Source organism: Talpa occidentalis, unplaced genomic scaffold (assembly GCF_014898055.3).
Source record: "Talpa occidentalis isolate TD23 unplaced genomic scaffold, MPIMG_talOcc4v2.1 talOcc4.8, whole genome shotgun sequence".
NCBI lineage: Eukaryota > Metazoa > Chordata > Mammalia > Eulipotyphla > Talpidae > Talpa > Talpa occidentalis.
Genome location: NW_023605194.1, coordinates 71,514,052 through 71,652,419, shown reverse-complemented (window position 1 = coordinate 71,652,419; position 138,368 = coordinate 71,514,052). Strand labels below are relative to the sequence as shown.

The 138,368-nt window shown below is 59.7% G+C and overlaps 2 protein-coding genes across 10 annotated transcripts; both read right to left on the bottom strand.

The window, feature by feature from the left end:
- Window positions 1-33,656: 33,656 nt before the first annotated feature.
- LOC119234696 (membrane cofactor protein-like) lies at window positions 33,657-53,600 on the bottom strand. 9 transcript variants are annotated; one of them, XM_037497715.2, is made up of 14 exons: window positions 53,524-53,600; window positions 51,213-51,401; window positions 50,834-50,936; window positions 49,932-50,017; window positions 48,414-48,611; window positions 46,839-47,021; window positions 46,549-46,593; window positions 45,041-45,088; window positions 44,523-44,573; window positions 41,007-41,150; window positions 40,700-40,735; window positions 38,980-39,015; window positions 38,589-38,649; window positions 33,657-35,795 (listed from the first exon to the last, which is right to left on the bottom strand). In XM_037497715.2, exons 1-14 carry the CDS (start codon window positions 53,594-53,596, stop codon window positions 35,717-35,719), a joined length of 1,332 nt encoding a protein of 443 aa, XP_037353612.1. In that variant the 5' UTR covers window positions 53,597-53,600; the 3' UTR covers window positions 33,657-35,716. The 9 variants fall into 9 exon arrangements, with proteins under 9 accessions (XP_037353612.1, XP_054546003.1, XP_054546004.1 ...); XM_054690028.1 differs by lacking the exon at window positions 53,524-53,600 and adding an exon at window positions 52,800-53,168; XM_054690029.1 differs by lacking the exon at window positions 41,007-41,150.
- Window positions 53,601-61,910: 8,310 nt separating this feature from the next.
- Window positions 61,911-115,196, bottom strand: LOC119234695 (complement receptor type 1-like). The gene is made up of 47 exons (XM_054690684.1): window positions 115,138-115,196; window positions 114,721-114,900; window positions 113,373-113,472; window positions 112,920-113,008; window positions 111,982-112,380; window positions 111,050-111,226; window positions 110,874-110,976; window positions 110,265-110,350; window positions 108,489-108,878; window positions 107,383-107,571; window positions 107,211-107,310; window positions 106,998-107,080; window positions 106,037-106,444; window positions 105,392-105,568; window positions 105,225-105,315; window positions 104,916-104,992; window positions 103,772-104,179; window positions 103,324-103,500; window positions 103,168-103,255; window positions 102,817-102,899; window positions 102,049-102,462; window positions 101,327-101,503; window positions 100,501-100,689; window positions 99,381-99,456; window positions 96,861-96,911; window positions 87,498-87,547; window positions 85,318-85,494; window positions 84,714-84,813; window positions 83,802-83,887; window positions 82,127-82,570; window positions 80,876-80,978; window positions 80,040-80,125; window positions 79,574-79,801; window positions 78,176-78,355; window positions 77,447-77,546; window positions 75,257-75,342; window positions 74,324-74,551; window positions 72,631-72,810; window positions 72,038-72,137; window positions 70,035-70,120; window positions 68,204-68,431; window positions 67,383-67,559; window positions 65,715-65,894; window positions 65,005-65,028; window positions 64,138-64,213; window positions 62,869-62,938; window positions 61,911-62,042 (listed from the first exon to the last, which is right to left on the bottom strand). Exons 2-47 carry the CDS (start codon window positions 114,812-114,814, stop codon window positions 61,911-61,913), a joined length of 7,347 nt encoding a protein of 2,448 aa, XP_054546659.1. The 5' UTR covers window positions 114,815-114,900; window positions 115,138-115,196.
- Window positions 115,197-138,368: the final 23,172 nt, after the last annotated feature.

Sequence of the window (138,368 nt, the reverse complement as noted above, 5' to 3'; positions counted from 1 at the left end):
AGTGGGCCCTGTGTCCACCATACCTCACGACCTGGGGGATCCAGTGGTGGCACAATGACCTCAGCCCTTCTTTTTCACAGCCCCGCTGCCCTCGGCCCCCCTGAGTGCCGACTGGCACCACCACGCCTACGTGAAGACTGCACATGGTGCACCCCGAGTCTCCACAAGCCTCAGCCAGCACGGTTGTCAGTCCTCTGGGCCCCTCCAGAACCTCGCACACCCCTGCTGTAGGCCGCCGCCTGGCCAGTTGTGCCAGACCAAGGCACTCCACAGCAAGCGCTCCATGGGGTCTATCACCAGACAGACTTCAGACGTGGGGGAACAGGAGATCTCCATTCCCCAGACTGAGACCCCCCCAGACCCACAGCACAGTGAAGGGGTCCACCGAGGAGATAACCCCCCTCGGGAGGCCAGGAAGGGATCTCCTTAGGAGATAACCCCCTGGTGGGCCAGGGAGGGGTCTCCAGGGGAAATAGCCCCTGGGGGACAAGGGCCGGGGTGCCTGGGCAGCCCCAAGTTCAGCTGCTCCACACCCCCCTTCTGCCCCAACACTGTGGTTGATATTGTTCACTTTCCAGCAATAGTCCTTAGACAGCCTTGGGGATGAGGCATAGACACATCGGGCGGCCAGGCCTGAGACACTCAGGGTGGGACACCCAGCTCCCCTCAAGGGCAGGTAGCACACTGTCCACCTCCAGGTTCCCCACATGGTGGTGAGTGTCTGCTCCTGCCCGGACATGAGCCGGGGGCCCCTGCAGGCTAGAGGCCAGGGCTACAGGTATCCCCAGCACCTCCACCCCCAGCCAGGGTCCTGGACACAGGGGCTCTACTTCCTGGGCAGAGCTGAGTGGTGCTGGCAGGGCCAACTGTGTCTGGCCCCCGCCAGCGTTTGTGAGGGGATCCAGGGCCTCCTCTGATGCTGGCCAGGTCATGCTTAGCATGAGTGACCAAAGGGCAGAGGGAGGCGAGGGCCGGGCCGTCAGGCTGCCGGGCTGTTGGGCCTCACCCTGGGCACAAGGTACAGGAACCCCAGGGGGTGGGGCAGGGGTACGGAGGTGTCTGGAAGATACGCTGGCAGGACGTGGTGGCTGGGTCTGAGTCCGGCGAGACGAGAGGCCGCGGTCATCTGAGACAGACACTGCAAATGCAGCCAGAAATGGCGGTGGCCTGAGTGCCAGCCAGCCCCGGGTGGGGAGGAAGGGCCCTCGAAACCGCCATAGGAAGTGGGTTGGCATCGGCAGAGGGCAGTGAGGGCAGAGTCAGCAGCACCTGGCAGTGCCCCTGACTGGCCGAGTTACCCCAGGCATAGGTCTGCTGTAGGGCAGGTCTAGCCCACACCGTCGGGTCTCTGCTGTGACCAGGGGGACTCTTGGGGGAGCCCTGGTGCCAGGGCTGGGCATGCACACGAAGGACAGCGTGGGCCATCGGAGTCTCCTGAACTAAAACATTGCCCTGGCATCCTGGCCCCTCTACCCACCGCTGTGGTTACTGACTTGCATCCCACCTAAGAGCAGGAGTCGTTGCAGGCGGGAAACCGAGCTTAGCAGCTCTTAATCTAGAAGGAGCAATGAGACGGCAAGACACAGAAATGGGCTGCACTGTGCAGAGTGTCCCTGGCGTGGTGGATGCGGGGCTCCCAGAGGCGTGGGTCACACCGGCCCTGCAGGCAGAAACCCTGAGCAAAGGGCCCCGGGGCACCCCCTGCCCGCCTTGTTCTGGGGGCTGGGGTCTCGAGAGCTCCTTTCCTGTGCACATGTGCTCTGTGAGCCAGGCCCTTTTCTGGAAGGAGGATTCACAGTCTTGCCCAGTTTCACAAGGGCCCAGAGCTAAGAGAGGCTGACAGCAGCACGCAAGTCCCGGTCAGAAAGGGCCGCTGGGCCAGCACCTGTGTGTGCTTTTTCAAACAAGCCGGGCTGCAAGCGAAGGTCCCTGCCCTCCCTCTGAGGTCAGGGGCACAAGGAAGCCTCCCCTGGCAGCCCTTGGCCAGCCCACCCCGTTAGCCTGTGGGGCCGCAGCAGGCGGGCGAGGGGCTCAGGGGTCTGGCCAGGACATTGTGCCGGCGCGGGCGCACGGGCCAACGCGTGACATTTCCCACCCCAAGGAAACCCCCCTCAAGTTCTGGGAATCTGCGAGCGAGCACAGGAGCAGGCGCAGGTCTCTCTCGCGCTGCCGGCCTTGGCCGCGGGGTGGCGCGGCGCGGGGGCGTGGGGAGCGGTGCGCGCGGCAGAGCAGGGCGTGCTTCCAGGCGGCTGCGCATCTGAGAGCCTCCAGCTTCTAGGGGTTCCTCCGCAGGCCAGGCGCTTGGGAGTGCTGGGCGGTGACTGCGCAGCGCTGCGGGGAGACGGTCCAGGAGGTGAGAGTGGCCCACGCTGGCGGGGTGGGGGCACAGGCCCTGGTGGAGGCAGAGCCGCGGGGATGATGCTGGAGTGGAGTGCTGTGCCGAGGGTGGGGGCGACGGCAGCCAGGGTTGGAGGCCAGGCCCCACCACCCCGCTCCACCCTGGCTACTGCCTGGAGCTGCTGCCTGGGCGGGGTGGGGCACAAAGCATCCAGCGGCCCAGGACTGGCCACCTCAGAAGGTACCCGCTCCCGCTAGCACACCCTGGGGGGGGGGCGGAGGGGGGAAGGGGGCGCAGCCCTTGCTGCAGAGGGCCGGCTGGGGGAGGGTGGCAGGGACAGGTGGTTGGGGCGAGGGTGGCGCCTGGCTCTGGCTCGTGATGCCTGCACTGCTGTCTCCCCCTTCCGCCTCTGAGAGGGGGGTGAGGTGCCCTGTGCGGGCGGAGCTGGGAGGGGGCTGGCACCCGGTGCCACAGAGCGCCCGCTGCTGCATAGCTCGCCACCCAGATGAATAAGGTGGCTGCGCTGTGGCTGGTGAACAGTTTGCAGACCTGACCTGGCAGTGCCAAGGGGCTATGACAGGCACACATCTGAGGGGCAGCGGGAGCCCGGGAGCCGTTGTGAGGGGGAGGGTGCGGGGGTGGGAGGGCTGGGGAAGCGGCTCCGCAGCAGAGGCGGCTTCAGAGGCAGGGGCTGAGGGCAGCGCAGGAGTCCAGGCCTGGGCAGGCTCTGGTGGTTGGCCAGGGTCTGGCGAGTCCCTCCTCCCCCTCAGCCTTGTTTGCAGCCAAGGACCAGAATTTGGGATCTGGCATTTCCCAAATGAGCTTGTTTTTTCCCCTTTCGGTTTGTTTTGTTTTTTAGAGCAGCAGCAAATGACAGCGCAGAGGGGCAGGGCCGGCAGCCGGAGCCAGTCGCCCGGCCTCTGCAGCGTCTGCTTGGCAAGCAGCTCTGGTGCAGGACATGGGCGGCGGCCGTGGCCCTCCTGCCTCGGGCCCCTCGCGCACCCGCGGGCAGGGCCGGGCAGCGGCGAGGCCTCCGCGGCCGGTGGACGGCGCAGCCCCTGCCAGCCGGCTGGCGCGGGAGGAGAACGCAGCCAGGTCAGTGCCGCCCTGGGGCGGGGGCAGGCGCGGGCAGGCTGGGCAGCGGTCGGCCGGGACTGGCGGCGGGGTGAAGGGTCGGGGCCAGCGGCCGGCCCGGAGTGGCCGGCCCGGACTCGGCTGCGGCTCGTGCTCACACTGCCCCAGTTACGTAACGCTTATGTAACGTCCCGGGGAGCGCGGCCCGGCAGGTCACGCAGACGCGCCGTGTGGGAGGCGGCCCGGAGCTGTGGGTGGACCCTCGCGCCCACCTCAGCCTGCGCCCGCTCTGGCACCGGAGGGGCGGCAGAGGCCATGCCCACCGGCTGTGCGGGGCTGGAAGGGGAGGGCGGCGCCTCCCTCCCGGCTGTCCCGGGGCTCCGGCCGTGCGCGCCCTGACTGCCTGGGTCTGGGGGCCGGCGTGGTGCCGGGTGGGTGGGATGCCCCAGGAGGCGCCAGGGAAGAGCGGGGTGCGCAGGGTGTGGCAGAGGGCAGCCGTCTCGTGGGGGCGGGGCGGGTGGCGCGCGGCGCCGCCAGGGGCAGGGCGGTCAGGGAAGTGGCCGGCGGCGGAGGCAGACACGGTGTTCTTCGCTGTAGTCTCCGCTGGGCTGTCCCTGGTTACCAGGGCAACAGAAGCAGTGATGAAAATCGTGCTTTTCCTTCAGTGGAAAATTCTGGCTCCTCCTCCCGCCTCCTCTTCTCTGATCGCCATGACCCAGAAGGTGACGAAGGGCCGAGACCCCTGCCGTCCTGCTGCCCACCACGCCCGCGTATCCCCTGCCCCCTCATCGGCTCCGCAGCGGGCAGGTGCGTGGGCGTCAGGTGGGGGCAGGGCGGCCGTCACGCAGGCAGGGAGAGCGGGCGTGGGCGGAGATGGGCTGGGAACCGCTGGCGGAGGGCCGGCGCCCATCGCCCTCGGGAGCTGGTTCCGCGGGTGCTGGGCAGGAGCTGGGAGGAAGTGGCGGAGCCTGGGGTGGGGGCGCCTGAGGGGGCCCGCGTTGGCGGCTGGGGGAGCTGCGGCCCATCAGCCCTGCACTGCCAGGCGCTGGCCGCGTGGGTCAGCTCTGGGAGGGGACGTCCAGGTCAGTTGGGACTGAGCCTTGGCGGGGCTCAGGGGGAGCTGGTGCTGCTCCAGACAGGAGGTGCAGAGCAGGCAGGGCCCCTGGGGTCCAGAGGGAGAGATGGTTGGGGCCACCGTTCAGGACTGGGCACTGGGAGGGGAAGGTGCTTTCAGTCCGTTATCAGCAGCAGAGGGGTGAGAGTTTAGGCCTGTTTGGGGGATACCCAGGACCTCCAGGCAGGAATGTGTCCAGTTGCTGTGGAAGTGGCCCTGGGAGGTGGGGAGCAGCCCCACCCCAAGCCCCAGAGTCCAGATCCCTGGGCTTGGGGGCCACCCTGTCCGCAGGGCCCTGGGCCTTCAGCGTGCCTCTCCCCAGCTGCGTCCAGCCGGCACCAGCCTCCAAGCCCCAGCCCACGTTCTGCTGGCAGAGCCTCAGCCTCCAGGGCGGCTGTTTGAACCCTTGCCCTAGAGCAGGTGTGCAGAATGGAGGGACACCAGCTGCCTGGCAGCCAACGTTAGGCTGGTCCAGCTCAGGGGCCTTCAGCAACATCCATGGCTCTGGCCGTGGCCAGTCTCCGTGCAGCTGCCTTCCTCCGGGCAGGGTGGCTTGGGCGCCTATGGGAGGTGGTCAGCCTGGCCCAGGCTGGAGTGAAGGCTATTCTGGGGCCGCGAGGGCAGCGTGGTGGGTCAGTCGGTCACCCGCGTGTCACTGTGCAGGTGGCCATGGCATGCGGCCCCCTGCTGGCCTGGGGTCTGCTCTTCCCACTGCTGTCTGGCTGGCCCCTGGGTGCTGGACGCCCTGCACAGGCCTCCCTAGGCCGGGCCCTGCTCAGGCCACAGCACAGGCCCTGGCCTCATGTTCCTCGGTGCCTGGTGTTGGTGCCCTGGGAGGGTAGTGTGGGGCTCCGTGCCTGCCCCTGGACAGTGCCGGGGCTCAGCATCCTGCAGTATGGGGCTCGTGCATGGTATTGGTCACATGCCTGCAGGGCTGCAGGCCGGGTCTCGGCTCCAGACAAGGGCATTAGGCAGCGCGGGCGGGACGGTGGCAGCTGCAGGGAGAGGCTGAGTGGGGGAGGGACTGTGCCAAAGGAGTGGCAGGGGCGGGGCCCTCCATGCCAAGGGGCAGTGTGTGGGTACGGGCGTGGGTCCTGCCTCAGGTCTGCCACCCTGCATCCACATGGCTGGGTTCCGACTGTCCTCCCCAAAGGGACGAAGAAAGGCCCAGGAGCCAGCTACACACCACCCTCCGTGGGCTTGGGCCACACACGTGGGGCAATGCCGGCTGGCATTGTGCTGACCGTTGTGCTTGCCCAGGCAGCAGGGGTGGAGGAGTGAAGACATGGTGGTTTGTTCAGCCGCCTTGGTCCTCATTGAGCTGTTCAAGGTCAACCTCGGCACGGCAGCCTTGCAGGCACTTTCCCGGCTGACCCGTCCTTTGTGGTCTGCCCTGGGAGGGCCAGGTCTGGGTTTGTCTGGTGGACGAGGTCTGTGATGCAGGAGGCTGAGGGGTGCCACTGGGCTGGGCCCTGCGCTGGACCTGAGGCAGCAATGTTGCCGGGTGAGGGGCCGAGCAGAGGGCGGACAGCTGGGATGGGAGGTCAGCCCCGTGGGGGAGGGAGTGGGGGCATGGAGCCAGGCAGGGCCATCCAGAGGACAGTGGGGATGGCAGCCTGGGGGGCACCCAGTGGCCTCACCAGGACAGGGCGGGGGTTCCCAGTGGCCTTCCCTGTGGTGGGTAGGTGCAGGGAAACCATCCCCTGCGGTCACAGTCACCCTCTGGCAAGTCTTTGTGCAGGAAGGTCCGCATGAGGGGAGGTGGGCAGCAGGACATGTGGCCCCGTGGCCTGGTATCAGCAGCATCCGCACGTGGCCCCCACTCGCCTGTGCCACCACACCCGCATCTCAGGGATCACATCCCATCTGTCCTCCGCCTTGCCTCCCGTCCTGTGCCTGCTTGCTCTCTGTGGCTGGTTGTTTGAAGGCGTCACCACAAGCTGGCTCCCACCCAGGCTGGGGTTTGCCTAGAGGCACCTCAGGGCTGGGTGCATGGAGGCTGACTGCCCGGCGGCAGCTGGCCTCCTGTCCTGTGCAAATGTGGCAAGGGACAGGCGCCTCAGGCTGCTGCTGCGTGGGGTAGCCATGGCCTGGTCTGCAGTGTTGGCGAGCGGCGCCCCTGCGGTTGGAGGGGCCCGGGGCTGCGGAGGGCTCAGCCACCAGCACTGACCTCCTGGCGCGGCAGGGGTGGCAGGGCTAGCCAGGTGCCGGGAGCCCTGCGTGAGGCCTGGGGCAGGTTGGAGTCTGCAGTGCCACAGCTGCGGCCCAAAGTTCACCGTCTCGATCTATTGTCCCTGGCTGGAGAGCAGGTTTTGGGGTGCCAGGCGGCCCCAGCGGCAGCCCCCAAGGGTGCTGGCAGGCTGGCTTGCTAACCAGACCTGGAGGTGATTAAGCACCTCTGAGCATGCCGTCAGCTCCTGAGGCCCAGCCCAGGGGAGACATGAGCCCTGTGGCTCACACTAGACCATGGCCCGGCTGGCCAGAGCCGCTGAGTCTCTGCACGCACCTCAGTGAGTGCAGTGGGCAGAGCCTGGATACGAAGATGTGGGAGCGTGGCTGCCGCCAGGCTCTGAGCCGTGAACGGGGCAACCTCCAGCACTGCCTGCATAACCTCTGCCCGCTGTGCCCCCCAGCCAAGTGTCCTCTTGTGTTCCCGTGGTGGCTCAAGCGTGTGTGTGTGTGTACGCGTGCACACTTGTGACTCACTGTTGGCTCACTCAGACTCTGTTTACATCATAAGGCGAGATCATTGCTGCCGCTGCTGGCCAGCTCCATGGGGCCTCTGTGGCCCTGCCCAGAACCCCTGCTGGACCTAGTGGTCAAAGGGCCCTGCTGCCCACCTTCTGCGCTGCTGTCTTCCTCCTCTGAACAGACCCCCGGCCGCCCCCATACCTGTGGCCTGGACTTCCCTGCCACACCGTCCTATCTGCACCTCCCCGGGGCTGCCGGGAGAGCGCCTACAGCCTTAGGACCTCTGTCTGGGGTCACTCTGGAGGGAGCTGCAGGCTGGGCGGGCACTGGGCCCCCACGCCCAGGAGTCCCTGCCGTGTGTCTTGGCTCCGCACCTTGGGCCGCATATCCCAGACACCTTCTTGCGCGTGGGCTCCGGGTCTGTGACCTGAGCCCTGCCAACCGGGATGTGACTGCCAGAAGCCTGGGGCATCCGGGGCTGGCCATTGGGGGTTGGGCTCGGGCCTTGGCCACTGGGTGAAGCTGCGTGAGCGTGCCCAGTGGCTCTCTCCAGTCATCTGCGCCTGGCGCTCTGCACAAGGAAGAGGGGAGCAGGCCTCCAGGGCAGGGGACCCCAGTGCCCAAGCCATCTCCCGGAGGAGGCCCAAGTGTCTGCCCACCTGCTGGCATCCGCCCAACACCCCCATCCTGGTATGGGGCTCCTGGGTTATGCCTCCTGCTCTGTCCCCTCCCCCAGCAGCGCCGTCCACGGCCGGAGTGCATCGCGGCCGCTCCCTGCACTCATGGGTGCCTATGGTCAGGATCCTGGGAACTGTGGGTGTCCAGGCCCCAGGCTTAGCCCTGTGTGTGCCGGCTTTGCAGTCAGGGCTGCCTTGCAGCACCGCTCAGTGTTTTCTGCCACCAATCGGAGGAGAACACGAGGGGGTGGGCAGGTTATAAAGGTGGGCCTTGTGTCACTCAGGGTGGCCACAGGCTTCCCCTTCTGTCTCAGGCAGGGATGCGGCCCACATCTCATGGGTGCCTCGCAGGGGGCTCGTGGTGGCCACATCCAGCCACAGCACCTCAGGTCCCGCCACTCCACTCTGGCTGTGCCACAGAGACCTGCTATCTCCCATGTAGTGGCTCCTTGCTGCCCTCCCCTCCTCCTGGGCCAAGCTCAGAGGCGCATCTCTTGCGGGCTCGCCACACTGTCCGGGGCGCGTCTGGCTCTGGGTGCAGATTTGTGGTAGTGCTGGCAGGTGCGACCAGCAGTTGCCTAAGTCATGGCATGTAGCCGGCAGCGTCCAACCCAGTGGCCGCCTGCGTGCAGCGGCCTGCAGCCGCGAGGGGGCCGGGAGGAGCCGTCTCTGCTGAAAGGCACATGGGTTCCGCCTTCACCAGTGGAGAAGGACCCCAATCCCCACCCCCTCACTGAATGCTTCCGGGCAGGTGCGATGGACACCAGGCTTTCTAGCCACATGGCCGTTGGCTTGGCGACGCCCCGCCGGGCATGAACAGCCTCAGATGCCTGTGCTGGAGTGCTGAGTGTGCCGTGTCTTCGGTCTGAGGCTTCGTGGCCATTTGTGAAGTCACCTTTCCCACAAAGAGCAGCTGCTTCAGGCTTCCCGTGCCGGCCGCGCCCCTTGCTCCAGGCCCTGCGTTGTAGCCATCCAATTCCCTGCAGCAGCAGCCCCTCGGGCTCTGCGGGGAGGGTCAGGAACGGTAGGGGGGTGGGCGGGGCAGCAATATGTGGCCACCTCGCTGGTTTCATTTCTTCATTTTAGGTCACCTGTGGTTCCAGCGTTCCCCTGTGCTTCTGGTGGCTCCCGTGGCCCCGCACACCGCCACCAGGGGTGAGGGCGGCCTCTCCTTGAAGTCCCGCACTAAGGGCTGATCTCCCTCTGGGCCAGGGAGGGGATGTCCCTGACCCCAGAGCCCCAGGGCTACCTTGCTGGACAGCACAGTTCATGGCCAGTGTCCTTCCCTGGAGGCCATGGTGACGGGCAGGACAGCTTGCTCCCCGGCATGATGAGTCTCCAGGCCTCATCTGGGTTTGCCAGGTGGCACAGGCAGCAGTCAACAACTTGGTGATGTTGGTGTGGTGGCTGCATTCGAGTTGTGGGCGGGACTACTGGAGCACACCACTGAGCTCCTCCTCTCCCCCAGGCCCACCGTGCTCCTCCCCCCATGCCCACCATGCTCCTCCCCTCCCCCATGCCAATAGTGCTCCTCATTCACGCAGATAGTGCTCCTCTCCCCACTCAGACAGTGCTTCTCTCCTCCCCCGTGACAGCAGTATGGGACTGACGGTACCCTGGGAGGTGACAGTGGCCTGGGAGTGCACTGCTTTGGTGGCCCAGAGAAACTTAGCATATGGGATGTTTACACTGACTTTTTCTGTGAGATGGTTTGCAGCTGAGATATTCAGTCAAGCAGCAATCACAGATGCAGAGGGCCAAGTGCTGCAGTCTGGGAACAGTGGGTGTGGAAGGGAATCTATGTTTTCCATTTCACTTTGGGGTAGAGTTTGGAGAACTCCCCTGTAGTTGTGATCCATCAGGAGGGCTGCCTGAAGGTGGCGACCGTGAGATTTTTCAGGGTGCAAGGAAAGGCAGAAAGACTGGGAATAGTTTAAACTTGGATTGCTTTTCTTCCTGTTGCAATAAAACTGACTATAAAAGCCTCTGAATTATAGACGTTATCTCCAGTTATGAGAACAAACTCCTGTGCTCAGGTGTGTCTGGGGTGCGGGCGGCAGGTCTGGTGGTTAAGAAGCTGGTGAGGGCAAGTGGTGCTGCCAGGCTGCTGTCACGGTGGCTTGTCCTCGGCTGAGGGGAAGACAAGGCAGCACTTTCTCCTGTGGACGGAGGCCCCACAGCGGCCCTGGGTCCATGGGGGTGCCCGGCACAGGCTCGGGGAGCATGGGTCAGGAGCAGCCTGGGCCTGGAGGTGCCCAACACAGGCCTGGGGAATGCGTGGGTGGGAGCAGCTCGTACAGCTCTGTCCCCTCCTGTGCTTTGGCTTGCTTTGCAGGGAGACCTTAAGAGCGGTGCTTGGGATGCAGTGCAGATGCCCTAGGGGTGCACAGCGTGAACGTGTGTAGGGTGCTGTCCGGTCCCCTGCATGCCTCTTTCTCCCGTGGGTCCAGTGAACCTAACAAGCTTGTGCTGGAAGGTTCTCTGCTACAGGAGAGGCAGGCCAGCCTCCCGTCTCCATGGAGACAGCTGTGGTCATTGGATGCAGGCTGCCTGGGCTCCGGTCGGTCTCCGTCTGCACCCGTGGAGGGGGGCCGGTGAGGAGCGGGCCTTGCCCGGTCCAGTCTGTCCAGTCTGGCAGGCTCGGCCTCTTGATGGCCACTGTCCAGCCCTGTCAGCTGCTTGCCCTCATGGCAGAAGAGGCAGAAGAGACCAGCTCTTCCCAGCCCAGCCCTGCTCTGTCAGCCAGTTGCTGCTGCAGGGCGCTGACACACATTTCCCTCTCACAGGCTCAAAGGAGGACCTTAAATCCCTAAGGCGCTTACAGAGCGGTGGCCAGCTGCTCTGGACTTCATGAGGGCCAAGCCAGGCTGCTGTTGGTCAGGGAGCCACAATGGCCTCAGCATTGGACTTTTGGAGTCCGGGATCTCGGGGTTCCCAGGTGCTTGCACAGTGCTTGGAAGCTTGGCTACTAAAGAGGGGTGGGGAAGAAGAAGGGAGGCCGGGCACTGAATGGAGGCCAGAACCTGCGGTCACAGCATCAGGGGAGCCCAGAGTCCCCTGTGTCTCTGCGCTGAGCCCAGATCCCTGCAGACTCTGATCTGCTGCCTGTTCATTGGGCTACCTTCCCAGGGAATGGGGCCGGGAACGTGCAGGAAGGGTCACTAGTCCTTGGAAGCTGTCTCTGACCACTGGGACCCCCTTGGGTGCTTCTGTAGTTTCCAAGGCCAAGCTCATCTGGCCTGTTGGGGCAGGACTGGCCCCAGTGAGCTGCTGGCCACAGCTAGGATGCCACTCTCCCGCCCTCTGACCCTCAGGCCTGTGGTGCTTGATTGAATGCAGGCATGTGTCCAGGGGCATCTGAGGGACAGTCTCCACCACCACTCACACCCCCATCCCACTCGCAGCCCTGAGGCCCCCAGTGGGTGCTGTGGGGAGGGTCTCCTGGAAGTAGTCCCTCCAGACTGAGGCTTCTGAACCCTTTGGCTCCCAGAGGGTAGCTCTTGGGCCGGCCTGTCCCTGGGAGCTGAGTCCTTGGGGGCTGTAGCAGCACTGGACCCAGCTGAACTGTGGGGGTCCTGTGGGGCATGGGCCCAGCCCCAGTGGACCAGGCTCATGGTCAGCATGGCCCAGGGAGGTGCAGCCTGGCAGGCCCGCCCATGTAGTATGGGTCCCAAGGGTGGCAACTGGTCAGGCCCCAGCCCTCCCTCCCCATTCAGGTGCCTGGACCCCTGCGGGTGCCCCGAGCCCATGTCCGAGGGAGGCATCAGGTCTCTGCGCCTTTGTGGAGGTGGCTGAGTCAGGGAGGGAGGTGCTGGGTGGCCAGTAGAACGGGCAGTAGAGGGCTGCCCCATCTTGCAGGCACCCATCCACCCATAGCCTGAGTGGGCCGGGGAGGCCTGAATGGTGTGTTTAGGATGCCGGCCGCTGGGGCTGCTCCTTGGGGCCTGCTTGGGTCTTCTGCTCCTTCTTCCTCTTTGTGGGTTTTGTGGGAAGTAGCAGACAGCAGCCACGGACGTGTCCTCATCCGCCCGGCCTCAGTGTTGCGGGCCTGCCCTGTTGGTGATGTGAGACGGGTGTCCCCCCAGGTCTCATCTGCCTGGCACTGCTTGGGTGGTTGCTGTGGGTGCTGTGGGTGTTGTAGGGGGGCAGGGCCGCCAGGGTCCTGGCACACGTGGGGACTGGCAGCATGGGCACCATGCCCAGTGCTAAGCCTGTTCTGAGCATTTCTCATGGTCCAGTCAGCTGCTCTGGGGCCTGCTCAGAGAGGGCCGGCGTCCCTGACAGTCACACGGCAGAGCCGGCTCTGAACAAGGGTCACTTCCTCAACACCAGGCCCGTGGAGGGCTGGCCGGCTGCCTGGAACAGTGCCTGGAATGGGCCGCCCAGGGCCCTGGTGCTCAGGGAGGGAGGGAGGGGCGGCCCAGGCAGTGGGAATGCTCTGTGCTGCAGCCTCCTGCCCAGAGCAGCCTCCTGTCCACTCTGTAGGTGTCTTGGGGGACGTTTGTGCAGCTCCCCGTCAGCTGGCCATGACCCAGTGCACAGCCACGCAGGGTCAGGTGGTGGTACCTGCCTGGTGGGGCATGTGGCCGGCAGGGTCAGAGCACAGGCGGCTGCGACGCAGGCAGGCTGGTCTCCTTGGGGACCCTTCTCAGTCCCTGTGCACCCAGAGGCAGGCCAAATGACTGACCGCGCAGCAGCAGGGCTGGTCCATAAAGGGCCCTGGGCCTCATGCCTCATCCAGCTCTCACCTTCAGGCAGGGACACTGGAGGCCAGGGGCACCCCCTGCTGTGCTCTCCTGATGGGCTGTGTTTCTGGGAGGGGGAGGGACTGGCCTCAGGGTGATCGGTGGGTGCCCGGCATTGGAGATTGTCCTCGCCCGCTGACTGTGACCCAAAGGCATGCAGCAGAGTAGACACAGGCCGTGTTGGGCCTGCGGAACTTGCTGCATTGCGTCCCCAGTAAGGGGAGCCCTCCACAGCCGCATGGCAGCCCTGGCTGCCACCCCAGGGCTGCACGGCCCGTGACCCCCTCCCCCAGGCACCTGCAGGGGCCAGCCTCCCTGCCCAGAAGCCCTGAGCACAGACTGGTGGGTGCTCCCCCGGGCCGGCTGTGCTTGGAGCCACCGGCTGTCTGTTTGATGACTCCAACGTGTGGCTGTGACGCAGGGTCCCTGCCAGGCTGCCGACAGGTGCTGGGACCCAGCAAGTGGGGCCGAGCGGCGTGAGCAGAGGTGCAGATGCAGGGAGGAGGCGTGGGGCATGGGCTGGGGAAGAGGAGGGGCTCCTAGGGGCACCCAGCCTCACCCAGCGGGAAGCCCCAGCTGCCCTGAGCCCTGATTGTCCTGGCAGAGCCTGTGGCCTGCAACCCTTCGAGGTGCCCACAGAGGCTGCTGGTCGCAGTGTCACAAGCCAGCTCCACCCACCCGGAGGCCAACCCCTGCAGGTCACTGCCCAGGCAGCTCGCTGCAGCCTAAGATGGGATGGCCGCTCTGTGAGGAGGAAGAGGCCCCGTCAGTGCCCGAGGGTCTTCCTGAGACCCCATGCCCAAAACTTGGTGGGAGGGCCCATCCCCCATGGATTTGGGGCCACCAGCCCCCTCCCATGACTGGTGTTTCCTTGTGGGAGCCACAGCTCCCACTCCAGAGGGGCCGCTGCGCTGGATCCCCGAGTCCTCAGACAGGCCAAGCCAAGCAGGGAACACCACGCCACATTGGCGGGCTCTGGGAGGGCTCTTACCTCCCTGCTCAGGGCCCACCTCAGCCACCCTGGGGGTTCTGTCTCTGGGGGTCTCGCCTCCTGAGTCCCGCGCCCTGTGTCCTGGGACCAGGTCTGTCCTGTTTCCATGCAGGAAGTGCCTTTCAGAATCTTTGTTGTGTGAAAAGGTTTTCTTCCAGTGGACAGGATCGCTGCTCCAGGCGACAAGACACAGTTGAGGCTGAGGGGCTGGTTCTCAGAAAGTGTTGGGACCACGTGCTGCCCAGTCCCCATGGCAGCCTTCTGCAGCCCTGCCCAAGGCCTCTGTGGCAGCCGCCCAGCTGCTCAAGGAGGGCCGCCTGGGGACTCACTGGCCCCAGCTGTGGGCGTTCTTGCCCGCCGGGGTGGAGGGGGAGCAGGGGCCTGGGGGCAGGGGCCTGGTGGGCAAGTGCCACTCTGTTGCCCCCACAAAGCCAGGCCAGGCATGACCTTCCTCACCTGCCGCACTGGCCAGCGGCCTCGTGGGCATGAAGCCTGGTGAGCCGGTAGCCGCCGCCTGTGTGGAGCCCTGTGCTGCCCGGGCCTGGGCCCACGTCTCCACCCCAAGGAGCAGGCGGGTGCCTCACCCAGATGTGTGTCCGCACTGTGGGGTACTTTGCCCTCCTCTAGCTGCTGCCCGTGAGCCGCCCTAGCCAAGTGTAAGCAGCCACAGCTCGGCCGCTGGTGTCCAGTGTGGCTGAGGCAAGGGGCCGTGGGCCGCACACTCAGGTCAGCTGCATGAGTAGTGTCCTGGGGCCGCCCCGGCTGCCCCCCGCAGTAAGGTGACGTCCCGTTTTGCAGGTCAGGAAGTGGACACTCAGGAAGGCTGGGTTGAGGCCCAGGTCAGAGCAGGGCCTCGCATCCACGGCCCCTGCCTGGCAGCACCCCTGCGGGAGTGACAATTCCCTGTGTTTCGCCCAGGGACCAGCCCTCAGGGCCGAGGCGGCAGCTGAGTGGTGCATGGCCACAGGCAGGGTGGCCTGTCCTCTGGGCGAGAGAGATGAGCCTCAGCCTGACCCCCCACAAACAAAGGCGGTGCCCATGAGCCATTATGAGGGCACCCCCCCCACACCATGGCCTGGGCCTTGCGGGCTCACGGGTCCTCTCTAGGAAACACCCCAGCTCTCAGGTGAGGGCCGGGCAACCCTGGCCGGCCAGAGGGAAGGGGGACCAGGGAGATGCATTCACCCCATGCAGAGGAGTGCCCCATGGCAGCCAGTGCTGCAACTCTCAGCCCCCCTTGCACTGTGCCTTCTGGACCCTGGAACAGTCTGGGGCCTCAGCTGCCCCTGCCTGGCCCAGCAGCATGTGGGTGGCCCCGGGCCCTGCCATCCGCCCACCCTGCCCGGCCCGGCTGCCTCGGGGACACGGCGCAGGCTTCCTTTCGCCCTCCAGCCTGTTAACTTTGGTCAGCTATTTTAAGACTGTTTCTCTCCCCCTCCCCCACCTCCTTTCTCATTTCCCTTTTTGTACCTCCTTGTTTAGCCTAAAAAATTGTGGTTGTAGAAACAATCCTGAAACATCAGAATGCCTTTGGGGGCGCAGACTTTTCCTGACCCACAGAGAACCCCCGGTGGCGGCCTGCGCTGTGGCCCCAGCCGCCGAGTAGCCGGAATGGGCCTGGAGCGACTCACCGGCCCCAGCTGTGGGAGTTCTTGCCCGCCTCATCCACCAAGCCCTGAGCCAGCTGCTGAGGGTCCAGAGCTGGGGCTGCCCCCGGCCTGGCCCAGGGGGCTGTCATGCTGTCACGGTGTTCCGCGTCTCCCGGCTGTTCTGAGGTACCCGGATGCTGCGTTGATTTGGCTGCTGGCACCAGGACGGGGCCCAACCGTCCTCAGCAGCAGCATCTGTGGGCAGCTCCCGTGCAGCCCTGCCCTGGTGTCCCAGCCAGATCTGTCCCTAACCCACAGGGTCCCTGGGAACGGCGACTCTTCCCCCCATTGCAGGTCCTGAGCTCCGCAGCCTGCCCTGCTTTAGAAACGGTTGACTGTATCCAAAGATCCGGGCTTTATAAATCTGGATCTCCACCCCTGAAAGGTGGTTGTCCCTAGTGCGCATGCAGGCAGGTGGGGGGGCCCCTGGGGGTGAGGAGGCCTCCCAGGGCTGTACCCCACTCCCACTGCCCCCTAGGTGCCCGCCGCCTGGAGGCCCAGAGGGTGGCATGTGGCCGGCAGGGCTCGGCAGGCAGGCCTGGGCCCAGCACAAGCAGCATTGCTGCAGAAGATGGATTTCAGTTTTTGAAGAGCAGGGTTTGAAATGGCAGAAGTGCAAATCCGGGGCACGCACAGCACCTCAGCCAGATGCATGTCTATCCTGCTGATGCCTGACTTGCTGGGCAGGGAGGGCCGGGCTTCCAGGGTCTGTCCGAGATCCAGGCACCATCTCCCACCTGAGATGGAGCCACAGCCAAGGGCCCCCTGCCGCTGCCCATCCAGTGCGGGGGTTTCCATCCTGCAGGGCACAGCCAGGCCTCCGTTGCAGTGCCACAAGCGGAGGGGGTGCCGTGGCACCTGAGCTCAGCCAGTGCGGTTCAGCTCAGCGTGGTGAGGAGGAACAGGCTTCCATCTCTGGTGTCTCATGGCTTTGACCCAGATCAGCCCCAGACCTCGGAGAACCTGGGAGGGACGTGTGGGGAGCAGCCTTACGCCTGAGACAGCAAGAGGAGGGCCTGTGGCCTGAGGGGTGCCCACAACCCCCACATGCCAGGGCTGCAAGAGCCAGGCCCACTTTCTCACTGCCAAGTTCTCTAGATGGACATGGCTGCAGCCTCCTCGTGGCTGCCCACTGCCGAGCAAACATCGCCCTGGTCTGTGCCCTGGCCACACAGGTTCTGCTTCAGGTCACCCTGCAGGACTGTCCATGCCCTGGCCCCGTTGCGCAGGTCACCAGAAGGAGGTCTGGGCTGGGCAGAGGCAGCTATGGGGCGGGGACAGTGTGGGGACAGTGGGTGCCCCCCACCCGCCACTGCCAGCAGCCCTGCCTCTGGCTGGCCCTGCCTCTGGCTGGCCCTGCCCACCACGCTTACCCCTGGGTGCCCGGCCGGCTCCCTACATTCCCGCGCAGCAGGAGGCTCCTGCCGGCCTGGGCGCCCTTTGTTTATTTGATCCTGGGCTCTTGGATAAATCAGGAATGTCCTGACGTGAACCAAGGCATATGTTTCTTCCATGGAAAAGGAAACTGGAGCAAATGGCACTCTAGTGGACCAGGACGCATGGGGCCTGCCTCTGGGCCATTGAGGCCACTGTCCCTGTCAGCAGACTGGCAGGTGACTTCTCCTTTGGCACGCTGCTGCCTGGGACCAGAAGGTGTGAATTGGAGGTGCTCTACCCTGCTGGGAGCTGGCCAGTGCCGAGGGGGTGCTGTCTCCAAGACCGGCCTGCCGGGGGAGGTGCTGTGGGAGGTAGTGAGGGCCTGGCCTCCCCCTCCAGCACCTCCCTGCACTGCAGGGCCGGGCCCAGCGCCTGCCTCTGCCAAGGCCCAGTGCTGCTGCCTGTCTGAAACTGTCTGGCGTGGGGGAGCCCAGGGCCCCGCCAGGTGGCCTCCAAGCTGCTGTGGCCGTGACATGTCTGGTCTAGGGCCGGGAGAACATTGGTGGCAATGTGCTTGGCCGGTGTTGGGACTGGCCACCGGCACGGACAACGAGAGTTGGAGGACCCCTGTGAGGTGTGGAGGTTCATGCAGGACATGGGCAGGAGCTGGTCCCTCTGGCTGCCCTCCTAGGGAGATTACCGGCCTTGCTTGCCCTGGCGGACGTGGCTGTCAGGGGGCCTTCTGGGGAAGAGATGACTCAGCAGCCAGAATCCCTGGGCCTAAGTGGCCCAGGAGGTGACTCAGGTCTGCCTGGGCCCCAAAGTTCTCAGCCAGGAAGGATGGTCCAGGCAGGGCTCGGGGGACCCCGGACAGACAGGGGTCCTGGGGTACTCTCCAGACCCGGGAAGGATCCAGGCATGGTTCAGGGATTCACTGTTCAGCCCAGAAGAATAAGGGTACAGGCAGTTCTGTCCAGAGTCTTCAACCCTGTTGAGCCTGGGCTCGCAAATTCCTGCCTGACATAGGACCTCGCTCGTGGCACACGCAGGCAATGTTTTAATTGTGCGTTTCTTCCTTAGGAAATTCCAGAGAGAAACAGGTCCTGGTTTGTGGCCAAAAGAGCAGCAAACAGTGACAGGCAGCTGAGCTGGAGATTCTGGACGGCTGCACAGAAAGAGTTAATGGGAGGTGGTCTCGGGTGAGGGCCTTTTTCTCACGACCCCCGAGACGCTCCCACGGTGGGAAGCCGGTGATGCAATGGTGGCTGTGGGGCAGCTAGTCATGACCCTGGGGGACGCCCGTGGGGCCCAGACCCTCTCCACCCTGGGCCCTGGGCAGACCAGGCGACCAGTGTGGCCAGGACACGCGGAGGCCCCGTTGCTGGCCGTGTCTGACCGGCCCTGGCACTGCCCTACTCTCCAGGGGACAGCTGCAGTTCTGCAGTCAGAACACCAGGAGCAGGCTGGAGAATTTAGACCTGCGTCACAGAGCTCCGAGAGGAGACGCTCCGTGGGCAGGTCGGCTGGAAGCAGCCGTGCTGCAGCAGCCTAGCCGGGGCCGCAGGCCGCGGGTGCCCTCCTGCCGCCTGCCACGCCAGGGGCTGGGTGGCCCCAGGGCAGCTGAGGGGGGGCAGCGGCTCCCCGGGGAGGAGGTGGGTGGGGGCGGGGTGGCAGCAGAGGCCATGGGCTGGCATGGACGGTGGAGGGACCGCTTTCTGGAAGGTTCGGACTGCGGCGCCTGGCGCGGGTGAGGCTGGGGTACGGGCGCCCAGGTGCGGGCTGTGGCGGCAGGCCTCCCCAAGTAGGTATGTGCCGGGCCCAGGGGACGCCCAGGCGGTGCTGTCTCTCACCACCTTCTGGTTCTTGGCTATTTTTTCTCTGAGGGAGGGTTTTTCCACTTTGATTTCTCTCCCCTTGGTGTCAGCTGTTGGGGCCTGGTCTGGGTAGAGGAGGGGGCACTAGCAGCCCCATCTCACCTGGCTCCGGCCCAGCCCTTCTGCTGGACAGGTGACCACCAGGCCGGCCTGGGTGGCATGGGCGTTGGGGCTGCGGGGGCATGGGCTGGGGGCTGGGGGCTGGCCCCAGCCGGCTGGTGGGAGTGGGTGGGAAGGGTGGGGCGTGGGCTGCGGGGCGAGGGCTGCGGGGCGTGGGCTGCGGGGCATGGGCTGCAGAGCCGGGCAGCCGGCAGGTTGTCACTGCGCAGTCGGGCGAGCCGGCTGTGACGCAGCCACTGTGGCGTCTCGGCAGGGGCTGGGGACAGGTAGCAAGGCTGGGCCAGCGGCCACGGCCGCAGCTGAGCCCAGAAGGAACGCCAGCCCTCGGAGATGAAATGTCACCCTCTGCTGGGAAGTTGTTTACCTTACTGCCTGCGTCCCTGCTGGCCGATGTCCAGCTCACATGTGACGGCTTCTTGTATTGCTGCATCATTAGCCCGGCTGCCGGCGCCCATTGGCCAGGGGCGGGCCCATGCTCCAGGCTCGGCATCCGATTGGTGAGCGTGCCGGTGGCAGGTGAAGCCCTTCCTCTGATTGGCTGGGGCGGGGTATCAAATCTGAATTTGCATTTCACTTGCTTCAAAGGGAGGGGGGAGCGGGGCAGCACTCAAGTCTGTTTAGGGGCGAGCTGTGCCCTGCGTCTCCCCTGTAACTGGCCAGAGGCACCTCTTCTGGCCCTGCCCTTTCCATTCCATGCACTGTGGTGAAGAGGAAGTCAGGGCTCCCCAAACTTTGGGGGGAGTGCCAAGGAGATGGGTGTGCAGAGGCTGCCGAACTGGAAGGGGAGCCGTGCTCTTAGTGCGGTGTCAGGAAAGGGGGTTTTCCGGCCAGCCATGCCTCAGTGGCGCAGCAGAGGGCCAGGCTCCTTGGGCAATGCACGGGGCAGGCAGCGGCCACTCCAGCTGCGGGCCGGCTGGGCTGGTCCCCCGAAACGGTGATTTGCATCTACATCTGGTGTCCAGAGTGGAGTCCAGCATGGGAGGACCTGCCTTCTGGAAGCTGCCGCTCAGCTGTGCCAGCGAGGTAAGTGGGTGGCCCAGGACTGGCCCGGGGACCCCGCGGAGGCCCATGGTCAGGCTGCCTGGGAGGCTGCCTAGCACAACTAGGGCAGCTGCCTGTACTGGTGGGGGAAGGGGGGACGCTCAGAGCCACAGCCCCAGTCCTCATGCGTGCTGCTGGCCCCGCTGGTCCGGGAGCCGGCACCCAAGTGGGGCCCCGTGACTGCGCATCTGGGGCGCAGTCTCCTGGGTCTCGGCCGGAGCAGTGCCGCACGTTACATAAGGAAGGGCAGCCTCCCCCACACCCCTGGAGGGCCAGCTCCTGTCCAGTGGGGGCAGCACCCTGTTCTTGGGAGCACCTTGTTGCCCACGGCCGGCCCTGGCGGGGACACCCCAGCCCCACAGGCCCTTAGTGTTGAGAGGCTTCTGAGGCTGCCATTTTGCTGGTGTCCCTGCCGGGCTCTGATGGCGGTTGGAGACTGCTCTGGGCCTGCTGTGCCAGTTCCGCAGTGGGTGGGGGTGGGGGCGCAGGCGTGCTGCAGAGGAGGTGGCCCGAGCAGGGCGTGTCTGGGTGTGGGTCTCCGTACCCTTGTCCCCGACGCTGGGACAGTTCAGGGAAAAGACAGCCGGGGGCGCTGGTGATGGAGTGGAGAAGCCCAGTGCGTGGGAGGGGCGCTGGCCCTAGCTCTGTCTCCAGGCCCGCAGCAGGTCTGGGTCCATGGCTGCTGAGAGGGGCTGTTCGCTGGGGGAGCTGTCCCCTGGTCTGCACTCTGTGCTGTGCCTGGCCCCCACGTCCCCACGCCCAGGCCCCCAGGCCCTGGGGCAGTGGCCATCTTGTCAGGTGTCTAAAATGGTCTCCCCATTTCCAGAACGAAAGCCTGACCCCGTCCTTGAGCCAGAGCTATGGCTGCCCGCGGACCTGGCACCTAGCGGGTTCCCTCGCTGGGTCTCCAGGGTGGCCCTTGGGTCACCCTGTCCACAGGGTGGTGCTTCCCGTTCCCGCCCCCACCCCCACCCCTTGTGCTCTGGGCCCCGGTCATCCCAGCGCCCGGCCCATCCATGCCTGAGGCACCGTGTGCCTGTGCACGAGGCGGGGGCGAGGGGACGGGGCAGCGGGACCGGGGGCTCCCTTAGCAGTGCCAGGCCAGGTGCCATCGCGCAGACTGGCCTCCCTCCCCAGGTCAGCACCTCCTCTCCCAGCCCCATGTCCGAACACTGCCTGCGTGCTCGAGGCCCAGAGTGTGCACAAGGCCAGGTCTGCTGAGGGGGCGACGCCCTACTGTCCCAGAGGACCAGTGCTTGAGGCTGACCACCGCCCAGAGACTGTTCAGCGGTGGCGTCCTGTGTGGGGAGGCTGCAATGGGGGCTTGCAGCAACAGCACATAAGCCCCAGACCCAGGTTGGGGGCCCCTTGGCAGATGTAGGTCCGGAGCAGCCATCTAGGCTGCTGCCTTCTGACGAGCCTGGGAGCCTTGCTGCCTGTGTCCTGGGGCCTGCTGGTGGGTGGCGCCCCCACGACACAGAACCTGGTGGCGAGGCGCCCATGGCACCCCTCCCGCGAGCCGGCTGTGTGCTGGGCCAGAGAATGGCCAGGAGGCCCGGAGGATGGCGGGTGCAAGGGAGTTCCCCCCCACACCCCCAGGCCCCCAGCAGGAGGTGCCGCTCGCATGTCTGGAGCACGTGGCAGGAGCCTGGGTGGTGATGGCTGAGGCCGCAGGAGGGTTAACAGGGAGCCTGGTGCCGGCAGCTCCCCCTCTCCCCTGCCTCCTGATGCTGGGGTGTGGGGGGCAGGGGCTGTAATAGTTCTGGCGGGAGCAAGTCGGCAGCTGCAAGTCAGCGTTGCTCGGCGCCCGGCTGCTCTGTCGTCCGCTGTGATGACTCAGTTCCCCAACCCTGATGGAGCTGGCCAGCGAGTGCCGGACCCTCGACACCGTGGTCAGCTCATGCAGGCAGACCCCTGAGCAGGGCAGCCCACTGCCGGCTTGGGTGGGGCGCCCGGTAACACCAGGGGCACCCTTGGGTGTGGGGGTCTGAAAAGAACGTGCAGACGTCTGTTCTTAGACCAGCTGGCAGAGGGCGAGGGCATTCCCGGGCCCTATGACCCGGGGTCATTCAGGGCAGTCCTGGTGGGGCGAGACCCTCTGGGGTGGGTGGGCCGGCCATCTTGAATACACGGGCTGCAGGCTTATCACGGGACCCAATGACATCTGGGTCTCCACCACAGTGTGGGAGGGGACACTCACACTGCCCGCCTCGGGCTGAAGGCCAGATCCTCTGGCCCACCTCCTGGCTGTCCCGGAGAAGAGCTCTTCCCTGTGTCCTCCTGATCCTTCCTGGAGAGGCGGGGCTGGCAGCTCCTGACTGCGCGGGACGCCCTCGCAGCACCTGGGACCGCTGCGCCTGCCCTGTGCAGCCAGCCTGCCCCCCAGCACCCTCAGTGGACCTGTAGCTTGTGCTGAGGACAGTGGGCAACCTGGTCCACTCCTGCCCTCTGGCCACTGTCCCTGCCCCCTGTCCAGACCCCTGCCCTGCCTCCCCACCTCTTGCCCCCACTCGACCCCAGCCCCTGCCCTGGGGCCCGGGCATGACACAGCTCTGACATTTGCCTCGGAGTGCCGCTGCCTCCCCAAGGACCCCTGTGACTCATCAGGATCACTGGACGGAGCCACAGTCCTTGGAGCCAGAGGGTGGGGGCTGGAGGAGCCACACGGGGCTGGGCAAGATGAGGGGTGCGGCTGCTGTCCCCCGTGCCGGGGCAGGCACCCTGTGAGGGCAACATGTCCGCAGGGCTGGCCCTTTGTCCAGAGTCGAGCATGAGGGGCTGACCCTGCCTGGGGTACTGCTCTCTCGGTGTACCCTGGGGGGCAGCCGGCTCCAGGCCATGGTGGTGCAGGTCGGACATGGTAGTCTGGGAGTGCAGGACCCAGACCCTGAGGGGCTGGCACCTGCGCGCGCCCTGCTTGCCCTGCTCGGTCCCGCAGAACACGGCTACTGAGCCGTCGGGCAGTGTCTTGGGACCTGGCGCTCGGCTGAGGATAGCACGGTGGCCAGTCTGTGCCGTTTGCTGGGAACAGAAAGGAGAAGCTGGCGGCCTGGCAGCAGTGGTGAGTACCGGCCTGTGTCCTCCTTCTCCAGACCTGGAATGTGCGTGGGGCCTGGACAGCTGCTGCCCCTGCCCTGCTCCCAGGCCCCCTGAGAGAGGACCAGCCCCCCAACCCCCCGAGAGAGGACCAGACCCCCATGGGGCACAGATGTGGCACCCAGTGCTGGGTGGGCAACAGCCCTGGGTTCCAGATGGCCGGCCGTCCCCATGGGGGGCCGTGTGTGCAGGCAAGGGCCTAAGGGCCGTGGGGCCCCACATCCAGCAGAGGCGGCGCTGGGGGAAGGGCTGCCAGCACCACAGGTTCCCTGCCAAGTTCTAGCTCAGCCCTGGCTGGTCGGAACCAGGGCTATATTTAGCCTGCAGCACTGCTGCCGGGCCACCCCCTCCCCAGAGGAGGACGCCAGCGAGCCCCCAGGGTGTGAGTGCGCCTGTGTGCATGTGTGTGCGCGTCTGTGTGTGTGACTATGTCCGTGGGTGTGTCTGTGTGTGTCTGTGTGTGTCCGTGTGTGTCCGTGTGTGTGTCTTTGTGTGTCTGTTTGTCTCCATGTGTCTGTGCATGTGTCCGGTGCTGTGTGTGGTCTGGGCAGCCCACCTCAGCGGCACCAGGAGTGTGCGGAGGCCTGAGCGTCCAGCTTCAGAGGGGCCGCCCCTGCATCGCACCGTGAGGTGCTGCGCCCGGGGCACAAGTGGAGGATGAGGCACTTAGATGTCTCCAGCTAGAGCCTGTGGCCACTCCCAACCCCATCTGTGGAGTGGAGGGGGGTGCGCAGGGAGAAGCCCCAGGGGGTGGCTGTGCTCCTTGGGGAAAGCCTCCCTGGAGCCCCATTCTGTCTGCGGGCAGCTTCTCTGGACAGGACAGTCCCCACCAGGGTCAGGCCTTGCCCACCTCCTGGCTCAGGGACCCTCGGCAGAGGCTGTGCTGGGGGTCCGGAGCTACTGGTTGCCTGGCCGGAGCCCCTACCTGCAGCCCCAACCTGCCCTGAGGCTTGTGTGGGGTGGCTGCTAGGGCCTGGCCCATGGTGACAGGCAGGAGCTGTGGGGACAGCCACGTGGTCAGCTGAGGGCACCGCCACCTGCAGCGTTGAGGCAGGCCAGGGCAGGACTGCCTGCTGTGATGGCCCCTTGTGTGTCAGCCCTGTGGTCCTGGCGATGGCTGAGACCTGACCCCGGGGCACAGGCGTGGGGTGTAGGGGTGCTGCTGACTCTCAGAGCAGGCGGCTAGCAGCACAGCTGACCTTCCACAGCCCTTTTGGGGACGGCCGTGGCCATGGCTGCCAGGCAGACCCTGCTCTGGGGGGGGACCCTAGGGCATGGGCGCCGTTGATGGGCAACATGTACCAGGAGGGCATTAAAGACACGGAGACGGGACGTGACGGGGAGAACAGGCCTCCGCAGAGTGCTTCCTGGGAGGGCCCCGCCAGCACACTGTGGGTCGGAGCGTCGGGCAAGAGACAGGTGCCCACACACCCTCCTCACCGCCTGGGCCCGCCCCTGCTCAAAGGACCAAGGTGCCCTTGGCCCCAGGGCCAGCTTCCCCTGCTTGGCTGCCCCAGCCTCCGCACTACCCTGTCCCTCCCGTCCACGTGGGCCTGTGGGGCCAGTTTTTGCTGAGTTGCTGGGGCCTGTGCCTGCAAGAGGGACCATTTCAAAGCAGGGCTCCGTGGCGATGGGGATAGATGGGCAGGGGCAGGCCGGCCCCACGAGCCATACTGGACCGGCGGGAGGGCCAAGGAGGGGCCGCTATGCAGCTCGGCCAGCAGGGGGCAGAGGCATGAGGGTACCTGGTGTGGCTGGGGGGCTCGGGGCTGACACTGCCAGGGACGACAGTCAGCAGCTGGCCTGAGAGGAGCCCGCGGTGGCCCTGGGCCCCTTCGCACTGTCTGTCCGACGGAGGGGCGACAAGGAGTCTCTCTGGAGCTTCCTGCCAGCCGTGACGGCAATTCCCCAGGTGTTTGGGACGCACCAGCCCACGGGCTCTGGGACAGTAGGTGATGCAGGCCGCAGGACAGCTCTTGGATCTAGCCTGTGGATGTGGCTTGTGTCCCGCCCCGCCAGCCTCCAAAAGAATCGGACCTGCTGGGCCACTAACAGCCCGTCTTGATTCTGGGGACAGTGCGGCCACCTGCTGAGAGCAAGGACAGGATTGGGCCTCAGCCTATGGAGTCTCCTCGGCCACCAGCCTATCCCTGTCTGCCCCAGGGGTGGGCTCAAGAAGGGGGATGTGTCAGCCCTGGCCCTTATCTGATGGGAGGCACTGGGCACAGCCATGCCCTGCCCTAAGGCTGTGCCCACTGAGTCAGGTCCCACGCTGGCTGGCTCCAGGCCTGTGTGGCCAGCCTCTCCACCCAGCCAGGCCTCATCCACCTGCCAGCCAGGTTGCACCCGGCACCAGCCAGAACCACGCTTGGGGGCTGGGTGTGTCTGGGCTTCCTGGGGCGCAGGCCATGCTCAGGAGGACGCTGCTTTTCTCAGGAGCCGTGGCCTCTGCAGGGCTCCGAGGATGTTAGGGGCTGACCTGCACCAGGCTCTAGACCTATGGGTGGGCGTCTGTCTGGCTGGACAGCAGGCAGGGAGGGCCGCTCTGACCCGGGGCTGGGCGTCCTCTGAGGGCACTGCAGACTCCTGGGAGAGGAGGGCAGGGTGGCCAGAATGCCCTGGGCCCACCCTGCCAGCTGCTCCCAGCAGTCCCGCCCTTGCTGCCCACTTAGCCGGCCACGTCCAGGCCCAGGTGACAGGGTCCCGAGCGCAGCCGCCGGGGTGGAGCCTCCGTGTGCACCCTAGACGAGGGTCCAGCCTTGGGGCCCAGGCCGTGGCTGCTGCTGCTCTGGCCGTACTGGCGGACAGCTCCGTGGCCTGGCCTCAGAGTCCTGCTGGGCCCACACCGGGAGTGGGCTGGGTGGGCCCCAGTGCCTTGTCCTTTTGGGGACCAATCTGAGACATGATTCGGGGCATCAGGCCAGCTGTGCCCCCCCAGTCGGTACGTGCCTGCATTCCTTGCCCTTGTCTCTGGCTCACGTGCCACTGCTCAGTGGACGCCACAAGCTGCCGGGCACTGGGGCAGGCACAGGCGGCCGGACCCCAAGGACAGCCCTCCCCAGGCCCCATGGCCAGTGTCCCAGAACCAGCACCCCAGGGGGCGGTGGGACCCCACGGCCAGTCCAGTGGTGACTCAGCAGCACCCAAGAGGAAGCCAGGGCCGTCGGCAGTGAGTGCAGAGCACAGAGAGGTTCTGCCCGCTGCTCCCAGGTCCCTGTGGGCCACCCAGGACTCACAGCTGCAGACGCTGTCGTGCATACCAAGGTCAGACTCTGCTGCCCCCTCGTGTCACCCTGAACCCCCATCCTCCCTCACACACCTGGTCCCCACCTTTACACGCCCTCCCTCCCCCCCCCCCCCCCCCCCCCCCGGTCTCTACTGCAGGCGGAGCCTGGCTTCCTGCCCGGAGTTCACACAGCACCTGGCCCTGGGGTCTACAATGAGCCAGTGACTGGCCGTTCCAACTCCTCGTTGCGGGACGCCACCAGGCCGCCCAGTGGGCGGTGCAGGCAGGCCCTGGAATCCAGCTGTGGAGTCTGACTTCCTCCTGCGCCATCTCCCAAGCCCTGGGCCCACCCGACAAGGAGAGCCCTGGGTGCCCTGGCCCTGGGCACAGTTGCTGCGTGAGTGTGTGCTAAGTGGACCCAGCTGAGGAACAGAGGTGGTCCTGTTGGGAAGCTGAGCCTGGGCGGATCCTCCACCAGTGGGGGTGGGCAGGGGCGTGGTGTCCCCTTTTCTTAGTGGGCCCTGGTAGGTGACGGTTTCTCTGTCTTCCAGGTGTCGGGGTCACTCCTGGAGCTCAGTGACGGCCCCTGCTCCGGCCCCACTCCTGCCCCCGCCCCCAGGAAGCGCTTCAGCCACAGCCAGCCAGGGATAGTGAGAAGGGAGGGCAAGGACAGAGGAGCCCCACGTGCTGGCCTGGGAAGCTGGGGTCTGGAGGGGGTGGGGCTCAGAATGGGGGCACTGCAGGAAGAGGGAGCTCCCCCAGGGCTGGTGCTGGCGGGAGGGTATGTGCCCACATTGCGAGAGAGAGTTTGGGGGAAGACTTGAAAATTGGCGACTGTCCTCCACCCCCAGGTTGCAGGATCAGCAGTGCCTTCCCCTGGTGCTGGCCCCCACTGTGAGCATCATGTGCACTTGTGCATGGGCCGGCAGAAACGGGTGTCACTGTAGGAACCTGGATGCCTGCGGGTTCCAGCCTGGCCTGGGGGAGACTGGCCCGAGACAGCAGGGGCCGCCACCTCCGTGTCCCCACCGCTCCTGGGGATGGCCCTCAGGAGCCCCTGAAGGCCCCAGAGCGGGCTGGTGCTTGCGCCAGCCCCTGCCCAGGCGGACCCCAGGCGAGACCCCACTCCCACGCAGAACACCTGCAAACCCGGGCCACTGTACTCTCATGACCAGGCCAGGCTTGGCCACTCTTCCAGACGTGGGGCAGGCAGCGACAGCAGGGCCAGGCCTGGGCTGGGCGTGGGGGGTGGCCTGGGCCCAGCTGGGACAGCTGCTTCCCATTGAGGTGGGGTGGTGCTACTTGGGGACGGGGGAAGCGGTAATGCAAAGTGGAGTTCGGGTTTATTTTCTTCTCTTCCTGCAGCAGCGCGTGGCAGGGCCGGGCGTGGCAGCTGCTGTCTCTGCCTTCTCAGCTCCTGACAACAGAAAAGGCCCTGCAGTTAGATCTCATCCCAAGATGTCCCAAGTCTGATGCTTGGCAGATTTTGAATGCAATGCGAAATTCAGTCCTTGTGAGAGGGCCATGGATCTAGTGTGGAGTTGGGCCACCCCTGTCCAGGGCCCGGGGCAGCAGTGAGGGGCCAGTGGGGGTGGCGCCCCAGGTGCCTGTCTCGGTGGGAGCCAGGCCCAGGACACATGCATCTTGAGACTGTGGGCAGGGGCAGTGGTGGGGAGGGGGTGGGGAGAGGACAGTGCTGGCGCCTCGGGGCCTTGCGGGACCTACAGGTCAGCCTGGCTCACTCACTCGCTGCCTCTGCGGAGCCTCTGGGGGTCAAGTGTCACTGCGTCTGCACCAGGAAGTGGCTGGTGGCCCCTCAGGCTGCGCAATCCTCCATGATACCCTCTTCTTCTGGAAGCTGGTTTCACATGGTGGCTTAGATTTTTCCATCTTTGTATCTAGCACCATTTGAAATCAGTGTTTTAGGAGTAAGAATTGCAGCACAAGCGAAGGCGGCGCGGGCTCCTCGGGACTGGCGTGTCCTGCTGCTGCGAGTGCGTCTGGGAAGGGAGGCCGTGGCGGACGTCCCTGGGCTCCTGTGTGGGGCGGAGGGCTCTGCTGCCCAGGCTGTGGGCCTCTGGTCGGCGTTGCCTGGAGGGCCCCTGCTGCCTGCTGCCCCGGGGGCTTGGGCCTGGGCCTCGGGGTCTGGGCACCCACGCCCTGCCTGCCTGGCCCTGAGGCCCGGGCGCTGGAGTCACGCCTGCTAGCTGCGTCCCAGGGCAGGACCGAGAGCACCTTGGACCCATCTCTTACACAGGCTGACCGATTTCTCCTGGTGTTCAGAGTCTGTTTTTGTCTAGCACCATTTGAAATCGGTTATGATGTAGGGGGACAAGCAGCAGCCGCCGAGCCCAGCCTCGAGACACAGCGACAGCCAAGGCCCCGATGGGCGCGTAGGGCACCCTGCTCTGGACCTCTGCGTGGCCTCGCAGAGTGGGAGGTGGGGCTTCAGCAGCAGCACTGGGGGTGCCGTGTTGGAAGGTGGTGCTTGCTGGGTTGGCTCTGCTGTCATGGCGGCTGAAGTCTGTTAACGCCGCATCTACTGGCACCTGTGCTGAATAAACCTATGCCTGTGTCCGGCTCATCACATCTTTATGTCATTTCCTGCTCACAGCTGGTGGAGCCGGGCAGTGCCCTGCCCACCTGAGGTGTTGGATGGTCACAGCCGAGGGCACCCACACCGGCTCGGGGCGGCCACTCCTCGAGCAAGGGAGGAGACAAAGGCCCTGAAGGCCAGGCCAGGTGCCCCTGCAGCCCTGTTCCCCCGGAAGCCTCTGCTCATCGGTGGTGGCAGGTCTAGCAGTCAGAGCGCGGGCACCAGCTGGAATGGGCGGGCAGCTCCCTTGGGCTTGGGTTGTAGACGCTGGGGCGGCTGGTGGGAGCTGGTGGATGGGGTCTGAGGAGGCGCCCACTGCTCCTACGCATAAGTTGCGGGAGGGGGGACCCTGCCGGTGCCACCTGTTCTCAGGGAGCTCACCTGCCACCGTGGCAGTAGCCAGAATCGGAGAAGCAATGGGCCACACGCCCCAATTTGATCCCTCCCATATTTAAGCAATAAGGGACAGTTTAACCTTTGGAAAAAAATGGCTTTTCTGAAAAGAAAGCAGAGAGCGAGTTAACGGTAGATCCGGAATGAAGCGGATAGCCCCTCGCCTGGGCCTGAGCCCAAGCACGGAAGGCGGCAACTCGGATCCACGGAGGGGGTCAGCAGGGCCCCAGGGCCCCAGGAGCCCAGAGAAGGGGAACCTGGCACTGGTTCATTTGCCTGGCGCCCAGAAGCCGCAGGCTGGCTAACTTCCGTCTTCCTGGACGGATATGCAAAGGTCTAGAATAAACAAATTCGTTCTAGCTGACACGGTTATTCTGTTGATAGCAGGAGTTTGCCTGTTGGGTGGAGGCTGCACCCCTCAGGCCAGGTCTCAGGCATTTCTGATTGAATAGGTGGGTAAAGAAAGCCACGGCAACCTTCTGCACCTTCTCTCTCCAAGTTTCTATGAGAGATAGACTGTGGGCCGAGAGAATCATCAGGGAGAGGTGCTGGCCGTGGCTGACCGAGGGCCACGGGGGAGGCCTGAGCCCTGCCCCCTGCATGGCACATGGGGGCTTGGAGTGGGAAGTGGCTCTGTCTGCTGCTTGGAGCCTGAGCTGGCAGGACAGAAGGTTCCTGCGGGTCTATTGCACAGCCATGGTGGTGGCCATGGCTACATTGACCCTTCCCAAACAACACAGTCCATGATGGACTGGGGTTGAGTGTCCACACACATGCTGTATAAAACCTCACCATCCCTGCAATTCAGGCTCAGACTTGGGGGCAATCCCCCTGGGCCCATGTGTGTGAGGACTCTCTCTCCTCTGAGTGCCCCGAGTTTTCTTGGAGACACCGGCGCAGTCCGGCCTCACATCAGCCTGAATTAAGTCAAATTTGAGAGAACAAGTTTCTTTGGCATCAGCAAGAACTAACCCTGTCACCAGCCACGCCGGCCATGTTTCCTCCACTGCAGGGCTAATGGCGAGTTGGCCAGGCCCAGGCTGGGCAGCATGTGGGGGCCTGAACCGGGCCTGGCCCCCATGGCTGGGCCTGGGTGCACTGGGCGGCCTGCTAGCCAGGCGGGACGTGGAGCTGTGGCTGGCGACGGGCTGGGAGGGGGTGGGTCCTGTGAGGGGCTGGTGCTGAGGGCTGAGGGGAATGGCGGGGGCCATGCATGGGGAGATGGTCGGGGTGGGGGAGGGGGAAATGCAGTGCAGGGCGGGAAGTGCCAGGAATGCCAGCAGAGGAGCACTTCTCCACGGTTTATTTACTCTCTACCATCACCTCAGGCGAAGAACAAAATCCTCTGTGTGCCGTTTCCATCTCAGTGTGGTGGAGAAACTTAAGTTCTTGCCCCATCATTTATTTTATTTTTTTTGCCATTGAAATCAGTTACTTTATATATTTATTTTTAAAGGTTTATTTATTTGCACAAGCACTGGGTACAGTCAGAAATGCGGGAGGGTGAGAGAATTCATCAGAGCCAGAGTGGGAAGCAGAACAGGCAGACTGATGAAATACACTGCAGAGGGGAGTAGCAGGCGAGACAGGAGAGGTCTGCCATGCCATGTGGGACGCTCGCTGGCAGTAGGGGATTGAACCTGCGCTGCAGAGGCTGCAGGCAGCTTCGCAGCCCAGCGCTCAACCACTGTGCCACCAAGAGAGGCCCTTATATTTTTTAAAGTGAAGATTTTTTTATTTATATATTTTTTACATCATTGTTCATTTTTTTATATATTTTTTACATCATTCTTCATTTTTAAACAATATTTGCTTCCCCCCACCACCTCTATTTTATTTTTTAAAGATTTATTTATTTATACAAGAACTGGAGTACAGGTCAGAGGTGCCGGAAGGTGAAAGAATTCACCAAAGACAGAGCAGGGAGTAGAACAGGCAGAGGATCAAAGACACTGTTGAAGGGAGCAGCAGGGAGACAGGAGAGGTCTACGGCACCATGTGGGTCTCCCCCTGGCCGGCCTGGAATTGAACCAGCGCTGTAGAGGCTGCAGACAGCTTCACAGCGTGGCACTCAACCTGCTGTGCCACCGGGGAGGCCCGCCCCATCATTTTAATAACATTTCCAATAGAAAGCAACACAGTGAGCACAACTTATGTTTGCACATGTAATGGTAGAGCTGCACGGGTGCAGCCACGGAGCACAGCCAGTGCAGGTCGGGTGGCCTCGCCCCCTCCTGGATAGCAACGCAGGGACATGGCTCTGCCCACCCAGCCGCATCTGTGCAGACTCGCTCTGACCTGACTCGGCCGCCAGGATGAGGCGTGGATGCACTCAATACTGCTTTGTCCCAATTAGTGCTGAAGACGGAAACACGGGGAGCCCGCGGCCCCCAGCCTCGTCCCACCATGACCCTGTCCCCTTGGGCAGGAAGCAGGCCCCGAGGTCGCCCCCACGGTGGGCCGTCTCACAGGACAGGTGCCCCGGTCTCTTCGTCCTTAAAGCTGAGTCCCCAGGAGTGATGCGGGCCACTGCGGTTGCCCCAAGGTGACCCCGCACCCCTGACACCGAGGTCCTGCCTGCCCCCCACTCTTTCCCAGGAGCCACCAGTGCCCTCGCACCCCAGCTCCTTTCTCCTGGGTCTGCTTGTCGCTGGTGGAACCGAGGGGCAGGCCAGAGGGAATGCTGACTGCCTGGGTGCCCACCTGCTGACCATCTGCTCACTCCTCGGCCCATTTGTCATCGGGGTCTCACTGTGAGCTCTCCCATCCTGGTCTCTCTTGGGACCAACCTCCTGGACTCGCCACTGCCCCTCTGCCCAAAGACCAGACTCCTGTGGTCTCGACATGCTTCTCCTGCATGTGGCAGACCTGGCTGCTTGCTCTGCCGCACCCGCTGTGAGTCTCCCATGCGGTCTGTGTCCAGCTCGCCGTGGCTGGGACTAGTGCGCCATATGCGAGGAGGGGCTGTGCCTGGGGGCCGGGCCGAGCACTCCCAGGACGTGCAACCGCGTCCACCTGCGTGGCTCTGAGCTGCTCTGATGTCAGCAGCAGCAGCACTGGATGCCAGGCACAAACTTGCATACGCGAGTTTCACACCAACGTGGCGCTACCCACCGAGAGTATTTTTTAGCGACATTTTTTTTACATATATATATTTTTACATCATTTTTCATTTTTGTACAATGTATGCCTTTCATCTCGGCTACAGTCCCCATAAAATTCCCACCACCCTTGTTTTGATCCTACTCCCTTCTCCTCCTCCCACCCCTGCAGAATGTGTGGTGTTTATAGTTGCCTGTTGATTTTTAGTTTTTTTTCCTGATCCCTTACCTTTATTTGGATTCTCTACATTCCTGCTATAAGTGAGATTGTAACAGGGTGGTTCCCAAGAAAAGGAGAAGTTACAGGTTTCCTGCCCCACCCAAAGGAGGGTGGAGTTGAGCAAGGAAGGGAGAGAAGCTACAGAAGGGACGGAGGAAGGAAGGAAGCAGGATGGAGAGCCAGGAGGCCTGGAGGAGGCACATGGAGCAGGGAGACATGTGAAGAAACTGCACTTGCCTTTTTGGTCATGGACCAGGTGAAACATATGTGGGTGAGAGACCCGTGGGGAGGATGGCAATGGCAACTTTTACCTTGATTTTACTCTTTTCTTTTCAGACTTGTCTGGTTGTTTCTGATCCTTTTTTGTGGGTCCCCACTGGAGGATGCTTTAGACTTGTGCCAGGCTCTGGGTCAATCCTGTTTGGGTGGATTTTTACCCAAGAGGGGACAGGTGACTCCAGGTGCTTGATTTAGAAACTATATTCTTTGCCTTTCCTGGTTGTTTACTAATTGTATTAAAGTTCCTTTTCATTAAAGTCTCGTGTTTTGTGTTGTGGCAGATGGCAGAACCTATTTAGAGCAGGCAGGTTTGTGGGCTCTAGGGTGCCCCTCTCCCTGCCCTGTAACAAGACCATCCGGTATTTTTCTTTTTCCTTCTGGCTTATTTCACTGAACATGATCCCTTCCAGCTCCATCCACGTTGCTGCAAATGGCATGAGTTTTCTTTTTTGATTGCTGAGTAATGTCCCATTGTGTACATATACCACATCTTCTTGATCCAGTCATGTTTTTGGGCATTTGGGTTGTTTCTATAGCTTACCTATGTTTATTGCAATAAACATAAGGGTGCAGGTATCCTTTGGGTAGATCCCTAGGAGTAGACTTGCTGGGTCATATGGTAGCTCCATTTTTGGCAGATTGAGGACTCTCCACACAGCTCTCCATAGTGGCTGGACCAGTTTGCACTCCCACCAGCAGTGCAGGAGAGTTCCTTTTTCTCCACATCCTCGCTAACATTTGTTGCTGCTGGTTTTTTACTATGTGCCATTTTCACTGGTGTAAGGTGCTATCTCATTGTAGTTTTGATTTGCATTTCCCTGATTACAAGTGATATTGAACATATTTTTATATGCCTGTTGGCCATTTGCATTTCCTCTTTGGAGAAGTTTCTTTTTAGCTGTTATGCCTATTTTTTTTTTTACGTAACTTTATTTTTTATATATATTATTTTACATAATTCTTACATCACTTTTCATTTTTTGCACAATGTATGCATTTCCACTTTGGTTATATTCCCCATACAATTCCCACCCCCCTCATTTTGACCCTAATCCCTCCTCTCCTTCCCCACCCCCCTTATGCCTGTTTTTTGATTGGGTTATTTACTTTGTTTTTGTTGAGTCTAGTCAGCTCTTTGTAGATTTTTGTGATCAGTCCCTTATTAGTGTTGTGTGCAAAAATTTTCTCCCAATCAGTGGGGCGTCCTTTGTTTTGGTTAATGTCTCTCTTCTAGCAACATTCTTAGTGAGAAGAGTGTCGGTTGGGTGCCCAACCCCCTGTGGAGCCGTCCGAGGCTATGCTTGAGGCCTGGAGCAGACCCCACCCACACAGGGGACCCCCTTGAGTCGCGCATGGGTGTAGCTCCAGTGGGCCTTCAGCTTTGAACGAAAGATTGCAGAGTAACTTCCTTTATAAGTGGAATTTCATTTTGAACTCTATTTCTCCAAATTTGAATTTTTATCTAAAAAGTTATATATCTCACTGCCTTAAGGTTTCAGTGACAACACTACCTTGGGCCATGCGAGCAGCTGCCTCTCGGGGACGCCACCTGGCCTAGTGCCCAGACCCCCACGCACTGACGGCTGCGCGGCACCCTGAGCTTTGTGGTCACGGTGACCTTGTGTTGACCACATGTGCAATGACCACGGTGAGACAAATCCGTCGCCAGAGTCACAAGACCATTTTATTCTCTATGTGATGGAAAGTTCTGGGATCTGGTCTTAGTGACTTTGCAGCAGCCATCCCTGTCCACGATAACCTGGCCCTTGTTTCTCTTGGTGTGGCAGGGGAGTCCCTAGAAAAGGGGGAGGTGCCAGGTTCCCTGCCCCACCCAGGGGAGGGTGGAGCTGAGCAGGGAGAAGAAGCTGCAGAGGAGACTGAGGAAGGAAGGAAGCAGGATGGAGAGCCAGAAGGAGACCTGGAGGAGCCACATGGAGCAGAGAGACATGTGAAGAAATGCGCTTGCCTTGTGGTCCTGGTATGATGGAAACAGACGTGGGTGAGAGACCCATGGGGAAGTGACAGTGGCAGCTTATCTTGATTTTACTCTTTTCCTCCCAGACTTGTCTGTTTCTGACCCTGTTCTATGGGTCCCAGATGGAAGGTGCTTTAGACTGTGGTAGCTTTCGGGCCTTGCTCTGGGCCAGTCCCATTTGGCTGGACTTTTACCCATGAAGGGACAGGTAACTCTGGGTCCTTGATTTGGAAACCATGTTCTTTGTATTTTCTGTATTGTTCCCTAATTGTATTAAAGTTCTTTTCCATTAAAGATCTTATATGTTTTGTCTTGATATGGTGGATAGGAGAACCTATTTAGTGCAGGCAGGTTTGGGGGTTCTAAGGTACCCCTCTACCTGCCCTGTAATATTATGACCTGTGACCTTTCGCCTCACTCCTGTCCCTGGTGACCACAAGTCTGATTTTCGGGGAGTTTGTTAGGGGGAAAGGATGTCCTGAGCAAACTCCATACAGGTTTTGTGGACACGTCCACAAATTTATCTCCCTCTTTTTCTCCCTGAGTTATTCATTTCTTCATATCCCCTTTCTTTTGTAAATAACCCCTTATTAACCTTTTGTGTGTGCCTGCAGTTGAGTATTAGTAAGTCCCTTGAAAGTGCGCACGGGTAAGGACCCTGTCAGGCAACCCATTTCATATTGGGGTTGCCCTGTAACAAGTTTACCCTTTTTATTGGGTTGCTGGAAAAGCTGTGACTGTTACACACATGGGTGAGTCTGACTGATTCACTACCTTGAGCGTGATGCCACCACCTAGGGCACACAGGATTTAATTCCTTCTCACAGTGGAGTAGTAGTCCACGTCCTGGCCTGTAAGTGTACACGCTGGTGCACAGTGTCTCTTTCCACTCACCCCAGCAGGCACACGCAGACTGTTCTCATGGCGTAGCTCTCATAGGACAGGCAGGGGCGGGCATGGGGTCAGCTTTTTCCTGATTAACATCCGAATGGGAAGGGGTGCATCATGGGGGAGTAGTTGTGTATATGTTTTTGTTTTTTTTTTAATGTAACTATCATGTTCTTTTCCAGAGCAGATGGGCCAACTACTAGGCAGTCACCTCTTAACGGAACCAGGGCGGCTGTGGGCAGGGCAGCCATCTACTGCGGCTCTTCTGTGGGGATGGTGGACTTATCCTGGTAGGCGCTATATTCGGGCGTAAGATCTGATTTCCTTTTCCTACAAGGCAAGTACAGAGATAGCATCAGAGAGAAACCGGATTAAGAACAGAGACTAAGTACCGGAAGCAGATTCAGAAAACAAATCATTTTTAAACCCCGTGTTTCTGGTACAGAGTCCCAGTTTGGGAAACAAACGACCCAGTATCCCTGCGGAGCCACCCCTGACAGCCCCGTTACTCCCCCCTCTGCCAGTTCCAGGGCCCGCTGCTGCTCTGACTGCCGGTCAGTGGGGGACATAGGGAGATGCGTCTCCCCAATCTCGCAATTTTACATCTGGCCTGGAGGGGAAATTTTTAAAAAGCTAAGGATTCCAAAAGTGCTAGTTCAAGAATGCCCATTTGCTCTCGTGGTGGAGGCAGCGGCGTGTCCCAAGATGGCTTCTCCACAGTGAACACGGCTCTAAACCTGCCATTCTAGTGCAGCGCTGCCCAAAGAATACAATGCAAACCACGGTCAGATTGTAATTCTCCTAAAGTCATATCTAAGTAAGCTAAATATACAGGAAAGGCAACTGCGGCCAGTCCTGAGCGGACACCAGAGGGGCCCACACTGTGCAGGAGCAGGTGCAGGTTGGTCCCACAGCAGCTGCCTGTCAGCTGGAGTGGAAGCAGCAGCGAGGGCCGGTCGCGCCTCTGTAGACCCTGCTGGCCCCAGGGAGTGGCCGGCAGCCTGGGGATGCAATCACCAGGGTGGGCAGGCACAGCTGATGACGCAGGCTTACGGGACGTCCCAGGCCTCTGAACCTGAACAGCTTCATTGTGAGAGGCGGCTTGAGCGCTGCTAGGTTCCTGCCCACCATGGTGTGCCCCCAACGCCGCCCAGCCTCGCCCTGTCCTGGAGCCACAGCACAGGCTGGGCCCCACAGGTGCCCCAAGCTGCCTTGGGCCCAGGAGCTTCCTCTTGGTGCGTCTGTCCTTACGTGAAGGAAGATGCGGGGAGGCCACAGCATGACTGTGCCTCTGAGGCAGAGCGTGCACTCTGAGCCAGCCACAGAGACCCTGTTCCCACAGGCTCCGCCCACTGTCCGCTGGGAATAGGTCGGACCCTTATGCGAATCAGAGCAGCCATCCCCTGCTGCCCCAGCCTCCCTGGTGGGCAGGATTCACCACCACCCCCTGGACCAGACCTGCCACCCCCTCTCTGCACCCTCCTCCACGCTGACCAGACCTGCCATCACCCCACCCTCATGACTGGACCATCATCTGCCCACCCAGACAGGCCCCGCCAGTCCCTGCTGGCCCAGACTTGCCATTCCCAGCTCCACACCCTCCTTCCCTATGGATGGAACCTGTGCCCCCTGGGCCAGCTGTGCTGTGCATTCTGCCTGGCACCCTCAGGTGACACAGTCTCTGGTTTAGCCAGTACAGGTCAGACATTACGAAGAGACTTAAGGAACAAACATCCTTAAACAACCTAGATGAGAAAATGGGTTAGCCTGTCTCATAGGAACCATGAGACAGACTTGCCAAGCACCCTCAGGGCCTGCAGTCATCTCCATCGACACTGCACTGGAGGCAGTGAGCCCTGCATGGGAGGACACCACATGGTACAGGCAGGGACTTGGGCACAGAAGGGCCTTGCAAGGCCTGGCATCGAGGCCAGGGGAGCCCAGAAGCTCAGGTGGCCCACCTGGAGGGGAGTCGCACCAGGGGGGCAGAGTCAGGGTTCATCTGCAGCCCAGGGTGGGGTCTGCACAAGGCTGGCTCTCCCTGGAGGAGAGGCTGCTTAACCTCCCCCATCATTTTTTGGACTTTCCCTCCCCCAACATCCACTGCTGCGGTGGGGACTGGCCAGGTGCCAGTCCTGTCCTTAATAATTACAGATTTAACAGGGAAACCTCCTATTTTCTTTACAAATATATGGACTCTACACTATAAAGCCTGAGTTTTAAAAATATCACAAAACAAATTACTTCTGTCAGCTCGCTTATGCTGCTGGAGCCTTAATTTGGGGGTACAGAGCTGGGGTTGCCGCTCGCCTTTAAGGACTGTGGCACGTGGCGGCCGGGCTTGGCGACGCCCCTCGAGCCAGCACTGTGGAGGCGGCACAAACCGGAAGCGGGAACCCCACAGTCTGCGCCCAGGTGCCTTCCAGTCCTGCGGACACCCCAGCTCTCCCCGCGCTGCCACCGGGGGTGTGGGGCACCCAGTGCTCTCCGAGCCACCCCAGCAAGTCTGGCCCTCCTGGCTTTAACTTTGGAAGTTCTTTTCGAAGAGCTGCAGGGGAAATGCGCATTGTGCAGCGTGTTGGCCTGGCCTGTGCCCCAGCGCCACGTCAGATCGTCTGTTAAACTGAAAACCACTTCAGGAAAGTTAGGCCTGATGTTTAAAAATGCTGTTCCCCTTGGAAGCCACATCTCAGCGCCCCGTGCCTTTCCATCTTCCTAAGGGGACACGCCACCGCGAGGTGCCGGCCTGGCACGCACTCGTTGCGCTGCCTTCCAGCTGGCCGTGCCCGGCAGACAGCCCTGCTGGGATCAGTGGCCCTGGGTTCACCCCTGCTCGGCCACACGGCACGGGCGTGCTCTGGGGCGGCGGGCACCCCCGCCCAGTCTCCAGGGGACTCCTGCAGCGGCGTGTGCAGGTGGGAGGCCCCATCACCAGCCACGGCTGAAGCAGAACTTACCCCTCAAGACCCACAGAAGCTTCTCTGGAGGCCACGCCAGCGGCAGGACACAGTGCCCCCAGAGGGGCTATCTCGTGGGACCCCATTTCGGGGCACCAGTGGCATGGGCACAGCAGCATGGCACGAGGGGGCAGGGCAGGGCAGAGCAGGGGCCAGGCGCACTCACCTGGACTTAAGGTGCTGCTGGTACCGGTATAGGCCCAAGCCCACAGCCGTGGTAGCACCCACTATAAGAAATGAAGACACAGACTGTGACCTCGACCCGCAACGCCGAGTCGCGCTCCAGCAGAGGAGATGATCCCAGGGCCGCGCCTGCTCCCTGGCATGCAGCCCCCTCCCCCGCAACAAAAAGTGCCCAATGCCTGCGAGGCCTGCGCAGTGTGCTTGGCCTTGGGCTAGCCGCAGGCATTTGACTGGCAGGAGTGCAGGGTCACCACTGGGACGCAAGGTCACACACAAAACCAGGCTTCCTGGGACTGTCCGCTCATTAATTCCCAGAAATGGAGACTGGTGAGTAAGCAGGATCTGGGGTGATCACAGTGGCAGCGGGTACTTACAGATCGTGAGCACGATCAGGGCGATGAAGCCAGCACCTGGGAACAGGGAGACAGAAGGGCCACACTGAGACACCTGGGCCGAGGCACTGCCAGAGGCCTTGGCTGTAACCCTGCCTCAAACCCCAGCCCAGACACCCCTCACAGTCCCAGCATGAGGTGGGGCTGCCTGGCAGGCTCAGCACCCAGCAGCCTGCTCTGGGGAAGGTAACCAGGATGCTCAGGACTCACGAGTGAGCGGAGACCCATTTAAAATGGATTATTCCATTTAAGTTCAGTGCTCATTCTGTATTTCTAGTGATTTTGTTGGTAATTTTATTCATACTTTTCTTTCCTCTAAAAGTAGGTTGGTGGACTAAGTCATAAATAAACTCAGTTGTACTCTCGGGCCTCCCTAGGGGCGCAGGGATGGAGTCTCGGCACTATGAACTTATCATAGCCACTGCAGCAAGAATCTGATCCCCGGCCACAGAGCTGACCCACAGGGCGCAGCAGTCCTCTCCTGTCTCCCCACTGCCCCCCTCTGTGTTTTTCAGTGGATCTGCCTGTTCTGCTCCCCACTCTGTCTCTGGCAAACCCTCTCACCCCGCACCTCTGGCCTGCACCCCAGCTCTTGCATGCATAAATATTTTTAAAAAATGCAATTACTCAATCACACAGATGCTATTTATAGATGACCCACAAACACTTTATCACCCGCCTCTCTCTAGGCCCGCACCTCCCTCCCAGTAAGACATTGTCCCAGTGACCAAGGAGAGGCTAAGAATGGAAAGGAGATAGATAAAAACCACGTGCGGGAACCCTAATGTGCAGTTTTGACAGCAAACGACAAATACTGCTATAAAATCTGAATTCTTAGAAATGTCTGTCAGAGAACTCCCTGGTGCGCAGGCAGTTGAGCTGTCCACAGCCTCTGCAGTGCCAGTTCCATCCCAGCTGGCCAGGGAGATAGCCACAGGGTGCTGCAGACCTCTCCTGTCTCCCTGCTGCTCCCCTCAACAGTGTATTTCGTCAGTCTGCCTGTTCTGTTCCCCGCTCTGTCTCTGGTCAGTCCTCTCACCCTCCCGCATGTCTGGCCTGTACCCCAGTTCTTGTATACATGAATAAATCTTTTTTTTTAAAAAGAAAGAAATGTCTGTCAGTAGGACTTTTGCTTCAAACACCCAGTTCTGCTAAATTCCTGTAAGTGATAGCACAAGGTACGTTTATTGCGGCTCGTGCACTTTCCAGGAGCTCACCTGCAACTGCAGGGTCCCCGCGCGAGGGCCCCAGACTCTGGGCTGAGGTGAGTACACCAGGCTGAGCCACCTGGACGGCCCTCACTGCCTGACACCCTCAGGGGCACTGCACCCACCCGCCTGCATGGCTGCTCGACAGCACCTGCCCTGGGGCCTGCCGGAGGCTCCACAGCCCGTCTAGGGGCTCGCCGGCTGCGGGGCTGGGCACGCATGCACAGGGCCAGCACTGCTGGCCACCACAAGCAGGCCTGGCAGGGCAGCAGGTCCCACCAGGCTCAGGACCGCCAGGGCACCCCTTGGGAGCCGCACATGGCTCACCCCACAGACCCGGCACCCACTTCCCACATGTCCATACTAGTTGCCAATGCAAGCGGCAGCCACACCCATAGGCGACATGGGGCCTCTGCTCTTCCCACAGACACAGGCCTGGCCACCACGGTTGGCTCTGGTCACACCCTGTGGGGTCCCTAACCAGCAGGTCGTACCTATGCCCTCAGAGGTGGTTCCACCGCTGAAATCTCCTGAAGGAAAAATAGAAGTGAGAAAAATAAAACCATAAAGCTTCGAGACTGCTAAATCCATAGGTTTGGGTTATTAACCATTTTGTATCATTTCCTTAAATACTATTAATTTTTCTGCTCAAAAGCTGTATCTACTTCCCCTCCAGCGGCTCTCCGCAATAAGGCCCTGAGCTTGAGCGAGTGCGGCGACCAGCCGGGTCACCCTGCACATCGGCTGTGGCTCCACTTGCTGAACGCTATTGGGGGCTTAAAGAGGTGACCAAGAGGTGACCTGTAGTAGAGGGGGGCGCGGCCATGAGCATCCACACGTGAAGCCACAGATGATACCCCACGCAGGCGGACGTGAGCTTCCCCGCGAAACCAGACAGGATGCAGCTTCCAAGCGACATGATGCTGGGGAGTCCAGTCAGAGCAGCTAGGCAGGGGAGGGAGAGGAGACACTCAAGGGGCAGCAGCAGGAAGGGACCTGTGTCCACAGGCCCCACACAAGGTTGTCACACATACGGTCGCACACACATTGACACACATACACACACTGACACATACACACACACACACACGCGCAAATCTGAGAATAATTGAATCCAGCAAAGCTGCAGGAAGTGAACATAACTCCTACACACTATTTGTGCTTCTGTACACAATGAACAATCCAAAAGGAGGCCAAGAAGTCATGCAACTTTGTAATACATCAGAAAGACCGAAATACTTACATTAAAAACTTAACCAAGAGGCTCACACTGATAACTGCCACTCAGCAGGCAGAGGTGAGGAAGAGCGCAAAAGGCAGGCTGGCCGGAGCTGGGTGCCCGCACACCTGGTGCTTGGAGAACCACACTCTCCCTGAGCAGCCTGCAGACCCAGGCTTCCCCGGCTAAAACAGCGGTTTTACAGAAATGGAAAACTACAACCTCAACTTCAGATGGCACGTCCGGGACTCGGGGCAGTTGGGACAATCCTGAACAAAGGCGAAAGAATCTGCCCTTCCTGGTTTCAAGCCCACGACAAAGCAATTATCACAACAGCACTGGCAGACACACAGCGCCCAAGGGCACGGGGGTACAGCACTGCCGCAGGACACACTGCCCTCATGTGGTGAGGACGGCCACTGGGCCCCGGAACACACGGAAGCATGAGGCTGGACCACAGCTTGACACCATGGTGCCAAAGCAGACACAGCGTGGCTAAGAACTCATGCGAGAGTCCAAACTGTAGGGGAAACAGAGGGCGGGCTTCCGGTGGGCCTGGTAATGGTTTCTTGGGTATGACACTAGAGGCACAAAAGACAAGATAATGTGGGTGAATGGATTCCAGATTCAAGACTTTCCTGTATCAAAGGCCGACCCCAAAGGGGTGGCCAGTGGGTGGAGCTCGGCCACCACCTGCTGGACATGGGTTCACGTCAAAAGCGTGGACCCGACTCTGAACACTTCACAAGCCAAGTCAGAAGCAAGCAAAGGGATGGAACAGAAACTTCTGCGAAGGCTGATGAGAGGGTGGAAGGCCCGTGTGAGGGCGACTGCTGCTGACTGGCCAGAAGGCACCAAGAAAAGCCACGAGGGTCTACACAGCTGCTGCGAGCAGAGATGCTGGCAACAGGTGAAGAGATGGGGCCACAGGCAGACACCCCAGGAGACTCGGTGGCCCCGGCTCCAGCCCTGAATCAGGAGCTGGGGCAACCACCACCATGGCGCCAGCAGCAGGCCCAGGAGCATCCCCATAACACACACATGGGCCTCGAGCACGACACCCAGGCCAGCCGCAGTGACCTAGTGCCATGAGGCGGCTTAGGCGGTGGCTGACGAGGAAAGGGCGGGGTCTGATGCCCCAAGGTCCACTGGAAAGAGCCGTGAAGCAGCACGGGGCAGGCTGAACAAGAGAAGCTGATCTAGAAAAAGGCTGGAGGGCAGCCATCAGCACTGAGAGAAAGAAGTGCATTCTTGGGCACTGCCCAGCCCTGTGCAGCTGGGACACAGGCACAGCCCTGGAGCCCAGGGACACCAGACCCAAGGCTGCACAATGCAGGCAGAGGCAGGCTCTGCCTTCCTGTGGATGCCTGCAATTTCAAGGCCAAGCAGCAGGATGCAGGAGGGGTGTGGCCATCACCCCTGGCCCCCACGGCACAGGTCAGAGAAGCCCAGGCCTGCTCGGGGTCACATGTGCATGGAGCCTGCAGGAGACCAGTCACGGGCAACGTGGGGGTGGCCACCAGTGGGGCAAACCCAAACACAAGCCCTTCCGAGACATGAAGGGACAGTGTCAGGCTCTGGAAAATGGGCACCACAGGACGCCCTTTAGAAGGAAACAAAAGGTGCCAGCTGTCCCCATGGCTCCCAGGCACGCAGGTGCGCGAGGGCACCCGGGCAGGCCCACAACCAGTGGGGTCTTCACCGCTTTCCTTCAACCTTTTAAACTGTGTAAGTTTAGGGCTTCTTGTCTTGCCCACTGCTCCCCTCAGCAGTGTGTTTCAGTCAGTCTGCCTGTTTTGTTCCCCGCTCTGTCTCTGGTGAATCCTCTCACCCTCCCACACATCTGGCCTGTACCCTGGTTCTTGTATAAATAAATGTATCTTAAAAAAAAAATCATAGGGCCTCCCCTGGTGGCGCAGCGGTTGAGCGCTGGGCTGCGAAGCTTCCTGCGGCCTCTGCAGCGCCTGTTCAATCCCCGGCTGCTCCCCGGCCACCGGAGGAGGGTCCCACATGGCGCGCAGACCTCTCCTGCCGCCCGCTGCTCCCCTCAGCAGTGTACTTCGGTCCTTCTGCCTGCTCTGCTCCCCGCTCTGGCTCTGGTGAATTCTCTCACCCTCCCGCGCTTCTGACTGTACCCAGTGCTTGTATAAATAAATAAATAAATAAATAAATCTTTAAAAAAAAAAAAAAAATCATATAAGTTTATATTAATGTGATACTTAAATGATTAAAAGGCATAAAGAGCCATTTCTAGTGAACACTACAACATAAAAGAGCTTAAAACTTGGGCCTCTTTGGTGGTACAAGGGGTTAAGTCTCAGCACTCTGAAGCTATCTGCAGCCACTGCAGCATGAGTTCAATCCCCAGCCAGGGAGCTGCCCACATGGCGCAGCAGACCTCTCCTGTCTCACCTGCTGCTCTCCTCAGCAGTGTATTTCAGTCAGTCTGCCTGTTCTGTTCTTCAGTCTATCTCTGGGGAATTCTCTCACCCCCCCCCCCACCCCTTACCTCCGGCCTGTACCCCAGTTCTTATATGCATAAATAAATAAATCTATATTTAAAAAAAGCTTAAAACTTATTAAGAAAACAAGGCAAAACAGAACAAAATAAAACCAGGGCCTCCCTGGTGGCTCAAGGGGTTAAGCACCGCACTATGAAACAATCAGCAGGCTCCGCAGCACGAGTTCACGATTTCGATCCCTAGCCAGCCAGGGAGCAACCCAGATGGCACAGCAGACCTCTCCTGTCTTGCCCGCTGCTCCCCTCAGCAGTGTATTTCAGTCAGTCTGCCTGTTCTGCTCCCCACTCTGTCTCTGGTGAATCCTCTTACCCCCCGCATCTCTGGTCTGTACCCCAGCTCTTGTATGCATAAATAATCTTAAAAAAAAAAAACACTTGAAAAAAATATTCACCTTGCATTGAAAGGGCAGAGTCACAGTGCACGTGACACCATGCTCACATGCTTGAGGAGCGCTGGTGAGTGAGTGCTAGTACTAAAGGGTCAGCCTCACTGATAAGCAAGGCAGTGAAAAGTAAAGCCGACGCCACATCACACCCACCACGTTACAGAATCTGGCAAACTAGGTGTGTTACTGGCCTGCATTGCTTGAATCTGGTGGCCAGGGTGGAGGGACCGCGGGCTCAGGGCCTGGAAAATAAATTCCGTCCATTTACCAGCCGGCCAGGGCAGGCCTCTGTCTAACTTTGATAATTTATTAACAATTTTCTTTGACTTTTAATTTAGTATTTTCTTTTATTCCCCCTCCTGCTGTCTCTCATGCCGCTGGCAGGGAGCCGGGCAGAGGTGCTAGCTCAGGAGAGGACCCCTCCCTCAGGCCTCCATGGGGAGCACACTCAGGGCCTTCCCACAGTGGCCCAGAGACAGAATTGAACTGGCCGTCCCGGGAACGGGCCCAGGCCTGGGCCAGGACACTGGGTGGACGTGGGCCCGAGGTGGGCCCGAGGTTCGGCCCACTAGGGCCGGGGGTAGGAGTGAGTACAGATGGGCTCGCATCCAGTGCGTGCCCGGGACAGCTGCAGGAAACGTGGTGCGTGAGGGCGGGGAAGGGATGAGAGCAAACCCACACACAGACACAAGACAAGGCGTTACTGGACCTGGATGAGTGGAGACAGGAGGCCGGGTTGGAGGAACCGGCTTGGAGCCTGGAAAATAAATTCCGTCTGTTCACCAGCCTGCCGGTGCAGGCCTTCCATGCTGACATCTGATTTTTTAAAGATCATTTCTCTAGTTGGAATCTGCACATCACCTCTGGCTACAGCTCTACATCTGGGAGTTTTACCTAAACACACACTGACACAAGAGTCAAGCATGCACCCGCCAGGATGCCCCTCACAGTGTCAACTGGAGAGGAAACCCAGCAGCACCCACACTCAGTCAGACACATGCTCAGAGCAAACATGTCATCTGCAAACAGTCACCCAGTTGGTAGCCTGCCCGGCAGCTAAATCCTGGTCTTCTCACTGCAGTATCTCCCCCAAATTTCTTCACACTAGCACAGTCGGGTCAGACCCACAGTAACACCATCTGACACTGGTGCCAAGACTGTACTTTTGGGAAAGTCTTTCTCTAACTGACAAATTAAAGCAAAGAGCCTGCAGGAGTTACTGGACCTGGATGAGTTGAAACAGGAGGCCAGGTTGGAGGAACGGGCTTGGAGCTTGGAAAATAAATTCCATCCTTTGGTCCAGCCTGCAAGTGCAACCTCTTCTGATTTTGGTAATTTAATTTTTTTTTAAACTTTAATTTTGTATTTTCTTTTATTCCCCCTCCTGCTGTCTCTCGTGTCACCAGCAGGGAATTTGGCAGAGGCACTAGCTTGGGAGAGGGCCCCTCTTTCAGCCCTCCATGGAGAAGGCACTCAGGGGCTCCACAGCAGCCCAGAGACCCTGGTACCAACACACCAGAGACAGAGTTGAACTGGCCACACTGGGGACCGGCCCAGCCTGGGCCAGGACATAGCCAGCGGAGGAGCAGACATGACTTTAAAGCAGAAAAGGGAGCTGGAGCACACGCCAGGCTGGGGGTACAGCACATGCGGCTCTAAGGCTCTGTCTGCAGCAGCTCGCGCTGACCAGCTGACCACGCCAGCTCTCACGGCGGCCGCCAGCTGGCTCAGCCCCAGCACCGCACAGGCACTCCAGCAGCTGCTATCTGTGGACTGGGCGGGTTACCTAGACACGCAGGGCAAGGCAGCAGCTGCGCAGGCCCTGTGCTACCAAGAATGGCAAAGGTGGGCCTTCCCTGGGGTGCAGGGTTGAGTCTCAGCACTATGGAGCCATCCACAGCCGCTGCAGCCAGAATCCATCCCCAGCCAGGAAGTGACCCACAGGGTGCAGCAGACTTCTCATGTCTCCCTGCTGCTCCCCTTAGCAGTGTGTTTCAGTGGATCCACTTGTTCTGCTCCCCACTCTATCTCTGGGGAATCCTCTCACCCCTCCCACACCTTTGGCCTATACCCCAGCTCTTGTGTGCATAATGAAATAAACAAAAATTAAAAAACTCTAAAGATGGCAGATAAGCATCAAGCAGAGGAACAGAAAGGGTTTTCAGAAAGTCCCCAAGTGCTCAAAGGCCATTTGGAGAGAAATCGGGTGTACTGGACCTGGGCTGGTAGAGGTTGGAGGCTTTGTACTGGGAGCAGCCGGCACTGCAAAACAAAAGAACGCAGTGGTCAGTGGCGGCTCTGCTGCCTCACCACAGGATGAACGTGGCACCTTCTGTTCCTGGCCCATCTCCCTGAAGTTCTCAGGCCCCGACTTACTATGAAGAGGGGTCACCAGCCCCCTCTCCCACAACGGCCTATGGAGGAGGGTCCCCCATCCAAGAGCAGTGCGGCCAGCGCCCCACGTCTGGCTGTCTGGCCAGCCGCCCCGACCTGACCAGACCACATACCGTGGATGCACTGGGGCATGGTGGGATCCCAGGTGCTGTTGGCGCTGCACTGGATCTCACTGGCCCCAGAGAGGTGGAAGCCGGAGTTGCAGGCCAGCTCAACCTGCGCCTTGTAGTAGAACTTCTTTGCCATCCCTGACACAATGAATCCATTTTCAAGCACTGGGAACGGGCATTTGACCACTGGAGGGGGAAGAAATGTCACAATTAATGGAAATCTCATGAACAAGGGGTCAGAGGAAGTAGCCCCCTGACTCCTTCAAGGGCAGTATGTTAATTTAAAAAGAAAACTTGATGGGTATACATTTTAGCCTCAGGCAAACAGATTTAGAAAACTCTAGCAGCTTTCCAGAACAGGCTGGACCCCTGGGTTGGCTGCGTTCTCCCGCACCGACAGGTGTCTGGAATGCCGTGGCTACGAAGATGCCCAGCGGGGCCTGTGACCCACTTGGAGACACTTTAGTACCAGGTGCCTTCGATGTCAACTGATACTGGCTGCTAGGGAAGAGGTGCCCACTGCTGTCACCTATGCTCACCCGGAGTGAGCAGCATGAGCAGGGCGGGCATGGGCCAACCGGGTGGGCAGCTGGAGGCATGGCACCCCGGGGGCACCTGCCTTGGGGACTCCTGGGACAGGGGAGGGTGGGTATCTGAAGCCTACAGGCGGGGCGTCCTGCTTCAGCTCATAGCCTGGGCTGAGCCCCTTCAACACCTTCAACCAGGGGGCTCAGCTGCTGCCCTTCACCCCACAGCCTTCTGGGCTGGTAACAGGATCCAGTCACAGGCTGGAAGAATTTGGAAACGAACAAACAGAAATGGGCGTGGCAAGAAGGTTGAGTCCGAGCAGTGGGCAGAGGAGGATGGAGGCCTGCCTGCCAGCACAGCTGGGACACGTCCGGCAGGCAGCACCCCTCCATCCAAGGATGTCCTAGCACTCCCCTGTGAAGGTCAGGGAGTGACACAGGGCCCGGCATGCCTACTCTGAAAAGACTACTCGGCCTCCAGCTCAAGTGCCTTCTCCCGAGGGAGGCCCAAGAGGGGCTGAGCCGTGCCATGCCCAGGGTTCTAGACAAGGCACGGCTGCTGTTCCTGTTTGGGGCGGCGGGGAGGGATGGGGCCGCGTTCTCTCTCGGCTGCTTTTTATCTTTTGTTTTTGATAGTTTACCCCATGATGTGTCTAGTTTTTGATATATTTTATACAATTACCCCGCCAGGTCACTGAATTCACTTCTTGGACCTGTGGGCTTGCTGTTTGGGATCCAATTTGGATCATGTTTTGTCCTCACTGGTCCAAATAGCTCTCGAGGCTCCCCTCCCCCTCCCCCAGAGCACCAGGGCAGGAGAGTTGGCGGCCACCACCAGCCCACAGCACCGCGGGCACAGCCTGCACTTGTCCCCTCCGCCACCCAAGCACGGGCCAGGCCTGCAGAGCCATGCGTCAGACCGTGTGGTGGCACCGCATGGTGAGCGCACAAGCTCACCCTCCCACATGCCAGCCACTGTGTGTGACACACACAGGGGCCAGGACGCTGCCGGGAGTGCCCACGGGTGCCAGGCGCAGGACAGGTGAGTTACCTCTGCACTCTGGAGGTGCGCTGCTCCACTCCCCGCTGCCGGAGCAGATAAGTCTGCTCTCCCCTACCAGGGAGAACTTGTCCTGCCCACCGGAAGGGTTACAGCTGTAGGTCACGAACTCCTGGTAGCTGAATGTGTCCTTCTCGCTGTTGGAGTATCTTCCATTTGCTATTGCTGGAGGTGGTTTACACAAAATCTCTTAAAAAAGGAAGAGAGAGAACATGTGAGCACCAGGGAAGGGACGAGGCTGCACCAGCAAGTCCGGAGCATGTCCTGGCATGGGGTGTGCGGACGGCTATGGCCCATCTAGCCAGCAGAGAGTGCCGAGGAGAGAGAGAATCGCCCCAGCTCACATGGGGAGCGTAGACACAGAATTTCAGAATAAAACTCATTTTCTTAAAGCTCTATCCAGAGCACTCACGAGGAGCCCTCGCTCTATGAGGCAGCACTGCTTTCTCCTCGTCAGAGAAGCGGCCAGTGTAACAATGAGTGTGCTCATGGTCAGAGATGAAAGCAGAGGTGAGACGTGCATACAATCTGTATGTGCCTCATCGCCCCACTGGCAGGAGAAGACACCATCTCCTCATGCTTCCATTCTCATTAGTGTTCAGCACAGGCCCCAGGCCGGCAACTGCGTGACATGGCCACACAGCGCCCGCGCCTTCCCCTCAAGTGGGTCACGAGATGTGCAGGAATGGGGGCGGGGTGGCCGGTCTCAGTATTTGTTTTTGAAAGCTTTTACTTTCTTTCTAAATACTTGTTTGTGCATACAAGAACTGGGGCACAGACCAGAGGTGCAGGGGGTGAGAGGATTCACCAGAGACAGAGTAGGGAGCAGAACAAGCAGATCTACTGAAACATACTGCTGAGGGGAGCAGCGGGGAGACAGGAGAGGTCTGCTGCGCCTTGTGGATCAGTTCCCTGGCTGGGGATCGAACTCATGCTGTAGAGACTGTGGATAGCTTCACAGTGCTATGCTTAACCCCTTGTGCCACCAGGGAGGCCCAAGTTTTTATGTTTCATTAAAAAAGTACTGTAGGGTCTCCCCTGGAGGCGCAGCGGATGAGAGCTGGGCTGTGAAGCTGCCTGCAGCCTCTGCAGTGCCAGTTCAATTCCTGGCCGCTGGCAGAGTCCCACATGGCACGACAGACCTCTCCTGCCGCGCCCGCCGATCCCCTCAGCAGTGTATTTCGTCAGTCTGCCTGTTCTGTTCCCCACTCTGGCTCTGGTGAACTCTCTCACCCTCCCACGCTTCTGACTGTACCCAGTGCTTGTATAAACAAATAAATACATCTTTAAAAAAAAAAAAAAAAGTACTGTAGATGTTTGCACAGATCGAGGCTACTGATCTTAAAAAGGAACAGGTAATTATCTTTCAAACTTCTAAGTTTTAATTCCAAGCTAACGAACGGCAACAGAAATATCTCGCATAAAGCAACGCTCTCTGGGGTCCTTATTGAAAGCAAAAGGGCCTTGCACTAGGGCTGTGCTGCTGCCTGCTCCCAAAGACACACTTACTTTCACAGATAGGGGGGATCTCGTCCCAGTCCAGCTGATTCCCAGAGAGCTGACAATGCAGCGTTTTCTCACCAAGTAAGCGGAAACTAAATGAGAAAAGAAAGGGTCACTTGGTCTCGGAACATGGCAGGGAGAAAGCAGGTATGTCTCCCGCACGACAGCAGCTGAGGGAGCATCTTTTCTGTTGTTAGATCACAGGCGACTTCAGATTGATTTATTTTCTGAAGCAAAGTTTTTCAGTTTTTGCTTTTTGTTTCACTGAAGTAAACTGGTTTATAACAGGAACAGATTTCCAGGTACAGATTGTTAAGGGAGAAGCCACCGCTGTTCGCAGGTGGCACGGCCTCGCCTGCGGGGACCCTGGATGACACACGCTTGGTGCATGAACTGATACACACACTCAGCGGGACTGCAAGCTGGGTCCCTCCAGCGCACCGCGTTTCTCCTCTCAATGCACATTTGCCACCAACCTTCAGCGTCGCCAGGATGCATCACTGACAGCGCTCAGGACAGAGGAGCCAGGCACTCGGGGTCTGGGCTGCGTCACTTGCTTGTAAAAGGCTTTTCCAGCCACGAGATTCTGACAGACATGGCAGCGCGGCCCATGGACAATGCGGCCCTCACATCCTGCCAGGGGACCCTGCTCCCGCCCTGATCCCAACCTCCCGCAATTGGAAAAAGGGAACACTGTCCCCGAGGAAAGTCACTAGAATGACTGCATTTTGAATACATAAGCTTGTTACATACAACCTGCCTTCCCTCAACTTAAATTTCTATTACTAACATATCTCGCAGTCTCCGTGAAAAGCCCCAGGAATCAGGCGGTGGCACAGCCTGGGATAGAGTGGACGCCAGGAAAGAACGGGAACGCGCGTGGGCCAGCTGGCAGACGCAGCCCTCACCCCTCGTTGCAGGTGTAGGTGATGCTGGCGCCGAAGTCGAAGTTCCCCTCCCCGGTGATGATCCTGCCGTTCAGCGGATCTCCTGGGTTTCTACACGATTTTTCTAAAAGAAATTTTCAACTTCACTGTTCCAGGCCAACTTCAACTGGGGTCAAAGCAAAGCCCCTCATGGCCCTCTTGAGGGCATGGGTGGGTCACCCTGTCCACACAATCAGGGGCATTAAGGGTCGCGTTTACCCCGGCCACCCTCTGCCGGGAAGAAGGCGCCCTAGAGATTTCGAAGTCTGACAAAAATACAGTACCCCCGAACACCACAACCCCAGAAAACTGGCAGCAGGAAACACCCCCGAGCCCTCTGAAGCCTGGCACGGCCACTCACTGACACAGGCCTCCTGCGGCATGTTCCACGTGCCATCGGCGCTGCAGGTCACCAGGATGTCACCGCTGCTGCTCTTGTGCCGGTAGCCAGGCCGACATTCGTATGCCACCTGCTCCCCAGGGCTGTAGGAGGTCTTAGGGGTGCCCTTTACCTTCATAGACTGGAATTTCGGGAGATCGTCGCAGGCACCTGGGAGTGAGAACAGGCAAGTCTGGAGTCTCCCCTCTGGCCAGCAGGCATGTCACAGCATGGCGGTGGGACCCAGCCTGCTCCGCACTTCCCACCGCAACCAAGGACGGCCCCGCCCACCTCAGGGACCAACTCGCAGCTCTGGGCTCTTGGGAACAAGCCCACCGGGCAGTGAGCTGAAAAGACAGCACAGTAATGTCCAACCTCGTCCCCCACTGCCCACTACGTTCACATCCAGACCCCCCCCCCCACTCGGGAAGCCTCCCACGCCCAGGCGCCCTGCTCAGACACCACCCCCGTGCCCTCCACCTCAGCCCTGGTCTCCTCTGGGAGGCAACCAGCTGGAGGTCCCAGGACACACTGCTGCCTGGGCTCAGGGCCGCCGCGCTCTGGGCCCCAGTGCCCTGGCCAGCCCAACCGCCCCAGGACAGTGGCTGTTTTATGTTCTGCTTCTGAGGCTTTCTGGGGCACATTCTCCAGAGATTGGTGTCACTCCTATGTCAGCAACTGTGACTCCTGTTAATTACTGTGGGCTTGGAAACCCAAGAGCTCTGTCACAGCAGTATGTGAGGTCAGGATGCAGATGCACATCGTCCAGGAGTCCACCAGACACTGTGCCCAGGGCGGCCAGTGCCGGGTGGGGGCTGTGTCCTCCCTGCACCCACCTTGGCCTCACTCCAGGCACCAGCTGATCAGAGAGCTCCAAGCACAGAGCTGCTCTCCTTCCCCTTCTGCTTCTAGAACCCTCTGTGCAAACTTCCTCCCAGCCGCCTCTGCGCACTGGCCCGCATTCCACCCTGCTAATTGCAGTGCCCACGCAACTGCCCACAGCCTCCCAGAAGAAACCAGAGGCCAAAGCGGCAGTGGTCAGCGCTGTGTGAGCAATGAAAGAGCCGAATTCCATCAGCAACATCCACTTTTATGAATATTGGCTGGCCAGTTTCATTTTACAACAGAAAAACCAAATGAACAGGACTAGCAACGCTCTCTGCCCAGTCTCAAGGTGCCATGCCAGCGTCCTGCGGGCAGCCAGAATGACACCAACAGCAGCACCTGTGGTCACTCCCACCCGTGCTTAAGATGGGCACCAGCTGGCCCATGTACCAAGGAGAACAACAGCTACAAGGAAAAGCGTTCATCGTTGTTTTCAGCCAAAGAGACAGGCCAGCCCAGGAGACCGTTCACACCTGTGGGCCTGGAGACCCCACCACAGGGGCTGGAGGGTATGTAGAGAAAGGGGGGCCAGCCGCACTGGGGAGCAGAACAGTGATTTGGGAAAGTGACCTGTGTTTACCTCTAAAAACTGAAAACAGGAACACTGCCCGCCCAGCCAGGCCCTCCTGCCCCCTCCTGGCCCTCCAGCTGGGGTGCAGCCACAATCCACTAAAGAAAAATCACCTGCTCTGCAGCGTTTACTGCAGCCTCAGCAACAAAAGCTGGACCCGAAACTGGCCGAGGGCTGGGTCAAGAGGGTGCCTCCATCCATCCCTAGAGGTGGACTTTTATTGTCCTAAGGAAAAAGAAACTGTTGCCATTTACAAAACCGAAAGAGTTGGAGAGAATGAGGCACCGGAGCCAGAGGGGCCAGGCAGACAGCGAGCCACGCGGACACAGCCACAGCAAAGGCAAACATCAAAACCTCAGACAAGGCGCCCCGAGGCCTGTGGGGTGAGGAGGGGAGACAGACGCGGCTGACTACACAGAGCAAAAGCGAGCACGAAGGGCGGTGTCCTGCGGTGGGGCCATTTTATACAACAAGATCGTCCTCGTCTGCATCTTAAAGGTGTTTACTGCGCCCAGTGAGTCCTCAGCCACCGCAGGGAGCGGCCTCCGGCTTCGGCCACCAGGGTTTCCGAGGCCGCTTCCCCTTCCCAGCGAGAGGAGCCGCCCCGGGCAGGAAGGGCGGCGCAGCCCTTCTCGGAATCCGCCACCAGGGTGGGGCCGGGCGAGGAGCGGCTCCCCCGCACCACAGGGCCGGAGCCGGCGGCGCGCCCCACTCCCGAGGGCGCCCGCACCCAGGCCGGCCCCCACCCCGGCACTCCCGTTCGCGCACCTGCGCGCGGCCCCGCGACCCCGGCGCCCGCAGGGCCCCAGCTCGGCCCGGCCCGGCCCGGCCGCCTACCAGAGCGTCGCGGCAGCAGCAGCGCCAGCGCCAGCGCCAGGGCCCCGGCGAGCCGGCGGGCCGGCGCGGGCATGGAGGACGCGGGCTGGGCGCCCGGGGCGGCAGGCGAGCGGCTCGGGGGTCCCGGACGCGGCCGGGCGCGTCGCTCGAGCGGGCGCGGAGCTCAGTCCCCAACGACAGGCCGGCGAAGTGAGGCCGCCGCCAAGCGTCCGCGCTTCCTCGACCGCTGGGCGGGGCCACAAAGGGGGCGGCGGGTCACAAATGGGGCGGGGCGGGGCCGGGGGCGGGGCGGGCGCAGCCGGAAGGTGCGCAGGGCCCCGCCTCCCGCCGGCCGGGTGCCCCGGCAGGGTGCAGTGTGTGCGGAAGGGCCACGGCACCCTTACACTGGGCGCAGGACGGGGCCGGGAGGGCGCAGGTCGGGGCCGGGAGGGCGCAGGTGGCGCAGACACAGTCCCCCCAACAAGGCTGGAAGGGGGGGCCACGGAGGTGTCTGTAGGTTGTCACAGGGGAACTGGGGAAGTCCCAGGACCCATGCTAGGAGCCAGGCAGATGCCCTGGGATATAATACATTTTTTTTTTTTTTAAAGATTTATTTATTTATTTATTTATACAAGCACTGGGTACAGTCAGAAGCGCGGGAGGGTGAGAGAATTCACCAGAGCCAGAGCGGGGAGCAGAGCAGGCAGAAGGACCGAAGTACACTGCTGAGGGGAGCAGCGGGCGGCAGGAGAGGTCTGTGCGCCATGTGGGGCCCTCCTCTGGTGGCCGGGGAGCAGCCGGGGATCGAACTGGCGCTGCAGAGGCTGCCGGCAGCTTTGCAACCCAGCGCTCAACCGCTGCGCCACCAGGGAGGCCCCATGGGATATAATACAAAGGGCAGAAATGTCAGAGACACGTTCGAGTTTAAGAACGTGACTTCAGAAAGTGTCAACACATTTCAGTAATTTGAGCCATTCTAAGAAGTCGTGACTCTGAATTCTGTGTGTTCTGAATCCAGTCCCATTGTAAAGTTCCTTTTAGTATTTTGTCATCACCCAGTACAAAGTGCTTTTGACATAGAGCTTAGGAAATCCCCAAAGCATAATAATTCCTCTGGTGTTTCCCTTGAACAATTTTGAACCATCGCCCCTGGAATGATGCAGAACTTTTCAAGAAACTTTGTTCGTACAAAGGGGAGCCCCCTCTGCTGCTGTGCCTGTATCCTGGCTTGGGACTGGCTGCCCCTCCTGCCTGAGCACTTGTTGCCTTGGTCCAATGGAAGGAAAGGTTTGAGAAGAGGGAAAGTGGTTTAATCTGTGGCTGGTTGAGGAGCAGCAGTCTCGGGCTGCAGGACCATATGCTTTGCAGGGGTGGAGAGGGGCAGCTCAGTGTGTCTGTCCTCACAACACAAGTGTGAATGGGAGGTGCTTGGTGGACACCACGGCTCTGCCACCACTGCTGGTCAACAACTCACGTGTCCCCTCCCAGTTGCAGGGTAAGTGAGTCAAGAGTCAGGCATTTTCTGCCCTCCTGCCACGAGCGTCCAGGGCCAGCACCTGCAGCCCATGATGCACACCTGGGCCCAGAGCAGAGCCGACAGCCGGAGAAGTGCTGGGAAGAGGAACCGGCCCATACCCTGCCTCACCATTAAGGCTGTAAAAACCAACCACAGGCCACAAAGTTGTGTTTCCACCTGCGAGAACCAACAGTGAGCACACCCAGCCGGGAAGCTGCATAACAAGTGATGTTCTTTCTCAGAAGGTGCGAAGCCAAGTTGTGCCACCTAGAGGGGAGATGGCACGCTTATCTGGTAGGATAGAGACACAGCCCCTCGTTCCTGTTTCATGCCCTCACGCAGTTCTGGGGTGCCCTGCACTCACAATCCCAGTGGTAGTGGGAAGTCAGGACACGTGCAGTGAAGACTCCTAATGTTGCCAAGACAGCCAGGCTCACTTCCCTGGGCCAATAAAAGGAAATAGTTTGAGAAGAAGGAAAGTAGTTTGTTTTTTTTTTTTTTTAAAGATTTTTATTTATTTACACACACAAGAACTGGGGTAAAGAACTATGAGGGGGTGAGAGGATTCCCCAGAGACAGAATGGGGAGCAGACCAGGTGGATCCACTAAAATCCACTGCTGAGGGGAACAGCAGGGAGACAGGAGAGGTCTGCTGCACCCTGTGGGCCACCTCCTTGGCCGGGGATCGAACTTGTGCTGCAGAGGCTGTGGATAGCTTCATAGTGCTGTGCTTAACAGCTGCGCCACCAGCGAGGCCTGTGTCACTGGCATTGGGTCACCCGGTGGTTTCCAGCGAGATACGCAGCTTGAGATACACCTGGATAGAGAGACACTGAGCAGGCAAGGCTGCAGGGACTGGGACACGCACCCTCAGGAATGTCCCGGCTAGTGTCCACACCAGCCTACGCTCGGGTTTTGGGAAATGTCTCAGTGGCCTCACACATCCGTGTGACTTGGAGAAGGAACCGCGTCACGCTGCTCCCTCGTCAGTGACAGCTCAGTGCGTGCAGGGCATGCGTGTCGGGGAGAGTCACAGCAGAGCAGACAGCAGGCGTGAAGCCTCGGTACCGGGGCTGGGGCTCCAGCGGGGGACCATGCTTGCCAGCAGGAGCACCTCAGGCCAGCGGTGGGTGTGCAGAGGCATAAGCGGCTAGGGGCCGGTGCATGGCAGTGACTTCTCTATTATGTTTCCTCTTTCCGATAAGGAGCGCACAGCCCTCCAGACTCACCAGGAAGAAGGTGTGGATGGGAGGGCTGTGAGTCTCCAGCTGAGATGGCTCTGCCTGGAGCTGAGAGGGAGACGTCCTTGGAGAGGTGCACAGGCGTCTCAGATACAGCCCACAGGGCTGGAGGACTTGTCAGGAAGTCTGCAATGGACGTTGGAGAGATGCCATCGCCTCCCTGCCTGTGCTACTTTTCTCTATGCCGCAGGTGCTGGGTGCGCTGAGCTCCCCCTTGAACTCCCACAGTGCCGGGCGTGGGCTCACACCCGAGGTGAGGGTGCTCGAGCACCCAAGCATGGCCTTTCCTCTCGTGACCTCTGTCTGCACCGGGCACACATGCACCACTGGACAAAGAGTCCTGCCAGCTGACCAGTGTGCGTCAAAAGCCTGTCCCAATGCTGAATCTCTGAAGAACTGTGCACGGTCATGTGCTTCCACACACAGCCAGGAAAAGCCAGCTCTGGCGGACCAGAAGGCCCAGTGCACCCACTCCTGTGCACCAGGGTGGGGGCATGCAGACTGAGGCACAAATGGGGACGCGCTGCTGTGGGAACCGAGGGGGATACTGACTGACGGGGTGGGGGTTGCTGCTGCCTGCTGGAGGCTGCCCTTCAGGGCTTCTCCTGCTGCTTTTCTGGAGACGCCTCAGGGTTCGAAGGAACAAGTGATCAGCCCCTGCACGTCTCCAGCCGGGCCCCGGCCCACCACCACTCCGGGGCCCACATGGACTGCTGCTGCTTCACCTGTTAGGCCTGTGTTTCTGCTGACTGGCAGAGGAGAAGTCAGGAAAAGAATGTAGACTTGGGGTGTGGACACAGTGTTCCTATGGAGATGCAGGGTGTAGCCTGCTCCATGTGGACACCAGTGTCCCGAGCTACAGAGGCAGATACCCCGGCCCTAGGCAAGCAGGAGCTGCTCCAGGACTAGACAGTGAGCAGGAGGCACCCCTTGGGTGCAGGGCCACTGTCCTGGCTGATGGACAGCCAGAGAGCCTGGAAGCTGGGCTCGCATCCTGCTTGTCGGGCTCCTAGGGGGACAGAGCAGAGTGGGGGACATGACCAGAGGGACCTGTGAGGAGCTGACGGCCCAGGGGGCCAAGCTGCCGTCTTGGGGGCTGCTGGGCAGAGGAATCAACTGAGTAGTTAATAAAATGCCACGCCCAGAACGGTGCATTCCTTGAGCACCCTGGGGCCTGGGGGGCTCCACGAGTCACCCACCTGCTGTGACCTTGCCTCAGAGTTGAGCAGGGCCATGGGGGGGGGGCAGGCTAGCCCCTGCAGAGACACCCTGGGCAGGGCAAGGCAGCCCCCTGCCCCGCAGCCTTGGCGGTGGACCCTTCCCCTGGCCGAGCTTGGCTCCCGTCTTTGGTCTTTATGTCTTGGCTGGAATCTCAGGGGCTGGCACCCACCACATTAGGGCACACCTCCCATGAAGGAGGGGCTGTCTGTCCACATGGGTGGACACTGCTGACTCGAGAGCCCTGGCCCAGCAAGTGCCTGGACCCACCTGCGCCACCATGGCAGTGCCGTGGGGCAGGCAAGCCTCGCAGGCCCAGCCTCCCTGGCAGGCCCTGCTGGATGCCCGAGGGTCCCGGCCCCCCACCTGTCTCCCACCAACGCTTGTTTCGCTGGGCGGGCCCTGGGTCCTGCGGGTCTGGGAGAAAAGCTGGTCCCCCAGATAACAGACATGGGCCTCCTCTGCAGCCAACCCAAGTCGCTTATCTGCCTGGCCACATACACCCTCCACCCCGCGGCTACTCAGCCCTGCTCTGGGGATTTGTGCTGCCTGGAGATTCCAGACTTGCACCTCCCCCCCCATGTAATGCTTTATTTCCCCCACTTTGTTAGCTCAACCCACTCATTTTTCTAAGTGAATCAGGACAAAAATACATTTAGAAAAGGTTTCAGGGGCCTCCCTGGTGGTAAAAGGGGTTAAGATGCAACCTGTGAGGCTATTTGCAGCCACTGCAGCACAAGTTCAATCCCCAGGCAGGGAGCTGCCCACATGGCACAGCAGACCTCTCCTGTCTCACCCGCTACTCCCCTCAGCAGTGTATTTCAGTCTGCCTGTTCATCCAGGGCAGCACCAGCCTAGCTGCCCATACACTGGCCCCACTCTCGGTCAAACCCAACTCCGGACCTCTGCCTGCCCTGCCCTTTGGTCTCCTACCCAAAGTCGGGGTGTGGGAGCACCAGCCCCACTGAGAGGAGCAGCAGGCCTCACAGGGTGGCCAGCAGTGCTGGCTTGTGGGGGAAACGGGTGCTGTGCCTAGGAGCGGGCCTTCCGCATGGAGGGCCCGCCCATATCAGGGCCCCTGCCTTGGGACAATGCCCTGTGTGGGAGCTTGGTGGTGGCCCTGCATTACTCGGACCCTTACACTATGCAGAATGGGGGGGTTAGGGGGCAGGTGGAGCAGACACAGTGCCCCCAACAAAGCTGGAAGTTGGGGCCTCGGAGGTGTCTGTAGGTTGTCACAGAGTAACTGGGGAAGAAGTCCCAGGGCCAGCATTAGGAGCCAGGCAGAGGTCATACTTTTGTCATCCCTACCATTGGCAGGAATGTGGGAGATGCGCTCAAGTTTAAGAATGGGACTTTAACCACCAGTTGGTCCAACTTCGTCCCAAAGAAATCATCTGCCTCATGAGCTACGGTCCGCACTGTGTCTGGAGTGGAGGTGCATAGGGGATGCTGGTGTCGGGGTGTCGGTAAGGGAGGCCACGCCCTTTGAGTCTAGCAATGGGGAGAACTCTTGCCGCTGAGTCAGAGACAGGTGGAGCAGGAAGGGCTGGGAAGCTCGAGTTCCTGCTGGGCCTGGTAGAGCGGACACAGACCGGCGAGGTCTCCCCCTGTGCACAGCCGGACACCCTTCCTCTTGGCCATACTGGGTGCTGCTGCATATATTCAGCTGCATCTGGATTCCAGACCCACCCCTCAGGAGGAAGCTTCTCAGAAGGAACAAGGCACCCCTGTTCCTCCAGGCTGGGGCCAATGTCAGAAAGTAAACAGGGACTCACTCTACCCCGTGATTACATTCAGATAGTGGAAACAGAAAATTCCACTGAGCGTCACACATAGTTCCAAGCTCATGCCTGACACCACCGCATGCAAAGCCGCGAGGTGACCCCACAGGGTTGGCTGAGGCAGCTTCCAGGGCCCTGGCCAGAGCTCAGGGGATCACCTGAAACACAAACTCACGAAAGCATCGTGTCTGCTGGGCCCTCGGGTTCCCCACGGCACCGCTGGCCTCCCCTGCCTTGCCCCAGGTACCCAGCAGCTGCCCTCTCTCAACATCTGGGAGGGCCCTCTCCCTTGGCAGATGGATGTTGTGGCCGATTTTTAATCATGTCATTTCTAATTCTTTAAACTTTGTTTCTCAGGAAGACCGTTCCTAGAGTGGCGTGGAGCACCGACCAGCGGCAGCCCAGGTGTGCTGCACTCAACGATGCTGCTGCTGTCCTGGAGTCCACTGCCATCGTCTCACCTGGGCCAACGAGGGAACAGGCAGAATCCACTTCACAAGCTACAACAAAGGCACGGGCCGTGCAGAAGTCAGCCTTGGCACAGGCAAGCCTGCGGGTGTCAGTCAGCAAGGCTCTGCAGGGGTCAGGGGGCACAAGGCACGCCCTGAGGTTGTGGACCTGGAGAGATGCCAGGGCCGCCTTGGGGCATGGGCAGCCTGGCCATGCTCCCCAAAGGGGCATGCTTGGAGTCCCCATGAATGTCAGCTCCATCACAGAATTTAAATTTTATTTATTTTTAAATATTTATTTATGCATACAATAACTAGGTGCAGGCCAGAGGTGCGGGGGGTAAGAAGATTCACCAGAGACAGAGTGGGGAGCAGAACAGGTGGATCTACTGAACTCTACTGCTGAGGGAAGCAGCAGGAGACAGGAGAGGTCTGCTGCACCCTGTGAGTCAGCTCCCTGGCCGGGGATCGAACTCGTGCTGCAGTGGCTGCCAATAGCTTCACAGTGCTGCATCCTAACCCCTTGGGTCACCAGGGAGGTCCTTGCCAGACACCTTGTTAGTGAGCAATCTCACCTCTAGAAACAGTGGGGACCGGCAAAGCATCCATTCCCTGTGCCTACTCCAGGGGAAGAGGGCGGGTGTGCAGATGAGAGCTGACGCTGGGCCAGCAGAAGCGTGTTCAGACTGTGGGGCTCGCCCCCCACTCTCTGCCTGCAGGTTCTAGACTCTGCCAGTCAGGACGTCACGCATGGGAAACCCTTGAAAACGAAAGCTCGGATGAGCTGCACAGACGCTGGTGATGCCCCATCTGGGCGAGTGGCCTTGGCGTGGCTCCATGGTGGGGGCGGGGCAGGGGCGGGGGCAGGGGCGCGAAGCTGAGGATGTTGGGCGCTGCAGCCTTCCCGGGCGCCTGACCTGGGCACCGTCAGGGAAAGCCCCTGAGAGGACAGGATATGCCCACTTGGTCCACTGGCCACGAAGCGTGGTGGGCGAGAGCTCAGGAGGGCTGGCCTGTGGTCCCACGTGGGACTGCTGCAGAGAGGACCCCCTGGGCCTACAGGTCAGGGGCCCACGCCTGATGGGCTGTGATGGGGAGTGAGGCAGCCCGAAGCACGTCCTCCTTTGGGGATTGTAGTCCCATGTTTATGCCGCCACCACCTGTGAGGCCATGGGCGCCCTTCTCATACCTTCATTATAGCAGACTGACTGCTACTGCGTGGCAGCCTGGGTCTGCATCTCTGATGAGTGAAGGCGAAGGGCTGGCCAGAGTGCCAAGGCCGGGGCAGGAGGGAGGCAGGAGGCAGTGGCCCGGGGAGAGGTAAAGGGGTGGGCATGGAGGAGGCCCAGAGGCCCCCACGAGGAGGCAGTAGCCCACAGGTCCCCCATGAGGGAAGCAGGGGCCTGAAGACACCCCCACAAGGGGAGTAGGGGACTGGAGGCCCCCCAATGGTATGTACAGAGAAACAAGAATTTTCTGCTCCCCAAACTCTCGTGGCACCGAGACAGGGGCTGCTGCTGGACACAGTGATGTGGGCCTGACCACACAAGGTCAGCAGGGGCTGTGACCTCTAGGTGCGCCAGCCTCTCTCCTGCCCACACTACATCCAGCCCGCACGGCGCCATCCCAACCTGCGCCTGGCAGGAGCATCAGGTACCTGCTGCCCCACTGCGTATCCTCCGCCCGGGACCCACCGCCGCCACTCCAGGCACCTAAGTGGACCGCCGCTTCTTCATGCTTTTCATCCATGTTTCTGCTGACCAGCAGAGGAGGAAGATCAGGAAAAGTCCACGTGTAGGTTTGGGCGTGGACGCAGTGCTTGTGTGGAGACGCAGGGCATGGCCTGCTCCACACGGGTGCCAGTGCCCCAAGCTCCAGAGGCAGACACCCCGGCCCCAGGCCAGCAGGAATTGTCGCAGTCCAGCTCTGGGGCATCAGGGACCCGTGCTGGCCACAGTGAGTGGCTCCTGAGCACCCCTTGTACCGTTTCCATGGGGACCCCAACAAGCGGGGCAGCCCCCAACATCAGGCTTCCCCAGTTGACTCCCATTCCTGGGAGCAGGATTCAGGCCCCACAGGGGGGCAGTGGCCCAGCCCTGGGTCAGTGATGCCAGACAAGGGCCGAGGAAAATGGTACACCCAAGAACTGCCACTCCTGGCCCTCACACCACACCCTCTGGGGACACTGGGGGCCCCCACCTCATGGGATAAAGGCTGAGTCAGGGGCTGAGGTGCACAGAAGGGGACCCTGAATCCAGGATGAGGTCGACGTCTCCCTGCAGGGCATCTGGGGCAGCAGGGCCACAGCAGCGGTGGCCAGGCCAACCCCAGCCTGGGGGGGCCAGTGCATGGGGCTGACTGGGTGTCCAGGCTGCCAGTGGGGCAGGCAGCATGTGTGAGCCCAAAGCCTCCCTGCTGTGGCTGTCCTCATGGCAGGGCCATGGCTGCACAGGCCGCAGTGCTCTGGCTGGGGTTGGTTTGCAGGGATGTGGGAGGGGCCGGAGCAGGGAGTGGGGCCTGGCTGTGGTGTCCCTGAAGTGGGCCCGTCACAGCAGCCATGTGGGAAACACACGCTGGAATTCACACCCAGAGGCCATAAGTTCTCAGAAGGGATGTCTAGAGCCGGCCTCATCCACGGGACAAGGTAGAAATGGGCCGCTGGCTGTGTGGACCTTAAAGGTTTTGGGGAGGATCCTGAGGGTGCGGGGAGGACCCCCAGGGTGTGGGGAGGACTCCCAAGGTGCGGGGAGGACCCCAGAGTATGGGGTGGACCCCAGAGTGTGGGGAGGACCTCGAGGGTGTGGGGAGGAATCCAGGGTGTGGGGAGCAGTGCCCTGCCGGAGGGACTTGGGAAAGGTGTGAGCACTTTGGAAGCAGCAGGAGGTTCCTGAAGAGTTAGTGGAGGCACCGCAGCCCCTGGGCCGCCCAGGAGAACCTTCTCCATCCACGAGATGAGGCCCTTGGCCTTTGCCACGCTCCCCACAGGGGCTACGCTGTGGGGCAGCCCAGGTGCCCGCGGATGGGCAGATGAAGGCGGGCCGCCACAGCCGTGGAACACTACCCAGCTGCAGCAAAGGCGAACATCTGCAGTTTGCAGCCAAATGAGGGAAACTCAAGGGGCGGTGCAACGTGAAGTCAAGGACAAGGACAAAACCTACCTGCCAGCCCAGCAGAGGGGTAGAGCAGGGGAAGGGCAGGGCAACACCAGGCAGGGGGCACCAGCCCCATCTGCAGTGACCAGCATGGGGGAGGGGAGTGGGGTACAGGGGGAGAAGATGGGGGAGCTGAGAGGGGATGTGGGAGGAACAGGGGAAGAAGATGCAGGGGTCAGGGGTAGGGGATGTGGAGGGGCAGTGGGAGGGGGTGCAGGGGCGCAGGGGAGACTTGGGGGGAGGCATGCGGGGGAGCAGGGGGAGGGGATGTGTGAGGCAGGGGGAGGGGATGGGGGAGCAGAGGAGAGAGAGGGGATGGGGGCAGGGTTAGGGGATATGGGGGAGCTGGGGGAGGGGATGCAGGAGAAGCATGGGAGACCTTGGTGGGGAGGGCATGCAGGGGAGATGATGTGGGGGGCAGGGGAGAGGATGTGGGGGTGAGTGGGAGGGGACACAGGGGGAGCAGGGGAGGCCAGTGTGGGGAGGGGATGTGAGAGGCAGGGGAGGGGATGTGGGAGACAGGGGACGGGATGTGGGGGGCAGCAGGAGAGGACACAGGGGGAGTAAGGGAGACCTTGAGGGGGAGGTGGGGGGAGCAGAGGAGTACAGTGGGGGGTGACCCCATTGGCCAGAACCTCTGCTGTGCAAGTCTGCTTTGCAGACACTGTGTCTGAGATGTCCAGCGTCACTGTGGGCTATAGGGTAGCCTGGATGCCAGCTCTGGAGGGGTGATTCCCCTATGGCCACTGGCACCAGGGTGGAGCCTCAGCTTGGGCCCCACCATTCCCCCCCATCCCACTCCCCTCCACCCGGCCCCTCCACCCTATGGCCCACCCCATACCCACATCCTGCCTCAAACCCTGCCCCTCCACCCACGCCCCACCCCTCCACCCACACCCTGCCCCTCCACCACATGCCCAGCCCCGGGCACCCCAGGGCCCCAGTGCGGGCGGGTGTCCTCGCCTAGTCCCAAGTGCCTCTTTGCCCTGAGCCTGCAGACCTTGGGCAGGCCAAGAGCACATGGTGCTCATGGACCCTCAACCATGTGCCCCACTGAGACTCGGCTGTCCGGCAGTGGCCCCAGCTCTGGGAACAGCCCTCCTGCCTGTTTTGTCTGGCGACAGTCGAGTCCCTCCCGGGGTGCTGGCCTGCAGAGTGGCCCTCACACCCCCATGGCACACGCAGGCCGCAGCTTTCCTCTGGGTCCCCTTTACGTTGGCTCCAAGGGGAGGCAAGCTCAGCTCTGGAATGTTCCAGATGTGCGGCTATACTCACCTCTTTCTGCACTTTACAATCACCCAGCAGGAAACTGCAGTGGTGACGAGGGGCACGAGGGCGATGAGGCACAAGCCTAGGAGAAAACGGGTGTCAGTGCAGGGAGGACAGAACGGCCCTCGGCCCCCCACCCCTCACGGGCCGTAGACCCTGTCACCCGCCCGCCTGGCAGGGCCCCTCTGCTCTGGTCAGCGGGGCTCAGGCTCACCACGGGCTGCCCAATCCTTGGTCAGACAGGTGAGACCAGCTGCCAGGGCCCACCTCCCTCCGGGGAGCATGTCCCCGCTGGCCTGTGCCAGGGACTGTTCCTCCTGGGCAGTGGCCTCCCTAAGTGCCTCTGATGCGGTAGGTCCAGCGCCCTGGCCGACACCCTCCTGGCAGGGGAGACCCCCACTGGCTCAGGGCCCGCAGTCCCCAAGTCTATCCAGGGACAAGCCCAGTGCCCCAGGGGAGCCTGGCACCAGGGAGTGTCGTCCCTGTTGTGCATTTGGGAGGAATGGACCTTAGGCATGGGGGTGGGGTGAAGCAGTGACCCTCAGGACAGTGACCGCTCACTGCAGTGAGAGCTGGGCTCTCGAGCCTCCCAAGGTGCGTTGCCCTCGGGGTGCGAGCTGATACTCGCACCCTGACAGTGGGCAGGGGCCAGGGCCAGGGCTGGGGCCGGGGTGGTAGACCAGATGGTGACTCGTACTCTGGGGTGCCGTGCCCACCGTGCCTACTGTGCCCACCGCGCCCGCCACTAGGGCCATGCTTGCCACTTCTCAGCTGGATTCCTGGCAAGCTCTTTGCCCCCCTTTCCATCTCACCCATCCCAAGTGGACTTACCAGGTGAGGTCCCAGCATTCTCAGCAACCCCGCAGGACTTACCGGCTATGAGGGCCACTGGGAGGCCTGCAGGAGACAAGAGCCAGAGCTCAACAGTGGCTGGCACCGGCGGCATCCCCCAGCTTACCCAGTCTCCAGTGTCCTGAATTGTCTTCTGCTTCCCTTGACCTCACCCTACACAGGTGGGACCTTGTCCTTCCTACCTTCATGTTTTGCCATGAGCATGACTACTAACAGCAGGACAGTTCACTACAGCTCAGAGAGGAGTCCACCCTCAACCCACGCTCCCTTTCAGAGTGTCCTCCATCTCTGCATGTGTTTCTGTGTGTCTGCCTGATTCTGAGCAGAGCCGTGGAGGCTGTGGGTCATGGCTGCCTCGCCACGGCCCGCGCCTGGACCCTCGTTTCACTCCTCCCCGGGCCTCTTGTCTCCCCCACCTGTGGCTCTCTGCACAGAACTCAGGATACCAGGTCTCTAACCAGGGCCCCGTGCCCGCTCAGCGCCCGAGGCTCTTCAGCAGGGTGCTGGGGCTCATGGCACTGCCCCACAGGCCCAGCCCCTGTGCCAGGCTGCAGCGGGTGCAGGGGCACAGACAGCTCCCAGGGCCCCAACAGGGGTGGGGTGGGGGAGTGTTGCTGCCTGCTCTAACCCTACTTGCTAGGGACTTCTGGGCAGTCCGGCCTCCTCGCCCCTGAGCGCCCACCACGCCTGGAACAGTGAGGTGCAGGCCCACTCCCTGCACCTGTACTCACGGGGTGTGCAGACGGCCAGCGGGGGCGCCCAGGTGTGGTTCGCCTGGCACTGGCTCTGGGGGCTACCCTCCAGTGTGTAGCCGTCCTTGCAGGCCACCGTGACGCTGTCTCCATAGCGGTACGTGCCCCCCCCTTCCAGCCGGATGCCCTCCAGGAGCTGCGGGAGGCTGCAGTTCACCTCTGCAAGGGCAGGCAGGAGGCAGATGACCCCGTTTGTGGGGCTTGGACCCTGCGCGGGAAGCTGTAGGACACCCAGCTGCCCGGCGAGACGGCCGCTCCTGTCAAGGGCGAGCGCTGCCTGTGCAGGCAGGGACCCAGCACAAGAGGGACGAAAGTGCCCCTCGAGCTGCGGCCGGGGTCAGGGCCAGGTCCTGTGCTGGCTGGGGGTGGGGGCTGGGTCTTTCCCACACTGCGGCAGCCTAGGCCCAGCTCACAGCAAACTGCAGGTGCCAGAACTCTGCAGTAGGCTCCGTCATGTCCTGCTCCTGGCAGAACTCAGGGCAGAGATGGCGTGAGCCATCCTGACTGACTGCTGAGCCCAGCAAGCTCACCCACTCTGCTGGCCATGCAAGTGCTGCTCTTGTCACCGTGGCTCAGAGCACAGCCCTGGGCCTCCAGACACCCTCAGGGCTCGTTAGAAGACTTTGGGGCCCTGCAGCCCCAGGTCCAGACAACAGGCCTTGGGGGAAGAGCCTGAGACTCTGTGGGGTGACCAGCCCCAGTTGATGGGGGCGGCGGGGGTGGGGGCAGGACCATGGGTGGGCTGAGAGTGCAGACTGAGGACAGAGCTACACTGTGTGGAAGCAGCTGCAGAGAACAGAAACCACTCATTTTCCGGAGCCCTTACAGCTGAATGGAGGTGGGCCCTGGTGGTCCCCGAACCTCAGGTGTCTCTGCCTGCAGCTGGGAGGCCCACAGGGAGCTGGTCAGCGTGTCCAACCTAGCGGACACACCCAAGCCGGCCTCCTGGTATCCAGGTCCCAACCCAGAGGGCCAGGGGACCAGACTGCCCAGACCTTCAGGGCCACCCTGCGACCAGGGCGACCACAGGACAACCGCCCCAGTTCCTGAGCCTCTGACTCCTGCTGCCCATCCCTGCCCTTCACCCGGATTTCTTCAAAGGAAGCAAACAAGGTAAGACTCACTTATGTCTGCAAAGTGGAGAAAATGCCATTTACAAGGAGACAGTAGACACAGGGGTCAATGTCAGAGCCAGACCAGGCATGGTTCCGGGACCTCCTCAGAGAGCTGGCAGCCACGTCACAACCAGTGCTAAGACCAGCCCAAGGACGTGTGTGACATCCCCTACTGGGAGATAACCCTCACGGTTGAGGAGTCCTAAGGGGCCCTCAGGAGAGCGGGTTGTCTTCGGAGGCCTGGAGGACGAGCCCGCAGAACTAGGGCCTCAGTGTCCTCACAGTAACCCAGGGCAAGCAGGAGGAGCCCAGGCCCCGTGGGCTTCTGCTCGGCCTTCTTTGTCACAAGGCTGCGGACACTTCGCAGCTGTCCCTGAGGGCCACCCTCTGCGCACCTGCTAGGGTGACTGAGGTCCAGGGCCGCCACCTCCTGCCTGGTCCTGCTCGTCCACCGCCCCCCCAGATTGGGAATTCAGGCTCCCCAATCCATGCAGCCCCCACCCCCACAGCAGAGAGGAGGAGCTGTACACACCTTGGCAGTGGTGGGCCAGAGGGCTCCAGGTGCCCCTGTGTGTGCAGAAAACGAAGGCCTGGCCCACCAGCAGGTACCCCGGGTCACATGTGTAAGTGACCACCATCCCGGGGCGGTGTGGAGAGCCATGCGTGTCCACCAGCTGCCCATGGGGGGTCTCAGGAGGCTGTGGGCATTCTGTCTCCCCAAACACAAGGAAGGACGCTTAGATGCCAGGAGGGCGAGTCAACCCCACCCTTCCCTCTCTGGACCCCGTGAGGCACCAGCACCGAGTGCAGGGGGCCCTAAGAGGGCAGGTCCTGCCTGCCAGCCTCCTCCTGGCCCTGCATGTCCTCTAGCTGCACACACCAGCGGGGAGCACCCCTGCTGAGCCTCAGGGACCCATGTGCGGGGACCCCAGGCCAGGGCAGTCTCTGGGCCTCTCCATCTCCCAGCTCTGCCAGCTGAGGGAGCCCAGGGCTTCAGCGCAGGCCCAGTGCACTTGGGGGCCTGGACTCGATGCCTGGCCTGGCCCCTACCACCCTCAGCCTGTGGGCGCTGCTCAGCCCCTCTGGGCCAGGACACCTCCCCAAAGTGGCAGTGAGGGCCTGAGCTTTGCTTCTGGGCTCTGGGAGAACAGCCAGACCACCTGGGCCTCCGGCCCCCCCCACTCCTATACTCCCCAGTGGGAAGGGTCTGAGAGGCCCCCCCCAGGACTGGGCCTGCAACTCTGAACAACCTGACCCCTGTGGGTGCCTCCAAACTGCACATAGCCACGACCCAGCAGGAGGGACACATGGGACAGGTGGCTGCGCCCAGGCCACTGTACAAGGGGCACTGACCAGCAGGATCTGTGAGCTCGCAGCGGGGGCCAGGGCCGCTCCAGACCCCATGGCCATGAGTGTCACTCATGCAGTGCAGGACACTCTGCCCTTTGAGCTCCCAGGCCGGGCCCCCCTCAGGGTAGGGGTCACAGGTGTAGCTGACGGTCACTCCATAGGGAAAGGCCCTGGTGTGTCCTCCAGAGTGGGTCCCGTGCTTGATGGCTGGTGGGGCTGCACAGAAGATCCCTATGGGGACACAAGTGCTTCAGCATCCGGAAGGTCCCATCAAGGCACCCGTGCAGCCGGGGCCCCGGGCGGCCTGCGGGTAGGCATGGCTACATGTCACTGTCCCTCTTGAGCAAGCTACACCAGTGCCATGCCGGCCCCAGGAGCAAGGGGATGACAGGGTGGCTGGAGAGAAAGGAACCATGTTGAGGGCAGATGAACTGGACAGTGCTGTCATCAGTTTCCAAAGCCCTGGCCGTGGCCCCTGGTTCACACATCCTCTGGGGTAGATGCGGGCACTCAGAGCCTGAGTTGGGACATGGTCAGGGCATGGCCTGGCTACTTTGAATTTTTTCAGGGATTCTGACCGGGGAGGTCGGCACCGTAGAGCTGGCACTCTGCTCTTGGGCCTTCAGCGCAGAGTGGTTCTGTGAGCACAGTGAACCCCGTGTTCCAGGGAATCTAGGAAATGGTAATGGCCCTAAAGTAGCACCCCCCCACCAAGACAGTCTGCACTCTGCAGACACCACGCACACATGCCAGTGTGTTCAGGCTCGCATCCTGGACCATCCCACATGGTGACCAACAGCCATGGCAGACGTCCCCAAGTCCCGCACCTCTATGCGCACTCTGCCACGTGGGGCACAGCATCCCTGTCTGCCTGCGCCCAGTCAGGGCCTAAAAGAGCCAGTTTCCTCCACTCCCTGTTTCCCAGCGGATGAGGCATCACTTGGCACCCTCACAGAAGAGGGAAGCCGCCCTGCGCCCCTCCTGGGAGGCTCCACCCTGCTCCATGGACTGTCTGGAGGGGGGCGGGGTTCCTGCATGCCTGCCCTTGGCTTTCCTGCCCTTTCCGAGGACCCGCCCCCCTCTATTGTGCAGCTCAGGATCTCTGCACAGCCTGCGGTCCTGCGAGCTAGGGGATCACTATCACTCTGGGCACCCCATGAGGATTAGGGGTCTACTAGTCAGCTAGCACAACCCAGGCTGGAGCCTTGGAGAATTGGAGAGAAGAATGAGATGCAGAGAGGCGCCTCCCTGGTGGCACAAGGGGTTAGGACTCAGCACTGTGAATGTCTCCACAGCCTCTGCAGCACGAATTCCATCCCGGGCCAGGGACCTGACCCACATGACGCAGCAGACCTCTCCTGTCTCCCCGCTGCTCCCCTCAGCAGTGGATTTCAGTGAATATGCCTGTTCTGCTCCCCATTCTGTCTCTGGTGAACCCTATCATCCCCTCACCTCTGGCCTGCACCCCAGCTCTTGTATGCATAAATAAACATATCATCTTTTTAAAAAAGAATGACACACAGAGGGGCCAGAAGTTCGGGGAGAACTGAAGAAGTTTAGGTTCCTGCACCCAGAGAGAAGGAGGGGGAGGCATGGTCCCGGTACTTGGGAGCAGCAGGTCTATCTCTGGTGGCCTCAGAGCCTGCTCCCTGGGAAATGATCTCTCTGCCACAGAGCGGCCTGGCCAGCTGGACTTCTGCCTGAATGTGAGGCCCCCGTTTCAGGTAAACCGCCCCCCATGCAGCAGCCGGGAGGACTGCCAGTGTTGGGGCTCCCTTTTCCATGTCTCCGTGATGGCCCCAGGCAAGGGGATCGTGGGGAAACTTTGACTCACGCTCGCAGGTTGGCGCCTCCCTGTCCCATGCGACGTCGCTGCCTGAGAGCAGACAGGTGGCCGCACGGGCCCCACGGAGCCAGTACCTGCAGGCAGGGGGGATGCTGGTCACTCACCTGCGCCACTAGGCACTGGCAGGACGTGACTCCAGGATGGGGTTGGGGGTGTGGGGGGAAGTTGTGCATAGCCATCTCTCCCTACTGACCACAGGCCCACTGTCCCTTTTGCCCACTGTCCTGCCCTCTCCTCACGTGACCGCCACCCCAGTGTGTCCCGGGACCGCCTGCTCCGCAGCACTGTCCCCATGCCTCCTGCTGCCTCCCTGCTTGCCCAGGACCTGGGTCAGGGCAGTACCCCTGAACGGACCGTGGGGTTGCTGGACCCACCCCTCTTTCATCGGTGCCAGAGCCCCATTTAGGGGCGCCCTCGCCACCACCAGTGGGCGTCACCCCATGCAGCCATTGTGAGTGGTACTGAGCTCGCTGGAGGGATGGGAGCGGTCGTCACGGCGTCTTCCACGCTCCCACGCAGCTGGCTGAGGCCAAGGTGCGATGCGTGGGCCCCGTCTCCAGAGAGGGAAGGCGGAGGCTCCCATGTCTGTGGGTGAGGGCACCAGGGAGCCCCCGGGGCCAGCTTCTGTCCAGGAGGAGTGACGGGCCGCCATGCAGGCCTGTCCCTCTGCTTTTCTGTGTAACCGTCCCGGGGCTGACGCGGCCCTGGGCCAGCCCCGCCGTTCTGCTGGCCAGGCCTCCACCGGGGACACAGGGTCCCGTCAGCCTTCGTCACCCCTTTTCTGCACGGACACTGTGGTCTTGGTCTTCCGATGACCACTGTGACCAAGGTCCTACGTGCCAACTCCACACTGTCCAGATGCCAGGTCAGACTGGTCATGTCCAGATCACACGTCACACATGCGTTACACACCCCTCACCTCGGGCTTTCCCTCATCCCCAACTACCCAGTTCTGTCCAACCGCCTGCTCTCCCCTCCCATCCCATGAGGTTCGGAGTGGCCCTCCCGTCATGCCGAGTCTCATGTCCATTTAAAGAGTCTCACTGTGGCAACTCTGACGTGTTTTGTGCCTTGTCATTTCTTCCTCGTGGCTCTGTGGGGTTCGCTCTCTGCAGGAAGGCTCTGCAGCTGCTGCTCAGCCCGACCTGCGGGCCTGTGGAGCCGGCACTGGCTGACCGGCTGCCTAGACAGCCGTTTTCCCGCAAAGTGCCAATGTCCACTGTTCGGCCTGAGGGGGCGCATGGGGCACCGATGGGCACTCCTCCAGAAAGTTGCAGTATTCTTTGTTGAATTTCTGAATTTTGTGAATCTCTCCCAGGCAGCGTCAAGGCCTGGTCGCTCATTATTAGCCTTGACGACGGGAGAGCAGACGTTCTCGGAGGCGAAACTCTCCTCCCTGGTGTTCCTTTAACGCTTTTCTCCCATCTGGTTTTTAGACCCCTCACACCTGTGGTGTGTGTCGGACAGTGAGTCCAGTCTCAGCTGTGAGGGCATTTTGTCCCAATGCAGCCGGATGCCCGGCTCCTCGTGTCTGAGGGTGCTTGGTTTGCTCCCAGAGAGCGCCCTGGGCTCACACACACAGGCAGGAGGGGTTGAGATGGACGTTGGACCAGAGTCTCAACTACTGTGTCAGAGGAGCCAGTGGGGCTGACGACCACAGGCAGCTTTGCACGAAGACTCAACACACTGATGGTGACATCCTTTTCAATTTTGCCTGGTGGCTGAAATTACCCCACAACCAAAATGCTCTGTCCGAGTTGGGGTGCGGCTGACCATGTGTTTCCAGGGGCCTGGCCCTGACACCTGGCATGCTTTCCCCATCCCCACCCCCTTCTCCTCCTTAGCAGGAGCGAGGCACCCATCCCACCACTGTCCCTTCCTTTCCACGGCCCCCTGGCCTCTCCCAGGGCCTGGCCCCATCCTACCCAGGACACTAACGCCTGCTTTCACAAGGCCTGGGTGGACACCCAGAGACAGAGCTCCCCACTCACCCTTCACTGCAGGAATAATTAACTGTTGATCCAAACTGGGTGTCTGTGTTCACAAGCACCATGCCATTTTGGGGCTCAGGGGGGGCTCCACAGGACCTCCCTGCAGGAAAGGGGCAGAATCAGACAAGGAGGAGACCTGACCTGCTCAGCCCCAGAATGGAGCGAGTGTCCGTGAGTCCTCAGACGTGGTCCCTGGGATAGCACAGCACCCACACGGAGACGAGCCCCTGGGAACATGGGCACCAGACATGGGCACTGGCTACCAGGCATGACCACCAGGCACAGGCATGGGGAATGGGCACTGGGCACAGGGCACAGGGCACTGCTTCAACAAAGCCCTGCTATGTCTCCTGACCATAGCCCTGGCCTTGCACCCTGGGTTTCCTGTCATAGCTGCTGTGGTCCCAGCCTCATCCTCCCACCACTTACTCATCTGTAGCTTCGCCACCCAGCACAGCTTGTGAGCAGAGGCCCCTCCAGCTCTCAGGCTGTGGGACCTGGGTGGAAGCCCCAGGCACTGGGGTACTGCCCATGGGCTGGGCCCCCAAGGTGTGCTACACCCCAGCCCCTGCTCGCTTGCCGGGCTCACTCACGGTGACAGCGACCTTCGGCCCCCGACCAGGCCAGACTCTCCAGGCAGGTGATGGAGAAGGTGCTTCCACGATACCCAGGGCGGCACTCGTAACTCAAGGCCGTCCCCACCAGGAACTCAGACTCCCGCCTCGGGTCAGTGGGCTCGGCGAAGGCAAAGTCTTCCGGGGCCTTGCACAAACCTGCAGGTCACAGAAGAGGGCGTGGGCAGCCAGCCTGAGAGTGGGCATGCAAGGGCCACAGCCTCGAGTCCTCCCACTGCCCAAGGCCCTCTGTTCCAGGTCTGGCTGATATTCTGTGGCACAGCTTCCCACCCTGGAACCTTTGCCCTCTGTGGCCTCCCACCCACTGGGACCTCCCCTCCTCCAGGGACTCCCACCAGGGTCCTGCCTGCCCACACTGGCACGGGTCTAGCAAGGCTCCCTTCCGGCCTTCCCCGCTCTGCCTCCTCGCTTGTCACTCCCATCCCCTTGGTCCCTTACTGCTGGCTCCCTTGCACTAGGGCTGGGGGGCCCTGCCCCTGAGGAACCACACCCAGGTTCTTAGGAAGGGACCTTATTTGAGGAAAGGGTCTTTTTAAAGCCATCATTGAGGTGACATTCTCAGATGACCTTGTCCTGGCATCTTCATCAGAGGAGGGGGATGAGCCTCAGGACTGTGTGGAGGTAGGGCTGGGCTACTGGGAGGCAGAGGAGGCTGCCTGAGGCGGGAGTGGCGGCCGCATCCTTCAGATGCCCCCAGCGCAGGGGTCACTTCTTCTGGCAGCCCCCACTTGCCCATTGTCCGGTAGCCCTGGGCATCACAGACAGACACTGCTGTCCTGGTTGGTTCAGCAGACATTCAGGACAAGGACAGGTTAGCCGAAGCCTCTGGCAGCAACTCTGACTTGCTTTGCCCTTCTGAAGTAGCTCTGAGACCACTGGCTCCTTGGGGGGCTGCCACGTGCTGGGCCTGGCATGGGTCACGGCATCTCAAAGGGCCACCTGGAGGCCAGGGCCACAGGAGCTAAAGCCTTTCCCCAGAGAGCTCCCACAGATGAGACCTTGCTCCAGGCACCCAGCCTGCAGGGAGGCCAAGGTCAGCTGGAGCTGGGAAGCCATCCTGGTCCTGAGCTCAGAGGCCTAGTCCTCGGAGCTGGTCCCCTTGCTTCTCCCCTTCCAGGGGTCTAGGATCAGGAAACGGGGGGCCAGCGGGAGGCTGAGCGGGGCCACTTGAATGGAGCAATGGCCTTTTGGCTGCTGGGTCTATGCACAGAGGCCCCAAGAGCCCTCACAGGCTGCCCCATTGCCAGGTGACCTTGGCTGTGGGCCATCATGTACCTACCTGCTTGTGGGTCCTCCCCTTGAGATGTTCTCTCCCTCTTACAGTGTAGCCTTCCTGCCTCCCCGCCGCTGGCTGCTGCTCTTACCCCTCCTTGCCATCCCGCAGAGAGAGTGCCGGGGGGTGAGTCACCTATTCAGACCTGCTCAGGGACCCTGGAACCCCCTCGCCACCCTGCCAACGAGAATCCCGGGGTGGGGGTGCCTCTGCAGAGCTGCTCCGCACTGCGGGGCCTGTTCTGCGGGGACTGTTCAGCCCCAGCATCAACCTGGACACTTCCCTGGGGCAGAACCCATCATAAGCAAACACCACACTCTCCCTAGAGACCCACAGAGGGCAGACAGGAAGGCCCTTGGACATGAGCAAGACACTGACCGGCAGGACCTGTGAGCTCACAGTGGGGCACAGGGTCGCTCCAGACCCCGTGGCCATGAGTGTCGCTCATGCAGTGCAGGACACTCTGCCCCTTGAGCTCCCAGGCCAGGCCCCCCTGTGGGCGGTGGTCACAGGTGTAGCTGACGGCCACTCCATAGGGAAAGGCCCTGGCGTGTCCTCCAGAGTGGGTCCCATGCTCAATGGACGGTGGGGCTGCACAGAAGATCTCTGTGGGAACACAAGCTCTTCAGAGGCCAGAAGGTCCGATCGAGGCAACCATACAGCCAGGGGCCCCAGGTGGCCTGAGGGCAGGCATGGCTACACGTCACTGTCCCTCTTGGACAAGCCACACCCGTGCCGTGCCGGCTCCAGGAGCAAGGGGACGGGGTGGCTGGAGAGAAAGGGATCAGGTTGAGGGCAGCAAGAGGCTGAACTGGACAGTGCTGTCATCAGTTTCCAAAGCCCTGGCCATGGCCCCAGGTTCACACAGCCTCTGGGGCAGCTGTGGGCCCCCAGAGCCTGAGCTGGGGCATGGCCGGGGAGCAGCCTGGCTACTTTGAATTTTTTCAGGGATTCTGACCGGGCAGGTCGGCACCTGCAGAGCCGGCACTCTGCTCTTGGGCCTTCAGCGCGTTTCTGTTATGGTTCTGTGGGCACAGTGAACCCTGCCCAGAGAGAAGGAGGGGGAGGCGTGGTCCCGGTACTCAGGGGCAGCGGGTCTATCTCTGGTGGCCTCAGAGCCTGCTCCCTGGGAAATGATCTCTCTGCCACAGAGCGGCCTGGCCAGCTGGACTTCTGCCTGAATGTGAGGCCCCCATTTCAGGTAAACCGCCCCCCATGCAGCAGCCGGGAGGACTGCCAGTGTTGGGGCTCCCTTTTCCATGTCTCCGTGATGGCCCCAGGCAAGGGGATCGTGGGGAAACTTTGACTCACGCTCGCAGGTTGGCGCCTCCCTGTCCCATGCGACGTCGCTGCCTGAGAGCAGACAGGTGGCCGCACGGGCCCCACGGAGCCAGTACCTGCAGGCAGGGGGGATGCTGGTCACTCACCTGCGCCACTAGGCACTGGCAGGACGTGACTCCAGGATGGGGTTGGGGATGTGGGGGGAAGTTGTGCATAGCCGCCTCTCCCTACTGACCACAGGCCCACTGTCCCTTTTGCCCACTGTCCTGCCCTCTCCTCACGTGACCGCCACCCCAGTGTGTCCCGGGACCGCCTGCTCCGCAGCACTGTCCCCATGCCTCCTGCTGCCTCCCTGCTTGCCCAGGACCTGGGTCAGGGCAGTACCCCTGAACGGACCGTGGGGTTGCTGGACCCACCCCTCTTTCATCGGTGCCAGAGCCCCATTTAGGGGCGCCCTCGCCACCACCAGTGGGCGTCACCCCATGCAGCCATTGTGAGTGGTACTGAGCTCGCTGGAGGGATGGGAGCGGTCGTCACGGCGTCTTCCACGCTCCCACGCAGCTGGCTGAGGCCAAGGTGCGATGCGTGGGCCCCGTCTCCAGAGAGGGAAGGCGGAGGCTCCCATGTCTGTGGGTGAGGGCACCAGGGAGCCCCCGGGGCCAGCTTCTGTCCAGGAGGAGTGACGGGCCGCCATGCAGGCCTGTCCCTCTGCTTTTCTGTGTAACCGTCCCGGGGCTGACGCGGCCCTGGGCCAGCCCCGCCGTTCTGCTGGCCAGGCCTCCACCGGGGACACAGGGTCCCGTCAGCCTTCGTCACCCCTTTTCTGCACGGACACTGTGGTCTTGGTCTTCCGATGACCACTGTGACCAAGGTCCTACGTGCCAACTCCACACTGTCCAGATGCCAGGTCAGACTGGTCATGTCCAGATCACACGTCACACATGCGTTACACACCCCTCACCTCGGGCTTTCCCTCATCCCCAACTACCCAGTTCTGTCCAACCGCCTGCTCTCCCCTCCCATCCCATGAGGTTCGGAGTGGCCCTCCCGTCATGCCGAGTCTCATGTCCATTTAAAGAGTCTCACTGTGGCAACTCTGACGTGTTTTGTGCCTTGTCATTTCTTCCTCGTGGCTCTGTGGGGTTCGCTCTCTGCAGGAAGGCTCTGCAGCTGCTGCTCAGCCCGACCTGCGGGCCTGCGGAGCCGGCACTGGCTGACCGGCTGCCTAGACAGCCGTTTTCCCGCAAAGTGCCAATGTCCACTGTTCGGCCTGAGGGGGCGCATGGGGCACCGATGGGCACTCCTCCAGAAAGTTGCAGTATTCTTTGTTGAATTTCTGAATTTTGTGAATCTCTCCCAGGCAGCGTCAAGGCCTGGTCGCTCATTATTAGCCTTGACGACGGGAGAGCAGACGTTCTCGGAGGCGAAACTCTCCTCCCTGGTGTTCCTTTAACGCTTTTCTCCCATCTGGTTTTTAGACCCCTCACACCTGTGGTGTGTGTCGGACAGTGAGTCCAGTCTCAGCTGTGAAGGAGGGCGTTTCGTCCCAATGCAGCCGGGCATCCAGGCTGAGCTGACTTCCCCGAGGCCAGTGGATAGTCAGTTTTAAGTGCCCTAGTTGTCCTGCGGGCCCCACAACCCACACGAGTGTTGCCACCCCTTTGCTGTCCAGGCCTGCTGCCTGGCACAGGGAGGATTGGGCCTCCACTCTGATACGTGGCTCTTGTGCCTCATTCCTCATGACTAAGGGTGCTTGGTTTGCTCCCAGAGAGCGCCCTGGGTTCATGCACACAGGCGGAAGGGGTTGAGATGGATGTCCTGCTAGAGTCTCAGCTGTTGTGTCAGAGGAGCTGGCGGGGCTGACGACCACAAGCAGCTTTGCACAAAGACTCAACACTCACTGATGGCGACATCCTTTTCAGTTTTGCCTGGCGGCTAAAATTACCCGTTTCGAAATGCCCCATCTGAGTTGAGGGTGCAGCTGACCATCTGTTTCCAATGGTCTGGCCTCAAGGCCTGGCACACTTTGCCACTCTCCTCCCTGGGCCTGCAGCTCAGCTTAGCATGTGCGAGGCCCCGCCCCCACCATGGCCCCTTCCTTTCCACGGCCCCATCTTTCCACGGATGCCTGGCCCCAGGGCCTGGCCCCTTCCTACTCAGGCCCTAACACCTGTTTTTCCAAGGGTGGGTGGACACCCAGAGACAGAGCTCCCCACTTACCCTTCATTACAGGTATAATTAACTGTTGATCCAAACTGGGTGTCTGTGTTCACAAGCACCATGCCGTTGTGGGGCTCGGGGGGTGCTCCACAGGACCTCCCTGAAGGAAAGGGGCAGATTCAGATGAGGAGGAGACTTGACCTGCTCAGCCCCAGAGTGGAGTGAGCATCCGTGCGTTCCCAGATGTGGCCCCTGGGGACAGCCCACAGTGAGTCGAGCCCCTCGGGACACAGGCACCGGACACAGGCAATGGGTGCCAGGCACTGGGCGCCAGGCATGGACACCAGGCACAGGCAAAGGGCACTGGGCTCCAGGCACTGGCTACCGGGTATTGACACCAGGCACCGCATGGGGCATGGGCACTGGGCATTGTGTGCCAGGCATGGGCACTGGGCACTGGCTGCCGGGCATGAGCTCCAGACATGGGCATGGGGCATGGGCACTGGTACTGGGCTCTGCTTCAACAAAGTCCTGCCACGTCTCCTGACCATAGCCCTGGCCTTGTGCCCTGGGGTTCCTATCACAGCCCGCTGTGGCCCCGGCCTTGCCCTCCCTCCACTTCACTCATCTTTAACTTCGCCACCTGGCACAGCTCCATGAGCAGAGGCCCCTCTAGCTCTCGGGCTGGGGTACCCAGGTGGAAGCCCCAGGCACTGGGGTACTGCCCATGGGCTGGGCCCCCAAGGTGTGCTACACCCCAGCCCCTGCTCGCTGGCCAGGCTCACTCACGGCGACAGAGACCTTCGGCCCCTGACCAGGCCAGGCTCTCCAGGCAGGTAATGGAGAAGGTGCTTCCGCGATACCCGGGGCGGCACTCGTAATTCAAAGCCGTCCCCACCGGGAACTGGGATTCCCGCCTTGGGTCAGTGGGCTCGGCGAAGGGGAAGTCTTCCGGGGCCTCGCAGAAACCTGCAGGTCACAGCACAGGGTGCGGGCAGCCAGCACGAGGTTGGGCGAGCAAAGGGCACAGCCTTGAGTCCTCCCACTGCCCGAGGCCCTCTGTTCCAGGTTTGGCTGAAGTTTCGTGGGCTCAGCCTTCCATTCCCCAGGGGCTTCCCCTCCCTCCCCCTGGCCTCCCACCCCTGGGGCCTCCCAGTACCCCCCCCCACCAGGGGCTTCCCACCAGGGGCCTGCATGCCCCCATGCCCGCCCCCAGGTTGTCATGGGTCTAGCAAGACTCCCTTCTGGACTTCCCTGCTCTGCCTCCTCACTCAGGGCCCCTGACCCCCTGGCCCTTGCTGCTGGCTCCTGTGCACTCAGGCTGGGATGGAGAGCACCGGAGGAACCACACCCAGGTGCTCAGGAAGGGCCCTTATTCAGGGAAAGGGTCGTTATTCGGGCCTTTATTTGGGAGGCCAACTGGGGCCATTTGAGCAGAGCAATGGCCCTTTGGCTGCTGGGTCTATGCACAGAGGACCTGAGAGTCCTCGCGGGCTGTCCCATAGCCAGGAGACCTTGGCTGTGGGCCCTGGCGTGCCCACGTGCTTGCAGGTCTTCCCCATGAGACATTCTCTCCCTGTTATAGTGTAGCCTTCCTGTCTCCCCTCCGCTGGCTGCAGATCATTTTTTTAAAATATTTATTTATTTATTTATACAAGCACTGGGTATAGTCAGAAGCGTGGGAGGGTGAGAGAATTCACCAGAGCCAGAGCGGGGAGCAGAGCAGGCAGACTGACAAAGTACACTGCTGAGGGAGGCAGTGGGTGCGGCAGGAGAGGTCTGCGCACCATGTGGAACCATCGCCGGCGGCCGGGGATTGAACCAGTGCTGCAGAGGCTGCGGGCAGCTTTGCAGCCCAGCACTCAACCGCTGCGCCACAGGGGAGGCCCTGGCCGCCGATCTTACCCCTCCTTGCCACCCCACAGGGCTAGTCCCGGGTAGTGACCAGCCTCTGCAGACCAGCACAGGGACCCCGGGACAACCCCCTCTTCATTCACCAGCGAGAGCCCCTGGGGGATCCCTGCCTCTGCAGAGCTGCTCAGCACTGCGGGGCCTATTTCAGCCCCTGCATCAACCTGACATTTCCCTGGGGCAGAACCCGTCACAAGCAAACACCACACTCTCCCTAGAGACCCACGGAGGGCGGGTGGGAAGGGATGGGCCTTCGGCCATGAGCCAGGCACTGACCGGCAGGACCCGTGAGCTCACAGCGGGGCACAGGGCCACTCCAGACCCCGTGGCCGTGAGTGTCGCTCTCACAGTGCAGGATGCTCTGCCCCTTGAGCTCCCAGGCCGGGCCCCCCTGTGGGCGGTGGTCACAGGCATATCTGACGACCGTGCCGTAGGGAAAGTTGTCCTGTTCTTCTCCTGTGTGGCGCCCGTTCAGAATGTCGGGGGGACGTGGACACAAGATTCCTGGAAAAAAGATGCCCTCGTTTCCCAGAGACCACGGGGTTTGGGAAGCGGGGCTCCCCCCACCACGTGCTGGCTCACACCACACCAGCCATGGGCCCCTGAGGAGAGTCAGGGCCCAGGTAGGCCTTCCTCTCACTCTGTCCATGCACCTGGGCGGCCGGTGGCCTCCAGGGCTCACCGCCTCCTGGGGAGGACCTGTGCGGGGGGGGGCCTCCTCTCCAGGCCTGGGAGTACTCACCCTCACAGGTCGGGGCACTGCTGTTCCACAGGGCACTTGCCCCCACCAGCACACAGTGGCTGGCCCAGGGGCCCTCCAGACGGAACCTGAGGGTGGGACAGGGGTGAGCAGGTCTCTGGCCCCACTGCACGGTGGCCCCCATGGTCCCCAGGAGGAGAATAGCTTGGCTGGGCAGCTGTGGTCACCCAGACATGAGGCCAGCAGCTTCCGGCAGGAAAGAGCCAGGACAAGGGTGGGCCGTGAGGGTCGCCCACCGTCTGCGCCACCCGCCTTCCCTGGCCCCTGCGGGACCCCAGGATGGATCTGATCCATTTTCCTGGCCTGAGGAGCCAGGAGGACCACCTGCTTCACCTGCCGGTAGGACGGCAAAGCCCCGCAAGTGTTGGGGGGCCGTGCTCTTGGGACACAGGGAGCAAGGTGAGACAAGCCTGCAGGAAGATGGTCTTCCTGGAGCATGTGGGCCGCAGGCGGTGGGCCCAGGGCCGTGGGGATTGGGTTGGGCTGTCAAGGGGCCTCGGGGACAAGAGCTCTGCCTGGGCGTGAGGCTGGGGTTGCATACCCTGGGCTTCTGTGCACCTTCCCCCCCAACCCCCCACCAGAGACACTCCCAAACCAGTCTCCCACTGCCGATCTCACAAAGGACTTGCTCTTACGTCAGACCTTGACCAGGTATTTCCCTGTGCCCAGGAGTGACAGTCTGCACCTCAGCCACCAGCTCAGTGGCCGCACCCACCCCCGCCCCTGCCCTGCCCCGCCTGTTCTCGCCCCACATCCCCCTCACTGCTTGGCCATAGTCCTCCTCCTCCACAGCCGCTGCCCTGTCCACCTTCACTCACCCCTCGTCACAAGCGAAGGCCACTCTCGCCCCGAGCTGGAGGGTCCGCGGGGGCAGCACGCGGCCGTTCGGGAGTGGGTCCGGGAAGTCGGGGCAGGTGAGCTCTGGAGGGGAAGGGCACACAGGCCCCTTGCCGTGAGGCAGCACGAACCCCGGCCTGGGGTGGGGGCGGGGGGGCAGGCCGCCAGAGGGCATGGCAGCTCCATTGCCCCTAGAGTATCGCCCTGGTCAGTGGTGGCCAGGCAGGCAGCAGCACCGAGCCTCCCGGTGGGGGAAGAAAAACTGGGCATTGGGGTGGGCCTGGCCTGCAGGATGGGCAGCGGCAGCATGCTGGGAAGAGTGCTGATTTGGCATAGTTGCAGGCCCAATCCCAGCCGGGATGTAGAGATGCATAACAGGGAGATAGCAGGAGGGGCCAAAGAAGGCCAGCCCCCAGGGCCAGCTCCCCAGCCAGGCCAAGGCCAGAGCTGTGCCCCCTTCAGTGTCAGCCGGGGACACTTCTGGCAAGCAACCCCCCCGGCACTCGACAGCCCCTGGGGCTGAGTGCGCCCCACGAGTGGCCCCTCAGACCTCCCGGGACATGGTGGGGGGAGTGCGATGGCCCGCTTTGGGCCTGCAAATCGGCCGCAGCAGACCCAGCCTCTCCCGCAGCTCCGTGGCCTGAAGACACATGCACGGAGTCCCCTCGATGGGCCACAGGGGTGCCAGAAGGGCATACCTGGTGCCCTCAGGGGGCTGCTCAGGACACCATGCTGCGTCTACCTTCTACTCATCCTCTCTGGGGTGAGGAGTGACCCACTGATGCCCAGTAAGCTACTTCCCCTTCCAGCATCAGGCGCTGAGTAATCCAGGCAGGTGGGGCCAGGACTGATACATGGGTTGGGAAGTGAGGGGGCTGCTAAGACAGGCCCCAGCTGGCTCTGCCTGAGGGAGGCAGCTCAGCCCTCGGGCTCCCGGCTGATGACCCCCATGTCTGAGGTGCTCTCAGCAGCAGTGACCGGAGTCAGGCTGTCCTCACCCAGGGGCTCAGGGAGGGGTTTCCAAGGCGCCATCCAGCACAGCAGGGGAGGCACCACTGACACACAGGGCCACCCGCAAGCTGTGCCCCAGAATCACCCCTAGGAGAGTCTCAAGGGTTCTGTCCTTGGCTGATGGAGCTCTTGGTCCCCAAATGAAGGGGCATGAACACAGCTGCATGCACACACCTCAATTACACACCCTGTCTCCCCCAAATTTACCTTCCCTGACAAACCCTGCTCCTCGCAGTCCACCACCTGCCCCTCCGACTCACCCTTGGAGCAGGTGGGCAGCGCTGGGCCCCACTGGTTCTGGGCCTGGCAGCTCACCCGGGGTGGCCCTGCCATGACGAAGCCGGGGAGGCACTCGACGGCCACGGTTTCACCCAAGTAGAACAGGCTCCTGTTCTCGGACAGCCGGGCGCCGGGCTCAAGGGTGGGGGGCGTGCACGTGTTGGGCACCAGGCACTGTGGGGCGGGGCCACTCCAGATGCCCTCGCGGTTGTCTTTGCTGGTGCAGTAGATGGTCCGCTCTCCCACCAGTCTCGCGGGCCTGGTCCTCCTGCCCACCACGAGATTTTTGCAGTGGTAGGTCACTACTGCCCCGTAGGGAAAGTATTCAGGGTTCGAGCTCATGAAAAACCCATTGGCGATGCTGGGGGGTGGCCCACAAGGAATGCCTGGGGAAAGGAGGCAGGTCAGGCAACAGGGAGCCTAAAGGCTAGAGAGGCCACATTGGGCAGGGAGCCATTGTCTCTATGTTCATTATTTGCTTCCAATCCTCGCAACACGCCAGTCGGCTTTTACAAAGAAATCATCTCGGCGGGTTAACAGTTGAGTTCTGCTCTCATGCCATGTCACCCCCATAAGCATCTGCCTTTATTAATACGACCCATAGCCTTTCACTCGAACAGTTCCTTGGCAACAGTACTATACCAGTGCTGGCACAGCTTGTCTTCTGCTCTTTTCCAATTTATGTCTAAATTTCCACTTTTGTATTAACTGATGTTGCTTTAGAAAGTAAAATAAACACCCTTGCAAAGAAAAAAAGCATAAGAGAGACAACACAGACACGCAGTGGCAGGAAATGGAAGGCGAATGTATTTGCCTTCCAAATACATTCTTGTGAAGATGCTTAGACACCCGCAGACTCCTCTATGGTCAAAATCTGATTTAAATGAGTAGGAATATAAGTCACCAAAGTTCACTCAAGAAGATAAAGAAAACCAGAATGATGAGGAGCCCAGTTTGGGTTGCCAGATCTGGTAACAGAAACACCAGGTGTCCAGTGAAATTTGAATTTCACATGAACAACAGCTAATTTGTAAGCAGGTGCCGCCAAAGTTTTACTGAATAGCAGAGAATCATCACCCCACCAGATGGTGGAGACAACGTGTCTTTAAATTAATTGAAATGAAAATAAGGCTTGAAGGCTCTGAAGTGTTGAGTCCCCAAATTCAGGAGAGGCATGTCCCAAGATGAGGAAGAACTGGGGTCTGTCACCCGACCAGCCTTCAGACAGCCCGCAGGCTGTCTGGAGGGGATCAAGCAGGGTGCGGGGGGAGGGAGGGACACCCCCCGCAGGGGGCGCGGGGGAAGGGCAAGGGGTTGTGGGGGCCACGATGGGGTTCGTGTTGGGGGGGCCACGGAGGTGGTCGCAGGTGTGGGTGCTGCGGCTGGGGGCATAGAGGGGTGCTGGAGGCGGGGTGACACGTGGGGGGAACCTGTGCGGAAGGGCGTGGACAAGGGCGGGGGGGTGCAGAGGAGCGGCCAGGGGTGCAGGGGTAAGGGGCACAAAGGGTCCATGGTGGGAAGCGTGGGCGGGGGCCGTGGCAGGGGGTGCGGTGGTGCAGAGACGGCCGCACCCAGGACTCAGAGCTGCGGGTAACAGGAAGAAATCTTTCAACTCACTCTCACATAAAGGGGGTTCGCTATCCCAGGTGACGGTGCTGCCCGAGAGAACACACGTGGTGGAGGATTCCCCGATGAGGCGAAATCTAGGGTGAAGCACAGGCGCATCCCCGACTATGCACAGTCGCCCCCGGAAGTCACCGCTCACACGAGGCCAAAGCCAGTTTTCCCTGGTCGGTGCATCCTGGCCGTCCTGACTGCTGGGCCAGCCCTGTGCCTGCAACTGTCCGGCACCCTGCACTGTGCTGCTCCCATGCACAGGCAGAGACCTTTCGTAAAGTGTCAGCAAGTCCTATCTGCTTCTCCGCCTAGGCTGGAGGAGCGGGTACGCTGAGCACACGGAAGCTCTGGAGGGGCCAGGACCTACTCCAAGGTGGCGGTTCTACACTGCATTCATTGCACTACTGGTGGGCGGGTCTACACTGTGTTCATTGCATCACCATCAGGAGTTTCTTTTCACGTATGCTACTGTGGGTGTGTTACCAGCAGTGAGTAGTGAAAACAAAGCCAGAGTTAGGAGGCAGGGTGAGGCAGTCTTGTGCCCTCCTTGTGCCCTCAGCGGCTATGTCCCCCAAGGCTAAGTCCAGACATGTGACCCAGACAGCAGGACCCTGCCTGCCCTCCCCAGCCCACCTGCCAGCTCCAGAGCTCCAGGAGAGAGCCCCACCTGGGGTGTTGGGCCATTTGCTTCTCGAGGCCTCAGGCTTGAATGCATTTCGTGGTGTTGCTTTGGTGCCCATGGGCACCCTCCCGCCCCCAGTTTCCAGCACAGATCTGAGTCTTCCCTACTTGTCAAATATTTGCTTAGTCATTCCAAGGGGAGTGAAATTCCGGGATTCCAGTGGCCACCTCTCCGTCGGCTGCCTCCTGAGGCTGGCGCTGAATCCGGAAATGTCACTCAGACCCACTCACCCTTCGTTACAGGTGTAGGTGATGGTCGACCCGAACGTGGTGTCCCCGGGTATGGTCATCTTGCCATTGGGGAGGTCGCGGGGGTTACTGCATGCCTTGCCTGCAGGAGGAGCAGGGTCGCAGCAGCTGCTCTGAGCTGCCTGGCGTGCAGCCACAGGCCTCCCTGGGGAGCACTGCAGGCCTGCGGGATTGACAGCTAAGGAGACTCAGAGAGACCTCAGATGCATCCCCCCAGGAGGAACTGTGCTCCAAGCCCCATTGGAGATCCCTGTCCCAGGCTGCAAGCCGGGGAGCTGCCAGCGTCATCCCGTCCCAGAGTGTTTGCTGCATGTTGGCCAGGGCGAGGTGAGGCTGGGACTCTGCACTCCATGGAATCAGCGCCACCCTCCCCACCTCCCGGCGGCTTATTTCAGTCATGGACATGTGGACCCCGCGGAGATGGGCAGCCCTCCACCATGTCTGGCCGGGCCAACCCTGTTGCAGCTGCTTGTCCCACGCGCTGGGAGGGGCGCCCATCTCCTGAGGCTCCGCAGCCTCGCCCCAACCTCCCCACGGAGTTCGGGGTCCAGTGAGGGCGGCTGCAAGGCCCAAGGTGGCTACTCACGCTTGCAGAGCATTGGGGTCGACCAGGTGCGGCTCTGGAGGCAGGTGATGGAGAACGGCCTCCCATGGAAGCCCGGGCGGCACATGTAGCTTAGCCGGGCCCCGACAGGAAACTCGCGCTCCACGGGCACCTTTGTCAGCTTGGCGAACGGCAGCTGCTCGGGGACTGCACACTGACCTGTACCAGAACGGGCCAGGTGAGCCGGCACAATGCTGCTCTAACCTCCCCCTCTCCATGGGACGCCCCAGACATGCTGGCCAAAAATGAGGTACTGCAGTGGCACCTGCCCTTCCTGAGCCGGTGGAGCTCTGGGGGGTGGGGTGGGGGAGGGCAGGGAAGGGTGTGGGGGAGGGGACGAGGAGAGGACGGGGGAGGGGGCACATGTCCCATGTGAGGGAACTGGGACTATGTCTGTGGGCCTGGTCAGGCAGACTGGGGCTCCTGGCCTGGGCACCCCCTGGGATAAGGCAGCCTGGCAAATACCGCCTCCTCTGGCATATGGGGGTGGAATGTGTTCCAGGTGCAAATCGCCCTTGGCAACCCCAGCTGGGTCTACACAGTGGGGAGCAGAGGGAGACTCCAGGGCCGGTGGGGGTGCCAGAGCCCTCCCACATGGACATGCCCCAGGAAGGAGCTGGGAATGTTCACACAGTGCAGGACCCTCATGGGAAAGTGCCCTACCCCTGCACCCTCTCTCACGGGCCACCCTGGGGGACTAAAGCTCTTTCCAGTGCCCAGGGCCCCCTCTTGGCTGACCCTCTATGCTGTCTCCCACCTGAGGGGGTGTCAGGCAGCAAATCTTGCCCGCGCACCCTCCTGGCTTCACAGGGACACTGGACAGTGAGGTCAGTTATGTCTATTTATAACAGGGACACTGACTAAGGGGTCCTCGCCCAGGGAAGTCCCCCTTCTACCTGGGGCAGCACCACTTGTTCCCAGCCCAGTGACAAGCAGCACTTGTGGCTGCAGGCTGGCCCTGGCCTTGGGCAGCTCTCAGCACAGAGCCGTGCCCAGTGGCAGGAGGGCAAATCAGGTGTGCCAGCCTCGACACCACCCCACCCCGCCATAGGATGCCTCTGCCCAGACCACATGGGCCCCAGGGTACACGGGCCTGTGAGGCGCACAGGCCCCGGGTGCATGAGCCTGCAGGCCCCAGGGTGCATGGGACTGCAGGGCACATGGGTCCCGGAGTGCACCCGCCTGCAGGGTGCACGGGTCCCAGGGGGCATGAGCCTGCAGAGTGCACTTGCTCCAGGGTGCTAGGGCCCCGAGGCACACAAGCCTGCGGGGTGCATGAGCCCTGGGGTGCATGAGCCCCTGAGTGCATGAGCCTGCAGGGTGCACGAGCCTGTGGGGTGCACGAGCCTGTGGGGTGCACGAGCCTGTGGGGTTCCCCTACTTCCAGTTAGAGGAAGGAAGGCAGGTTCTACCCTAAATTTGGCTTCGCTGTGCACTGAACATCTGGCTGCCCATGCTGCCCCTCCCTCCCCTGCCGCCACCTTTGTGCAGGGTGAGTGCCTCTCACCCATGGCCACCCAAGTGTGCAATCAGTGGTGGCGGCTGGGGGTGGAGGACTGAGTGCCGTGGGTGGCTCCAGGTGGTAACTGCGGCTCCAGGACTGCTTGCCTGAATAACAGGTGCAAGGGCCAGCTCTGGTATCTAAATTGGCAAAGTGACAGGCTCCACTGTCCCCTTACGCCGTTCAGGGGGCCTGGTGGGGGTTACCCTGTTCCCATCTCACAGGCTGGGAAGCAGACTTGGAGCTGTAGGGACTTCCCACAGATTTCGGGCTGCGGGACAGAACCCAGCTCTGCCAGCTCCAAACCTCCTTCCCAGGACGGGGCGCAGCAGCCCCTCTGCTGGGGTCCTTGTGTATTCCCAGAGGCCTTCTGTGCAACGTCTGCGCCTTCCCTTCCCCCATTCCCAGTGCTGCGCTAGGAATCCCTGCCCGGGCTCTGCTCTCCGCGTCCTGCAGAGGGAGCGCCAGAGGCGCCCAAGAGGACTCCTGGGTCCCGGGTCTGGCGCTGCGCACTCGCTCTGCCCTGGTACCCCGCACCCCTGCAGCGCCCAGGTGGCACCTGCTTCCCACATGCCTTGTCTCACTCAGGCAGCTCCACAGGTACCCCGGCTGCGCCCAGCCTCACCCGCTCCCCGCGCGTCCCCCTGCGCCCTCATCTCACCCTGAGCCGCTGGCAGCGTGAGCAGCACCAGAGCCACTAGGACAACTCCCCTGGGACAGGAGAAAAGGGGCGTCAGGGGCCGGAGCGGCTCCCCGCGCCAGGGAGACCAGCCGGCCATCCTGCTCTGCCACGTGAGTCGAAGCACAGCTCAGCGGGAGCCAGGACCAGTGCACTCTGCACTGCCGGTTCGCTCTGCGCCCCTAGTCCCCTCTGCACCACGAGGCCACTCTGTGCCCGAGTTTGCACCCGCAGGGGTTCCGGGACAAACAACAGCTTCCTTCCGCTTAATGAGCGAGGTTGGGTTGACTCTCAAATTGCATCCTTTCTAGAGCATCCCCTTTCAGGAACCACCATGGGGGCTGGTGGGCGCCTGCAGAGCTTTGCTACCTGACTAGCCATGGTGGAGATGTGGGCGGTGCAGGTGCGGGCCTTGGAGCCTCGCTGGCCTTGGAAGCAGCCCTGGGGCTGTGCCTCCACCTTGTGGGACTGGGGTCAGCTTCTTGTCAGGGCTGCAGCCAGAGGGGGCCCAGGTGAGCCGCCCAGGGGGGCAAAGAACCTGCTTCTTCTTGAGGAATTGATAGACTCCACTGCAGGAGATGATTTTTTTTTAAATAATAAATTTTATTTTTATATTACCCCATACAATTGCAAACCCCCCATTCTGACCCCAATCCCTCCCCTCCCGCCCCCCACCCCCCAAAAAGTGTCTCTGGTTCATAGTTTTTTGTTGATTTTGATTTTCACTTTCTTATAGTTATTCATTTTCCTGGTCCCTTATTTAAGTTTTCTAGATTCCTGCTATGAGTGAGACCATCCGGTATTTTTCTTTTTCTTTCTGGCTTATTTCGCTGAGCATGATCCCTTCCAGCACCATCCATGTTGCTGCAAATTGCATGTGTTTATCTTTTTTGAATGCTGAGTAATATTCCATGGTATATATGTACCACATCTTCTTGATCCAGTCATCTATTTTTGGGCATTTGGGCTGTTTCCAAAGCTTAGCTATTGTAAATAGTGCTGCTATACACATAGGGGTGCAGGTGCTCTTTGGAATTGATGTTTCTGTGTCCTTTGGGTAAATACCTAGGAGTGGAATTGCTAGATCATATGGAAGCTCTATGTTTAGTAGCTCCAGAAATCTCCACACAGCTCTCCATAGTGGTTGGACCAGTTTGCACTCCCACCAGCAGTGCAGAAGAGTTCCTTTTTCTCCACACCCTCGCCAACATTTGTTGTTGCTAGTTTTTTTAATATGTGCCACTCTCACTGGTGTGAGATGGTATCTCATGGTAGTTTTGATTTGCATTTCCCTGATTACAAGTGATGTTGAACATTTTTTCATATGTCTGTTGGCCATTTGCATTTCCTCTTCAGAGAAGTTTCTTTTTAGCTCTTCTGCCCATTTTTTGACTGGATTATTTTCTTTGTTGTTGCTGAGTCTCATCAGTTCTTTGCAGATTTTTGTGATCAGTCCTTTATCATTAGTGTTGTGTGCAAAAATGTTCTCCCAGTTGGTGGGATTTCTCTTTGTTTTTGTTATTGTCTCTTTTGCTGTGCAGAAGCTCTTTAATTTGATGTAGTCCCAGCTGTTGATCTTTGCCTTCACTATCACTGCTTTAGGTGATGTGTCTGTAAAGATGTCTTTGATGTGCAAATCACGTAGTGTTTCGCCTATATTTCCTTCTATGTATTTTATGGTTTCAGGTCTTATGTCTAGTTCTTTAATCCATTTTGAGTTGATTTTTGTGTATGGTGTGAGGTAGTGGTCAAGCTTCATTCTTTTGCATGTAGCGACCCAGTTTTCCCAGCACCATTTATTGAACAAACTTTCTTTGCTCCATTGCATAGTCTTTGCTCCTTTGTCAAAGATTAGTTGACCATAAATCTGTGGGTTTATTTCTGGATTTTCTATTAGATTCCATTGGTCTGTATGTCTGTTCTTGTTCCAATACCATGCAGTTTTGATGATTATGGTTTTGTAGTATAGTTTGAAGTCTGGGAGTGTGATGCCTCCATTGCAGGAGATGATTTTTAAGAGACTCCATCAAGTTTGCATTTAAAAAATGGTGTTCTGCCCTGGAAACTGGATTGGGAAAAGGTGACCCTGGTGGGGCAGGCCAGGAAGCTCCTCGGGTCACCCACTGAGACCGGGAGGCCTGGTCTGGGGGTGAAAAGGGCAATAAAGACAAGTGGTAAGGGAAGAGCCAAATTTGCTCTCCCCTGGGGTTCACTCCCTCCTTTTCCAGAGTGAGTGAGGAAAGGAAGGGCTCAGTAATTACTCCAGGACTGAAGAGGAATTGGGGTCTAGTTATCGAGATAAAAAATGGGAGGGAGGAAGGCAGGGGGCCAAACGCAAAGACAGAGGAAGGACACCCCCAGATGCCCTCTATTCCCCAGAACCTATGGGTGGTGGACAGCGAGCCCAGGGGGTTCACAGATGTGGTGGAGCTGAGGGTCAGGAGGGGGCTGCTCCTGGATGACCCACTGCATCCAGGGCCAAGTTGGGCAGGGCAGGCAAGGGCTTCGGAGAGTTAAGGAGGCTCCAGAGATAAGGGCAACGCATTCCAAAGGGGATTGATCACACATCCCCGGACCAGGGGGCCACAGGACAGTCCAGAATAAGGACAATAAAGAAAAGTATGCTGGGCCTCCCTGGTGGCGCAGGCGGTTGAATGCGCTCTGTGAAGCTGTCCACAGCCTCTGCAGCGCCGGTTCGATCCCAGCTGACCTTGGAGCAACCCACATGGCGAGCAGACCTCTCCTGTCTCACCTGCTGCTCCCCTCAGCAGTGTATTTCATCAGTCTGCCTGTTCTGTTCCCCCTCCATCTCTGGTGAATCCTCTCACCCTCCCGCACATCTGGCCTGTACCCCAGCTTTTGTATAAGTAAAATAAATCTTTAAAAAAAAAAGCTGAGGTCAGGGCTGGAGAGAGACTTAGCTCTGGGCACAGAGACATTAAGGCAGAGTGGGTAAGACCACAGAGAACCAACCAGTCACAGAGATGGAGTTGTGGGGGGGGCGGGGCTTTAGGATGATCAGGAAACGCAAGCATGTATCCCCTGAGCATGACTCCCCCCGGCTTCCTAGCCCCTCCCTGCCTGGTCCACCAGCCTGGGGGTCCCACTTATTTCTGTTCCTTTTCTCTTTAATAAACTTGTTCTTGCTCTAAACAAATCTGCCTCTTTCCCCTGCCTGCCTGAGTGGCAGCAAAATTCCTGCTGCGGTTTTGTGAGATGCCCCTGGTGGGCTCACGGCTGGGGCTCAGCACTGCCCCCACAGCCTTGGGTCTGTTCCAGGCTGGGGACTAGACCTGACCTGACATCACAGTATCATATTGTCCCGGATCTTGCAAGATTTAAGGGCAGTGAGCCAAGAGGCACAAATTTTCCCTCTGCTTTCATTTTGTCTCATGTTCCTCTTGCTAAGCATTTCTTCTCTTTTGGAGCCGGGATCCATTCCTGGCTGGAGACCAGACCTAAAGAGCTGACATTACAGTGTCACTGCAACCCAGGAGTGCCACCGCTGGCAGAGGAGGGTAAGCATGGCAGCGTGGAGGGCAGCATGGCATGCCGAGGCTGTGGCATCCCCATGGGGCTGCTGGGAGCTCGCAGATGCTCAGAGCTGGGCCTTGGGGAGACCCGGTATTGTTGCTGGCTGGCTCTAGCAGGAGCTTTGCCTGCCCGGGCCCTGGGACAAGGGCCGCAGTTTGCAGATGAAAGCAATGGGGTCTCTGATTCTGGCTCAAGGCCTGGAGCAAGATGTGTGGCGTGGCAAAGCCCCCCAGTGCAGGAGTGGGGGTGGGCGTGTTCTCAAGCCTGCGTGCCAAGCTGTGACCGCAAAGACCCTGCGGGACATGTCCTCCCCGCAGCCCCAACCCCTGAGCTTATGCCACCCGGCAGGTCTCACCCCTCCTGCTGGCTCAGCCTCCCCCCCACCCCCTGCAGGTGGCAGCCACCAAAGCAAGCCTTAACTCCCATTCGCTTCTGTGAGGGTATCCCCCAAATAGCAGCGCTACCACTCATTGCACCCTCTTCTCCATACCCGTGAGTAGCAGGGCCTGGTATCCCAGGAGTCACTGCTGATGACCAGTGGCAGGGAGGGGTGCCGAGGGTCTGGCCCCCTTGGGTCTGCTGGCCAGCTTGTGCTATGTGCCTTCTGTGCTGCCCGGCTGACTGGCCTCCTGCGCTGGGTGACTATCTAGAAGCTGGTGTTGTGACCAGAGCGCTGCCCCCACCCCATATCATGCTCCCACTGCCTGCAACTTCGCTCTTTTTTCCCAGAGAAAATGGAAGTACCGAAGGAGTACCCATGCTTTGTCTGGTCACTTCTCCTGACACCTTGTTCTGGCCGCTGTTCTTCATCTGCTCAAGGCCCACTGGCCACCCCTGTCATCAGCTGAATCCCGGGATGGAGCCTGTCTGCACCGGGGACATTGAGCTCAGGGACGTCCCCCACCCCAGCAGTTCTCTCTCTGCTACCGTCAGCCCCTCCCGTGGCCTCATCCAAAAGCTCGCAGACTCTGCGGAGGCAGCAGTGCACCTCCTCCCCTAGTTGTGCCCACACCACGCCTGTCTGTCCGGCAGCCCCATGCCTCCTGGGGCCCTCTGCCCAGTTGCGCCCCGCTCACCGGCCTCGTGGCCTGTGCACCTCACCAAGTGTCAGTGTCTCCTCATTCTACCTCATCCCCTTCCCCTCAGTCCCTAAGTTTCAGATCATTCGTATTCGCCGAGGCCGTCTCATCCTTTCAGGAACCCTGACACGACATTTTGCCGGAGGCTGGTCCCCGGCACTGGCCCATTCAAGCTTCCTTCCTCTCTCTGCTCGCCGCCTTGCTTCACTGCCTGCAGCCTGCCCCTGTCCACCTGGGGCGAACCCGAGGGAACCAGCCTCTGCTGCCTGCGCAGCAAGCGGGCACTTGGACGAGGCCTCCGAGCTTGGCTGCCTCGGCAGAAAGTGTGGTGTGAGAGAGAATGGAGGCTGTTTAAAGAAAGCATGAATGTGGGGGCCTTTTTTTGGATGCAGAATACGGTGGGCGATGTTGATGTAACTAACCCCCTTCTTCTGGAATTGAGCCCCTGATTTTTCCCATGGGAAGCCCCTGTCCACAGTTCAGGGGTTCAGGGGTGCCCATCTCACCCGCCATGCTGTTGAGCTGGTCACTGGAATTCTCTGCCATGTGCGTTAGGGGCAGCAGGGTCTTGGGGGCTATTGGTCATATAGTAGCCTCCTGGGCCCCCACCCCCAGGGGCCAACACTATCCCTCCGGTTATCACCACTGGATGTCCGGGGAGGACGATCACCCGAACTGGGAGTCCCCGAAGATGACTACCCTCAGCCCCGCCCCAGCTGCCCCAATGGGCAGCAGCTGCAGCCATGTCCTCTCCTGTCCCACCCAGCCCAGGGCCCCATGAAGACAAGTCCATGGTGAGGGGCCTGGACCCCGGGCTGCCCCTGGCTGGCGACTGCGCTGGATGTTGGCACCAAGGACACAACTCCGGAGTCAGTGAGCAGAACTGAGGGCTAGGCCGGCCTGAGACACTGGCGTCCGGTGCCGAGGTACAAGACCCTGGCCTCGCGGCCCCAGAGTGGATGCAGGCCCTCTGGCCTGGCAGGTGAGGACCTGCTCCCTGGCACTGAGAGGATGCCGGCCTGCGCCGATTAGTAGGGGCCGAGAAGCAGCAGGGGCAAGAGGGGGAACTGGTCCCCCCTCTCCTGGGAGAAATGTCTATGAAGAGCTGCTGGACCCAGGCTGGGGGCATGAGGGTGTAGGGGGCAGGAAGAGGGAGAGTAGACATGAGGCTGGGACCGAGCCGTTTGGATGTTGCCTGCTTACCACAGGCAGGTGGGCCACGTCCCCGTGGGGCATGTGACCAGAGAGGCAAGGTGGGGGCTGAGGGGGTGCTAGCTCACAGCCCCCAGGTGGAAGCCCTACACCGTTCACTGTCAGCCTGGACATGCTGCGGCAGGGCTGGGCCTTGTGTGACTGGCCAGTCACAGATGGACGGACAGACTGCTGTTCATCCTGTAGCTCCAGAGGACCCATCACAGACATGGGTGTGCAGCGCTGCAGAGAGGGGGCAGGGCCTCGCCAAAGAGGCCTGGTGCTTCCAGTTTTTAAGTTGGAAAGTTCTGGAATGTTGCCCATCAGTGGAGAAAACTTAGTACCTCTGACTATACACTTCAGAAAGTGGATATGCGAAGTGTGTCATGCTTTTTAACCAGTTTAAAAGCAGATGCACGTTGGGCTCTGTGATGCAGGCCTGAGCTGTGATGACGTGCCGGCGCCATCATGAAAATGGGTGAAAAACGCAGGAGATGCAGTTCACGGCTGGGCAGGGGTGGGGAAGGGGCAGTGGGTGAGTTGTGGGACAGAGGAAGGGACAGCTGTTTGGAGGGGGTGTCGGGAGAGGGTGCGCAAATCTGAGGGTGAGGAACGGGAGTTTGGGCTGCGGAAGAAAACCCGGCTCCAGATGCACTGTGTTAAATCAGAACCGAGAGCTGCCCCCTCCCCCGCGCCTGTGGCCCCCGTTTGCAACCCCAGAAAGCAGCAGAGGCTCACACCCTCGGGAAGGCGGGGTCAGTGCAGCCGCATGCTCTAGTCCACACCCCTTGCAGCCGAGGCCTCGGACATGCCACAGCCACAGGTTGGAGCTGTCCACCAAGATTTAGAGTAAAACGCAATTTCTGCATTTTAAAAGATCTGTGTGTGCTAGAGTTATGCAATGATGGTGGGGGGCAAACTTTGTGATGAGAAAAACTCAAACCAAGTGGAACTGAAATGAAGTGTGGGTGCGTGGCAGAGAAGGGTGCTTTTCAGATAAAACAGGGGACTTCCCTGGTGGCGCAGCAGGTTGAGCGTAGCGCTGTCAAGCTGTCCGCAGCCTCTGCAGCTTGGGTTCGATTTCCTGTAGGTCAGGAAGATACCCACATGGCGCGGCAGACCTCTCCTGTCTCCCTGCTGTGTCTTCAGTCTATCTGCCTGTTCTGTTCCCTGCTCTGTCTCTGGTGAATCCTCTCACCCTCCCGTGCCTCTAGCCTGTACCCCAGCTCTTGTGTAGATAAAATAAATCTTTAAAAAAAAACAACAAAACCGGGCTCTGCAAAGGGCCATGTGGCCTGGGGAGGGCGAGCCCGTGGACTCGGGGGCAGGGGCCTTTGTGGGGCCTCCAGAGAGTTTGTGGGCGCAGCTGGCTTTGCAGGGCACCACCGAGGTTTCGAGGGGCCGGACCCAGGCTCCCTCCTCTGCGCCCCCGCGAGTTGCCTCAGCTTAGCGCAGTGTGGCTGCCACGGCTTGCGCAGGCTCCAGGCTGGGAAGGTTCCTTCTGACTAGCGGCAGCCCAAGGCGCGGCTCTCTGGTCCTGCTCAGGCGGCCGGACGAGGGGGCAGCCTGGTGCTGGGAGTGTCTGGGCCTCTGCCTGCCCCCAGGTGCTGGATCCAAGGCAGAGACAGAGGGTGCCCGCTGGAGGTCCTCCTGGGGCAAGGGTGCTCCACCACACCCCGCTAAGCAGGGACACGTGGGTGCTTTCCAGCATCAGGCTTCCGGAAGGCAGTCTTGGGCTTGAATTCTACCTTTGCTGAAGACAGAGCTTGGCACAGAGAACCTTCCAGTCTTGGTTCCCTTGGTGGGTATTTTTCTTTTAAGATTTATTTATGCACACAAGAGCTGGGGTGCAAGCCAGAGATACGGGGGTGAGAGGACTCACCAGAGACAGAGTGGGAAGCAGAACAGGCAGATCGACTGAAATCCACTGCTGAGGGGAGCAGCAGGGAGATAAGAGAGGTCTGCTGCGCCAAGTGGGTCACCTCCCTGGCCAGGGATTGAACTCATGCTGTAGAGGCTGCAGATAGCTTCATAGTGCTGAGACTTAACCCCTGCACCCCTGGGAAGGTCCTTGGTGGGTATTATAAGCTCTCCCCAGTGTGGATGATGGGGGTGGAGAGAAACCTAGATGGGGTCCCTCGACAGCCTGGGCCCGGCTGCTGTCCCCAGGGCTCCCTGGAACCTCCACCCCTTCCTGTGGCTTCAGCATTTCTTCCTCAGGCTCCCCTTGCCCGGCCTCTCCTTCCTCCTAAGTGTCCAGTCTCCCCCCAGCTGGCGGGTTCTGATGCTCTGAGACACTCTGAGATACTCCCCCGGGGTCTCCAGGCCTCCCCGCTCCCCAGATCCCAGGCCCTGCTCCCTCCCTGGCAGTAGCCTCCCAGCCAAACCTGCCCAATGGGAGGCCAGTCTCTCTGGCCTGGCCCTGCCCTGGCTTCGGGGGCCCCTAGATATCCCGGCTGTGGGCTGTGAGCAGCACCCAGCATCCCTCCCTCCTGTGGGGACTCAGGCCCTGCCATGGCCTCATCTTGTGCTCCGGGGCTGCTGCTGCTTCCTGCATGCCCCAAGTCGGACCCCCTAGGCTAGACTCTTCTCTTCTGCCTGAGGCCCCTGCTGACTCCTGGTCCTATTAGAGGTGGGTCCATGCCCACAGGACCCTCCAATCCCCCTAGGCTTCTCCCGGCCAAGCAGACATCACCTCAACTGCTCCCCAGGCATGTGGGCAGAGAGCATGTCACCCCCAGCTAGGTGGGCTCTCTGTGCTCGGCCACCCTAGCAGGTGCGGTTCTGTCTCATGCTGCTCAGACTACAGACACCCGCATCATGGCCCAACTGCCGGAGCCCCAACCCCATGGGGCAGCAGCCACCACTCCCCAGCAGCTGGCCATGTACCCTCCTCCTGGTTATGGGCTGGACCCCCACTCCTGGCCTGTTCCCCTGCCCCACCCCTACCCTACCCGACCTCCACCACCACAGCCTCCAGCCCTCCTTGCTAACACTGGTCCAGCTGCCCCTCCCACACTGGCCAGGGCCTGCTTAGAAGGAGCCCATGGCCCATGGCGCACTCCCCAGTCACCCCCACCGCTGCTTCTCGCTGCCGCTCTCCCTGGCCAGGCCCTCCCTGGTCAGCTGCCCTCATGGGGGGCGCGGGGTCCCTCATTCTTCCTGAGTGCTTCTCACTTGGCCAGCTCCAGACTTCCTGGGGAGACCACCCCCTCAGGGAGAACTACCCCCCCAGCAACCTGACACCCCCTTCTGCTTTTTTTCTCTTCACAATATTTCATCTTCTCATTTATTTTATTCTTAATGACTTTGCCGTTTATGTATTTCTTGAATGGATACAAGACTTGCAAACCAGAACATTTCTTGGCACAGGAAGTAGGCAAGCTAACCACATCCACACAGGTTTACCAAACGTGTGCCAAGGACCTGTGGTTAGTATGAGCTTCTGCTAGGCAGACATGGTGCTGCAGTGGCTGGGCGGGCTCCGGCACTGTCCCGTCAGCTGGCAGGATTGTAGGGGTCCACATAGTGCAGGCCGCACGGCTCCAGGCTGAGCTCCCCTTCCTTGGGGCCTGTGTTGGTGTAGTAGTTCCTGCGTGGGGGAGGGAGAGAAAGCAGGTTTCACGCTGGCTGACGGGGCATAAGCCCGCAGCCTCACACTCCAATGACGGTGGTGCTCCCAGGAGGACTGCCTTTCCCACCTCAGACGTCGCTGCTAAGCCAAGGTTTTGGGGAAAGGCCCATAAAAACAAACCCCTGGAATGGCTGCGAGTTAAGCAGCTTTACCTCAGCTGTGGCGTGTCAGCGACTAGCAACTATGACTCCCAGGGGAACAACACCACTGGGAAGAAGCGTTTATGACACACTCGTATGTTACCACTTGGGACACAATCTTCTAATCTAACATAAAGGGAACTTTTTTCTATTCGATGTTTAACTCAAAATGCTGACGTAGTCACCCAGCAATAAAAACTTGAAACAGCCTGAGAGGACGTTTTTACTGTTCTTTGAAAGCACATGGACATAACTGCGCTTCACGTGGACATAACTGCGCTTCCCAGAGCCACTTGACCAAAGTAAGGGCAGAGCAGGAAGAGGTGATGACCCTGCAGCGGGCCCCAGGGTGAGGAGTCAGGCGGAGGCCAGTTCGCGGGGCAGGACCATCCTGACTGCGGCCACTGTCACCCACAGCATCAGGTGTAGCAGAGCTTAGATGACTAGAACAGCAGAGCTTCTCCTCCCAATCCCTGAACAGCTTTTGAAAAATGTAACCATGTCGCTAGACACTCTTTTTAAGATGAGTCAGTACTGGTAGACCAAGAGCAGGCCTGAGGTACCTTAAGCATCCTGAGCAAGTGATAGGAGACCCTGGAACCTGTTAGGCCATGGACAGAAACAAGGACAGGAACGGGAATGGGGTGCATGCTCTGCCCCCTACTCCCCACCCCCAGCACAGCGCTGCACAATGGGGCGAGCGGTTGGGCGGGACAGCAAGGTCAGAGCTTGGGGTCTGTGCAGTACCCCCGAGAGCTTGGGGTCCGTGCAATACCCCCGAGCCTGCCCATTTCCAACTCGTGCAAAGCCCTGGCAGCAAACTCAGCAGCTGGAGGAAACAGATAGGCCCCCGGGTTCTATTTATTTAAATGCCCCGTTCCTCTTAGCCGAATTATCTCCTGACTTCCCAGCGACATCCCTATTTTTATTTCTTGAGGCCTTATTTTCCTTGCATCACTCCCCACCTTCAGCCGCAGCCCCTCCCAACGGCATCTGCTGCCCCCAGAGACACCAGGACACAGCCTTCTGCGTTGAGACTGCTGTGGCTGCCGCAGGCACCTCCCCCCGCTGGCCTGGGCCACCTTCCCCTCAATGTCACCACCCACACTGCTTCCGCCCCCGTGTCCTCACACCAACCAGCGGGTGACCAGCCCAGGGGCCTCCACTCAAACCGCTCCTTCCACCTTGATCCCTCCTCTTTGTTACATGCTCCCAGACCCCAGGATCTGCTCCTGCATGGGGGCTTTTCCTGATCAAAAGCCCCAAAAGTGCTTTGGGTCCTCACCAAGTGTCCCAGATCATTATGGTGAGATTCTCTCATGGATTCAAATGGTAAAAAAAAAAAAAGTTAATAAAGTAAAAATAAAATGGAAATGCCAATCTAATTCCAGATAACAAAGTGTAATGAGGCAAAACACAGAAGCCTCACGACACATTTAAGCTGCCGTGGAAACAGCAGAGGAGGGAGGAGAGGGCATGTGGACCCAGAAAGGCCTAGTGGGTTCTGAAGGGGAACCGCACAGAAGATGCAGAGTCACCACCAGCCCTGGCCTGAGTGCAATCGCTGCACTTTTGCATTGAACAGTGGCGACCTAGCAGACGCCAACAGGAACAGCACAAGAGGCTAGAGAGGCCAGTCCCCAAGAATGAGAGCCGAGGGTTCCTGCCCACCCCCTCACAGTCCAGCAGCAGACACTGTGTTGCTTGAGCACTTCCTGGGATGGAAGGACAGAGAGATAAGGCAGAAAAAGGCCCAGGAGCACGGCATATCCAGCCCTGGCCGCTGTATGACAGGTGATCAGCTAGAACTACCTTGCTAGAAAGTCACTTGGTGCTGTAAATGTCATAATATTTATGCACTTATCCCTTGTGACTCTGGGATTTATGCTCAGGAAATCAGTCGCTGGACAAGGGGACATTTGGTGTTACTTGCACCATTTTTTACCATCACAATAAATGTGGAAGCCTCTTGACAGCACCACGAGGCAGAAATACATAAAATAGAACAAAATGTCATTAACTGAAAAGAAAACATGATTTAAAAGGAAACAGGAGAGACTAAGGTAGGAGAATATAATGCTAAACAGACCAGACAGGAACAGACCAAGATAGACATCTTGGTTTGGACTTTTCTCGATTATTATAAGGTGTCCTCTGAAGACCCATAACCAGGAGCTGGAGGTGGCTGGGGCAGCTCCAGCCTCTGCACAGTCCCGGCCTTCCTCGTGCCCTGAACAGCGTCCGTGTCCACCCATGTGCAGCCACCCCTGTGGTGCCGGGCACTTACCGCTCCCGGTGCTTTAGCATCCTGCACAGGATGATGCTGGTCAAGCAAATCACAAGGATGAAGCCGGCAGAAAGACCTAGAAAGTGAAGCGGAGCATGAGGGGACAGCAGAGGAGACTCTGGTTAGGGAGCTGTGATGGGCCAGTGGCCCAAGGTAGGGACAGCCGGGACCCTGTCCCTTCTCGCACAGGAACGTGGGCCCAGCCACACGCCCTGGTGGGGCTTCCATACCCCCTTTCACAAGGAATCTGAATCAAATCTGCCAAGTTTTCTGTTCTCTGTTCCATTACTGGCATTCTTGTGACTTTCACAAGCACAAGCACATCTGACTTTCAGTTGTGACAGGCCTCTTGCTAAGGCCGACTCAGCCAACCCATTTTGATAACAACAAATTATGCAAGAGACCAGGAGGAATGTAAGCTGAGCTGTCCCCTGGGCAGTGGGGAGAGCTGGTTGTTTAAATCATTCACTCAACTCTACCCCAAAAAGACGGTTTGTGATGTGACATGGACTTGAGAAGTTTGAGTTAAAGTAACAAAAATTAGCACTTAGCAGGTCAGAGGGCTTCAGAGTCTATGCACGATGTCCTAAGAACTTTTTTTTCAGTATTTAAGAAAACTTACCACTGAGAAGAGGAGCGAGGGAACCTGAGGAGGCAAAACCACAAATATCAGTGGAACCGTGCGATTCGGTGGGCGCCACAGAACATTTTAGAAGTTAACACCCAGCCCCTCCCACTGCACTCTACAGGTATGTTGGCTGTGGCTCCCTCTTCCTTTATTGCTTATGTGACAATTCTAAGGACTTCTAACAATTTTCACTTTCATTAGCTGGAGTAACCCCTTGATGGGAAAAATCAGCATAGTCAGTTTACAGCTGGGATTTCTCAGGCCAGGACAAGCCGTGGACTGAGTGGCTGGCGGGTCTATCTCCTGGAGATACTGCCAGGTCAGCAGCTGCCACTCTGACTTTCCTCACGTCCCCATTCTTGGAGGCTCATGCTTCCTACAGCAGCCACCTGCCCTGGCCCCACTGGGGGCACGGCCGTCACCCCACACCTGCTCAGAGCCAGGAGCCCCCCCACCCCTCCTCGCTGTGAGGGGCTCTGCTCCCAAACCCACCTTGGGACCGGCATTTGGCCAGTGGGGGGTCCCAGCGGTGGTCATCCTGGCACTGGCTCTGGGAGCTGCCCTCCAGCGTGTAGCCGTCCTCGCAGGCCACTGTGACGATGGCGCCATACTGGAAAACGCTCCCCGGCTGCATGCCCTGCCGGGCGCCCAGCATGTGCGCGGGGAAGCTGCAGTTCACCTCTGAAGGGGAGCATCTCGCTGAGCGGGCACCTCCGTGGCCCCTGGCCGAGGTCACCTCTGCAGCCCCCAGGAACTGGCACCCACTGCGTTCTTGCCCCTCCACCAGCCACCCCGAACGCCAGGGTTCTGCTGGCCACCCTCCCCGCATATTGACACCCCTGACACTGACAGCACCAGCCTGGGTGATGACTTCCCAGAAGCATGGAACGGCTCAGCGAGTGGAACCTGGGTCCCTGCAGGAGACACCCCCACCCCACTCTGGAATATCAGCTCTCAGCGCCGGGGCCCTGAAGTGGGGCCCAAGCTGATGCCTGCTAGTGAGCTCTGACTCCTAGGGGCGCAAAGCCCACCTGCTGAGCCTCTTCTAGAATACAGAGACCGCTGTGTCTGCAGCTGGAAGGCTGACCCCGGCTCCTGTGGGAGCACAAGTGGCCATCCTCTTGTAAAGATGAAAGGTGTGAGGACACTTTGTAACAACTCACCCCAGACCAGCCCCACCCACCTCTTGTACTTTGTGGTGGTTAGATTCATTAATGGACCCATTAAATCCAACTAAATGGATGCCATGAACGTATTTTTTAGGCATTTTAAATTGAAAGCAGTCCTGAGACATGGTGAGGAGAGGGGGCCGACAGACCTTTGCAGGAGGGTGGGGGCTGGCTCCAGGCCCCCTCGTGAGTGCAGAGCAGCAGCGGGGCCCCTACCAGCAGGTAGCCCTGCTCACAGCTGTACAGCACCGACATCCCTGGGGAAAAGCGAGCCGAGGCTCCGCCCGTGTGGTTGCCATTGGGGATGGCTGCCGGCCGGTGACATCCTGAGAAAGCTTGGACACCAAGGGGAGGGCGTGAAACTCCACGAGACTGGCCAAGGATCAGCAGCGCAGTGGCCTGGCTGGGACCCAGACTCAGCGCTCACTCCTGCTTCCTCTCCCGCCCAAATACACCCAAGCCCCAGGCGCCCACAAAATGCACGAGGGACGCCATCTCGGAAGAGCGTCCTGGTGCCAGGTGGCATGCTGGCCCGGGCAGGAGCCGTGCTGCCTGGGGGCAGAGGCTGCGGGGCTGAGCTCTGACTGCCGGGAGGCCCGAGGCCCCAGCTCCCCTCCGAGGCAGCTGTCCCGGCGGGTGCTGTGCCACAAGTCCCAGCCGTTCAGCGACGCTGCAGGCAGACATTCGCCCCACGAAGAACACGCGCATGTTTCTGTTCTATATCAATACGACTAATAAGGCCAACCCCCGGCCCCCTCTGTGGCGGCGGCCTGCCCGCGCCTGCGCCGATGAGGGAGAGGAGACGGGTCCTGCATCTCCTCCCTGGGCCCCCTGCCCACCGCCCACCGCCCGCCAGGGGCCCACGTCTTACCTTTTCTGATGCACGTGGGCACCCCCGGAACCCACACCGGCGTCCCCGCGCCATCGCTGCGGCACCTGATCTCGCGGCTTCCATTCATCACGAAGCCGGGGTCGCAGGCGACTAGCACCTCAGCATCAAGTGCGTGTGGAGGCTCCGCCCCGCTCAGCACTCGGCCGTGCCTCACCTCAGGGGCTGGGCAGTGCGTGGGGGGTGTCGGGGGCGGCAGCAGCTCGCACCGCGGAGGGGGCGCGCTCCAGGACCCCCGACCCATGGCGTCGCGCGTGCACCGGATGGCCTGCACGCCCACGAGCGAGAAGCCCTGGTCGCACTTGTAGGAGACCTCGTGGCCGTACAGGAAGGGCTTGCCCGGCGACCCCGTGTGCCGCCCGTGGCTGATCACTGGAGGAGGCAGACAGCGGACTGCTGCAGAGAGTGGGAGGCCCACTGAGGCGGAGGCTCCGGGTCTGCTCGGCCACACGACACCATGCGGGTTCCTGAGCCCACATGAGGCTGCAGCTGACAGCGGGTGGCACACCACACCCCAGCGGAGAGCAGCGAGGTTCAGAGCCGCCCAGAGGCAGCCCGGCCCCCAGCTAGCAGCACCGGCTCTTTGCCCCTCAGAAAAGCCCCGAGTGCCCAGCAGACGTGAGGTCAGCCCCGGGAGCTGCTTCCCAAGGAGGCACTCTGGCAGTGGGGCTAGCTCGTCTCTCAGGCCCCCAGAGGTTGGCCCTCCCACCGTCACCGGCCACCCCACCATCAGTTTAGCCTTTAATTTACCTTCACAACGAGTGCGACGCTGGAACCAAACCCCACTCCCAGTGTCCTGACACTGCCAGTAAGTGTGCCCCACCAGCTGGTACCTGCAGGGAGAGCTTGCGCGTTCCTGGCCCAGGCCCCTCGCCTGCGGCCCCGTGTCCTCCGACCACAAACAAGGGCACCTGTGAACCAGGCTGTGGCAACAGCCAAGACAGGGCCTCACAGAGGGAGCTGCTCAGGCCTCGGATGCTCCCGGCAGAGCCACGCTGGCACCAGAGGCATCCGGACCAGGGCTGCGTGATCCCCGCAGAGCCCCAGGGAGGCCCAGGTGGGGGCGCTGGCGGGCAGCTGGCGGAGGGTCCGTCCACTCACCCCTCTGGGCAGGAGGTGTTGGCTGCAACCACAGGAGACCTGGCGGGTGGGTCCTGCAGCTCCTCTCCCACAGGCTGACACAGAGTTTCTGGAAGAGCAGAACTGGGTCATTCCTGGCCGCCAGCCAGGGACCGGAGGTGGCTGAAGCGTAAGTACCTTCACACCGAGGGGCGGAAGGGCTCCAGGTCCCTGACGGCGCACAGCGGCTGGACTTGCTGCCCACAAGCAAGAACCCGGGGTCGCAGCTGTAGTCTACGCTGGTCCCAGGGACAAAGAGTGCCTGGCTGGAGCCCGTGTGCCTGCCGTGGAGGGGCCTGGCCGGCGGCCCGCAGCCTGAGGAGACACTCCCACATGAGCCCCAGCCCTGAGCGCCCCACGCACCACACAGTGCATCACGGCAGCCTCCATCCAGAGCTGAGCCCGAGTCCAGCACTGCCTGACTACTACTGCTCGCGCACGGCCTACTCGTGCACATTGGAGCAGGCCAGGGCCTCGACCCAAGAGCCGCCCGACCACAGAGCAGAGGGCACCCCGTGACCCCAGTTTTGGGTGGGGTGACACACGGAACAAGGACGCCAACACCTCATTGCCCCAGTAGCTGTACCTTTCTCGCAGGTGGGTATTTCCGGGTCCCAGGAGCCATCAGCTTTGCAGCGAATCCGCCTGCTGCCCTTCAGAGTGAACCCTGGCTCGCACTGGACCTCCACACTGTAGTTGTAGGAGTACGGGGCTTCGCGGTCTGACATCTGGCGCCCGTGGAGCACGTGCACTGGGGGGCACTGTGCAGCCGGGAGGACAAGCAGGCAGGCGGGGGCGGGGCCACTCCAGACACCGTGGCGCTGGTCCAGGCTGGTGCAATGCAGGACAGGCTGCCCGACCAGCTTGAAGCCCACACCCGGTTCTGGCCCAGAGCTGCACGTGTAGGTGACGGTGGCTCCATATGGGGCCTCCTCCGAGGCGCTCCCCGTGTGTGACCCGTTGGCAATGGTGGGGGGCGGCGGGCAGGTGATTTCTGGGAAACAAGAAGTGAGACTTGAGTTGAGTCCCCCAGGGGGACTGCACACTGGGGTGAGAATTCAAGCAGGAGATGGGCTGTGGCCCCAGGTCCTGGGGGAAGTGAGGTTGGGAGGTGAGACTGGCACCAGGCTCAGCACGTGTGCGAAGTGTGCGTGAAACTCAAACGGGCCGGTGGGGGGCGGGGTGGGAGGCTTTTGCAGGTAATCTTGGTTTAAAGTGAACAGGTAGGTTAGCACAGTGTGAGGCAGGAAAGCCCAGCAGTAAAATACTAATTAAGAAAATTCTTTTCTGAGTTACTGATGGGGTAGTGAAAGGCAGGGCTGAGCTGAATGGCCCTGACCCCTGTGCCGTGCTCAGGGAGGGGACAGCAGGCAGAAGCGATTTCCTCCCCACGCAGGTGGAGGCAGGCCCTCTTGAGCTGAGCCTGTCTCTGGTCTCAGGCTAGGGTTATGCAGGAGGCTAGCACTTCTGGGCAGTCACAGAACTCGCTGTGGTCCAGAGGGCAGCAGGCCAGGCCTGGTCAGACACCAGTGCCCAAATCAAGGGGGGCCTCAGCCCCAGGCCTCACCATCCTGACTGACCACAGGAGAAAATCTCATCCACATCGCGAGACGGTGGCTCTGAGGATCCTGGCCCAGCAGCTGCCCTGGAGCTGGAGCTGGTGGTGCTGGGAGGGCCAGACCCGGCACAGCCCAGCCCACATGACCTCTGTCGTGACCCTGCTTGCTCACCCTCGCACAGCCGTGTCTCCACAAACCACGGGGCTGGGCCTCGGCACAGCTGGAACACGCTGCCTCCAAGCCGGTACCTGGAGAGGAGAGCTGGTCAGGCACAGCTGGTGCTGCTGGGGGGCCGGCCTGGCCCAGAGCAGACAGGTCTTGGGGGTCAAGAAGGGCCAAGAAGAGATGTAGCCGCAGGGCGCCGCCCCGTGCAGGGCAAGGGAGGCCAGGACTCCACGCAAGGATGTCTGCGGGGCCCAGCCGCCCTGGGGCATTCGAGGCGGAGCCCACTGGTCACTTGGCCCAGACCGCCTCACTCACCCGTCTTCGCAGGAGGAGTTCACTTCCGGCCTGACGAACTGGCCTCGGGGCCTCTCAAAGAGCTGCTCTCCCTCGGGCTCGCACTCCGCCACTGCGTGATTAGCCGGCTTGAGACTTGGCCCAGGCCACGAGCCCCACACCCCGCCCCCCTCGTCGCAAAGCCGCACCTCTGCACCGGGGGGCAGCGGGCATCCACTCGCCATGGGGGCTGCAGTAGACGGTGCCCTCGCCCTCCAGCACGTGGCCGGGCGTGCAGCTGTAGGTCACGGATGTCCCGGGTGGGAAGTGCAGCCTACCGCCATCCACCCAGTGCCCGTGGGGGACCTCAGGGGGGGACTGGCACTCTGGGGAGGACATGGGGTCCTGAGTGGCGTATCCATAGAGGCAGCAAACGGGCGCAGCTGGGCCTCTGCACATGGGGCTGGCAGCCTTCACCCACATCCTGTCTGCTCCAAAGCGGCTACACATTTTGCCAGGTCCTACTTGGCCCTCTGACTCCTCCCTTTGGCCCTCTGGCCCTTCCCCTTGGCCCTCTGGCCCTTCCCCTTGGCCCTCTGGCGGCATCTAAATGGGGTGCTGATAGACCCTGAGCAGGGCTCTGCTGACAGCCTTCTGACAAATCACTATTAAGACAAACAAGCTTTTTGCCCAGGTTTTTCCCTGAAGAAAAGGGCAACCCAGTGCCCCCTCGCATGTGTCCCCACAGGCCCCCTGGACAGCAAACGGGCGGCTTCTCTCTGGTGTGTACCCTGTGGGCAATGCGTGGGGCAGCCTGCCCCCCCCTCCAGCTGCTCTAGAGCCAGGACACGCACCTTTCTCGCAGACAGGGGCGGCCGGCTCCCAGGTGCCACGGGCCGTGCAGCGGGCCCCCGGGCTGCCCCTCAGGGTGAAACCGTCCTCGCAGGCAAAGCGCACAGTGTCATTGTAGGAGTAGTGCTCCTGCGACCCTGATAGCACCCGGCCCCTCCTCACCCGGGGGGCGGTGCACTGGAGGGCGGGCCCGGAGAGCACGCATTGTGGCGCCGGGCCGCTCCAGAGCCCAGTGCGCTGGCCGTCCGAGGTGCACCGGAGCGTGCGCTCACCCTGCAGCTCGAAGGCCACCCCTTCCTCGGGGTCCGGGTCGCAGGTGTAAGTGATGTTGCTTCCAAACGGAGCGGGTACCCTAGGGCTGCCCGTGTGGTGACCGTTGAGGATGGAGGGTGGCGGTGGGCAGAGAATCTCTGGGGACACAGGACACAGGACGGCAGCTGCACTGGGCACGAGGAGGCCCTGACCACCCTGGGGTGCCGGCGCCCACCTTTCCCACACATGAGTGGTGCCTGCAGCTCTGGGGGCCAGTGGCACCATGGCTTCCCACACTGCGTACCAGGGGAGGAAGTGCCCCCTGAGCTCTGCCCACAGCTCCTCCCACAGCTCCACCCCCAGAGCTCCCCCCACCCCTCAGATCACTCGGCCCCCAGAACCCAGAGGAGCCTCTTACTCCAGCTTACCCAGCTCCAAGCAGATAAACCACGAGGGAGACACATGCTGGGGCCTGGAGCTTCAGCCCACCCCCTTCTCCAACACCAGCCTACCCAGATGCTGGGTGCTCACGGCCCTCCCTAGTCTCCTGAGGGGTCAGTGGCTGTCAGTGACTGAAAACCCTGTGTCCCATGGTCCCACTGGGGACTGGCCCCATCCTGCCCGGGGTCCAAACCCTCTCCAGGGATGCGGTGGAGTCACCCTCGTCAACGTCAGCACCTAGCAGGACCAGGGCCAAGCGGCCTCACCCACCCTCACAGACTGGCATCCTGGTCCATGTGGCCTGCTGCCCGGCCATCACACATTGGCTGGAAGGCTGGCCCAGCAACCAGTACCTGGGGACAGAGGTGGTCAGCACACTCATGGCTGGCCCTGGCACCAGCCCCCAGCTCCTAGCCCCAGCCTGGGCCCATGACCCCACCCCCCAACCCAGGGCACTGGGCCAGAGCTACAGGAGCCACTCACCCTGGGTTGCAGCGGAACATCATGGTCTCACCCACACTGAGATTCCGGGGCCCCTGGACCTGCCCATTGGGAAACGGCCCTGGGGGCGGACACTGGGCCTCTAGGAGAGCGAGCGAGGGTGAGAGGGCGCCCCCCCATGCAGCAGCCCCAGGCCCGGGCGCCCAGTCCCTACCGCGACAAGTGGGGGCGGCGGCGCTCCAACGCCCCGAGGACAGGCAGCGGAGGGTCTTCTTCCCGTTCAGCAGGAAGCCGGGCTCACAGTTGTAGGTCACGGACAGCCCCGGCGCGAAGGTGCCCAAGTTTCCCGCCGTGTGGTTTCCGTGGGGGATGGCAGGCAGCGGGGGGCACTCCAGGGGGACATCTCGACACACATGGGGAACAGGCGTCAGGCGTGTCCTGCTCAGCAGGGCCTGCCCTGTGGGTACTGCTCACCCCCTGAAAACCAGACACTCGGGGCCTTCCCCTCACTCAAGCGCAGCCACATTAGCCACCAGGAGCACCTCCTGCTTCTCTAGTTATAGTCCCGGAGCTACGTTTATGCTGAGGAAACCGCATCACAGAGAGAAGTTCATGTCTACCCATATGCTCCCCCGACCCTAAGTCCCTTGTTTAGGGGTCATCCTGCCGCGATCAGCGCTGGGGCGTGGGGACCGTGCTCACTGGGTCGCTGCTCCTCCACCCCCCCCCCCCCCGCTGGCTTCTTGCTACTCGAGGCCTCCCCAGCCCAGCCGGAGACGGCACGGCTAGGAGCCGTGTCCTTCTCCTACCTTAGCCTCTTAACAGTTTCTTAATTGAATTAGAATTGATTCATATTGTTCTTTAAGAAAGTAAGTCTCAATGGTGTGACTTTCATAGAATAGTGTCAGTCTCTAAATGTCTGACTGAGGTTTCACCGGGAAAAGAAGCCACGCCAGGCAGGCAGGACTGGGGGCTTCCAGCTGGTCTCAAGTCAGGGATCTGAAATGCTTGTAGCAGCTGACGTGGGAAACAGATCACTTAGGAAAATGTTTCAAGAGGGAACGGGCCCTGTTTCTGCCTAACACGCTGACAGCCACCCTGGCTACGGCAGGGCGGCTCACTACCAGGCCCCAGGCCTCCTCGAGTCAACAACAGCCCCGCCCCCTTCACAGTGAGCACGCAGACCCGGCCAGTGCCCCACAGCCAGATGCTGCTGCTGCTGGACGTGCAACCCCACGGGAAGCAGGCAGGAGCCATGACCCCGCCCAAGCCACCTGGCGCAGGGACCAGAGCCGGAGGGACAGCGGCCATGCCACTCACCTCTCTCGCAGATGGGCAGCGGGTTTGGGCCCCACGTGCTGTTTGCCTGACACCACACGGTCCTGTTCCCCCTCATGGTGAAGGTCTTGTGGCAGGTGAAGCTCACGGAGTTGCCATGTCTATAGGGCGGCCGGGACCACCTGTCCCTGGAGCCATCAGGCACGACCGGCTCCTTGCAAGTGGCCTGCCGGTTGTAGTACTCGCAGCGGGGGGCGGGCTTGTCCCAGACCCCCGTCACCTGGTCGTAGGTGGAGCAGAAAAGCACACTGTCGCCGATGAGGCGGAAGGCCGCTGGGCAGCTATACCTGATCACAGCCTTCAGGTTGATGACCCCTTCCGTGTAGCTGTTCCAGCCATTTTCGATAGGAGGGGGAGGGTCACAAGAAATTGCTGCAAAGGAGAAAAGGATAAATGAGGTCACGCATTGCAACAATCGAGAAGTTCATGCTGAGGTTAAGCCGGTTTCTCTGACTTGATGTCTGTGCCAGCATCCAGGCCCCTGCGTCCCCCACCATCCCCGGCCCTCAGCAATCTCGTCCAGCAGTGCCGTGACCAATGTCGGCGAGGCCGGTTCCCACCCCGTCCTCACTCTTCTCTCGTAGGTGAGGGCAGCGCCGTCATTTGGGAGATCTGGGTTTATCTTCAAAGACTAAAAGTGGAGCTGCCGTCATGACCTGGCCATCCTGCCCTTGGAAGCCCATCACAAGGATGTGACCCCATCGAGGTGGACATCTGTGTGTTCCCCAGAAACACAGTGTCGTTTACAGTAGCTGGACAGGCGAGGCAGGTGGTCACCAATGGGAGAATGGGCCTAGCCAGCCTGGAGCACCGTCCCCTTGGGAAAGGTGAGACGTACCCTCCGCACACCCAAGGGACTCGGGGAAGCAGATGGCGCTGACAGGATGAGTGTGGACAGATAGGCAGCAGGTGGCTGACAAAGCGAAACCTTACAATGAGGAGACACCAATACACAAAGGGCTTTCAAAGAGTAAAGGGGGAGGGCTCAGGGGACACTGGTATGGAGATGCAGCTGGTAGATTCCAGGGCCGAGAGCGGGAGCAGGACGGGCTGACCACACGCTGGTTGCCCGGGGAGGCTCCTGGCCCGGCCTTGGCTCCAGACCCCACTCACAGCAGCAGCCATGCGGCCTCGGGCAACTGGCCCACCCAAGCCTCGGCTTCCTGGACAGTGACCTAGGAGAGGCCAGTGCCTTTGCAAAGCCAGTGCCTGGAAGAGACTCGAGGCCCATTCAGCATACACCCAACGGAGCCACAGTCAAGGCCGCTCTGCCCGGCTGCCGGAGCTGGAGTGCCGGGCTCACCACTTACTGGAGCTGCCCTGACAGAAGCACAGACCTCAGTCCCTCATCTACCCCTCTCGACAGGTGTGAGGATCTTCATCATCGGCAGATGCGTGAGCCCTCCCTGATGAGTCTGAGTTGGGGGGCACCACTAGCCCCAGCGCTTCTGCCCCGCTTTTCCTCAGGAACCTCTCGGGGGCGGGGGGCCCACAGCCAGCCCACCCAGGCCCCTCAGAGCCACTCACTAAGCATGCGTCAGAGCCTGTCCTCACACACATAACACAAGACACAACACGGCGTCCATCAGAGAGACTTAGCTTTGGCTTGCGCTCTAGAATGTCCAGAGGAGGGTGAGCTGCACATGTTTAAAAAACACACGAACAGACAAGAAGCTACAACCGGGAAGAGCATGAGAACACACTGAAAACGAAGAAGCAAGACCCATCCCGTCCTTGATTCTTTTCACTTCTACTCACGTTCACAGACCGGAAGCCCATTGCTCCAGCGCACCGCTGGGCCTGCCACGACGCACTGGCTAGTGGGGTGGCCGATTAGCCGGTACCTTAGACAACAGGGGCACATGGTGACCAGGACAGGCCATCTCCCACACCCACAACGAGGGGCGCTCTGTCCAGCACCTGTGGCTTGAGGGAGCCGCTGAGATTCTGGGAGGCAGCTCAGGGAGGGGACCTTCGGGTCCGGTGGAAACAGAAAACCCTAATGGCCACATTCTTTTGAAAACCCACCCTTTCCTCTTCTACCCCATCCAAATATCAACATTCTCTTCACAGTTTAGGAGGGAAAAAACTCAATCCCTAGTGCAGAAGGACCAGTGACCTTGTGCCCTGAGCCCCCGAGGGCCCCAGTCACACAGCTCCACCACCTGCCCATTCTCCCTAACAGGAGCCACATTTTCAGTGAACCTCCTCCCAGACTGGGGCCCCCACATTAATGCCCCTGGGAAAGCCAATGGGATTTGCTTAGCCACAGGGTTCTTAGTCACAGAAGGTGCTGGAATGGGAAGAGGAGAAACTGGACCCTTTAGGATCGCCCCAGGTCCCGCTCAGGGCCCGACTCACACTCACCCCATGTCACAAACAAAGGAGACCTCAGCCCCCAGCTGGAGACTAGGAGGAGCCAGCACTCGGCCATGGGGGAGGCGGGCTGGGGTGTCAGCGCATGATTCCGCTAGGAGAAAAGCGGGGGCTGGCATAGGAAGCCCCAGGCAACAGCCATACTTCCCCAGGGGACGGCCAGGCACCTTCGCAAGTGGGGCCCGTGTGGCTCCAGGTCCCTGAGGACGTGCAGGTCACAGGGTTCACGCCCTGGAGGGCGTAGCCTGGCTCACAGCTGTAGGTGACCTCCCGCCCCGGTGGGAAGAGCTCATGGCCGGCCGTGTCAGAGTGACCATGCCGGACACGCGGCGGGGATAGGCACCCTGCGGGGACACCACACCGGAGGCCTTGACTTCTGAAACAAGCAGCTCTTCCTACAGCCGGGGGCGCATAGGGGGCGGGGGAGGAAGGGGCAGTTCTCCCTGGCGCGGGGCGGAGGCCCGAGGCCAACGTGAGAACCAGCCACCCGACTTTCCCACCTGATGTCCCGGAAAGATAGGACCCTCCAAAACTGTGCCAAGTAGTATCTCCCTAACATCACAGCCAAGGCAACCAACCCCTGAAAGACACTTGCCCCCTGGGATCTACTTTCTTCCTGGCCCCCAAGCCAGGCCCTTCCTAAGGGGCAATGAGACGCAATCTTAATTTTAGTTGTCTTCATAGAGCCTCCATTTTTCATCTGAGGAGATGCCACAGTGTCTACCATGCTCCAGTCAAACTCCAGCCTCAGCTGATTTTCCTTTTAGGGATGACCATGACTGAGAGCTTGTTTCACTGTCATTTCCATAAAAAGATCATCATGTATGTCTAGAGGGAAATCTACCACATTAGCTTGAGAGCACACACTTTCTTGGCACTGTTGTCTAATTTCCCTACTTTAATGCTGACCTGGCACTGTCGCAGGATAAATCTACCTCTTCCGGCAACTGTTAGACATCACTCTCTAGCTCACTTTCAAGTTCTCTGGCTGGGATGCCTGGCTGTGCAGATGCCCTCCTCCTGCGCCCCCCACCACGGGCACCCATGTGTGCCCTGGCCCCTGAGCCTGTGTGCCTCTGGCCCTGCTCCACTGACTCACCCTGGAAGCATGTGGGCAGCGGGGGGCTCCAGCTGCTATCCGCTTGGCACCAGGCAGTGCCGCTGCCCTTCATGGTGAAGCCAGGCTGGCACGTGAACATCACGGAATCGTTTAAGGAGAAGGAACGTCTAAATCCAGACTTCATGATCCCATTCTTAACTTCTGGAAAGGGGCATTTGACCCGAGGAACACACCGAGGGGCGGGGCCGCTCCATTCGCCAACCCTGTTGTCTTTGCTGGTGCAATAGATTGATGCCTCCCCCACGAGGTCAAACAGCTTTTCTCCCTTCCGCCCCACATGGCACCGGTACCTCACCACCGTGCCATGGGAAAAGCTGTCTGCACTCCCACTGCTGAAATCCCCATTGGAGATGGCTGGGGGTGCCGCACAAGGTATAGCTTTTGCGGGGGTGGGGGGGGTAGGTGGGGAGAGAGAAGACATTTCAGTGTTACACGTTCTGGGGATCTTGCCTTCATGCGTCTGAACCCAACTTCGGCTCCACCTACAGTGACTCCATGTTGTTGAAATTCTGTCTCTACCTCTTGAAGACACGCTTGGTGGGAACTGAGCTGGCCGGGAAGGTCCCGGACCAGCCCATGGAGCTCAGAGGCCCTGACCGTGCACCCAACCCCATCACCCGGATGCGGACAATGGCCAGTCATGGCAGCGCCAGGCCTGCATCTCCCACGGGGTAAAGCTTGCGGCGTCAGCCTCGGCAGACTTAGAAGCAGGCGCCCGTGCAGCAGGCACTGCTCCTGTCTAGGGGGACCCAGGAACTGTACTCACGGGGGTGTGGCAGGTTGGTGGGAGACGATAAACAGACCGAGCTCTGTGTGTCCGCCACCCAAGCCCGCGTGGCCTCCTGGGGCGCCAGGGCTGCGGGGCCCGATCCCTAAATGGGATGCACTGGGCATGATACAGGGGCCACGTTACTCACATTCACAGAGTGGCGGGTCTGTGTCCCAGGTTACAATGTTGCCTGAGACAACAACACAGGTAGCGTTTGGGTCACCAATGAGCCGATACCTAGAGAAGAGGTGAGGGCCGTCTCCCATCTGGACATTGACTGACGGGAGCTCAGCTCCTCCTCCAGACAGTGGCAAAAAGATGTCATGTGTGCCTGACAATGGTGACTAAACACTGATGTGTGCATCTGGCCAGCAACACTGGGGATGTCGGCTTGGGTCAGGGGTGGCCCAAATTCCTCCCTCTTTTGGGGTCTCCCCCAGGACACGTCCCGAAAGGCTGCTCCGTAGTGGGGCAGGAACATGCTCTTGGGCTTACAGCTTTGAAGGGCAGGTGGTGACCACTCGTATCTCCTTGGAAGATGGATGGTACCCAGGGGAAACCACTGCTGGCCCGGGGCCTAGAGATGCCATGGTCCACTCACCCAGCATCACAAGAATATGTAACTGTTGACCCAAACTCGACCCCTGTGTACATGAGGACAGAGCCATGGAGGAGTTCTTTGGGGTTCACACATGATTTACCTACAAGGGAAACAAAACAGAGTCGGGAGCTGGGCCCTGGGCTGCTTTGTGTTTTTTATCATGTTCCCCCGGCCACACTTGCTGACCAGAGCTCACTCAAAGGGGCTTTTGACATTTACAAAATTTGCATCTCCCCAGTCAACCCCAGAACACAGTTTGGCTTAGACATGGTCTGTGTCTGTGGTCAGCCATGGTTTATCACCTTGATTTCCCTTTTTCACGTTCTGTCAGTTGGTGGCATCATCTACCAAACGTTCTGGCTTAAAAAGAAACCCATACATCATTTCTGTAACTCCTGCTACCCCAGTCGTTACTCAGTTCAAAAGTCACCCAATTGTAATGACTGAAGGACAGAAATTTCTCTCCGGAGCAACTGTTTTGCCCTCATTGTCATCTCTCCTGATCACAAGTGACAGAATGCACCTTCCCAGCCCTGCCTCTGCCGGCGAGCAATCCTCGTGCCTTGCAAGCATGTCCTTGTTCCCTGCGAGCACATTCTCGAGCCCTGCGCGCACGTCCTCGTGCCCTGTGCTCCTTTCTGCTGGAAGCACAGGGGCGTCATGCCACTCCCCACAGTGCGACGACTTGCCATTGTTCACTAGCAGGAAGACTCAGCAGGCACACGGGCGATGCCACCCAGCCAGTGGCCCGTCTTCAGCGAGTGTGTCACCTCCAAACAGATTGAATTTTTCTATTTTCTAAAGACACCATGTTCCTTCCTAACCAGACACTCTTGCGTGTGCCATTTCCTCTGCTGCTAATCCCAAGCCTCCCCTGGCTCTCCTGAGTAGCTCTGTAATATCACAGGACTTATCTCTATAAATAAACACACTTCATCACAGAACAGAATTTACTGAGAGGCAGTCTCTGCAACCCGTGCAGGGATTCCTCCAAGAGAGGGACAGCAGTCACCTCCAGGCAGGCCCCTCACCCCTGGTGGTCCCCAGAGAGTTTCTGAGGGAGAGGGATGAGGGGGAGTCAGTTTTCCTCGCGTGTTCACACCTGAGGTTACTCTGGTGCAGCCCAGAGACCATGGAGCGAGCTCAAGGGCCGAGAGGGTAACAGGCTGGGGCACTGTGCTGAGCGGACCCCAACACCCTCTGAGCTTAGGAGGACAGGAGAACATGGTGTGTCAAGGGCCCCCTGCATCCGACATGACTCCCTGATGCACTGGACTATCTGGCAAGTGACTGGTCCACGGCGCGCATAGTGCCGGGGCAGGTGAGGCCCCCGTTACACGCTACTCACGTTGGCAATGCCGCCGGACGTCGGCCCACTTGGAGGTCTCTAGGCAGAAGGTCTGGAATGTCTTCCTCTTATACCCAGGGAGGCATTCATACATCCAGGCTGTGCCAACAGCAAACTCAGACTGATCACTCTGAACTTTGGGTTTAGCAAAGGGGTACCTTGGCAGGAACTTACACTGGCCTGGAGACAAAGACCAGAGGAAGGTCAAACCCAGGGCCAGCCTCCCCGCTGCAGTGCTCAACCCCCGGGAGCTTGGGTTCCAGGACCCAGCTGGGGTGGGGGCGGGCTTGGCCTGCCAGGCGGGGGCGGACACAGAACAAGCTCAGGAGCAGCGGCTGCAGGGCGGACTTCAGGAAGAGCTAGCAAAAATCACTTTGCATCAAATTCCAAACAGAACCTGGAGTTATTCCTTCTTACCACTGCAGAAATGAAAACGAAAGCCTTATAAATAGAAACTTCTGGCAAAGCACAGGAAGGTCAAGTCCACCTTGTGTGCTGAGCACAGCCAGGACTCTCTAACCTAATGGGCTTGCTTCACTGTGACATCACTGGGTCATGACACTTCTCTGCACACGTGCTGTTACCTTCATGAGGATCCCTATGCCCCCCAGGAAGGCCCCCTGAGTGCCTATTCTGCACAAACCGTGGCCTTCCACTGCAGGGGTGGGGGGACAGTTCGCTGAGACCTGCTCCAGGCCCTGACACACTCATCCAACTCTCCCCCTCCCCACCCAGGTGGCTGAGCTGGGGTCTCCCAAGGGAAGCACAAGCCTGGGAAACCTGCTGGGTTCACAAGGTACAAAGGGCAGTGATGCAAGGACTAGGATGGAACCAAGGACTCGAGCAGCAAGACCTTTGGCGCACCTCCCTGGGGGTGCAAGGGGTAAGTCTCAGCACTATCAAGCTATCGCCAGCCACTGCTGCATGAGTTGGATCCCCTGCCAGGGTGCTAAACCCACATGGTGCAGCAGACGTCTCCTGTCTCCCCGCTGCTCCCCTCAGCAGTGGGTTTCAGTTGATCTGCCTGTTCTGCTCCCCACTCTGTCTCTGGTGAATCCTCTCACCTCCGCAATTCTGGCCTGCACCCCAGCTCTTGTATATGCATAGATAAATAAATAAATAAGAGGAAGACGGGAGCTTTGGCACACGGCCTTGAGGGGCGAGAGAACGCAGACACTTTCTGCACAGAGACCTGGGAAGGTCTTGTCCCTGAGGGCAGGCGCAAGCATGCACTTGATGGCAGTGCCATCACAGGGCCCGAGATGGGAAAGGCCTGCTAGCCGAGACCCAGGAGGCACAGAGGGCTCAAGGTCACGGTGCCAGCCTAAAGCCGGTGCCATACCAGGCTGGGGCACAGGGGCGGGATGCAGCGGCCATGCACCTCCAGACCATGGCCAAAGCAACCAGCAGAGTCGTTTGTGGAGAACAGGTAGGGGTGCTTTATTCGGGCCTGAGTGGCTTAGAAATCTCTTTGAAGTGAACGTTCTACAAATGAAGAGGAAAAATGAAAAGGATCTGAAAATTAGGTCACAAAGCGAGAGTGAGTCGCTGTCAGATGCCTCGGGACATGGGGGGTGTTCTGAAGGGCACACAGCGCCTCAGCCAAAACCAGGCCTCAGCCAAGCACATGCCTCCAGAGGTCAGCTCCCACGCACAGGCAGGCCCAACCCACACCCACCAGCAAACCAGGACGAGGAGACGGCAGACACGTCGCGCACCACCCAGAGGGAGGGGACAGGGCAGCTACCTCAGTGAGGACGGCTGGGAGCCTGTGAGGGCCACGCTGATAGGTGCTGGGGGGGACACAGAGGCAGGTGTGGCCAGAATGGGTGACCCAGATGAATGGTCAGGTCGGAAGCTGCACAGGCGGTGATGGCCCAGCCACCCAGGGGCCCCCGGCATCAATGAAAAGAGGCCGGCTGCTGCCTTAAAGGCTGGTGGGCAGGCCCCCAGTCACAAAGGGGCCAGAGCCAGAGACCCCGGGCCAGGGGTCCTACCGGGCTTCTGAGCAGCAGAGCGAAGCACAAGACAGCCTACCTTGTGCAAACCCTCCCACCCCCGTCCCCGGAAAGCTGCAGCCTAGGCTGGGGAGGCTGGACAGGCCACTGCAGCAGGGGCTGTGGGGCAGGAACGGGTATCCCCCTCGCGGCGGGGCAGGGGCAGGTCCCCCCACTCCTGCTTCCCGAGCCCCAACAAAAGTGGCCTAGAACACAGCTCTGCCATGGTCCTGTCCGCTGCTCCCTGCACTTGGGATGACAGAGTGGCTGGGCTTTGACTGCATGAGGGAGAGGGTGGAAGGAAGGAGAGGGTGGGGAGAAGGCAGCTCCGCATCCAGGGCATTGCACAGGGGACAAGGCGGGTTCAAGAGGGGAGACAGTGAAGACAGCGCTTGGGGAGCAGGGCTGTTTGGGGCAGGAGAAAGTGGAAGTAGACGGGGAGCTGTGATTAAACAGGTGTGCTGGGGTGCCAATGTTCCCATGCCGGCTCCCCCAAAACTGGCCCCTGCAGCCATGCAACTGCTTATTGCCGATATTCAACAGCACCCAGCAACGCCCACCCTGCTTTGCCGAGTCATCTGACACGCAGGGAGCTGGGGGGCTGACACCGGTGGAGTCTGAGGGGCAGGGCATTGGAGGACACCCACGCCTGAGGTCTGAGGGGGCTTCTTGATAAGGAAGTCATTGCAAGGGGGGAGTGGTTATTACAAAGTCAGACCCACATCTGCGCCCAGAGACTCCCATGGCCACAAACTATGACTTTTTCACAATTTGGCCACCCTGTGGCCAGTATGAGAGACCCCCTCCCTCTCCCCACCCCAGCCCGGCCGGGGCCATCACAAACAGGCACCTCATTCTGTCTCCACATTTCCAAGCAGCTACAAAGTGAGTCTTCCAGAAAGCAACCCCAGAGAGCCTTCCCAACACCCCATCAGCATCCAGAGGAGTGTGAGACCAGGAGGGCAGTGGCTCCTGAGCCTTGCCCCAGCAGGTGGGCAGGTTGCTGGGGCTGGGACCCTGTCCGGAGGGGCTGGGACCAAAGACCAAGCACCTGTGGCCACAGCCAGAGCTGGAGGGAGTGGGAGGAAGTGGGAGGTGGAGAGCGGCGCTGAGTCGCAGCGGGCTCTGCTCAGCGCCCCAAAGTTCAGGCGCCTCTCTGGGCTGCAACCTCCACTACTAGCTGCCAGGTCCGGGAAGGAGGACCCAAGAACCAGGAGATCGCGGGGTTCCCCACAGCGGGCGGGGGCCTCCCGGTGCCCGGCAACGCCTCCATTCCCGCCTGGGATCCCGCTTTGCTTCACGAGGCAGAGGAGCCCCGGTCTCCGCGCTCCCCTCCAGGCTCACCGAGGACCCCCGGCGCGACGAGAGCCAAGAACACCCAGCGCAGACCCGCGGCGCCCATGCCACGCGGCGGCCGGCGGCGGCGTCCAGACCAAACCTCCACGGCTCCGACGGCAGGGCTGGGGCAGGAGGCAGCGGCTGCCGAGCAGGGGCTCTTAAGTAGGGTCCCGCACCACCCCGTGTGCGCTCAGCCTCTCACCTGAGGCTCCCCCGCCCGGGACCCTACCGTGACGGAGAGGAGGGGAGGGGCGAGGAGGGGCGGGGCGGGGCGGGGCGGGGCGGGGCGGGGCGGGGGAGGCGTGGGGGGGAGGGGAGACACCAGGACTTCGCTCACACTTTATTTAGCTGTTTAGCTTTCTCCAACTTCATGAGGGCAGAGAGCCAGCGCATCAAAGCCCAGCAGTCCTCACCCCCACACCCATGCTAATACAGGGACCTCCCCCTCCCTTCCCTGCTCTCTCCCCTCCCGCTTCTCTCCCTCCGCGTCCTGATTGTATCCACTACATAAAATTCTAAAGCAAGAGAGTCCAAACCTCAGCTTAGAAAGCACTTACTTATGAGACTGAGCAACACCCACCTCTGCCCCAGGCCTTTTATTTTGAAGCATTTTCCACAGAAAATAGTGCAAAGAATCGCCATCTATCTGTCACCTGGGGTTTCCAAATGTTGACATTTTACGAGATTTTCCCTGTCACCCTGTCTGTCTGGACACGAGACATGGCTGGACCCATGCATGTGGCTCCAGAATCACAGGATCCGGCACTGGGCCGAGGGGCCACAGGCTCTGGCCCCGTCTGTGAGGACAAGGACATTCTCTTACACAGCTGCCCAGGATGCGAAAACAGGACGGGACATGGCTACTACTTACTGTCTCAGTGACAGGATTATCAAGCTTCTCTGCCATCTCAGCAACCCTCGCAGCAAACAGTTTTGAGTATACACAGTTATTTTTATAGTTATTTATTGCACGATAGCAAGTTGCCCTGAACACATCCACGGGGAGAATGTTCCCCATGCCCCACAGTGTGTGGGAGCAGGTGTCCGGGAGCTCAGGGGATAGGCCTGGGGGGACAGGGAGGGGACAGGACCAGGTCCCTGGGAGCCTTGTCAGAACTGTTGCCTTGACGACACCCTTGTAGCTCCCAGAGCAAGGTGGGAGCCATCCCACAGGAGCAAGTCTTCAAGGTTGGGGCTCTAGAGGTGGGGTCCAGGTCCTCGGGCCTTATGGAGAAGCCAGGAATCACGATCCCAAATCATCCTCTCCCCCAATTTGTGGCATGTTCTGAGGGTGGAGGGTCCCATGAGACTGTCTCAGCCTCTTTGACCCACCTCAGGGGTGTCCCACTGTCTGGTGTGGGGGGGTTCCTTGGTGGGTCCTGGGGGGGGTAAATTCAGGAGCCTCCTCTGTCACAAGCCAAGCCAAGTAGCTGTCCTCCCTGTGTGAGCAGCCTCACCCCCCAGCTGAAGAACAGACTGAGGGAAGACCCTGCAGAGTGGATGAGGCCCGACTGACAGCCCCACAGCAGCACTTCATCCCCAACTGAAATGCTGGGTCTGACTGGATCTCAGGCCGATGGCCCCCAGAAGGACCCCCAGAAGAGTCCCCAAAAGGGTCCCCAGAAGGGCCCCGCCCCTCCCCCACCCCCATCTCTGTCTGCAGCCCTCAGAGCAGCCAGCTCCTTGTAATAACCCCTGCCTGTCCGTCTCTCTGCCTCTGCCTCTGAGTCTGTCTCCCCATCTCCTCTGTGCCTCTGTTTCTCTCCTCCTCTCTTGGTGTCTCTCTCTTACACACACACACGCGCGCGCACACAGACTCTCTCATACAGACACGCAGCGGGCCCCTGACCGAGGCGGCTGGGGGGTCAGCCTGGGGGCTGTGCCCCAGGACGGAGAGGCTTCCTGAGTCTCTTCAAAGGCCATTCCGCATGCCCTGGCTCCTGTGCCTGGAGGGGCCTGTGCCCTGTGGGGTGTCCTGGGCAGGCGAGTGGAGCCCATTGCCCTGTAGTGGGGCTGCTGGGCGGTGCCTCTGGCTTCTTCTGTGGAGCGTGACTATTTCCACTTGAAATTAATCAAATGGGTTCAGGAGGCGGGGACAACGGACACTTGCAAAGTACTTCACTTTTCATGAACCTTCCACCCATGTTAGCATAGACTGTTTTCCACCGCTCCAGCTCGAAGCAGCCGGAGTTGCCACCTGCTTTCTTCTCCTGGGGCATTGTGTGGGTAGGTAGCTGGCACCCCGAGGTACAGCAGCTGTCACTTCCTCCTCTGCCTGCAGTAGCGAGGCCGCGGAGCTGTGTGGACCCGGCTTCAGCGACGGTCCTGTCACATCCATCATCCTGGGCCCTGCTGACTGGTTCCCCTCACTCCTCAGTGTCTCCTTCCTGGCAGCGCGAGATGTGGCAGGCCCATCTGCATCCCCCCGACTCAGGACTGGAAACTGCCATTTCTCGAAGCATGAGGTGAGGAAGTGCTTCTCACAAAACACATTCAGGCCAAAACCCCAAAAGAAACAGCCCATGAACTCAGTGTTAAAATTGAGGATTATGTTCATTGGAAGACACACCTCAGGGTAAAACCACATAAACTACATAAGATATTTGCAATTCATATAGTTAAAATTAAGGCCCAGAAAATATAAAAGTCATTACATATTGGGCCTCCCTGGTGGTGCAGGGGGTTGGAACGTGACCTATGGGGCTTTCTGTAGCCACTGCAGCACGAGTTCCATCCCAGGCCAGGGATCTACCCACATGCGCAGCAGACCTCTCCTGTCTCCCCGCTGCTCCCCTCAGCAGTGGATTTCAGTAGATCGGCCTGCTCTGTTTCCCCACTCTGTTTCTGTTGAATCCGCTCACATCCCCATACCTCTGGCCTATACCCCAGTTCTTGTATACATAAATAAATAAATCTTTTTGGAAAAGTCACTACATATTAATCAGAAAAAAATCATTATAAAAATAGACAAAAGAACAGATTTCTACTTTTAGTTATATTATGGGCTAAGCACATTGGATAAACCATTCCACCCAAAACAACTCTAATGTGTGTGTGAGAGAGATAGAGTCTGTGTCTTCTCTCATCTTTCTGTCAGTCTCAATACCCATGTAACTCTATATAATCAGAACATACAAGTGGAATTATCAGGGCAAATTAAAAAAAAAGGGAGAAGCTAGTTGGGCATTTTGGGGTTGGGGGGTATTTGGACTCTGATTCTAAAAGGCTTTGGGGTAACCGGGGCAGCGGTCAGGATTTGGCTTGAACAACATCAGGTAATAAGCAGCCTTCTCCGACTATGGGGGACGAGACTGCAGATGCGCTGGAGAGTCCCACGCATCCCGGCCAGTGTGGCGCCCCCTACCTCACGGCGGCATCCTTTCCGACATGACAAGGAGAGGTGGGAACAACCCAAATGTCCATGGACTGAAGGAAGAATAAACAACCATCCAGTGTGGGATTATCCTGCCACAAAATGAAAGGAAATACTGATAGTCCCAGGCTCTGACCCCACCAGACCGGCTGGGGAGTCCAGGTACAGAGCTCCCCGCATGCAGGACCCCACCCAAGTGGAGTGTAGCAGGGGACCTGAGGGCACTTGGTGGGGGGGACTGGAGAGGGAGGAGGAAGGGGGTGTGGGACAGGTGGGGCTGGAGGAAGGTGGGGGAGGGTGGGCTGGGGAGGAGGGTGGTGGAGCCAGGGTGGGGGTGGTGGGGGCAGAGAAGGGTGATGGGGATGGGGGAGGGAGGGTAGAGGAGGGTGGCTACAAGGCCAGAGGTTTCTTCCAGATGAGAATGTTCTGAAACCAGTTGTGCTGGAGATGGTTGCAGATTCAGGTTTACACTAAAATCCTGAAGTTTTAGGCTGTCAGTGGATTACATCAGCAAGAATTGCTGTTCAGTAAAGCTGCTTTTTGAAAACTGAGGGTACAGAAAACTTCAAAATCAGCACTGGAAGGGCCATCAAATGCCTTGCCCGTGTGGGGAGTAGAGTGTGGACTTTATCGGTCGATAATTGATAGAATCAACATAAAATCAGCACATATGTTGCACATTTGTACAACTTGGTGAACTTGCATAATAACGTGGTGAACTTGCGTGATGCGGTTACTAGAAAACACTATACCTCACGAATGTGAGAATACTTCATTTTCAAATGCACAGGGCCGATGACCAAAGCAGACCATGTATTCAATCATGAAACATCTCAAAAAATGGCAAAGATCAAAACGATGAATGCATGTGCTCTGACTCCAAACCATCAGCCCCAGATCGGTAATTAGGAGAAGAAGAATCTCTAAACTCTACAGACTTCAGCACTGAGATGGGCTTGTCCTAATAACACATGGGTCAGAGAAATGGATCATACTGGAAACTAGCAAACGTTTACATAGACATCAGGCTAAGGGAAGATCACGCATCAAAACATGTGGGCATTGGCCCAAGCAGATTCTAGAAGGAAATTCACAATTTGAGCCACATAAGTCTCCATATGATGCATTAATGTCAGCGAAAGGAGTCTGAAGAGCAGCCACTGCAAGAACTGAGACACGAAGGTGGAAGGAGATGCCAAAAATAAGCGTGGAAATTAACTAAATAGCCCTAAGAGCCAGGTTGTGTTCTAGAAAAATTGTAATTCTTCTGACAGCCAGTGAGCAGGACCCAGAGCCAGGAAGGCGGGCAGCTGCTGGCAGCGCCGTCTGCAAGGGTCTTGGGCGCCCAGAGCTGCCTCTGCTGGAGGCTGGGCCAGAGCCACAACTGCCACTCCCCGCTGTGACACTGCGGCCCAGCAGCCACAGGGTGGGGGGTCTAGGGGGGAGGGGGTGGTGGTGAAGTAGCCGGGGCCATCTCTTCCTTATGAAGGCAAAATTGTGTCACCCAGAATGCCCCAGGGCCTTGAAGCTGTCGCCTTGGGAATGGTAACACCTGCAGGTTGGGGTTCTGGGTGCTGCTGGCGTGGGCCAGGGGCCCCAACTCAAGAGGAAGGCAGCCCCTCTCTGCATGACATTCCCCACCCAAAGGTGCCCAACAGCTGGGCAGAACCAATGCCACCCGCTCCCTGGAGGGTGACGTAACCTGGTCCCTGGACACACCACCATCTCCTGGGATTTCTGGAAAGAATCTGCTCAGTCCATGTAAGACACAGAAGAGGAACTGCTCCCTGCGGGGGTTTCCACCCTGGCTGGCGTGGGAATGCCGGACCCTCCATGTTGGCTGGGAGCCAAGGAAGGGGGTGCTTTCATGGACTGCAGATGAGTGAGTAGGCTGCTTGGGATCCTCCAGGGGGATACATGCCCCAAACTGGCTAGGCCAGGCACGGGGAGACCAGGGGCTCTCCAGGCCCCTCAGACCCCATCACATTTCTACCCCCTCATGTCGAGGCAGAGACTCTGCTCCTGCCGACCCCCTCCCTGAGCCCCACCATAGGTGTACTGCTGAGCCGTGGAAGCGACTTGGGGTCCTGCGTGAGGGGGTGCTCACCCAACCGCTAAGGGACCTCGAGCCCCCACTCGGTAGACCAGAGGGGCTTGGCCAAGAGGCTGGAGGACAGACGGCGGGGAGGGGGCCTCCCTCACCCACACCCCAGCCTCCCCCCTTCTTAGCACCCCTTTATTTCTCTCTCTTTTTTTAAGATTTATTTATTTATTTATACAAGAACCGGGGTACAGGCCAGATGCGCAGGAGGGTGAGAGGATTCACTAGAGACAGAGTGGGGAATAGAACAGGCAGTCCGACAAAATGCACTGCTGAGGGGAGTAGCGGGCACAACAGGAGAGGTCTGCTGCACCCTCGCCAGCCGGCTGGGATCGAACTGGTGCTGCAGAGGCTGCGGACAGATTCACAGCACTGCGTTCAACCGCCTGCGCCACCAGGGGAGACCCTATTTCTCTCTTATTTCTCAAATTTTCCTCTGAACACAGGTCTCCGGTCTCGGGGGCCAGGATTGTCCCCGTGAGCTCCAGGTCCCTCCCCCGGTGTGTTGGGTGCAGCCCCCCATGTGGGTGGGGTACAGGCTGCAGAGCATGGTGCAGAGTAGCCAACTCTGGCACCAGCTCCCGCTCAGACGCTGAGGCTCCCTGGGAGGAAGAACCTTCCAGCGGACTCAGTGGCCGAGGGGATTTTTACATCTCCACTGAAGACAAATTTGGGGGAGCGACTTGTGCAGGGCCCTTCCACAGGTGTGCCACGGGGGTGTTAGGCTGATGGGCATGTTCCCTGCAGGGTTCCTTGACCAGAGGAGCCGATGCTCTCACTGGGGCAAGCAACAAAGCAAGGCGCTGGGTATTACTGAACCGCCAGTACTGTGGTGACTCAACGCCAAGGCGGAGCTCACACGCTTTGACCGTGCCCATGACAGGAACAATGATCTGCCCAGAAGCTGACAGGCTTTCTCGGCCATTTTTATCTATGGGTGAGGGCCGCGCCGGCTGTGGGGAGCACCCAGCCTAGAGAGAGAGAAGAGCATCTGGACCACACACCCCCCAAATACACAAACACACACATACACCACACACACTATACACCACACACACCAAATGCCACACACGTACCACACACACCACACTCACCATCACACACACCAAATACCGTACACATACCACACACACACACCACGCACATCACACACCACTACATACACACAGCACACACACCACCACACACACCATACACACACATGCCCCACGTACACCCCACACACACACCACAAACCCCACCACATATCCCACACACACTACACACCCCACCACATACCCCACACACACTACACACCCCACTCACCCCACACACCACCACACAACCCACACATCCCACACACCACCACACACCCCACATATCCCACACACCACACACACCATACACACACCCCACACACCCCATACACACACAGCACGCACCCCACCACACACCCTACACATAGCAAACACACCACACACACCACACACACACCCCACACTACATACCACATGCACACACACTATACACACACCCCACGCTACATACCACATGCACACACACACCACACATACCACACACACGCACACCACACCCCATACTGCACATACCCCACACCACACAAACACCACACAAACACCACACACACACAGCACGCACCCCACCACACACCCTACACATACCACACATACCACACATACCACACACACTACATACCACATGCACACACACCACACACACATCCCACACTACATACCACATGCACACATACACCACACATACCACGCACACCACACACCACACCCCACAGTACATACACCCCACACCACACACACTGCACACAACACACACACACAATCTCACTGTTCACTCTAATCTGGCACAAAGGTCAGACTCCGCCAGTGGCGGCAGGTGGGGCTCAGATAGCTGTCACCCAAGACTGCACCCCCAAGTTCACCTTCCCGGTGCTGGAGCGTCAGCATGGGTGACAATCGGGTTCTTTGTGCTACAACAAATAAGGAAAATCAAACTCTTCCTTCCACGCAAGTCTCAGGGCCCACCCAGCGGGAGCGGAGACCCAGACTATTTACCCCTGCTTCGCGAGCACCCCACATCCCGGTGTCCCAGACTGCAGGGCACAGAGGACGCCCACACCCTGTGCTCGGCCCCATTAAGGGCTGCCTGCGAGGGGGACGCGGTGAAACACGGGTGCTGGGTGGGCATGAGATCCCCTTGCCCTGGTGTCACAGGCCACAGCTTCGTGGGGATTCAAGCCGCCCATTTGCTGGCACCCCGGAGGCCCTTGACACACCCCATAGCCATTGCTGCACTGCTGCCCGGGCCCCTCCGACCCGCCTCGGGGGTCATGGCTGGACGCATCGGCCACTCGCGCAGCCCCATGGGGGAGCCACAGGGAGCCTTGTCCTGGTGAAGCCAGGAGGCCCGTGGTGCACTGCCCAGCCGGCCCCCCAGCTGGCTCCCACGGGGCTCAGCAGTGAATGGCGAGGGCAGGGCAGGGCTGCAACCCGGCTGCTGGGCCCTGCATGGCTTGCACCTAGTCACGTTCCCTGGGGGCACGGATTGGTCGCCAAGCGCCCCCCTGGACAGGGCTTTCTGCCTGCAAGTGGGTGCGTGCCTAAGCTCGTGCCTGCTCACGGGGGCTCCTCTGCCAGATGTGACTGAGCCCTTGATGACTGTGGGTAGCCGTTCCTCATCCTGGGGAGCTGGGGATGCTGGGTTGGACCTCCCACCCTGCTCAGCCTCGGGCCCAGCAACCCGCCACGTGGGCAACAGCAGCTTCCACGCTTTGAATTCATGCATCACAGCACTGGCGCCTTTAGCAGCAGCTTCTTCAGTTGCGGACTTGCAGGCATCAGTGAATGTCACTATCTTCCCATTTACTGACTCCACACCCAGCATGCAGCAAAGCTGGAAAGGCTGACAGCGCCTGGTGCTGGCAAGTCCCAGGGCGTCCCTGACCTGCTGCTGGAAGCCATGGGGGTGTCTCTGACCTGTTGCTAGGTTCCTGGTCCCACGCCTTGGAGAACAGCTCGAGGCATCTGGTTTAAGTCAAAGGCGCATCTTATGTGCTGCCACTGCCCTTCTGGGAGACCTTCTACAAGAAACTCTGGCACGGAAGCTGCATTTCCACAAGCGCAGTTTGCACACCCATGTCAGTGGCTGGGTTCAGTGTGGGTTGGGCTGGAGGTGCTGGACGCACGGAGGACGATGCACTCGCATGGAAACCCCAGCATGCACAGTGCTGGCCTTGGAGGGGGCACGCTGGCTGGGAGGCACAACAGCCCTTTGGGGAGGGGTCGCCCCAGCAGAGGAGGGGACTGGACGGGACAAGTGTGGGCAGGGGAACTGGACTCAAGTCTGTGGTGTCTGGAGTCCCAGCACAGGCATGGCACTCTTGCCCTACCTGGGCCTGGTCTACTGAGCTCGCTGAGCCTCTTCCTCTGCCCTTTGACATCAACCCTTTGAGAACAGCCACAGCCTTGGCTGTGGGGGCGTTGCCCGCCCCAGGCTCCCAGCGCACTCAGGGCTCTAAGGAATCAGGCCTGGGACCGGCTGCCTGGGGCCACGTTGGGGAACCTGTACTGGGAGTGGCGGCGGAGACACAGCCTGCGCTTCCTTCAACGAGGAGGCACGACCGGTCTTCTGATGGGCTCCTCGGTGGGCAGCCTCAGATAGTCCCACTGGCTATTTGGACAAAAGAGTCTTTGCTCCCTTTTGGAAAATCCCTGCTTCAGACTGAGAAAGACCGGTGCTTTCTGCAAGGCAGCAATGGGGTTTCATCTGACCCAGGCCTTCCAGAACATCTGCTCCTGTCAAGGTTCCCAGCTGGCAGCAGGATCAGGGCCTGGCCACAGGCTCCTGTGGTTTCTAGCTGCCCCCCAACTTCCTGGGCCGAAGCTAGGGTGTTTGGACAAGCTCGCCAGAGAGACCTCTTGCCTCACTAACTCATCAGACTGCATGGTCGTTTGGTATCTGGACTCGGGGCACTCGAGTTGGAACAGACTGAGAAATAGCCAGACTCATGGCTCCTGAGCCAGCCTTGACCCTGCATCCCTGTGTGTCCTGGTGGCTTAGGACCCCAGGGGGCAGGGGAGAAGTTGGCCTTGAATGGCTGCTAGGCACGTACTCTGATGTGCTCAGCTTGGCACTGGCTTCTGGCTGCTGCAGCTGTCAGTGTCCTCCTGCAGAACTGACCCGTGTCAGAACTGGACCATGTCAGGCGTGCTCACCTGACTTGTCTTAGTGCCTGGGGCCCCTCAGTCTTACTGGGTGCACCCGCACCCCGTGACCCTACAATGCGTCAGGGGCTACACTGCCAATCAATCACAGGCTCGATTCTCATGCTCTTTTTGTTAGGCGTCTGCGTGTCTCGGTGGGTGGACGAAGCTGACCTCAGACTGTGCAGTGTGGTCGTGACTGGAGCCCCAGGTCCCCTCCTGACACCGCGCTTGTGTCCACGTGCCCCAGCAAAAGGAGAGTAAAGGGACCCAGACTTTGCATGTGGTGCAGGAGTGAGGGGTCTCAGCCCGACACTGTTCTCGCACCTGCTGCTCCTAGCCACGCTCACGCTCTGCACTTGCACAGTTGACATTGGAGGTGTAAGAGCCGGTGCTGACAGAAGTGTTTGTGATATTTCTCCATGCGGGTTTGACCTATGTTTTCCTAAGTCAGTATCATCTTGGGTCCCTGCCCTCTCAGCAGCTCCGGTGACCCTTTCTCGCTTCCTGTCAGTCCCATTGACTGGGCGTGCCGTTAGAGTCCTTTCCGGTCATGAGCAGGACCACAGTCCAACTTGCATCGGTTGCAATAATTATTTTATACGGATTAAGGGAAAATGAAGTGACCACGCACAAGCTTCCCAAATCCTGAATTGCATTTTAGTGTTTTATAGTCATTGGATTATTTTCTAAGCATGAGGTCTTTACCAAAATGTAATTTCCTCTGCCTGGAGTCAGCAAGTCTGACAGCTATTTCATCTCCCTGCAGGAAGCCCACCAGGTTATGTAACCAGTGCACTTCCTCCCCCGCCCCCTCACCTGGGTTTTCTCTGAAGCTCTCCTAAGAGGTCCCATAGGAACTAGGAACCAAGGTCCATTGCACTTGCCTTTCAATTCTTCTTTTTCTTCCTCAGGTTAAAGCGTGTTTGTGACTATAGCAGCTTTGAAGGTTGGTTTTAAGTCTCTTGGCTCCTTCTGTTGTGGCTGCTAAGAATAATCGAATATTAGGAATAATCACATGATTTGAAATAAAACTAAATGTACAATCTGCAAACTGAGGCAAAACAGCTTCCTCTCGCCGGCACATGAGGGTCAGCTGTACAAAGACCATTTCAGAGACTTAAAAATACATCCATGCCCCCAAGTTGTCACTCTCCTGTCATCAAAGTAACGGTCCTCTTCTGGGGATTCCTTTTGTCCCATGTCGTTCCCACCCTCTCTGCCCCTCACCTTGTCTCCTCAACCCTTCCTGGATTCTCTCTTTTTCCAGTCTCCAAAAATCAAACATGGAGGACAATGCCCCCCAAAAAAAGAAAACTTTGCAATCAACAGTGCAAGTAACTACAATATTTTACAGTAACATCTGTCACACGATTATTATATAACGTCACGATAAAATCATTATTATCTGCTCTCACAGAGAAATTGTGACATAGTCCTTGTAGGGTAAATGGTTTTTCAGGCTTTTCTGCCCTCAACCATTAAGATTGCCCTGCCTGATGGGGTACCTGCACTTGTTACATTGTTGCCAACTGTCTTGATTACTTCTGTGGGCCATGGGAGGAGTATTGAGATAGTTACCAAGAGAAGCAGAAGCATGAGAAGCAGAAAGAAGCATGAGAGAGACAGGAGAGAAGCAGGAGAGAGAGGCAAGAGAGAGAAGGGGAGAAAAGAAGGCCAGAGAAGCCCAGAGTGAAGACTTGCCAGGGGTTTGGAGGCCTACCGGCCTCCTGGCCCCCTGGCACTCCTGCCTGCCATTTACTTGGTTGCTGAACTACATGTAAAGCCCAATAAAAGCCTGAGAAAGCCACCGAGGGCTCCAAGACTCTCCTTACCCGTCTGCCGGATCATAGGAAACCTGCTCTGTGCCCATCCTGCTACTATAGTCCTGAGTCTTTTTTTTTTTTTTTTAAGATTTTTTATTTATTTTTATACAAGCACTGGGCTACAGGCCAGAGGCATGGGAGGGTGAGAGGATTCACCAGAGACAGAGCAGGGAGCAGAACAGGCAGATGACAGAAACACTGCTGAGGGGAGCAGTGGGCGCAACAGGAGAGGTCTGCAGCCCCATGTGGGATTCGCGCCGGCCAGCCGGGATCGAACTCACACTGCAGAGGCTGCGGACAGCTTCACAGCACAGTGCTCAACCCACTGCGCCACCGGGGAGGCCCTGAGTCTTTTTTTATAAGAAATCAGGAAGTAAAGTAATGGGATATTGTAATATTTTAAAATTATTCAAAATCTGTGTACGAGCTCCATGAAAGGCCAACTTTGGCTCATCGGTTTATTGGCTATGGGTGCTCTTCCCAGGCCGTGGGCTCCAAAAGGCTGTGTCAGGGGCTGAGGAATGAGTAGAATATCCCCACTTTCCAGGGTGACGGCTGTCACTCCGACACCTGCAGAATCACCTGGGTGTTTGCGATGTCTCCACACACAGGTTCCCACGCCTCCCCTACCCCCACCAGCCCCCTGGGACTGCTGCCTGTGGCCAACCAGGCACGTGGGAATTGATCAATTTAGAAAAAAATTCCCAGGTGATTCTGATGATCGGTCATGGTTGCGAAACCATAGCCTTAGGTAACTCTGAGAAATGGGTAAGAGAAATTTGAATGTCATCAAGAGGAAGTCTTCACCCTAAATATAAAACCTTACATTTGCTGCCAGTTAAAGGCATGTAAATGAGGTCGATGAGAATCGACACGCGGGCTGACCGTGCAAACCCATCCCCAGTGATTCGTTAATTTTTTTAAAAATAGTATAAATCCTGACACCCGGGACCGAAATGACAACTATCATCATGGCTTTGGGGAGTCAGGTAAACTCAGCGGGTGTTTCAGTAGCTGACCTGGTTACTCACAGGCGGTGCTGTGTCCTCACACTGCGCCACTTCCAAAATCACCCTGGCCAGAGGCCCCCCCACTTGGCCTATTGGTCAGCCACTCAGCCCTGACCTTTGTCTGACCTCACAAGGACCTCCATCACCTCTCCCCCTCTCCCTAAACCACCCGCCCACTCTTCTTCTGATGTTACTTATCAGTCTAGAGACTGATTAAGTAACCACAAATTCAGCAGTCCTCATGCCAACAGCACCAAGCTCTTTCATCGATCTGATTTCTTATTTCAAGTGTTTAGAAAGCCCCAGGCTGGTTTAGAAAGCCCCAGACTTGAGTCAGTCCTATTCCCACTCTCTGTACCTTCTGAAGCTGCTGGTTGCACTGGCAGATAAATCCAAGGTAACCAAGTTCAGAGTCTAACGCCTTGCTCTACAGCCTTTTTGATTTTTATCATCTTGTTAATTCATGTTCTCACCGGTCACTTGGACTTTCTTATGCTCCTCACCCTTCCAACATTTCTGGCCCTTTCTTGCCTCTCACCTATCCTTAGCACATGAGCTGTCTCTTCACCATCAGTTGGTGTTGTCATCTTAATTAATGATTGACAGGCCAGCATCATTCCACAGCCACTTCTCTTCTGCACAGACCCAAACAGGTGAATTGAATGTTTTTGTAGAAATCATAAGCTCAAGAATATTTATGGAAGGGTAAAAATATCCAGCACCAAGGTAAAATTCATGATATCTGACATATAAGAAGAAATGACCAGCTATGGAAAAAGCAGGAAAATATGGTGTACGATGAAATAAATCAATCCATGGAAACCAGAATCAAACCCCGAACTAACCCAGATGTTAGAATGAGCAAGCAAGGACATTAAAACAGTTCTAAACGATAACTAAAGGCATGGACAGTATAAAGATTAAAAACCCAAATGGAAATTCTGGAGGTGAGAATGATGCAGTGAGAAGCAACACGGACAGAGTAGTCACTGAAGAGGAAGGACCGGGAGACATGAAAATGGAGCTCCAGCACCCGGCAACACGCAGAGAGGAGAGGCAGGCACCTTGGTGTGGGGGATGACTTGGGATCCCCACAGAGCTGCTGCAGGCGTGCTCGTAGACGAGGAAGGAACGGAGGTAAAAAATAGGAAAATCTAATGCCCTGAAATGTTGCTTATCCAATGATAGCCACAGGCACAGACCAGAGATGCTCAGCAGGGAGAAGGTGCATTACACTCATTTCGCTCACGGTGCTGCTGGGCGCCAGAGTCAGCCCCAGGGCCAAGGCGGGACCACCGCAGGTGTGGGGCCCTGTCTTCAGGACACAGGAAGCAACAACCATTCCTCTGAAATCCTATCACCAGTGTGAATATCTTTGAAAAACAAAGGTAAAACAAAGATTTTTTTCACATATACAGAAGCTGGAAGGTGTCCTCACCGCTGTGGGTGCTTGAGAAATGCTGAGGAGACTCTTGGGCAGAAGGAAAGCCCGAGAAACACCGACTGCCCAGGAATGGGGGCACCAGGAAGGGCGGCCGCGTGACAAACAGGTGCTTTTCCTTATGGGAACACTCAGGGGTGCTGAGCCTCTAAGATGAGCCATGGGCTAGCCTCTCCCGGCCAGTGGCCACAGTGATGAGCACCGGAGGGCCCTTCCCCAGAATTTGAGAAACTGGCTGGAGAGGCCCGGCACCTTTGAGCCTCTGGCTAGGTTTTCTTCGTAGGCCAGAAATGACAGCGGGGACTTCTGCCAGCACCAGGGCCATTTTGGGCTTACCAGGCGTGACTGGGCAAGAAGTTACTGTAACTAACGCCAGGGCTGGCTCAGGAGCCCGGATGCAGAGGAGGCCCAATTGGTGACTGGCTCACCGCTGTGGCTGGTGCAGACACGTGGCCAGTGTCATCGTCCAGGCCATGGTGAGGGGTAGCCGCGTGGCCCCTGAGCACGCGTCCCCACTTCCAGTCTGGATGTGGTGTGGGGGGCCACCTATGCTCAGCAGTGGCCGGGTCCAATGTGGCACCTTAGCCAGTGTGCTGACGGCTGTCTGGCAGACCAGGCCCAGCGGAACCCAGGGCTGCCCCCACTCACCAGGGAGCACCCTGAATGCCACCCCATCTGGAGTGGCATCTGGAGCCCTGCATCTGCCTTGCAGGGGTCACCACTGTCCTTCACTCTCTGAAGTCAAGTATCTTCCAGATCATTATTCGATAGATTTTGTCCATTTTGGATTGTTGCAGGCAGAAGGGAAACCTGGCTCCTGTCTTAGCGGAAGCGGGCACCTCCAGAGCCTCTGGGTTCCGACCTCCACAGACACCAGGGAGCCTGGCGCCTCAGTTACTTCCGCACGGCCACCTTGGCCTCAGTGTCCCTTCAGTTGGTGGAGGGGCTGGTAGAGGCACTGCTGGCCCCAAAACAAGCCTCGAGGTCAGATGCTCCTCTTGCACCCACACGAGACCTCGTGAGATTGGAAGTCCCAGCCCTTCCGTGAGGCCACCCTTCCCGGACCCTCCCATTCACCCTTCCCAGGGACATGCATGTAAATTGGAAAACTCTGGAAGTTCTCGCCATGCGCAAGATGCCCCTCTGGGGTGAGGTCAGCAGCAGCACCTGGAGATGGCCATGAAGGCAGCCTGGGCTGGGGTGAATGGGAGGCCTCGACCTCCACGGAGCGCCTCGAAGGTTGGTGCCGCGTCGCAAAGCAACTGTTTTTCAGACATATAACTCACAACTTTAGGACTGGCTGTGGCTTGTTTTTAGACATTTGGCCCTTTGGCAGTGGGAGTAGATTTTCCTCAAGGCAGTCAAAAAATTTTTTCTTATTTTCACACTCATCTTGGAGACTTCAGAGCCTTGAGTAACTGATTTCTTCCTCCAAGTTGTTGGGACATTTGGAATCAACCTGTGAGCCACACGGTCCTTGGAGGCTCATCTGTTTCATTAAACTGTCCCTGCAGGCTGGGGGTACCTGGGAAAGGCACCCCATCCTCCGTGCTTTGCCTGCAGGCCTTCGGGGGCATCCAGCCTGCCCCACCTGCTCACCAGCTGTGAGCCTAGGGCACTCTCTGTGGGCAATTTTCATGCCAGTCCAGCGTGGAGCCTCCAAGCGTGTGTCTGAAAATCACCACCACAGTGCCTGCCGGGGCCTGAAGAGCCGCTCCCCACATCCTGGAATACCATGGCTAGTGTCTTCAGCTGCAACAGCACATTGAGGCAAGATCAGTTTAGCTCTTGCCCTGGCCTGCATGATTAAAAGCTCTATAGTCACTGGGTAGGTTTTGTCTTTTGACTTTCCTAGAAACAAAACTATACTGTTACACATAGAATGAGTGACCCAGAACATTCTGGAACTTGGACTAACCCACACTCTCGCCGTGTGTCATCCTCTCTGGACCTGGCAGCCGTGGTCCTTTCCCCTCACGCTGGTGCTTCTGCAGGGGCTGCAGGATCTGGTCTGGGCAGGGCGAGCCTGCACCTCAGGCTCTCTCCTTGGCCTGGATCCTTTCCCTGGCTGTCACCGTGAAGGCCAAGCCTGCCTGTGCCAGGCTGTCCTGGGACCTTGTGTGGAATGTGCTAGCCTTCCCCAGCCAGTCCCACAGCCAGTGGGGCTCCAGCACGCAGGGTGGTCCCAGCGGATGGGCAGCAATGGTGAGTGTTGCGGAGTCATCCCGATCAAATCATTCCCCTGGGAGAAATGGGGCCACATGTGCACAGGCTCCACCCTGCAGGCAAGAGGATGAGCACCAGTGAGCCCCTCGCGTCCCACAGCAAGTGGGGTGGAGAGTGCCAGTCAGGGGCTGGGAGTGAAGCAGACACTCACAAAAGCTTGATGAAAACACTTAGGAACTGCTGAGGAGTGAAAAGGGCAGCGTGAGGCGTAGTCCACAGCCCACTCCTGGCAGCCGTTGGGCTGGGGAGAGGCACAAGCCTCTCTGGGGAGAAGGCACCTGGCCTGGGAAGCTGGGACGACTCTCTGGCTGTGAGGTCCCAGCCATAGAGCGGGGGAGGGCTGAGGAACCCAGAGCCAGTCCAGAGCATGCAAGGGTGTGGGACTCGCTCCGGGTCCTGGGTGAGAGCTTGTGGAGCCTTCCACAAGGGCGATGACAGCATCCCAGCCCTGCAGCAGGGGGCCAAGGTGGGCGGCTTTGGCGACAAAGAGGAGCGTCCGATGTCACAAGGCTCCTGGTCTTAGTTCTTGACTTGGCATCGTGTCTGTGTCTACTATTGGCTGTTTGTACCGAGAAGAGCCTGAAAAATCCTCAAAGTCGTGACCACTTGGATGAACACACAGCGGCCGTTCTACGGCTGGTGCTGAGCCCAGTCAGCTCGCTGGTCGGGTGCAGGTCGGGCCTGGGGACGCAGACCCCCCACTATTTGTTTAAGTCCATTTTCTGTTTCACAATGATGAACCCTCTGCAGGAGCCAAACTTGATGAGACACTGTTCTAACTTTTTGCGTTTAGCAGCAGTGGGGTTTGTGGGTTTGGGGGGGTCCAGGAGTGGAGCTCGGCGCCAGGATGAAACACAGGCGGGTGATGGGAGCTGCAGAGGAAGGTGCTGGGGCAGTGGCCATGGGTCTTCCCGCGGGAGGGAACCTCACGGCCGCTGGGCACACGTGTCTGCCGCGGAGCCGGGACTGGCCTGGAGCTGCAGGCCCCGTTCCAGCTGTACTCGGCTCGTTTAAATCTAGAGCTGCATGTAGTCAGCCACAGGCCTACTGGTGGCTGGAGTGTCTAAAGCAGCCGAGCTGGGTCAGGGGGCCAGCAGGGGGTCACCTAGGAGACTCAGCAGTGGAAAGGGCCTGAATTTCTGGAAATCACAGTAAATAGAAGCTGGAAGTATCATGCTCAGTTATGTAAGGAAGAACGACTCCACAGCATCGAGGGGGCTGTGTGGCATGACCTTGAAGCTGTGCGGTGCATTTCTGGGCTCAGAAGAAGACCAGGATGTGCTTAGAATGACCACTCTCGGCGTTGGGGTGACTCCCAGGGACCCTGTATCTCCTGTGCCTCACTGGGTTCTCGGATTTGTAGCATTGATAAGTTTTGACTTAGTTTCTTTTAAATCTGGTTGTTTGTGTGTCTGGGTAATGTTTGAAGTTTTCATGACGTGCCCCCCATATGTCCCCATTTCCTCCCCCCATGGAGCCCATTGGCCGCGGCTGGATGGGTCTCACTCCTTGCTTCCGGGAAGGGAAGTAGCAGGTCCCTGCTGGACACCTCTTATTTTTAAGGTGTGAAGGTTTGTAAAAGAGAAATTGGGGGTTCAGAAGAAACAGAAAGGAGATGAAACTTGCTCCAGAAAGCACAATGTTTCCTAGGGGTTTGGGGGTCTGTGCAGGGCCCAATGTGAGGATACCCCACCTTCAGGGGGAAGTGGCTGACTGCGTGTACCTTAGAGAGCAGACCGTGGCCTTGGGCTCCCCAACTTTCAAGGTATGAGCAATAGGGGCCACCAGCCATGAGGGAGTTAGACAGCAGGAAGCAGCGCTGTCCTTCTTAGCCTGTAGGCCCAGGCCCCGCCTGTCCCGTGGCCTTGAGGACAGCCGCGTGTGGGCACAAGATGGCATGAGGAGGAGACGCCCCAGAGCTGGGCAGGAGGGATTTGAATACTAAAATTGAACTGACTTAAGTAAGCAGTTTCGAAAAAGAACATGGAGAGAGCAAAGCCCTTGCACATGACCACCGGAAAGGCAAGTGTCATGGGGTGCAGCAGCTGGGCAGCTCCCAGCACCAAAGCCCAGTGATTCTAGGTGTACCCTAAGAAGTGACAGCAGAGATCCCACAGAGATATGTCCCCCACTGTCATTGCCACTTCATTCACAAAAGCCAGATTGTGGGGGCAGCTCAAGTGCCCCCCAATAGCAAACAAGTGTTTAAAGCACTTTGACTAACAATGGACATCGTGCAGCCTGGAAAAGGAAGGAACGGGGATGCAATGAAGACCCCAGCTCCCGCCTCTGGGACAAGCCCTGCAAGTACCCCTCGGCTGTGCCTGTGTCATTTGGTTTTATTGTTGCTGTACTTCTGGCTGTGCCTGGAACAGGGTGCAGAGAACAGCACACTGGGGGCTGGGCTGGGGGTTGTGGGCTAGAAGGTTGTGGGGCTGGGGACTGGGCTGGGGCTGGGAGCTGTGGGGCTGGGGCTGGGGGTTGGGGACTGAGTCTGAGGGGCCTGGGCCTAGGGCTGAGCTGGGCTGGGCTGGGGCTGGTCAGGGTCTGGGCTGTAGCTGGGCTGGGCTGGGGCTGGGCTGGGGCTGTGGCTGGGCTGCCCTGGGCTGGGGCTGGGGGCTGGGAAAGGCTGGGGCTGGGCTGGGCTGGGGCTATTGTCTTTGCTCTGCTCACGCATCTCACCCTGCCCTGGGTCTGTCCCCACAATGGGTCACATGCCACGGTGCCACCCCCAGGGGCCAGCTGCCTGGGCAAGTGTCTGGGGGTGACGTGCCAGGCTGACCCTCTGGGGCCCCAAGTTCCACTTCTCTCACTTTATCAGGTGGGGTTTTCCACGTAGAAAGGGTAATGCAAATTTTGTCACTGAAACAGCTTCCTCCCCGCATTCCAGCCTCCCTGTCTGGTCTTCACGTCAGAGACGGGCGCTCGCTGGCCCAGGTCTGGTGGACCTGCCCAAGGCCAGACCTTGGTGTGCTAGGGCCGTGGCCCCACCAGGACCCCTGCTGGAGCCTACTCCGCCAGTCACATATTTCGCTCTTGTTCCCTATCGCTTTGAGACACTCTAGCAGGTTCTTCTACGGGGGTTTCCCTTCATGTCACGCTCAGGCAGGCGGTTGCAGATGTGGGCTATAGGGCCAGCTTTCCTAGTTACTTTGATTGGAGAGTAGGGGGGGTCCCAGCTAGTCCCGAGTCCTGGGCTCTGTGTGTGTGTTTGCATGGGGGGGTGTGTGTGCACATGGGTGTATGTGTGTGCGCATGGGTGTACATGTGTGGTGCATGTGGTGTGTGATGTGAGAGTGTGGTGTGTGTGTGGTGTGAGCGTGTGGTGTGTGTGTGTATGGGAGGGGAAGTCCACCTCCCTGCATACATTTCTGAATCACAGTCTTTCACTTTTTACTTACTGCACTTTCTTCCACAAAAACTGTAGAGGCCAGTGTGAGAAATACTATTTTATCCTGAGGTTGGTAAGTAGCACAGAGCCAGCTGTTTAACTCCAGCTCTTCTGGATGACAGTGCAACCCCTACCCCGAGGCTAAATAAGGACCTACTGAAAGGAACATGAAAATGTTTTAAAATTTATTATGTTGAATTTATTAAGTTCAGTTTCCTTAAAATGAAACAAAATTTTACTTAAATAACTTAAAATTTTAAGCATGTGAATGGTCACATAACTAGTAGCTATTTAAAAATTTTCTCTGTTTTTCTGACAATAAAATATTAGAAAAAAGAATGTTAAGAAATGACATCAGCACCACCTCTGAGAAGCCGGCTGGGTGAGCCCAAGTGGGAAGGAACAAAACAGCCTGACTCTCCCAGTTCTTAAGTACGGGGGATGAGCAGGGAGTGAGGTGGTGAAGGTTGAAGGAGCAAAACCTTACAGGTAGACCAGGGGCCAGGAAGGAGGGAGTGGCCAAGGGCTCTGTTCCCCCCCCACCCGGCAAGGGCCACAGGGACCCAGCCTCAGGGGAGCTCTGAGGCCCCCTTGTGGTGGCTGCCCTGGGAGACCCCACTGGAGTCGCCCATGGTCACAGACCCTCAGCTGCCCCAGGCCCCCCAGGCCCTCCAGGAGGAGGGGAACTTGCTTTCTGCGAAGGCACGAGTCATTTGGAAGACTCGGGG

Excerpts from the sequence above, each read along its gene's own strand:
- LOC119234696 (XM_037497715.2), bottom strand. The coding sequence starts at position 53,596 with ATGCCCGCGCCGGCCCGCCGGCTCGCCGGGGCCCTGGCGCTGGCGCTG. Across the intron at positions 51,402-53,523 it reads GCTGCTGCCGCGACGCTCTG|GTGCCTGCGACGATCTCCCG; the intron begins GTAGGCGGCCGG and ends TCTCACTCCCAG. Across the intron at positions 50,937-51,212 it reads GCCGCAGGAGGCCTGTGTCA|AAAAATCGTGTAGAAACCCA; the intron begins GTGAGTGGCCGT and ends AATTTCTTTTAG.
- LOC119234695 (XM_054690684.1), bottom strand. The coding sequence starts at position 114,814 with ATGTATGAATGCCTCCCTGGGTATAAGAGGAAGACATTCCAGACCTTC. Across the intron at positions 105,569-106,036 it reads CGCCCCTGTCTGCGAGAAAG|AGTGCCAGTCCCCCCCTGAG; the intron begins GTGCGTGTCCTG and ends TGTCCTCCCCAG. Across the intron at positions 96,912-99,380 it reads ATGCTAAAGCACCGGGAGCG|GAACTACTACACCAACACAG; the intron begins GTAAGTGCCCGG and ends TCCCCCACGCAG.